A 113172-nucleotide genomic window follows, 5' to 3' on the forward strand; every position below is an offset into this window, starting at 1 on the left:
GCTCAAGCTACCATACAATTGTGCTCACTTTTCATGCTAGCAAGGTTATGCTCAAAATCCTTCAAGCTAGGTTTCAGCAGTACATGAACTCAGAGCTTCCAGATATACAAATGGGCTTAGAAAAAGCAGAGGAATCAAAAATCAAATTTCAAGCATTCACTGGATCATAGAAAAAGCAAGGAAATTCCAGAAAAACATCGACTTCTGCTTCACTGACTAGGTTTGACTATGGTAAAGCCTTTGACTGTGTGGATCACGAAACAAACTGGAAAATCCTTAAAGAGATAGGAATACCAGACCACCTGACCTGTCTCCTGAGAAACCTGTATGCAGGTCAAGAAGCAACAGTTAGAACTGGACATGAAACAATGGACTGCTTCAAAGTTGGGAAAGGAGTATGTCAAGGCTGTGTATTGTCACCCTGCAGAGAACATCATGCAAAATGCAGGGCTGGATGAATCACAAGTGGGAATCAAGATTACTGGGAGAAATATCGACAACCTCAAATATGCAAATGATACCACTCTAATGGCAGAAAGTGAAGAGGAACTAAAGAGACTTTTTAATCTTTAAATTTATTTATTTGTTTAATTGAAGGATAATTGCTTTGTAATATTGTGCTGCTTTCTGCCAAACATCAACATGAATCAGCTATTGGTAAAGAGCCTCTTGATGAAGGTGAAAGAGGAGAGTGAAAAAGCTGGCTTAAAGCTCAACATTCAAAAAATAAAGATCATGGCATCTGGTCTCATCACTTCTTGGCAAATAGAAGGAGAAAAAGTGGAAATAGTGATAGGTTATATTTTATTGGGCTACAAAATGAGTGCAGATGGTGAATGCAGCCATGAAATTAAAAGACACTTGCTCCTTGAAAGGAAAGCTTTGACAAACCTAAACAGCATATTAAAAAGCAGAGACATCACTTTGTTGACAAAGGTCTGCATAGTCAAAGTGGTTTTTCCAATAGTCATGTATGGATGTGAGGGTTGGACCATAAAGAAATCTGAGCCCTGAAGAATTGATGCTTTTGAACTGTAGTGCTAGACAAGACTCTTGAGAGTCCCTTGGACTGCAAGGAGATCACGCCGGTCAATCCTAAAGGAAATCAACCTGAACATTCATCGAAAGGACTGCTGCTGAAGCTCCAATACTTTGGCCACCTGATGCAAAGAGCCAACTCATTGGAACAGACTCCAATGCTGGGAAATACTGAGGGCAAAAGGAGAAGGGGGCGACAGAGGATAAGATGGTTAGATAACGTCACTGACTCAATGGACATGAGTTTGAGCAAACTCTAGGAGATAGTGAAGGACAGGGGAGCCTGGAGTGCTGCAGTTTATGGGTTTGCAGAGTCAGACACGACTTGGAGGCTGAACAGCAACAACAAAGCAAAGACACAGAGGCCCATTGAGTCATGGAAAAGGACTTGCCAAGTATATGAAACTACTGATACTTTCACAGAATAGACATTTGGGTACAAGTTTCTGGGCTGACGTTACTTAGATAACTTTCAAGCTGTACCTGTGAAGTGAGTGTGACTTTCCATGACTCCTTTTAGTCCAGAAGCAGATAAGTTTATGTCAGCAGAACCTTAAACCAAGATCCAGCAGAGCAGAATTACACAGGATGGAAGGTGCTAATGAGGGAGTTTTCTGTGGTTCTGTTGAGACTGTTTTAATACTCTTTTCCAGATAAACAAGGAAGCCATTTCTATTTCTTTTTAAGCTATCTTTAATCTACATTAATTCACTAGACTCTGCTTTTGTAAAATGAAATTAAACTCATTGATCTTCCCAGCATCAATAAATTAAGAAGCTCCAAGTTCCTTTACTCTTTCATAGCAATGTATAGTTATTTGCATAGCTTCCTTTCTACCAGTATATAATTGAAAAAAAATTGTATATCAATTTCTGGGAATGTTGTATTTGTGAAGGACGTTCATTTAATTGAATACCTCTAGTGAACATAGGTTGATTTTACTTATGAAGCCAGTGCCAACAAAGCCATCCCAGGAAAGCCAGTTCTTGCACCATCCTTATAGATTGTGAGAAATGGCACTTTCTAGAAGACCAGGCTCCTTACCAATTTGGGAACTCACACAGAGAGGAATTCATTCAGATTTATAGGCAACATGGGCAAAGTATGGTGGAATTTCTTGGGCTTGATTTCCTAGCCTTGAAAGTGAAAGTCACTCAGTTGTGTCCAACTCTTTGTGACCTCATGGGTTGCAGCCCTCCAGGCTCCTCTGTCCATGGAATTCTCCAGGCAAGCATACTGAAGTGGGTAGCCACTCCCTTTTCCAGGGGGTCTTCCCAACCCAGGAATCGAACCCAGGTCTCCCGCATTGCAGGTGGATTCTTTACTTTCTGAGGCGCCAGGGAAGCCCTTCCTAGGCTTGAGCTGGCAAATAATAGAGACTTTTAAAAGTGCAATTCCGAGCTCCAGTAGTTGTACAATACAAACCCAAGAAAGCCCTGTTGTTGTTTAGTAGCTAAGTCATGTTCCACTCTCTTGTGACCCCATGGACTGTAGCCCAGCAGGCTCCTCTGTCCATGCGATTTCATAGGCAAGAATACTGGAGTTGTCTGCCATTTTTCTCCTCCAGGGTAATCTTTCAGACCCAGGGATCGAACCTGAGTCTCCTGCATTGGCAGGCATGTTCTTTATCACTGAACCACCAGGGAAGCCCCAAGAAAGTCTACTTGGTTAACTGACACTGCACCTATGTGAATTATCAGGTCAAACCTAATGAGGTCATCTTTTTTTAATGGCCACAAATAATCTTAGAGACTTTATGGTCAAAAAGGGGAAAGATATTAAGAAAATTGGAAAGAATTTGAAGTTTTAAAAGGAGCAAAAAAAATTAGTAGGTTTTCTGTGTAATACTAGATGTCCCTTCTGAGTTCTGATTCCAAATGAATTTTGCTCATTTTTTTTTGTTTTTGAGTTGTTTCATAACCCTGTAAATTGTAGAAAGCTGATAGAGACCGAAATGATTATTGCCCAGAGAAGCAAATGAATTCTGTCCGATGGAGATGTAATTGATTTCTCCTTGTGGAAAGAGCCAGTTTTACATCTTTTAGCAAATTCATTTCAGCATCCTTGGTTGCTCATATATGTCTCTTTTCTTTGAATTCTCCTTGGAACCAGTTTAAAACATCTTATTTGTTCCTTTATTAATAATGAGCTAAATAAACATTTTGACACTTGACTACTTTATATGAGAGTCATAGCACTACATTTGTAAAAAAAAAAAAAAAAGGGCATATTTACCTGTGTGTTTTAAAGTCTTTTAGATGAGCATTTTTTTAAGATATAAGGGGCAATATAAGGATACAGCTTTATTATCTTCATACAACTAAGTCATTTTTTTCACCATTTATTGAGTATCCCTTATTTTCCCCATTAATTTGAAATGCCACTTTTCTGATGTTATTTGTGTTCTCTATTATGATTATTTATTTCCACATCATAAGTTTGTTTTAAGTGCTATTGCTTTATAATGCATTTTGATAATTTGGCAGGTTATTTTAATGTTACGCCAACTACTGAAGAACAGATTGTCCTGCCAACTTGGATTAGTCTAAAATTAAAAATAATGAAAGATAAAACACTAGTATACCAAAATTGGCTCAGTTATTTGGGCCTCATCAACTCCTTCTCAGACTATGCTAATGAGACAGAATCTAATTACAAATCTAGAAGGTAAGCAAGCAGGTCTTCTAAGTTGCAAGGTAATCAGTAAGTCCATAGTTTATTCCATTTTGGAAGTCCATAGTTTATTCCATTATGGGTTATTCTCTCCATACCCAAACAATTGTGTATAAAATACGGCAGAATAGAACATTAGCATGGAATGGTAGTGGAAGCAGTCAGGGCCATTAGAAGAACAATAGGACCAGACCTTTTGATTCATAACAAAACCTGCTCATATTCTAATGCACTTTTACAGCTGCTTAGGTTTGAAAGTGAAATGACTCACACCCTTTGTCCCTGGGGTTTTGATTAAGAAACAGAAACAGGAGTCAGGAGGCACATAAGGATAAAAGTATCAGCTTTATTGATAATGAAGCTAGGTTGGAGTCCACAGTTTGGACTCCTGTCTCCAAATTTTCACCTTGAGATCCACATGGGCAAGAAGGTGGTCCTGCACATGAGCTATCTCCAGGGCAGCCCAGTGAGGGTCAAGAGCAGCCTCACACCCAGTCATACCTTGAGGTGCAGGTTGTTCCTGCACTAACTCTGTCCACAGATAAATGCAGACATCAGACTATGGCCATCTTGCCATCTTGGTTGGATAAACTTTCCTAAAATCACGGGGAGGAGCCAATGATGGACAAGGGAAAAATCAGGCTGTAGAAGCTTTCCCTTCAATAGTTCCTGTAGAAATGGAAGTGTTGATAGGATTTCCTATTTTATGAGTGGTTACGATGTGGGCAGAGAAAGACTAGAGTCCCTCCTACAAGATGGCAGAGAAACTGATACTCAGAAAGTTGAACTTGAGTTTAAGAAGAAAATATTATGTTCAACTGACTCTGATTATTAAGGATTGGAGAATTGTAATGTGCTTCAGATCAGATAGACTCCTACTGGAAGTATTTTTCTTTTTTTTTAGAATTCTCAGTTGTCTTTAATCACTGAGTTTTAGCTTTTACAAATAATCTTAGAACAATGCAGTGAACTGAGGTTTGGGGGAACCAGGTCTTACTGGCACATGAAGAACTATTCAGTTCTGTCGCGCAGTCATGTGACCCCATGGACTGCAGCATGCCAGGCTTCCCTGTCCATCACCAACTCCTGGAGTTTGCCCAAAGTCATATCCATCCAGTCAGTGATGCCATACAAACATCTCATCCTCTGTCGTCCCCTTCTCCTCCTGCCCTCAGTCTTTCCCAGCATCAGGGTCTTTTCCAGTGAGCCAGTTCTTCTCATCAGGTGACCAAATACTGGAGTTTCAGCTTCAGCACTAAGTCCTTCCAATGAATATTCAGCACTGATTTCCTTGAGGATTGACTGATTTGATCTACTTGCAGTCCAAGGGATTCTCAGGAGTCTTCTTCAACACCACAGTTCAAAAGCATTAATTCTTTGGCATTCAGCTTTCTTAATAGTCCAACTCTCACATCCATACATGACTACTGGAAAAACCATAGCTTTGACTAGAGGGAACTTTGTTGGCAAAGTAATGTTTCTGCTTTTTAATATGCTGTCTAGATTGGTCATAGTTTTCTTCCAAGGAGCAAGCATCTTTAGATCTCATGGCTGCAGTCTCCATCTGTAGTGATTTTTGGAGCCCCCCAAAATAAAGTCTAACTACCGCACAATTGCACTCATCTCACACGCTAGTAAAGTAATGCTCAAAATTCTCCAAGCCAGGCTTCAGCAATACGTGAACTGTGAACTTCCAGATGTTCAAGCTGGTTTTAGAAAAGGCAGAAGAACCAGAGATCAAATTGCCAACATCCGCTGGATCATGGAAAAAGCAAGAGAGTGCCAGAAAAACATCTATTTCTGTTTTATTGACTATGCCAAAGCCTTTGACTGTGTGGATCACAATAAACTGTGGAAAATTCTGAAAGAGATGGGAATACCAGACCACCTGACCTGCCTCTTGAGAAACCTGTATGCAGGTCAGGAAGCAACAGTTAGAACTGGACATGGAACAACAGACTGGTTCCAAATAGGAAAAGGAGTATGTCAAGGCTGTATATTGTCACCCTGCTTATTTAACTTATATGCAGAGTACATCATGAGAGATGCTGGGCTGGAGGGAGCACAAGCTGGAATCAAGATTGCCAGGAGAAATATCAATAACCTCAGATATGCAGATGACACCACCCTTATGGCAGAAAGTGAAGAAGAACTAAAGAGCCTCTTGATGAAAGTGAAAGAGGAGAGTGAAAAAATTGGCCTAAAGCTCAACATTCAGAAAGCTAAGATCATGGCATCCAGTCCCATCACTTCATAGCAAATAGATGGGGAAACAGTGGAAATGGTGGCTGACTTTATTTTTGGGGGCTCCAAAATCACTGCAGATGGTGATTGCAACCATGAAATTAAAAGATGCATGTTCCTTGGAAGGAAAGCTATGACCAACCTAGACAGCATATTAAAAAGCAGAGACATTACTTTGCCAACAAAGGTCCATCTAGTCAAGGCTATGGTTTTTCCAGTGGTCATGTACGTATGTGAGAGTTGGTATATAAAGAAAGCTGAGCACAGAAGAATTGATGTTTTTGAACTGTGATATTGGAGAAGACTCTTGAGAGTCCCTTGGACTGCAATGAGATCCAACCAGTCCATCCTAAAGGAGATCAGTCCTGGGTGTTCATTGGAAGGACTGATGTTTAAGCTGAAACTCCAATACTTTGGCCACCTGATGTGGAGAGCTGACTCATTGGAAAAGACCCTGATGCTGGGAAAGATTGAGGGCAGGAGGAGAAGGGGATGGTAGATGATGAGATGGCGGGATGGCATCACTGACTCAATGGACATGGGTTTGGGTGGACTCTGGGAGTTGGTGATGGACAGGGAGGCCTGGCCTGCTGCGATTCATGGAGTCACAAAGAGTCGGACGTGACCGAGAGACTGAACTGAACTGAAACTGAAAATAGTCTCTCACTGTTTCTATTGTTTCCCCATCTATTTGCCATGAAGTGATGGGACTGGATGCCAGGATCTCTTTTTTGACTAAATGTGGTCTACTGGAGAAGGGAATGGCAAACCACTTCAGTATTCTTGCCTTGAGAACCCCATGAACTGTATGAAAAGGCAAAAAGTTATGACACTGAAAGTTGAACTCCCCAGGTTGGTAAGTGCCCAATATGCTACTGGAGAAGAGTGGAGAACTAAGTCCAGAAAGAATAAAGAGATGGAGCCAAAGCAAAAACAATGCCCAGTTGTGGATGTGACTGGTGACAGAAGCAAAGTGGATGCTGTGAAGAACAACACTGCATAGGAACCTGGAATGTTAGATCCATGAATCAAGGTAAATTGGAAGTGATCAAACAGGAGATGGCAAGAGTGAACATCAACATTTTAGGAATCAGTGAACTAAAATGGACCGGAATGGGCGAATTTAACTCAGATGACCATTATATCTACTACTGTGGGCAAGAATCCCTTAGAAGAAAAGGAGTAGCCCTCACAGTCAACAAGAGTCCATAATGCAGTTCTTCGGTGCAATCTCAAAAATGACAGAATGATCTCTGTTCATTTCCAAGGCAAACCATTCAATATCACAGTAACCCAAGTCTATGTCCTGACCAGTAATGAAGAACTATTACATGCTCAATTTTCTGTAAATAATTCAGTTGGTTGGAATAACACTGTCATAGGAACAAGATTATTTTTAAGGCCATAAGCAAACATGCATTTCTGCTTACTAGTAGAACTGGAAGCATTTTTTAAAGTTTGGACTCTTGAATATAAGCTTCCATGAACTCGCAGTGTCCCAAAACACTGACAAGTGTGGCAAATCTGTCTCCAACAATCCCAAATAGTGATTTTAGCAAGTACCCAATTACCCGCCTTGCCCTTTTAGTTAGTGTGTGTGTGTGTGTGTGTGTGTGTGTGTGTGCGCGTTCAGTCGCTCAGTTAGGTCCAACTGTTTGCCCCATGGCTCCCCATCAGGCCCCTCTGTCCATGGGATTATCCAGGCAAGAGTACTGGAGGGGATTACCATTTCCTCCTCCAGGGGATCTTCCCAACCTAGGGATTGAACCCATGTCTCCTGCATTGTAGGCAGATTCTTAGCCACTGAGCCACCTTTCTATTGTACCCTAGAAGAATGAACACAAAAATTCATAAATGCTTTATTCCACATTTTAATGCTTAAAAACTAGGTTAAAAGAGCAGCTTTACAACAGAACTTTTTACATGTCTTTATTTACACCACATCCTGGGGGGAAAAAACAAAACTATGTGTTTAATCAACCATGAATAACAAAGTTTTGCAACATGTGACTCACTTAAATCATCCAGCTGAAACTCACTAACCAGGTTTTACATTAGTAAACCAGTGGTGTGCTACAGGTAGATGAAGTCTAGAATACACTGAACTCTAGAGAGTAGATTACATACCAGCGATCAAGATTCAAGTCTTTTGGGAAAAAAAATTACTTAAGACATCCTATGTTGGCATGGACACTGAAAAGGCAAACATGCAAGACTTTCAAAAGCTTGATAAAATAATACTTTTTTCTTTCTTTCTTTCAAATTTGTGCTCACAGTTAATTTTCAGGTCTTTCCCTTTCAAAGGGATTTGGGAAACAGAAATTCAATTTTGGAAAAAAAAAATAATTCCTCCTCCCCAACATCTGTTTTCATAAATACTGTGTAGTAGTATCAGTGTTAACAGTGAAACAGTATTGTGAAGAAACAACTTATTATTCTGGGTATTCTATTTCTACACAGCAATAATTTGGGTCTAAAATGTTCCTTATTATTTGTAGCTCAGAGGACTAGCTTTGAAATAATTAATCTTAATACCAGTATAAGAAATCAACATAACTATTTCTCAGACATTTCTCTCTCTAAACAAGTAAGATTTGTAGGTTCCAAGTTTACATTAAGAGAACTATGTTACCTGGGAGTGAATGTAAATTTTTCTAATTCCCAAACAAACCCACTAATATCAATGAAGACATTTATTCTTGATATGCAGATACTAGCAACTTCTATTTCATTGTGGATCAACAACTTCAAAAATATACAGCCTCCTATTTATTTACAATGTATTTACATACAAATGAAGTATTTCCTACAATAAGCCTCAACTGCATAGATTCTTCGTTTAAAAAACACAAATTCAAGCCTGTATGCACATGGGCCCAGTTTCACAGTCCTTCCTTACAGAAAACTCTAAAGAAGGAGGTCTGAGCCCTGTGAATTTTACATGCTTTTCAAGAACTTTTCCTTTAAGATTTAGTGGTATTTTTCAGTTGTCAGCCCCCCCGTCCCCAATTTTGTATCTGAAAACCTTAGATCATTATAAAGAATTCGCTGCATTTTAGAGGAATGGTGTTCAGTTGCTAAAAGATTCTCAGATTTGCCATTCCTAAGGAAAACATTAACATCTTTAAATGATAAAATCTCAATCTTTATTTTGAAAGTGGATAGAAGTTTACCATGAACTGGAATGGAGGAATTACATTCTTAAGGTTTACATCCTAAGCCTCAAGCCAATTTACATTGAAAAACAGAGGGAAACTGATGGCTTTTGCAATAAAGGCATAAAATCAAATACCTGATCATTTCACCGATCTCCTCCGCACCCCCGACCCAACAAGATGTGCCATGCAGCACTCTGATCTGCTGAAACAGAGTGGAGCACTGACCTTTTCAGAGCAGTCTGTAGCCCCTTTCAGCAGAGAACTCCCTTTAAAGGGAGGACAGGATTGATCATCACATGATGAACCCAAACATTCTAGAGAAACTTCTGACCTAAAGTCACTATTTCCTCTAACAAAGGGTATATCTTTTAATTGCTTTCAAAAAAGGAAAAAAAAAATCTAAAACACCTCATTTTCAATTCTTCACAGCTGCCCAAACTGTAACCTTACTGTGTCTCAGGCCCCGTGCAGGCAGCCTTATTTGCAATGATGCACCTATACCAGCATTTCCGGTGGGAAGGGGGCTGCATTTCTCCCCTCCCGAAGTCCTGGTTCCCATACAGATAGGACTAATGGGGAGAAAAAGGAGAGATGAATTGGCTCAGTGTGGGTCTCTAACTTGACCTGTGCCAAGATCACTGGGAGTGATTATAAAATACAGTTTGCTGGACCTCCACCCCAAAGCTTCTGATCTTATTTGGTCTGGGCTGAGGCCTGAGTATGTGCACCCCATTGAGTTCCCACGTGATGCTGCTGCTGCTGATCTGGGGAGCCCCACTTTGAGGAACACTGGCTTAGAGGCTTGAATCCAACTCTAGAAAGAAGCTAATTCTGGGGTGACTGTCTGAGGTGTGCTCTGAAAGACCATGACACCTTATCACAGCCATTAGTCCACCCCAAGCTCTATGGCCATCACCCATGTATGTCTTTCTTAACAGGGTCTGCAAATATAAGAGGAAAAGTGGGTAGGGAGGTTTTTACCCCTCTTTGACTACTGGGCAGTTAAACTATGGCTTCCTAGCACTAAATCCATTGAAAGTGCTGTGTGCTGGCATCAGCGACTGGCATGCAAGAGAGGATACAGTGACATCATCCATGGTAGTGGGCGTGAAGGAGATAAACTCCAGGAGCAAAAGGTCCTACAGACAGAAGCAGGCAGACCAGGCCTGAGCCTCTAGAGAAAGGGGTGGCAGCGGAGAATGTCCCTGGTGATGTACGGCCCACCAGGGGACCCCTCCTCCTCCTGAACCCTCCTCCTCCTGTAAGATCTCTGGTTGCCCTGGACCTGGTCCCCTTCCTTCGCTGGGGACCCAGCTGTAGGCCATCTGGGCACTTCTAATTGGTGGCTACTCTGGTGCCACCACCCAGCAGGCAGTGTGAGGTTGGAGCGGTTGATCCAGATTCCACTAACAACACGAGGGACAGAGTCTCGGCAACTCTGAGCAAACATCTGCTAGAAACAAAATCATATTCATTGCTTAGATTCCTTAGCAATCTTGTTAATATAGTATCCTATTTCAGCTAAACTATGAGTTTAGATCATCTTTTCTAGTTGGTCTGGGGGCCTAACCATCATGTATAACTTGGGTTTCTGAAGGAAAATACATTCCAGGTTGCAAACAACCAACCAACAGTTCTGCACTATGCTCTGCCTATAAGCTGGCTCTGCACTAGCTTATAAACGGGACTGCCTATGATTAACAAGACTGAATTTCTTTCCTGTACATATGCTGCTGTCCTCACTTCCAATAAGTAACATGAAGGAAATTAGGGATTTACAGTGTGCTGTTATTACAACTAGAGAACAGTTTATACCCCAAAGCGTGAACCTAACACTGTCCACTGGTGCTGAGATCCCATCTCCCCAAGGAAAACGTGCTCCCAAAGGCTTAAGGTATAAAATTCATTAGTCTACTCACACAGCAGAAAAACGTGTATAGCTCTTGACTGTGTGATTTAAATTCTACCTAACATCTGTGGTACATGTATTTTTGGCTACGGGTTCACTACTCTGAAGAAGAAGAAGAAGAACAGTACACTTTACAGCTAATCCCACACAAATCATGAAATTAATCACTGATATCTGACAAATTACAGTAGGGTCTATTATATTCAGTCAACAATAAACTTAAATAAACATACAAAGAAGGTTTTAAAAACCTGTAGTAGTGCAGACATCAACAAGTGCCTCCTCTAAATAAGCATATTTTAAATAATAAAAAAAATCCCCTGTTCTGACACATAAAATCCAGAGACCCAAAAATATTACTACACATCCCAAGCCTCCTCTAAATGAGCATATTTTAAATAATTTTAAAAAATCCCCTGTTCTGACACATAAAATCCAAAGATCCAAAAATATCACTATACATCCCAAGAGCTAATGATAATCTTCTAAACTGACTGTATGGGCAGAAAGTGAATTTTTATAAGTTAATGAAGAAAACAGGAAGTAGCCTAATATAGCTTGCAAATGAAATTTGTATTTTTTTAATGGAGGGTCATCCACTATCTAGCTATTACATGATTGGGTGCCCCCGGACAAGCTCCAAGGGCCAGGCATCTTGTTTGGTTGAGTTTCTCTTCTGCTTATTTATGGAAGACTGCTGAGGACAGAAATGTCTGTGGGTTTCACTGGGTTAGGAATTCATACATAGGTAGGTACTCATTTCTAAATACCTGAACTCTGATCTCTGTGGATGTAATTCTGGAGCATGACATTAGAAGCTATGATGATACTAAGACAGGCAGAAATAATCTTTCCTTTTCCCCCAAGAGGGTCAGGAATGATCCTGATGCTTGCTTTCTGTATGGGATATTAGTTTGTAAAGGGGAGGGGAGAGTTCTGTGTTACTCCCTAAGTGTGGAGGCCTCAGTGCAGGAGGCACAGAGCCCAGAGTTAAGTGCCTCAAAACTCTGCCAAGAGTCTGTGGTTAGAGGCCACTTATCTCTGGATAAGAAATCTGTTCAGTGAACTGACATGTTTGTTGAATTCAACCAGGATGTAGATATAACACAAGCCCTGTTTCAAGAGACTAGCTCACAGGGTACACATGCTTCTCATTGTGTGATACAGACAATCCAAGCACAGGCGATGGCCCAGCATAGGGGGAATGTGGTACTGGGTTTCTATTCTGTCCCCAATGCCTTTTCAAGCTACCGTGCCTCAAACTTCTCTTCTTTTGCAGTCTCTCGGGAATTTCCTTCACTTGTTTTTAGGAGAGGGGTGGCTAAGAGTGTCAGCAACTCTGTCCCCCATGTGGGTCACATCAGGTAGGCAGTGACAGCTCACCCTTGACCAGGGATGAGGAGAGGGGCGGCACTGCCACCAAAGTCCCCACTTTGGGGGAGAAAGGTACATAGTGCTTTCATCACACGCTGTCCTCAAAATCACCTCTGAAGGCTCTTTCTTTTTTCAAGACTGGACGGATGGCTAGTGGAGAAGAAATAGGAATGAGGCTTATTAAAGGTACAAAAATCTTGTATTTGCCATAACCTAAATTTATAGATACAAAGTGTTAGTCGCTCAGTTGTGTTCACCTCTTTGCAACTTCATGGGCTACAGTCCACCAGACTCCTCTGTCCATGGACTTCTTCAGGCAAGAATACTGGAGTGGGTAGCCATTCCCTTCTCCAGGGGATCTTCCCAATCCAGAGATGGAATCAGGGTCTTCTGTACTGCAGGCAGACTGGGTTCCCTTGGTGGCTCAGACCGTAAAGAATCTGCCTGCAATGCAGGAGACACCAGTTCAATCCCTGGGTCGGGAAGATCCCCTGCAGAAGGGAATGGGTACTCACTCCAGTACTCTTGCCTGGAGAAGTCCATGAACAGAGGGGCCTGGCGGGCTACAGTCCATGAGGTTGCAAAGAGGCAGACACAATTGAGCAGCTAACACTTTCACTTTCATAGTATAAAACAAATATTTTAAAGACCCCCCCTAAAGTACCTAATATAAAACAGGACTTACTTTCCCTAGATCATCCTTGGTTAGATACACATGATTTTCTGTGCAAAAAGCTGATGGACATGAGTAGAAGCTGCTGGGTTTATAATTTAAGAAAATGTTTTTCCCCCTTCAACAATACAGTTGTTGGGCTGAAAGCTATCTGCATCTGAAAAATATTTCCTCATGCATTCTGGACAATCTTTTTGTAGGACTTTTGCTTCTCAATTTGTTATAAAGGTGTCATGGGTCTTCCCCAACAAAAGCTGACTCAGATTATATAGAGTAACTTTGACACAAAGAGGGAAACAAAACTTCATTTGCTAGATAACTCATATGTGTAGTTCAGTATATTTACCAAGGTAAGAATCATTCCCACCCCTTTCCGAGCTGAGAACACTCGCCAGGGAAGGTCTCTGCACAGAGTGGATGGAATGCCAGCGAGGTCATGAGCTGCTGAAGCTCGCCTGCCAGGTGATCAGAGCTGCCTCAAATATTGGGCATTCTCTGATCCAACAAGGGTATGTGCCCTGTGACTCTCATCTGATTATCCCTATGTGCTATTTTAACCAAAATAGGCAAATTATTTACGAAACCATTTTTTTCTGTAAAGCAAAATAAATATATACAATTCAAGATTCTTTTCTCTGCTAAAAAGGTACAGATATAAGCTGAACATCAGTAGGAAAATTATTTCAGAATCTGGATGTACAATAAATAAACACGATGGACGATCATGTCTTCAAAGTTCTAAGAGATGATGAAATCACAAAAAAATAGAGTTAGTAGAGTGAAAAACAATCAACTGTGAAAAGTACTGTAAAATATAATTGCATGAAATTTGGAACCAAAAAATCCACAATCTTAAAATTGATCTCCAATCCTGGAGGGGCATGAGCCATGATAGAAACAGGTCTCTCGTTTTGCTTCCAAAGTATTATTTCATTGTGTATCTTGTAAATTTCTGTTTGCTTCTGTAAACTTGCAGACGAAGTGATGAAGGGTTGCTGATGCATGGTAACTTGACTGTTTTTCTCAGCTGGTCTCAGTGGCCTTCGTCACCACTTGATGAGTAGGCCCAGTCGTAGATGACCAAGGGAATGCTTACCAGGGAAAACAACACCCCCAGACCCAAGAAAAGGGCAGCCTGGAGTAACAGAAAGGCAAGGATTATTTTCAGGGAAGCAAACATTTTCCATGTACACCTGGGAAAAAACGAAAATGATTTCCCTCTCTTTTCATGTCCCCTCATATTTGGTTGGTTACATCTATTATCGAACTGTGAGATTCTTTCTAAAGTTGCATGTACCTGATTCTCCAAGGATGGGAAACTAAGAAAAACTAGCTGTGCAGAACCATCCTCTGTATTCTGCTCTTTGACTTCATGGTCATCTTAGAGTGAATCTGCTCTACAACTGACTGGGTATTACTCTTGCTAGCTTCTTTCAGACTAAAGATGAAAACGAAAAAAAGAAAAAAGATCATCCTTCGACAACACAGGTCATGTCATCAACCAGCCTAGTTTATCACTGGCAGGTAAACATTTCTGTTTGAAAAAGTGTTAAAAGGATATCTAAAAGCAGAGTAGATTTGATCGAGTGAGACAGGAAATGGGTATACAAAATTAAGTGATTTCAAGGGTTGATGAAGGCCCAGGGGGCAGGTTATTAAATCTAAAATCTGGAGAACACAAGCTTTTAAATTGCCTGGTGCTGAGTTTCCAATGAGAACTGAAATTCAGGGAGAAGGATGAAGTGTCATGAGAGCCAGGGCGGGCTGAACTGGAGTCTGGAGAAGGAGACATTGTTATGGGAAGGGGAGGGGGCAGAGAGTGGGGTTGACAGGGTTGCATCCAGGCTCACCATCACCGGTCTGGTGTAACTCCCAGTGAGCCCCTACATAGACTGGATCTCTTGTTTAATGCTATTTGGTAGATCTTCCCAGTGGTTTTATAATGGGAGCCAGGTTAGAGAGGCCCAGAGATTCGTGATTAGTAGGTCCCCACCACTGTCAGATTGAATCTTAAGTTTACTACCAAAATTTAATCAAAAACCCTCCCCAAAAGCAAAAGTCCAGGACCAGAAGACTGGTCCTTCCTCTCTATCCTCATGAAGCCCCCACTGGTCAGATTTAGAAGGATTTGAGATTTACGGCTTTAGGGATAGTCCTGTTGGGGAAGCAGATGCTCCAGCAGCATCAACGATGCTTCCTCTAAATACACAGGGATGTTCCCCCGTGCCTACACCCCTCATTGCGGCCTGTTGACTCAGGTAACATGTGTGATTGGAGTGCTTACACTACCTGGGAGAGCGGCTGATAAGCCTTCTCCAAGGCCAAACATAATGGTGCTCCAGAAGGTACTCATGTAGCAGCTACTTCACCCCTGCTTCCCTCACTGTCTCCAAGTGCACCACCTTCAAGATGCCCTTGAACTTCACCAGACCTGGAAACAAGAATTCCAGTATAGAAAGGTAGTTTCTGAATCCAGGTCTGTTGCTCCAAAGCATTTCTGTCAAATCATAAAAAGATTCAATGCTAACTCAGCTGTTTCAATTAAGGCATTGCAGGTTCCCTGGGCTGATGGATGGAGTTACAGGACCAGGGACTATACAGAAACAGTGGACTGCAGAAAATTTTGAGTCCCTTTCCACTTCAGATCTTGCTAATGACAAGGCATCACCCTGGAGAGACAAAGGATGATAAATGTCTAATTTCTTGGCTGGCCACTCTGACACAAAAGGAGCAGAACTTGAAGATATTTTGAGGGCATGGAGAAGATCCTGATATGATATTTTAAATTTCCCAAATGGACAGACACTAGGATGGTTGCCTCCTTTTGAGGTCACTGTAAGTACTCGTTGGTGGAGATGGACTATTTACCTGACACAGTTCAGTGAAAAACAAATTAGAAAAATGAGAGTGGCTGGCATGAGACATACCCAAATTCGCTGAGTTCCCTTATCTCCATCTTGGCTTGTGATTTTTAAATAAAGAGATGAAGGAAGAATGAAAATAAGCATATTAGCAGATGTAACGCCTGGAAAATAAGAAAAATTGAGGTTACCATTGTGAAAGTTTAACTTTCTAAACAGCTATCATAGAATAAGCAGCAGGTCAGAAAGCCATACCAACGACTCCAAAAATATCTTTCATGGAGGGTATGAAGATCACCAACAAGTTCATAATAACCAGGAGTATGAAGGTCACCAAGACATGATGACATAAATTAAACTTTGTTTTCTTAGACAGTTCAAATAAAGAAGATCGAACCTGCAGAAAAAGAAAGCAAAAGGTTCTGTCATGCCTCCAGCTCGATGCCTTTTGTGTGTCTCATCAGTTATGGATGGATTGGGGTGTAGGCATTTGGACATGTTCAGTCTACACCTCGTGAGGTTATAGATGGCTTAACTGTCTGGAGAGCCAGGGGGCTGGACATAAGATGGAAAGTCCTTTTCTTTATGAGTAGGTAGTTTTCTTTTGCAGGGGGCGGGGTGGGGTGGGGTGGGGGACAGTTTCTATTTTATCTGTGACTGAGCACTCTCTTCTGGTCCTTCTATATTGCCCTGCCTTGGATGACTGGGATTCAAATAGTCCATCTACATTTCTCTGTAAGGAAGAGGGATAGATTAATCAGAATTGATTCATCTGTCAGAAGGCTACCCTAACTCACTGATCCTACTTTCTTTCCAAAGACCCTTGAGATTCTTCCCTGAAGCAGTTTCAATGATGCAGGAATTCCCCACAGCAGCCTTGCTCTGCAAGTGGCTCCTGAAGGCAGCACGGAAGAGGAGCCCTCAGCTTTTCTCAGGTTGCACTAAGGCCTTTTACTCACCGTGAAAAATAACACGGGCACGGTGAGGATGACGGCCACAATGACTGCCAGCCGTACCGTCAGGATAAGGATGTCATCCTTACTCTGATACTTGTGGAGGAGGTCGGACTGCACGCTTTCTAAAATGAGGCGGAATGTGAAAGGGCATTAAAACAAGAGAGAAGAATTATCATGGAGTGACGGGTTTTCTGAACCACAAAGGATCTGTAAACTAAAGCAGGCAAGGAAAGCAATGTTCTGGGAACTGAAGTGTCTATGCAACAATTTATAAAGTTTAGGAGCAAAATCCCCCATATGAGACATGCCCCACCTGTCCATACCTGCAGCAAAAAGGAGTCTAAGAGTAATCACCAGAAATTACACAGAGTGTAATTTACACTAAACTAAACCTAGGAGTGAGCTGAGGTTAGGAATACCATACGGTTGAAACACAAAGCCCTTCTTCATCTGGATTCTCTTCAACTTGGTGCCACTCATCCAACAATGCCCATCAGCATCAGTCTAGCTGAGTGGGTTGCAGGCCACCTGGAGCCTCTTTCAAAGACTTCTGTTATCACTCAACATCCAAGCAGAAGTGCCCATGGAACTTCACTGCTGCAAGGGAACTCATTCTTCTCTTCCAGATATGTTTTCTTCATAAAGCTTATATACCACTTTGAACTTTTTCTTAACACTGAATTTCAGAAAGTGTCATTTCAAAGACAATCAAAGCTAGAAAAGCAGTCACTTAGCAGGAAAAAGCTCACTCCTGCCCTTTTTAAAAGAATAATTGCTGTTTTTTAAATATTTATTTTTATTTATTCATTTGGCTATGTCAGGTCTTAGTTGCTGTGTGTAGAATCTTTAGTTGTGGCATGTGGGACTGAGTTCCCAGACCAGGGATCAAACCCAGGCCCTCCGCATTGGGAGCATGGAGTCTTAGCCACTGGACCACCAAGGAAGGCCCACTCCTGTCTTTTTTTAGTTGATGACTGTACAGTAGTTAGTTATAATTTGGATGTGCTCTGGAGAGGAGCTAAGCTCAAGGTCCTTCTACTCTGCCATTTTGTCTCCAACTCAAAAATCCACTCCTTTGACAAGAGATAGTTCCCTTCCCATCTCAAGGTTCATGGTGTGGAATTCCAGTTCCATTTAACAGTCTGGGCCAGAGACAGGTCTCAATTTTAGAAAAAGGATCCTGGATTATAATAAAAATCTCCTTAGTTGTAATTTCCTTGATTCAAAATTCATAACCATCTAAAAATAGCTGAGCTTTTTTCTTTGACCTAAGAGTACTGAAAGGCTTTGGTATTCTATTCTATGTGGAAAAAAAATGGATTTGCCAGAAAAAAATCATAGCTTGAACAAGGCAACAGTGAGACCAGTCAACTAATATTAGGCTCTCTCTCTCTCTTCCCCTCCCTTTACGCACCCCCAAGCCCTGCAACTCTGCAGGAAACCTGAGAACACTATCTTTATGCAGAAATTAAATGTGGTATTTATGGATTCCTCAGACAATGCTCTTCTCCATTGCTTGTGAAAACGGTAATTAGGGAATTCCCTGCAGGTCCAGTGGTTAGGAGTCAGTGCTTTCACCACCAAAGGCCTGGGTTCAACCTCTGGTTGGGGAACTAGGTCCCACAAGCTGTGAGGATTGTGGTAACGGTAATAATACAACTGTATAATCAGGGAAGCCTTTCCAGGCTGAATTAATCATCTCAAATGTGTTTAAATTTTGAGACATTTGTGTTTATGAAAAAAAGTGCCCCCAAGAAATGTTATTTAATAGAGAATGTAATGTGAAATTTATGTATTCGAATTTAAACCAGGTCCCAAATTGTAATGATAATGAAAGCTGTTAAATAAAATTGCAGGACGATTGGAATAGTAGAGGATGAAGAAGCAGTAAGGTAGACTATTCATACAGGGTCAATAAAAGTTACAAATGCAACTTTGTTCTTTTTCAGATTTCATTTAACTCTGTCATTGCTTCATATTGAAGCAAAGCTCCACCTGCTGCTGAACAATCAGGTGTTTTATTCTTAATTAACGCACAGTATCATGAGTGTAGCACTCTATTCTTTCTCACTTTCAAAATCTGTCTCTGTCTCTGTTTTCTATTAATGGAAAATGACCCAGTTCACAACAGCAATTAGGAAAGCCTTCTCTGATATAGTTCTAAACCTTCCTTAGTAAAGGTGACATGCTTATAAAATGCTTTTTTTTTTTAAGGACAGTATTAGGAGAAAAAATTATGGCATGTTGTTTCAGTAATTATTCTATTACATAGTCAGCATGAATATGTAAAGGAACCATAGCCATTTGCTTTAAGCAGAAGAAAAGATCAGTAAAATCAATGGATAGATTTGTTGCTTTTGGGGGTTATCACATTGAAATATCAGTACCTATTTTGATACTGATTTTTAGTAATTTACTTACTAATACCTATATTTAGGTACTGACAGAAGGTACTTACCATAGAAGGTCAAGTAGCCAAAAATGGCAGTCAGGAAATACATGACAAACATGGCAAAAAAGGAGATATTTGAAACCATCTGCATCTTTTTCTGTGATCGACTAAAAACAAAGAAAAAGAAATTTGAAAAATTAAAAACCATGTTATTGAATGTAAGCACAAATATTAACCCTGAAGAATGGAACTTAACTTTCTTTCTATCAGGCTTGGGCTGACTTGAGCTGCTGTAATTACCCCCAGTAATTACACCAAATATGCCAGTTTCCAATAACCTTCTTTACACTGATTGGGTATTGTGAGAGAAAGAGCCATGGAACAAACAATCCCCTGAATGTTCTTCCCCATTCTTTTGAAAGAATATTGAGTTCTCATCTGAAGGGCAGAGTGTATTTTTTTAACATTTGTTTGATACTATCTCCACACTCAGGATGCACAGGAAAAAGGCAGAATAAGTTCCAATGCTGTTTTCTTGGCTCCAGAGATCAGGCGCTGAGCTAGAATTTGACTTTTCGAGTTTTGTCATTAAAGCTGCCATTTAAGGTCTGATTTTCCCATCGAATAGCCTCAGGGAGGGTTTCCCAGGTGGCTCAGTGGGTAAAGAATTCACCTGCAGTGCAGGAGATACTGGTTCCATCCCAGGGTCGGGAAGATCCCCTGGAGGAGCGCATGGCCACCAGCTCCAGTATTCTCGTCTGGAAAAATCCCATAGACAGAGGAGCCTGGCAGACTGCAGCCCACAGGGACGCAAGGAGTCAGACAGGACTGAAGTGACTAAGCATGCACGCACTCACACAGCCTCAGGGAAGCCTGTATGTCTCCACAGCAATGGTGCCCAAGAACTCACAGCTGGGATAAGGAAAGGCTCTCTCTTTCTCTCTTAGGTTAAGTTTATCTTGGGAGTTTGCATGAACCTCTAAGTTTCTTTAGCTGCCTAAACAATGAATCTCCAAGACTTGTACTCAAGAGTAGGCCACCAAGAAGCATGGCATTTGACTGTGTCATAACAGGAAGTATGGAAAACAAGACAAACTGAGAAGTACCCACATAAGAAAACTACAAACTAAAAGCAGGACTATGAAGTTTAAAAGATGCTGAAGATACCTTAAACATAAGATCATAAAGCAGGATAATGTATGCAAAGATAGGTAGATGTAAATACTTCAAAACTTAGTCATAAATCAATTTAAAATGAAAGAGGAACAATCATGAGTGAATTCAATCCTGAATAACATCATCTTTCTTTCAAAATGGAAACAGATAACTATACTGTATATCTGTTCTGAGCTTAAGACTATGCCATGATGCCTATTTCAAGAAACAAGAAAAATGTCAAACAATCTACCCTGACACCTAAAGAAACTAGAAAAAGAAGAACAAAGTCCAAAGTCAGTATAAGAAAGGAAATAAAAGTGAGTGGAAATAAATAAAATAGAAACTAAAAATAAAAAGACAATAGCAAGGATCAATGAAACTAAGAACTGCTTCTTTGAAAAGACAAAATTGACAAACCTTTAGCCAGGCTTACCAAGAAGAAAAGACAGAAGGCCCTGATAAATAAAATCAGACACAGAAGAGACTAAGTACCAACAAACACCATCAAAATACAAGGGACCACAAGGGAGTATTATGAAAGTTATATACCAACACACTGGACAACCCAGAAGAAATGGACAAATGCTTAGAATCATACAACCTTTCAAGACTGAATCATGAAGAAGCAGAAAATATGAACAGACCCATCACTAGTACAGAGATTGAAGCAGTCAGCAAAACCCTCTGGAAAAACAGAAGTCCAGGACCAGAGGGCTTCACTGGTGAATTCTACCAAACATTCAAAGATTTGATACCTAGCCTTCTCAAACTCTTCCAGAAATTTGAAGAGGAGGGAATGGTTCATAACATATGAGGCCAACATCTTTGTGATACCAAAACCAGACAAAGACAACACAAAAAAGGAAAATTGCTGGCTAATATCTCTGATGAATATAGATGCAAAAACCCTCAACAAAATATCAGCAATGACAAACCCACAGCAAACGTCACTCTAAATGATGAAAAATGGAAGTTATCCCTCTAAAATGAGGAAGAGGACAAGGATGCCCACTCTTACCACTCTTATTCAACCTAGTAACAGATGTCCTAGCCAGAGCAATTAGGGAAGAAAAAAAATAAAAAGCATCCAAATTGGAAAGAATAAAGTAAAACTGTCACTATTTACAGGTGACAGCATTTTATATACTGAAAACCCTGAAGACTCTACCAAAAAACTATTAGAGATAATAAACAAGTATAGTAAAGTTGCAAGGTACAAAGTCATACAAAAATCTGCCATGTTTCTATATGCTAACAGTGAGATAACAGACAGAGAAATTAAGAAAACAATTCATTTACAAGGGCAACAAAAAGAATAAAATATCTAGGAATAAATTTACAAGGATGTAGCTACAGAGAATAGAGCAGTGGTTACCAGCAGGGAAGGGGTAGAGGGAGGACAAAATGGGTAAAGGAGACCCAGTGTATGGTGATGGATGGAAACTATATTTTTGTGAGCAGGACATACTGTGTATGGAAGTAGAAATATCAGGTTGTACACATGAAACCTATATAAGTCATAAACCAGTTATCTCAAAAAAAGAGACTATGACATGATAAATACTTTTATGTAGAAAGTCTGATAACAGTAGGCTAAGAAGAGAACCCAGGAGGGAATTCATAGGCAGTCCTTTCGTTTTCTTAGAAGAGCAATCAAAAACTGACCCATAATCACTGTGATAGTTTAAAATGAACAACAGTATTCTTCTGTCCAGTTTGTGGTCTTAACATTCATTTCTTCATGCCTGGTTTACCAGCCTTTTCCAACTAAACCAAAAGGCAAATCATATACAATGTATTCAGTGGTTCACAGATGAATCTAAGATTACCATTATTCATCTGCAAACTAATCACAAGTAATATAAAGCAACACAAACACTTTAACTCTCTTAAGTAACACAGAATTTGAAAAACCAAATTAATAAGAAAAAGCCCACATAATAAACACTTTTTATACATTTATGGCCAAAATATACTGCAGGTTTGTGTCTTGCTCAAGAATGACAAAGTAAATGTTGAAGTTCATGATATGAGTCCATTTATTTTGATACAGCACTTGCCTATTAATGAGGGGCTGTAAAATGATTCAGTTTGAAAAAAAAAAAAAAATCTCTTACTCTTTAAGCTCACTGTAAATTGGCAGGACCGACGGGTGGCAGACAAAAGCGAACGCAATTGTTGGTAAAGCGTACACGGTCTATTTGAGAAGAAAAAATAAACGTTATGGAAAAGCATTTTTACCATAAAAACTGTATTGCTCCAGTATTTCTGAGCTGTCTTTTTATCTGACAGCCCTTCAGAATCCTTGGATTATTTGGTTATTAGGGGAGCTTTGATATCTAAAATAGGAGCAGCTTTTCTAAGACAGCTTATCTAGCTTGAGACATTAGGCACTTGGCAGAGAGGGGTTTTACAGCCAGGCTCACCTACAGTGTATCTTACATCCCCCAGGCGTTGCGTCACCTGTGGCACTAGCTGGTTACTAGCACTTTCCTCTGTTATTTCGCTGAGTCCCCACAGTCCTGAGACAGACCAGCACTATTCTCCTGGCTCCCTCCAAGACAGGCAAGGCAACACAGCCAGAACACGCACCTTCATTTCACTGCTCTGTGCTTTATAAGGGGTGTATCAGTCAGACTTAAATATGGCATCTAAAGAGAAAATGACTTTCTTAAAAGAAAACTACTTCACTACTTTGGGGTACTTTTAAGAGTTTAAAGAGAACAGGTGAGAGATCAATCTAAATTAGTTTCTCAGAAAAAGATAATTCAATATAGTAACTTCTTATGCAAAAAGAAGCTGGTAGAGAAGAAGGGAAAAGTAACATTTCTCATGCTATAATTTTGCCCAAGTAAGGTATCAGGCACATTCTAAGAAACCCTATAAGATACACAATAGAATCATCGTTTTACAAATGGAGTTGACAATTTGCCTGAGGATTCAAATCCAAGCCTGACTGTTTCTATAGTCTACCCTTCCCCAATATGTCGTATGAATGTTCCCGAAGTGTCAGTTTGTGGTAGAGTCTATTTTAACTGTACAAGCTGGGGAAGTCTGAGGTATTCCTTTCTGTCACCACGAGACAGAAGCAGTGAGCTGTGGGATGGGGATGGGTGGGAGGGAGGCTCAAAGGTAGGGGGTATACATATAGTCAGGACTGATTCAAGTTGTTGTATGGCAGAAACCCACACAACATTGTAAAGGAATTATCCTCCTATTAAAAAATTAATTTTAAGAAAAGAAGCAGCAGTGGGCTAAGGATGTTATTAATTTGTTTTTAAAGAACTGTAAGAAATAGCAGAGCTGAGATAACTGTGCGGAAAGAGGTCTCCGCAGAGAATACTTTAGGTGGTCCTACACTAAACTGGGTAAAGGGGAGCACTGAAATACACCATTCATATATTTCTTCTAGGTCGTTACATGGACTGCGGCATTTGAAACCTGTGGTACCCTGTTCCTTTGAGAACAAATGCGTCAAAGACAGTTTAACTAAAACGAGTTTAAGAAACACAATGTCCTTTGTAAAAACACTCCTATTTTTATATCTAAAGGACAAGAAACGTACCTTTGAATTGAAGGTAACATATTTTGGCGTACACATGTCCACATTTGTTGAATTAAGACTTGTTAAATTTAGCTCTGGATCAAAACAGGCAATTTGAAATTTCTTGTAGATAACCTGGCATTAAAAAAAATAAAGGAGAAACAATCAAACTTTATCAAATAAAGCCCAATAATGCATAATTATTATGTAGCATCATACTATGGCAAAACCAGGCCAACCATTTCAACCAGCACTTACCACAATTAGGAAAAAAACCATACAGCTCAAGGAAAATCCACTAGTATAGCCAAGATAACCTAAAAAAAGTTTAAAGAATTATTATTATTATTTTATCATCAACTATTTCAATGCATTATTTCAAGCACAGTTTGGGGTTCCAATAATATCCATACATGCTAATATGAATATAAGATTTTCTATTTGATAGGACTATCTTATTTGGCAAAAAAATGGTGACTTTAAATTAAAACAATACAGTAGCATGTGCTTTGATTCCAGTTCTTCCTGACACACTAGAGAACACAGATTTCCAGAATCCAGGGGAAAAGAGCCTCCCAAATTTGGCTATAGTCTCTGCTGCTGTGTTCTAATGAATTCCTATAGCCAAATCCATTTACTCCTTGATCCATTCAATAGTTCTTGATTATGTACTTACTGTGTACATACTGAATATGCACAGAAGAGATGAAGTGATTTCTAGGGATAAACTGAGCACCCGAGGAACTTGACCTTGTTCCCCTTAGAATGCCTGGGAGATCTTGGAACACCATAAGCTCCAGAAAGGCAGAGCTAAGTGGTCTCTGGGGGCTGCACGGTTCTCACTTCTGGGGGAGAAGAGTCTTTCTCCACTAGCACTAAAAAGAGCTATATATACACAGAAAAGCTTAAATACAGACTCAGAAACCAGAAAATTAAGTAGCGGTAAGAACTTGAAATGTCTGCCTCAAATGAGCCCAGAATTATAAGGAAATGCATTTCAGAGGCATTGGACTGGATAGAGGTCTGGTTGCATTATTTTACACATGAAATTTTCATAACATCAGGGATTCTTGTCTCCAAATATAAGCACACATGCAAAAATGTCAAAACCAAGTGGATATGGCTTAGTGATCATCTACCACTTTTCACTTTTTTCTCTCCCTTCAGTGAGACTGGTTAGACTCTGATCATTTAAGACTGATTCATAGTATCAATTTTTGCCTGTTCAGTCACTCAGTCGTATCTGACTCTTTGTGACCCCATGGACTGCCAGGCTCCCCTGTCCTTCACCATCTCCTGGAACTTGCTCAGATTCATGTCCATTGAGTTGGTGATGCCATCCACCCATCTTGTCCTCTATTGTCCCCTTCTCCTCTGGGTAAAAATACAAGCCACTTTCTGTCTTGGTATTAGCTGTGAAATTCTGTCCATCTAAACAATCAGAGTGTGTTAAGACCTTCTATGAGGAGAATTCCATTTTTTGGACTTTGGGCTTTTAGACAAAGCATTTTCTGCTGCTGGCCCCAGGATCCCCTTTACACTTCCATGGCTTAGAAGAGGGACTGCTTACAAAGTCGCATACAAGCCAGTGTTTTTATCCCCTGTTAAAGTCGTGCCTCATTAATACTTACAATTTATTGTTCAATCTTTACCCTACAAGTCAAAGTAGGGAGCAAAGTTGTTTGTTTTTATTAGGTTTCTGATTCATCTGAGTGCTGTAGAGACTGTGATAAAAGCAAGATCTTACCTAAGTTCTTCAAGAGACACAGAGGGAGAATTATGCCAAAGGTAACTACCACCACCATCAGGCGGCCATCCACGTACCAGGCTCTGGAAGGCATTTAAGCAGATAGCCGTATTTTCTTAGAAAGTGACTTTTTTTCTCACAAGTAAAATTTCACAGTATTAAATTTTTTTAATTATTACTAATGTTTACCATTAATTGTAATTATTATTACAAATCAATTAATTGTTAATTAATTTTCATTAAACACTTTAGGCCAACCACTAGTCATTTACTATCATCTGTCTCTCCACGTGACTGAGGAAGAGATACTGCTTCTCCCCTGCTCTTCCCCACTGGCTAAGTGTGCCATTCCTCTGAATTATTTATATGACTTCAAAGCTGAATGCACACATTACGTTTTGTCAGATTACAACTTGTCTTTTCAATTATTTAAAGAGAAAGTTCCTTTTTTGCTTGGCTTGGTAAATATCGTCAAAAAATAAGTCACCACAGGTAGGCATTGCTTTCTCCCTAATTGCTTATATTTGACCTTGAATCCTGATGCTAGAACACTAAGAACTCTGGCTTCTACAATTCTCCCTTGAAAGAAGACAGAGAAACTAAGACTGACAAGAACTGTTCAACAAGAGGTAGTCAAAACATAATGGCGTGCCAAACGCAGAGGCAATGCCTTCCAAGGTGAGCTGGACCTTTAAGGAGGCTGGCTCATGTCAATTCTGCTCCCAAAATGCTCTGTCTCTTCTTTAAGGAAGGATTTTGGATCTTAATTTTGCATGTTCTATTTCTGTATTAAAAATACTCCATATCTGTTTTATTTCATAGAAACTAGATGTCGATTTCAAGCTCTTGAGAAGTTGCAGGACTTAGCGTCTTAGCACGGCTGATGAATCTATTTTTTAAATGCTCAGATTCAAACGGTTCTCCTTGCCTCCTTCATTTATATACCCCCAAGCAAACAAGAAACAACAAGAAAAACAAGAAACAGCAAACCAAGAAAAAACAGCCTAGGGAAAATTCTGTTTCTGCAGTCTTCATAGAACAAAAACTTGGGTTATTAGCCCACATTTCAATTAAAAACATTTCAGTTATCTTTTAAACAACAGTCTATAACTTACGAAAATTCCTCTTCCTTTCCCATTAGAAATTTTATGGCAGAAGGTAGCTCATTTTTTACTATGAAGAGGTAGCTCAGTATTGCTAGAAGAAAATGAGAACATTTTTAGAAAGAAGATACTGAGGCTCATGTTGCAAGCTATACACAAGGTGACCAGACTGTCTCTAGAGTAACCTTCAGTAGGACAGAAAGATGGCTGTAGACACTGTCCAATACCCCTGGCTGTAACTGTAATTGGTTGTAAGTGACTACTGTCTCTGCTTCACTTTCATTGCAATGAGAATGATACGGCTTGAATTGTGTTAAAATTCATGTGGCCACTCAACCACTGAGATTAGGAAAAATAGTAATAACATTCACAACTTTAATGTATAGAAAAAACAATCTTTTTACCTCCAGTGTTCTGTAGGGAGGTGGCTCCAAAGATGACGAGTTTCCCTGTGGTGCCAAAGACCTGTTCTCCCAGCTTTTCATAAACCATGCAGCCTGTTTAAAAAACATAGTTGAGAACAGAAAAAATGATGAGTTCCCTACATTAAAAATAGCCAAGATTTCACCATTCTATTGACTATTCCCCAAGTTACTGGGTCTTTATCAAAAATCATATACATAGTCTTCTTGGCTTTGCAAGGATTAAGGCATTCTCACTACAAAACAAAAATAACTTGTTGACTTAAAAATGTCAGACATGACCACCATTTTTTTTTTCAGGTTGGCTACAAGAGCATTACAAGTAAATGATTAGGTCATAAGCCTTATTTTCATTTTAATTATCTCAAAAATCTCCCTACTTTACTGGGGGGAAATTCCCATTCTAATTTTATTCTCAGGTCTGGTGTATATCATTAAAATAAAAATTTGATTTAAAAACAAAAACCCTGATGGCTGGGAAGAAAGGTTCCTTTTGAACTGATGAGGCTAACAAGGAATAATAATATTCCAACAATGCCTGTGGGTTCTAAATATAATAACATAAAAACATGTAATAACCACAACATTAGAATTTTGATCTTTATTTCAGAGATTTGACACTCACAAAAGAGAGCAGCAGATAACTCTTTCGAGAGAATAATTAGGCAATAGCAAAATTCTAAAATCTTCAACCCGCTCATCTCAACAAATGTTAAACCATTCATTAAAAAAACGGGTTTATGTTTCTGTAACAGTTCTGCTCACATTTTTCAAAAGGTTCACAGAAAGAAATTGGGTTAGACTATAATTAAACTTTTGTTTATTCTTTCATAAGACTGATGTTTAAACTAGACAATAGTTAGATCCACAGTTTATTACAAAATGTTCCAGGTAAATGGAGTCATCTATATACAGTAATGGTTGGCCAATGTGATTTTAGCTAACGTAAAAGTCAAAGTATTACAAACATAATCCAGTGTCCCAGGAATAGAAAATAAACACTTCAGGTATTACACTGCCCAGAGAACTTAAAGTCTTTTCACAGCACACTGACGCCCACATTGCTTGGGAGTCACATTTTCTCCTTGGAATATGCACAAAAGAGAATGAAAGCTCTGTTTACTTTTAAAACCTTGGAGCCTATAATATAAAAGCATGGGATCCTTGGTCTGAATTTATAAACACTTGAGGAAAAACCAAGGTCTTTAAAATGAAGTCATCTTAAACTAGAAAAGCAAGTATATTTGAGGGTTCTCTTTAAATTGCAATGTTATTTGCTTACTATTCATAACAAGTTCATTTATATGTTCCTGTATCTACTCTAAGTAAATACCACTATAGGTCTTCCAGCGACAACAGGTCAAAGTACTGTTTTTCTTTAATATACAAGTTGTTGAACAGGGATAGTATCATTTGTTCATAATGTCACTGTGAGAATTTATCACTTTGGCTTTACAAACAGCTTACCTGTTTCCTTTGAACAGATCAACAGCAGGTTGATTGAATATATAGACAGCAGTGTTACTGAAGTCAAAAGTACCCTAAAGCAAAGAAAATAAGTCTTGTGATAACTATAAAGACTCTGACCGTAAACTGTAGAAAGGCCAGGGCTGACTCATAGGTTAACACTATTCACTGATAGAATCCAAATACTGGAACCTATTAGTCACACCCTCCTTAACATCTTCAATAAAAATGTTCTACCAAGTAAAGAACTGCTCACTGGACTGTAACTCCAAGAATTCAAATCTTTTACGTAATTCTAAGCTTAAATATAAATGGCACTCTGGGATCATTTCAATTGAGGTGACTTTTAAAACAACATTGTGAAAGAAAGCTTTTGTGGTCTATGGTATACTTTCTGTGACATCTAAGTGAGGAAGTGTGAGAAGGGACGGGTGGGGGCTGGGAGAGGAAGGCATGAAGCGACCTTTAGGTCAGTGACGTGACTTTGGACACCTTGCCTGAGGTCTCCCATTCCTAGATTCCTTGCCTATAATATAAAGGCAAATGGTGTCTAGGGTTCTTTCCATCTATTTACTCTATGGCTATTTTTGAATAAATAAACCACTGAGATGATTCACTTTTTTTTTTTTTTTTTTGCTCCCAGTGTCTCTTAAAAGAACCTCCTTTAATGGATGGGAAAATTCTGACAACTGTGATGAAAAGACTTTGTTGAATGATGAACTCATGTTTTTGTTTTAGTACATCTGGCTCATGGCCGAACCTTCCTCAAGAAAAAAGCACAGTTAAAAATGATGTGGGAGATGACACAGATTTCAGAATCATTTGGTTAAAACAGACATAAAAATTGAAAATAAAGCTTATTTATTAACAAGAACAAAATTCCAGTCTTCTAGATGAAACCATTCACTTCCTGATGTTGGGAAAAATGTCCTGTAAACAACGCTTTAGTGTAATTGATTCCATGTCTGAATAATTAAGGCAATTATTTTTCTGGCAAGTTCTGTTGGGCAATGCTTGGCACCTTGTGCAGTTCTCTCTGCAAGGGCCTCTTCCCGGACTTCCCCACATCCCACACACCTGCTGAACCCCTGCTGAGGGTGTCTTCCCTTGCCCCAGGCAGAAAGACAGCTTCTTAGTTTTCCCCTATCTTGCAGCACTTTGTTTTGCCTATGTTTCAACCATGGGGAGATAAATGGGGGAGCAAAGACAGTCAAGGCCGGAGAAGATGAAGGGCTGGAGACTGGCCAGGAAATGTAAGAGTGACAGGGCTCACCAGACGTAAAACAAAATCTGGGGGAAAGATCAGAAAACCTAACCCTTTGGGTGAAGGTACAACTGACCAGCTAACAAAGGGGAATTTAGGTATGAATATAAGGAGGTGCATCTGGATATGTACTGACTCAGATCCCAGAGTAAGAGGGTGAATAAGAGGGTAAGTCCCTTATTACCTATTCTGGTTGAGGGACATGAAAAGCTGAGAGCAAGCATTTATTAAGCAATGGAGCAGTTCTGAGATAAGCAGTGGAACATGGCTTGATACGCCACAGAGTAAGACACAGGACACAACTGTGCTACGACTTCTCTTTCATCTTGTAAGATAATATTTATGTTGAGGAAGCAGACCTTGAGTTTCACTCCGAGTTCATTCACGGTGACACTGAACCCTAAATGGCAATTTCCGCATGTGCCTATGCCAGGCCACAGGGCATTTATTTCTGTGTGGCACAGAGAGCTTGGGCTTCCCAACTGGAGGCTGAGTGGGCGGAACTTGTGAGGATTAGCCACGTGCTCTTCTGGAGCGACTTTGTCCTCTGCTCAAGCGACTCTCTTGGAACTGAGCTGAGGAGAAGAGTGCGTGTTACCACTGGCCCCGAGGTATGGAGTAAAGAGTATGACCTCTCAAAATACATACCTGGCAGGAGGGATAATTACTAATGTCTACCGGTGGTGTTGGAGAAGACTCCTGAGAGTCCCTTGGACTGCAAGGAGATCCAACCAGTCCATTCTGAAGGAGATCAGCCCCGGGTGTTCTATGGAAGGACTGATGCTAAAGCTGAAACTCCAGGACTTTGGCCATCTCATGGGAAGAGTTGACTCATTGGAAAAGACCCTGATGCTGGGAGGGATTGGGGGCAGGAGGAGAAGGGGACGACAGAGGATGAGATGGCTGGATGGCATCACCGACTCGATGGACGTGAGTCTGCATGAACTCCTGGCATGCTGTGATTCATGGGGTCGCAAAGAGTCGAACACGACTTGAGTGACAGAACTGACTGACTGACCTAATGGTTAACCAAAGGCCCTCAGCGTGAAGAACTGGGTCTTCAGTAGCAAAAGAAAGATTCTAAGGAAACATCTGTTCCCCCAGCTAGGACCACGCATTGTTCTCATACCAGAAGCCGCTTTGCCTTTCCTTTGGGTGGACTTGCTTTGGAGATGGCGCACTTGTATCAGGGCTTCCCCTGGTGGCCCCAGTGGTAAAGAACCCGTCTGCAAGTGTAGGAGATGCAAGAGTCTTGGGTTCGATCCCTGGGTCGGGAAGATCCCCTGGAGAAGGAAATGGCAACCCACTCTAGTATTCTTGCCTGGAGAATCCCATGGACAGAGGAGCCTGGAGGGCTACAGTCCACAGGGTCATAAAGAGTCGACACCACTGAAGTGACTCAGCACGCACGCATGCATATCGCTTCCTTCTCTTTTCCAAGTGGGAGAAAAGGGTTGATCAGGGAAGATTTTAGCAGGAAACTCAGCTACCTTCTTCCCCACACTTAACACTGGCAAACTGAGGTCATCCCGCAGTGATGACAAGCCCCTTGCTTCCATGTCTGAGAGCCATCAGGCCACACCCCCAACCAAAGGACCCCATAGTAAGTCTGATAGCCAATCCCTGAAGACCCTTTTCTCCATGCCTTCAAACATATACACCTTCCCTTCAGAGACTGAAAGCTAATAAAGAGCAAAAAGTTTTTTCTAAGTTGTCACCAAGAGGCAACTTCTGTATATATTAAAACTCTAAGACTGCTTTAGCCTGTAACAGAATCTAGCACTAATGGGATTAAAATTTAGAAAAATTCACCTCCCTATTTAGATTCTTAGAAGAAGTGATAAGGTATCTAATTAGTTATCACAGATCCCAGAATAGTTTAAGAGGCTCCAGTGGGAGTTGACGTCTAAAAGAAAGACCAGGAAGAATGACTTGAGATACAAAAATGACTTATTTGAACATTTATTTTGAGCATAACTGTGCCCTTATTTGGGCTTCCCTGGTGGCTCAGAGAGTAAAAGCGTCTGCCTACAGTGCGGGAGACCTGGGTTCAATCCCTGGGTTGGGAAGATCCCCTGGAGAAGGAAATGGCAACCCACTCCAGTACTCTTGCCTGGAAAAATCTCATGGACGGAGAAGCCTGATATGCTACAGTCCATGGTGTCACAAAGAGTCGGACACGACATTTGTCCAAGTAAACATCTGGACATATAGCTTGGTTTCCTGGAGGAGAAACATAAGCTGGTACCCCCTGGACTAAGCAACAGAAGTGATTCATGTTTTCATCTCATCTGGGTGTCATATAAGCTTTCACGCTGCTACGTGTGTGCATGCTCAGTCGCTCAGGCGTGTTCAACTATTTGAGACCCTGTGGACTATAGTCCAAAAGGCTCTTCTGTCCGTGGAATTTTCCAGGCAAGAATACTGGCGTGGGTTGCCATTTCCTACTCCACGGAATCTTTCCGACCCAGGGATTGAACCTGTGTTCCTTTGCATCTCCCGCACTGGCAGGTGGGTTCTTTACCATTGCTCCACCTGGGAAACCTTTCACATTGCTAACCACTGACCAGAAGTTTTCATACGGCTGGGGCAAAAGCTGCTCACTGAAAAAGGCCTGTTTCAATGGGAAGCAAACCTCAGCACCAGGCAGTTGTCAAGGTATGAATAGTCCAGACTGATGTTCAGCCTTGAAGAGGAGGGGATCTAGAACATGACTGGACACAGGTCCTGGGGAAGCAGTAGAGGGGGGTCAGTCTTGCGAGGAATGCGGTCAGGAATTTTGAGAACCCTGACATCAGCGATACTTTGTAAACATGGTGCAGGGACACTCCACTAGATTTTATGTCACCTGAGAACCAAGAGGCTGGTTCAGTTCAGTTCAGTTGCTCAATCGTGTCCGACCCTTTCAGCTCAGTTCAGTTCAGTCGCTCAGTCGTCTCCGACTCTTTGCGATCCCATGAATCGCAGCACGCCAGGCCTCCCTGTCCATCACCAACTCCCAGAGTTCACTCAGACTCACGTCCATCGAGTCAGTGATGCCATCCAGCCATCTCATCCTCTGTCGTCCCCTTCTCCTCCTGCCCCCAATCCCTCCCAGCATCAAGGTCTTTTTCAATGAGTCAGCTCTTTGCATCAGGTGGCCAAAGTACTGGAGTTTCAGCTTTAGCATCAGTCCTTCCAATGAACACCCAGGACTGATCTCCTATAGGATGGACTGGTTGGACCTCCTTGCAGTCCAAGGAACTCTCAAGAGTCTTCTCCAACACCACAGTTCAAAAGCATCAATTCTTCAGTGCTCAGCTTTCTTCACAGTCCAACTCTCACATCCATACATGACCACTGGAAAAACCATAGCCTTGACTAGACGGACCTTTGTTGGCAAAGTAATGTCTCTGCTTTTTAATGTGCTATCTAGGTTGGTTATAACTTTCTTTCCAAGGAGTAAGCGTCTTTTAATTTCATGGCTGCAGTTACCATCTGCAGTGATTTTGGAGCCCCCCAAAATAAAGTCTGACACTGTTTCCACTGTTTCCCCATCTATTTCCCATGAAGTGATGGGACCAGATGCCATGATCTTAGTTTTCTGAATGTTGAGCTTTAGGCCAACTTTTTCACCCTCCTCTTTCACTTTCATCAAGAGGCTTTTAGTTCCTCTTCACTTTCTGTCATAAGGGTGGTGTCATCTGCATATTTGAGGTTATTGATATTTCTTCCGGCAATCCTGATTCCAGCTTGTGCTTCCTCCAAGCCAGCATTTCTCATGATGTATTCTGCATATAAGTTAACTAAGCAGGGTGACAATATACAGCCTTGACATACTCCTTTTCCTCTTTGGAACCACTCTGTTGTTCCATGTCCACTTTTAACTGTTGCTTCCTGACTTGTACACAGATTTCTCAAGAGGCAGGTCAGGTGGTCTGGTATTCCCATCTCTTTCAGAATTTTCCAGTTTATTTTGATCCACACAGTCAAAGGCTTTGGCATAGTCAATAAAACAGAAAGAGATGTTTTTCTGAAACCCTGGTTAGGAAACAGAATTCTAGACTCCTGGACTCAGGAGAGACCTTGAGAGACTACCCTGCCCAGCTTTTCAGCCAGGATGAGAAGCCTCTCTGCTCTGTGCCAACACAAAGGCTTATAGGTCTGCCAGGTCTCCTATCAGGAGACACAAGTACAACCCATCCTGATTCTGGAAAGTGCTGTGCACTGGAACTGAGGCTGAGCTGAAAGCAGTGCTGCTATTTTCATCCTGAGTCCTTATTTTACCCTCCGGACCTACCTGAATCTACTTGAAATCTATCCCCTCTTCCACCTCAAAGTCCATCTGACGGTGCTCATTTTAAGACGGTGCTCGTTGACTTGATCATCTCTAGTACTTTCAGCTGTTCATCCACCCTTTTTAATGGCTGTGTGCATGATGGTCTCACATTAGTTTTGGAGTGCAAAGTGCAAAGCACAATAAGATGATTAATTTGTGTTTTACACCCTGCTTCTTTTAAAGCGACCTATTTTGGTTTTCATTTTTATGGAAGCAGGTCACACTTTTCATTCTTACTGAGTTTCTGGTAGGAACTGCTGTTAGGCCAGTCTTCCTAGTTCCATCCTGTGCACTTTTTGAAAAGTCAAGTATAAGGGTCTGTACTTATTTTCATTACCTTTTATCTTTCCAGTCTCCCAATATTTTTTAAATTGTTGAGCCTTTTTACTTATGTATCAATTACCTCATCCAGCTTCCTACCTTGAGTTTGCCTTCATCCAAGTCTTCACCCAAGAAGACTTAAGCTTCATCCTGAGTGTGGTTCCAACTCTGAATGGAACAAGACCATCTAGAAAGTAGCCCCTTGTCCACACAACTGCTCCAAGCAGACATCACCCCTGACTTCTCATCCATTCTGTCATCCCTTGTGTCGGGCAAGTGTCTTATCATTTCTGCCTCCAAAATATAACCCCAATCCATACACTGCTTTTTTTTTTTCCTATCTCCACATCCACTACTCAAATCCGAGCCACTATCATCTTTAATTTCTGGGCAGCTGTGATAACCTCTCTGTCTCCTTTTTCTTGATTTTCTTGGATCCAGCAGCCAGAGAAATCTGTTTGATTGCTTTATTGTGTGTCTCTGCCACTGGACTGTAGGGCAGACCATGATGGTTTAATTCACAGCCATGGCCTGTCCTTGGGCTTCCCTGGTGGCCCAGATGGTAAAGAATTCACCTGCAGTGCTGGAGACGTGGGTTCAGCCCCTGGGTTGGGAAGACCCTCTGGCGAAGGGAATGGCTGTCCGCTCCAGTATTCTTGCCTGGAGAATTCCATGGACAGAGGAGTGTGACAGACCACAATCCGTGGGGTCACTAAGAGTCAGACATGAGTGAGCGACTAAGCATGCACTCATGGCCTGTCCTATTTACCTATACTTATAATATCACACGTAGCACACAGCAGACACTTACCTAACAGTAAGTGACTTTACAAAGGTTACAATCTCATTTTTAAGTCATGTGAGATTCTGCCAAATATCTTACAAAAACCATGGTACACTCTGCTTAAGCCAGTCCTGTGACCTGCCACTTCACTCTTCTTAAAATTTTTATTGGAGTATAATTGATTTACAAGGCTATGTTAATTTCCACTGTACAGCAAAGTGAATCAGTTATACATATACATATATCTACACTTTAAGATTCTTTTCCTTGTTAAGTCATTACAGAGTATTGAGAAGTATTCCCTGTGTTACCAGCTCATTCTTCAAAAGATAAATTAGTTTAGCATGACTATTTAGGACATACTTATTTGGCCCACGGAGCAATATTTTCTGCAGTAATTGCACATAAATAAGCTATTTAGTAATTTGCTCTGGAATGACGTTTGGGCTCTACTTTGTACCACTTTTGAAATCTGGGATGGAATTTGTCAATTTTCAGTCCTCTGGCAATATATTCAGAGACATTTTTCCTCTATTTGCTGCAAGAAAATTTTGTCTCATACATTAAACAATGAACACCTAAACATCTACTTTAAAAACATTTATCTGTCATTGTTTAAAACATATTTATAGGACTGTGATTCTTTGTTCTTCTATAATAGATACAAAGATTATATGGCTAATGTTTAAAAATTTTTCATTTTTAAAAGTATTTTATGCTAATGAAATAGAAAGCTGTGACAATAACTGGAACCAACACTTAAGATGATTGAAATGTTCTATACCATGGCTGTAGTGATTTCACAAGTGTATCTGGGTAAATTCATCCAATCCTATATCCTTTAATTTAAATTAGGAATTTTATAAGTTATACCTTCAAAAAAAAGAATAAAACCCAACCTCACAACACTGTAAGGCAGATGAAACTATCTTTTTAACAGCCCAGCTATATAACAAGAAATCATATGACATCCTCTAACCGAGAGTCAGAGCCCTTGAAAGAGGCGAAGATGAAGCAGCCATCACCACTGTGGATCCAGAAATAGCTCAGAAGGGGGTGTTCAAGGCTGCCACGCAGGTGAGGGCTTTTAACTCATCCAGGCCCCACTTCTCTTAAAAAAGAGAGAACCCTTACCAATCCTCCCAGCATGACTCTCCCTGTTCTCTCCCTTGCCAGAGTTTAAAGCAGTTATTCTCAAGCTTTGAGTCTATCTGAATCTCCTTAGGTTCTTGTTAAACTGAAGACTCTCAAGTCAGCAGGACTGGGATGGGACGTCAGGTTCTGTATTTTTCCCAAGCTCCCAGGTAAGCTGACGCCGCTGGTCCATGGACTGCACCTAGAGTAGCCAGGATGTAAAGCTACGAACTCTGGTCCCCTGGCATGTCCACCTCAGTGTTTATTTCTCACAACCTCTGGACCAGCGCCACCACATCACCTGCCACACTGTCTGCATGCTCAGTGTGATTACCCGGGCACGGACCCCACCACTGTCCAGGTGAGACTGGGCTGACGGGAAGCATTTACAGCTGAACCAATGCCATTCCTGTGGGGCCCTGACTGACTCTCAGCATGAAAGTGAGTCCTGTCTGTTTCCTTTGGTTGACTTCCTAAGGGTATTAGGGCATGACTTGAAGTTGACCACACTATATAATTCCCCCTCTTCTATCTAAACCTGGATGAGAGTATAAAACCTTTTTAAAAATTAATGTCCAGAGATGCCTGTTTTATTTCTTACCAGGTGATGGCATTTCAGGCTGGTGACTTACTATATCAACTACTTTTACGCCTCTGAAGTACAATCCACAAGCCAGCTCAGCAAGGAGCAATAGTGCCCACACCTAACTGTGAGGGGTGGGTGTGGGTGTGGGGGTGGGGGTCTGGGATGGGGTGCCAAGCTGGATTTTCCAAGTAAAGGTCTTGGCTGGCAGGGTGCTAAGACTGGAGCCAAGGGCTAGGCCTGAGGTTGTTTGAGAGACCCTGACTCTTGGAACCCTGTGAATTCCTAGGCCTAGTCCTCCAACCCAAACCTTACGAGCGCAGTTATTATCTTCCTTTTGATAGTTAATTCAGCCCAAACAAGGAGCTGAGCTGGTCCTAGGAAAGTGGATCTGGGGCCTATTTTCAGCTGACCCGTCCTCCGCCTGCACTCCCAACCTTAGGGCACTGCCCTTTCTGTAAGTTCTTAGGAAAAAGCTAGGTTTCTGGTAATTTCCTGTCTCTTTTCAGTTCTGCTTTGAGAAGAAAAGGGAACATAGGGGCAACCAAGGGTGGGCACAGGCATCTCGGCAGAGTTCCGGCGGCCCGAGGCCCAGAGCCACGCAAAGTCGGGTCTGCACTGGCCCGAAGTGCTCCTCTGGGAACTCAGGGCCAGGGCACCCTCCTGGGAGGGTGTCCAAGAGGAAGAATTTACTAACCGCATTCTACACCAGTAGGGGCTGTTCATCTGAGAAGGCAGAGGCTGGGAGAACATCAAGATCAAGGAAGAAGGGCTAGAAGGGAGGAATGAACAGCTCTTTCTTATCACAAGGGAGGCCGTGAAAGTAAGCAATTACTAGGTGAATCATTACTGTAGCTCCTCTTCTCTCCTCACCAGAAAAGAACACCAGCTTCCTGTGAGATCTGGAGAGCCCCTGCCTAAGAAGCGAATGACAAGCTGGTGTTTTTCTCTCACACCAAGTCACTCAGGAAAGAATGATCTTACTAGCATCCCTACACTAAGGCCTTAGGCGGCCGCAGATGCCTCTCTGCTCTGCCTGCACATGTCTCTGAGCTGTGGGGCTCTGCGCATGTGTGCTGGCACCTGAGATGGAGCCAGAGCACCGGTGCTCTGTGACTTGGTGCCCACGAAAGCTTTCTTGAATTGGAAAACATTCTGACATTCTAACGTTATTTTATCATGCAGGTATCTCTGTTTCTATATCCTTTGAAATCCCCAGTGCCTGGGAGAGTGTCTGGCACATAAAATGTACCAATAAATATTTGATGAATAAATGAATTATTTCCTTAAAAAATATAAAACTTTTGCCATCCTCATCATTAGAATAGTCCACGTGAAAACTTCGCTGGAGAGAAAGTAGTCTTTATTACTCATCCTGCTTTTATCTAACATCGTGTCCCACCAAACTGCAGCCCTTCACTCTCAAACTCATAGACAGAGATGCTGATTGAGGCAGAATATTTGCAAGAAAATGTAAAGCCCCAGGACAAGGGAATTGAACAAAGTGTAGGAAAAGCTCTCTTTCCTGGCCAATCATCTCTCTCCAGTCCTTCCCTGTGATGCTGGCCTCTCCCAAGCTCTCTTCTACCTCCCACCTTTCTTCCACATTTCCAGGCTGTCTCCACCTTCCCCATTTTCTCATTCACCTCTCATCTCCACTGACTCTCCCCACTCTTTCATTCCACCCTTAACTCTTCATATAAGAAATATCTCTATGAAGTGAATTCAGCTCAGTCGCTCAGTTGTGTCCGACTCTTTGTGACCCCATGAACCACATGACACCAGGCCTCTCTGTCCATCCATCACTAACTCCCAGAGTCCACCCAAACTCATGTCAATTATGTCGGTGATGCCATCCAACCATCTCATCCTCTGTCGTCCCCTTCTCCTCCTGCCCTCAATGTTTCCCAACATCAGGGTCTTTTGAAAAGAGTCAGCTCTGGGGATCAGGTGGCCAAAGTATTGGAGTTTCAGCTTCAACATCAGTCCTTCCAATGAACACCCAGGACTGATCTCCTTTAGGATGGACTGGTTGGATCTCCTTGCAGTCCAAGGAACTCTCCAGAGTCTTTTCCAACACCACAGTTCAAAAGCATCAATTCTTCTGTGCTCAGCTTTCCTTATAGTCCAACTCTCACATCCATATTTTAAAATACTGATGAAGAGAGCAGAGTGCCTGCTGGGGATGAAGGAAGGGCTGGAGAGCCCAGTGAGGTGAATTTGAAATGTCATTCATCTTTGTGGTCAGGGAGCTCAGGTTCAGGGCTTTTCCAGGCTAGTGTGATATAGCACCAGTGGAAGAAGGGAATTTCAGGCGTGGGGAAGCGAGGAGTGAAGGGCTGTGACATCTAAGCTGGACAGGGAAGGAAGCACAGAGGTCTTAAATGACATACAAGGTACAGTTGGGAGTATCCAAAGGGAAGCCCCCGGAGGGAAATAGAGGAGGTGTGGTCTGGAGCAGGGTGTCTGGAGGGTACGTGCAGAGTGGGTGGTGCAGTATAGTTTCTGGTCTGGGTGGTGATGCCAGTGGGAGAGGCTTAAGTGGAAAGGAAGGGGCACACAGAAGAAGTTTTTTTTGATGAGAACTTAAATGGAAGAACACACGCCTGAAAATTAGGAGAGAGGGACAAGCAGTTCTAATTCATGAGGAAATTTTAAATATTTTGAAAAATTCAAAATTATTTTTTACATAACAAATGCACCTCCTAGAGCTTTCATTTACTTCAATGAGAATTCAGTATAATTAAGCACTTTGTTGATCACTGCTAACAATAAATTTATATTAACAATAAGACCCTGACGCTGGGAAAGATTGAAGGCAAGAGGAGAAGGGGAACACAGAGGATGAGATGGTTGGATGGCATTACCAACTCGATGGACATGAGTTTAAGCAAGCTCTGGGAGTTGGTGATGGACAGGGAGGCCTGGTGTGCTGCAGTCCATGGGGTCACAAAGAGTTGGATAGACTGAGCAACTGAACTGAACAATAAATTTAAATATTCACTCTGTCAGGCCCACACTAAACACTTTTAACGGTATTTTACATATGAATAGTACTATTACTACCTATTTTACAGATAAGGAAACTAAAGTTCAGAGAGGTTGAATATTTTATCCAAGGTCACAAAGCCAGCATCATAGCCCTCAAACTCTGGTAGTCAAACTCCAGAGTCTTTATCCACCATGCTTTACTGTCTGCCAAAGTCAAATGTCCACAGAAGAATACCAGTGTGAAAAGCAAGACCCTAGCAGAAGACAAAAAAACTTAGATTAAAATGTATCCAAGCATTAATAATTGAGCTGGTTTTAACAGACTCTGAGTGATTTTTTTATATTATATACATTTTCAAAATGGCCTTAATGATTATCTTACTTTTACAATAATAGTATTAAAATAAAAAATATAAAGAATCTTTCAAATGCCAGTATCATTATTCCAAACCCTTTTTTCGGGGGTGTACATCTGTTTAAGCCCAAAGCTTATTAATATAATTCCCATTTAATTTAAGGAACTCATGAAATACTTATGGAAAAGAGCAGAAACATCTAGTTATTCAGTCCCAAAATGGACTTCTTAGTCACTACACCCTGATTAAATTTCAACATTCTGAGGATCAGAAGACCAGCACACTAGGATCTGGTAGCATGTGATTATTTGTAATATTTACAAAGTGAACAAGAGAATTAAAGGGATGGTTTTTAAAGGCTGAGCAGGGAACAGGTGAGGATCAATTATTTGTACAATTCCATTACTTTTCTTGTAGGCAAATCTAAATTCTATGGTGCAAAGGTTCTCTTAAACTAGCCTCACTGTGGATTCAGTTCAGTTCAGTCGCTCAGTCGTGTCTGACTCTTTGCAACCCCATGAATCGCAGCAAGCTGGGCCTCCCTGTCCATCACCAACTCCCGGAGTTCACTCAGACTCACGTCCACCGAGTCAGTGATGCCATCCAGCCATCTCATCCTCTGTCATCCCTTCTCCTCCTGCCCCCAATCCCTCCCAGCATCAGTCTTTTCCAATGAGTCAACTCTTCACATGAGGTGGCATCATTCCTTCCAAAGAAATCCCAGGGCTTATCTCCTTCAGAATGGACTGGTTACAACTATAGGCAAAAAAAAAAAGGGAAGTGGTGGCACATGGCTTTCTTTCTTACTTATACAACTTCCTCATTTAAACTCAGACCTCCTCCTAACTTTCTTAGCTTCTCAAAAGCATCAACTAAACTGATAAACTCTATATCTATCTGCGTATCTCTCTTAAAAACTTCTTTCTCTTTAGGATTATATTAGATATTATTTGATTTGATCACCAGTGATATACATTCCTTGCCTTAGACAAAACAACACTGTTGATTAGGTACTTTGTTTCGTCTAAGGCAAGGAATGTATATCACTGGTGATCAAATCAAATAATATCTAATATAATCCTATAGAGAGAGAAGTTTTTAAAAGAGATACGCAGATAGAAATAGAGTTTATCAGTTTAGTTGATGCTTTTGAGAAGCTAAAAAAGTTAGGAGGAGGTCTGAGTTTAAATGAGGAAGTTGTATCAGCAAGAAAGAGAGCCATGTACCACCACTTCCTGTTTTTTGCCTATAGTTGTTGATAGAAGGCTGTGGGTTTTGTGAGCGCTCCATTTTTAACTTGAGAAATGGCTTCCTTCCTCTCCTTCCATTCCACAAGGATCACTGGCTTCCCTTCTCCTCAAACTTAGATCCTTACCTTTCACAATGATGCCGCCTTTATTACACTCTAAAGATGTGACCCCTGAGTGACGAAAGAATTCCATATAACCATTAGGTAAGGGGACCTGCTATAGCTGGACTGTGTGGACTTCCATTCCAGTATGAATAGTGGAATACAGGCTCAATTCACACTTTTTCTTTTTCCAAGGTAACAACCCATACACTTAAGGTGAGTTAAGAGGAATACATCATCGTTGCCCTCCCGTCCCTCCTCCCACTCCAACTGGTATCATCCTCGCAAGTTACTTAGCCTCTGTAAATCTTAGCTTTTTTATTTGTAAAATGGGATGATAAATAGAATTGTTACAAAGATTCCATGAAACAATGCATGCTTTATAAGTATCATTTTTTAACCCTTAAAAAAAAATTAAGCCATTCTCGTCTTGCAAGCCATACAAATAGAGGCTGCAGGTGGCTTCTGTCTGTAGACTATAGTTTGCTGACCCTGATACAGATGTAGATCACTGATACAGTGTGCCTGACCAAAGGTGAAGCCTGGAGCCATAGAACAAAGCCAGACTAACTGGCCCACACCAGGGCAGTTTTCCAATCTACTGAACTACCTGCTACTCTGTGAGTTCAAGTGAATCTGGAAAATCCAAGTTTCTGGACTACTTGGACCTACTGTGTGACACATCGGTCTTACTGTAACCCCCAAGAGTAAACATTAAAGGCATTCTATGCATCACGGCTCTGAATAGTACTGTTAAAACCTCAGGCAGTTTAGTTAAGCTGCTTCATGCAGACTAAGAAAAACACAGGGCTCCAAAATGGGGCCACGCTGTTGCCCTTGGGTAGCACCAGGGCACTGGATGCAACTCTGCATAGGAAGATCTGAGTGAAGACTCAGTGTACATGCTGCACGTTTATGCATATGTGCACACTCACACGCACACCACTCCTATATCTCTGGGGCCATGAAAATCGACTTCTTGGAAGCCCTTATCAGACACATCTCAGATGATTCATCAACTAAGCATAACCGCTCAATTTTTAAAAACAGTGGGTGGGACCTATCTCTTACACTTGCCAACTCCTTCTGTTTACAAAATAGGCATTCATTTTTAGCACAACACTAACCCCTTTCCTATTTCCCCATTTCTGAAAAGCTTCCTCATCCAGTGAATTTCAATAGAGTTCAAGGGCACTGCCACTGTCCTTTCTACATGTATTTCAAATGCTGGCAAGGCTGAATGTGCCACTGCTCCCCTTCCAGTATCATTATTCCCAAACAAGAGACTGAGGCCAGTGATATTTGCTGCCAGCTGAAGGACAACAATTTTCTCTTCAAATCATTTCTAAGGAACGGAGACCATAACTCAAAGAATTTTAAAAACAAGTAAGTGACTGACAAGATGGAAGATGAGTGAGCCTCTGCCCAGGGACCTCCTAGGATCATCAGAAGAGCAGCATTTCCTACTGACTTCCTCTTTATTGTGCCTGTTTTGATATCACAACATCCAATTTGGTCTTTCCTTAGGAGGCAAAGAACTGCCTGCTTCAGAGCCCCCAGAGAAGACAACTCAACATTTACCAGGAATGACTTGACAAATATCACACAGACCATCTTTGTTATGGCTAAGAGCAAAATTATCATCTTTGGTGGGTATGATTCAAACTTTTAGGAATATATCTGAAGTAATAAAGCAATGAAAGTTCAAGATCATGCAGAATATTTGCAAAGGTACACTGCAATCTCACTCCAATTTGGTAAAATTTGCAGAAAAAGATTGAGAGACTCCAGAGAGCTATGCTGAGGCAGTTGTTTAAGACAGTAAATCTCCTGATAGAACAAGAAGCCCATATATGTGATACGACAGTAATGATCAAATAACCATAATATATGAACAGGACTGAGGGCAATGTGTTGATGAGTCTGTTGTTCTAATTCCATTTCTGCCTACCGCTTATGCACGCTGAACTGTAAAACACTAGAGAAGGCATCTGGTAGTCTGATCTTGGCTTATGGCATTCCTCATTTTTTAGATTTATCTTTACTGAATGGCTATTTACTGATTTGTTTGCAAACACTGTGATTATAGGCAATACTGTGTTGCATCTTTTTGGTGGTAGGATAATGATAACCATCTACAAAGGTAAATATTAAGAGAGGGACTTTACCTATAATTGGAACAAACAATCCACCACAAAGTGAAGGTAATTGCTATAAACTGACAATGAAAATTACTGTCCTTTCTGCAAATAGCAATTTAGCAACAAATGCCCTTTTAGCAATGCAGTGCTAACCTCATACAGTATTTCTTAACAGTCTCTATTTTGATTTTTCAAATGAAGGAGGCATTCCCAGGAAAGTAACCAAAGGGTGGTGAGTCCCTTGCTAACCTTCTATAATTTTCATTACATCTCCACAGCCTACTTAAAATTGGAGGGTGAACGAAATCTCATAGCTGATCTTTTTCCTTCTGATAAGTTTGCAAAATTGTAAGGGACACTGTTTGCCCTAAAGCCTTTGTAAGACTAAGCTAATTCTTACATAGTCATTCATCATTTCAGGAAAACTTTACTGAGATCAGCTATAGGCAAGCACTGTTTTGGATTTTATGGTGGGGGGGAGAGATAAGGAAGAATTAGACATTAATCCTGACTTTGTAGGGATCAGTGCTCAACAGGAAACAGAATATATATGCCTAAATAATGGAACTATGTGTACTGTGCTGAGTTGCTAAGTCATGTCCGACTCGGGTGATCCCATGGACGGTAGCCCACCAGGCTCCTCTGTCCATTTTCTAAGCAAGAATACTGGAGTGAGCTGCCATTTTCTACTCCAGGGGATCTTCCCAACCCAGGGATTGAACCCATATTCCTTGTGTCTCTGACACTGGCAGGCAGATTCTTTACCACTGCTTCACCTGGGAAGCCCTAAATAATGGAAGTGCTATTTGCTATAAAGGCTACACCAAAAAAAGAAGAAAGGGAGATCCTTCCCTCTATCTTGGAGGATCAGAGAAACCTTTTTGGAGATGGCATCTGGCCTGGGTCTTATAGGAATGTTAAGATTCAGAAGCACAGGGATGGTATGGGAGAGGGATGGCCCCCACTGGGTAGTGGAAAGGCCAAGGTGATGTGTACAGTCCTGGTGGCCTCTGTGGCTGATGCAGAGACAGTCTGCAGGGAGATGAGGGGAGAATGCAGATTGGAGCAGGTGGCACTGTACTGATGGCTCATTCTAGCTCTTGTCGTCTAAGTAACCACACTGAATTATTTTTTTCTCAAGTTTTCTGTAGGTAAGAGAAAAAGTCTCATTGCAGTGGTTTTAAGTTCTTTAAAAAACAATTTTCTTAATTAGTTTCTTCCCCTAAAGCATACGGTGAAAAAGATACTTTAAAGAGTGTAAACTTTCCACTCCCATTCCACCCCCAGGCCCTGTGTCACACTCCCGAAGTAGCCACTGTCAGCAGTTTTCTTGTGAACCTTCCCCACAAAGTCTATGTAATAAACATACATATACGCAATCTATCCCCATGCTCACTTCCACCGAATATTCAGTTTGCTTCTACATAATAACATCCCTGGAAAATTTTTCCATACCAGGACATATAAGTCTATTTCACTCTTTTAAATAGTAGTCTAATATTCCATTTCATGGAACTATTATGGTTATTTAACCAATTCCCTAATAATGAACTTGATGTTATTTGACTTTGCTATTTCTTGGTTTTCAATTCTAAATTACAAAAAATTTAGTTAAAGTCCTGGAAGGAATTAGGTTCAAGGGCAGTGAGCAATCTTAAATAGCACATGAGGCAAAGGCAAGTACAGATAAAGACAAGTACGAAGCAGTTCACAAAGCCTACTGGTTTTACAACATACTTGAGGCTTGTCTAGGGTGTCCCAGGTGGCTCAAGTGGTAAAGAATCCAGTGCAGAGCCACAGGAGGCCCAGCTTAGGACTGGGAAAATCCCCAGGAGGAGGAAATGGTAACCCACTCCAGTATTCTTGCCTGGGGAATCCCATGGACAGAGGAGCCTGGCAGCCTACAGTCCATGGGGTCACAAAGAGTCAGATATGACTAGATGACTGAACACATAAGACATGTATTATACTTGCTGCGACCAGGAACTTGACCACCCTCAACACACAATTTGGTATCCTTGGTATTCCTGAACTATTTTCATTACAAAAAAGGTGGGTGATGGTTCTTGGTGGAACAGCAGTAAAGTGGTTCAAGAGTACTGACTGATTTTACAAGGTGATTTTGAAGAGTTAAGGGATTAACTTGCAAATACCCATTGATAAGAATAAGATTTGTCTCAAGAAGTACATTAATAATGTTAAGTTTGGCTGCTGAAGGCATCACTAAAAGGCAGTATAGTGTTTTAGGTCACTCAGGTTCTAGAGTCAAGAGATCCTGAATGCAGCTCTGGCTCCCCTACTTTCTAAGGTGTTATTAAACATCAGTTACTTCATCATTACAATGGGGGTAATATTTGCTTCACAGTGTTGCTGTGGGGATTAGATGAGATAATATGGTATATATAGTTACCGTTCAACAAACGTTACCTACTATTTAGTAGCTACCTAGCTAATATTTTAGCAAATGTGTAAGACATAGTGTTGCTATGTACCAGGTGCTCCTGGTTCTCTCTCCATCTCCCTCTCTCTATCTCCCCTGCCTGTCTATATTCACACTAATTAGTTTCTTAAAGGAGCTTGATGGGGTCGTTACTAATTAATACATGTTTTCTTGCATGTCATTTTTCAAAGTGTGCTTTTAGACATTATCTTTTTTATTCTCATCACCTCTAGCTAAGTGAGACAGAAAATGGAAAACGCCAAAAATAGGCAGGAGTAATAATCAGCCAAAATAAAATTTAAATTATTATTCCACACAGATTATAATGTTATTTCACAATGATCATTTTGAACAGATAGTTTACAAACTCAGTGTTTACAATAAACTGTGATATCTCTTTGAGCTCCTGGGAATATCATGAATTACATTCATCTTTATCATGGTTTTAAACTTAAAGGTTACATGATTAAAATAATAATACATGCTAAGAAGTTAAGGAAAAATATAAAGCATTTATTACTTTATCAGCTTCTATATAGTGTAATTAACCTCTCATTCACCCGGCACAGTGAGATGGCATGCTCCTCAGAGATTAATTTTCTATAAAATGTAGGCCTTTAATAGAAATCTTCAGAAAATGCAACTTTCCTGTTTTGGGAGATGGTAGTGTGAAATAACAAACAAAACAAAAACCATCATTCTTCCATGCTAATATTTACTTTTAATCCAACTTTTGCTATAATGAAGTTATGGGGAAGCTGTGCAAAGAGATTAGCAAGAGAGGAGGAGGATACAGTGCAGAGAGATTTCTTCAGTATCCACTGCCTTTCCCATGGACCCCACTCTTAGGAAAACTCGATTCGATAGGAGCATCTCACCCTTACTTTCACAGGCTCCTCGGTGACTCAGATGGTAAAGATTCTGCCTGCAATGTAGGAGTTCTGGGATCAATCCCTGAGTAGGGAAGATTCCCTGGAGAAGGGAATGGCAATGACTCCAGTATTCTTGCCAGGAGAATTCCACAGACAGAGGCTACAGTCCACGGAGTTGCAAAAAGCTGGATACGACTGAGCATCTAACACTCAGCACATCGCCAAATTGCTGCTTCAGGGAACAGCCCCATTATTATTATTATTTTTTAACAAAGAACATATACATTCGGAACAACTGTAAGCAGAGATTCCCCATGACCATATTTCCTGTTTCTTAAGATGCCAATATAAGGCCTCAGAAAGGCTTTGGATAACACAAATCCTTACAGTATTCTTATAACAGGGCAGAATTCACTGAATCTAACTGAATAAGATGTGCTTTAAACATGAATGATAGCTATTATAGTCAGGTCCCCCAAATAAGCCCCAATCTCATCCAAGGAAAAGCAATCACCCCAGCAAGTTTCCAGATGACCCCAGTGAAGAGTCTGGCACCCAGCCTCAGTGAGACACAGAGGAGCCTTCCCAGCTGCTTTTCTAAAGAAGACTGGGCAGGCTTCGACTCCTTCTCGGTGTTGGCCAATAAGAGTCTGGAACAGGGCCCTGTACCACATGAATTATCTTCATCCTGCCAACTGCTTCTTGGCTTTGAGCAGCTGTGGGAGCAGCTGGTTTACAACACAGAGTGAACCCTTGTTCTGCGGTAGGAAAGTTCTGCCTTCTGTGAAAAACTTGTAAGTTTGGGTCTCTATAAACTACCTTCATGAGCTTTACCCTGAAGATTTGGTGTGTGGTGCTGGCTATTCATGGATCTTACAAAGAACCAAACAACCTATGATGGTTTTATCCAGAGGAGATCTTCCTACAACTATAAAAGTCACCTTTATCTAAGTCTTTGCCTCAATTAGAAACTGAAGAGTCATAAGACAAGACTTATCCCTGAACCAGTGTAACTAAAAATCAACCACATTTTGGGAATGGTTGATGGAACACTGGAATTTACCCCTGCTTCCCCTGCTCCAATAAACCTGTAAAGGGATTTTTTATTTTTTAAGGCACAAAACTCCTAGGATAGTAAGAATACGAGAGAAGAGACAATTACAAAGTTTCAGAAGCTGGAAAGCAGACAGATCTGAAACTTAAATTTGCAGTGGAGAAAGCCAAGCCAGTTTACACCAGAGAATTCCCAAAAGGCCCTGGGGGCATTACTGGAAGTGAGCAACAGTGGACACGATGAGCTAAAATAAAGAGGATCTGTCAAACTTCAAGAAATAACTAGATTCCTCAGACCAGGTATCTACTCTGTAAATTGAGCTGACTGCTCCTTCCCATCTAGGCAAAAGATACATAACTATTTTCTCTGAAAAGTATAAACTGTAAGTCTCCAAGTGAGAGACCCAGTACAACTTGTGGGGGAGAGGTACTGCAATGAAAACCAGGATTGGGTGCACACATGCACAGATATATTCCCCCAAGCTATTTCCCTCTACTTGGTCCCCAGAAAGACATGGTCCCCAGCAATGCCCAGGCCTTACAGGAAGATCTCTGGGTGATGTGAACAGCCAAGGAGAAACTGACATGGCTGGTTCCCCAAGAAAAGGGCTACTGACAGCATCTTTAGTTAAGCTATTTCCAACAAGCTCCACTCATGTATACCAGATCTCAATTAGCCTCGTTCTCCCCCGACTCCCTGGCAATTCTTGAATACAGCAGACAGAGAGGGACAACCTGACATCTAAGGAAAGATTCTAAAATGAAAGAGTCCGAAACAGAAAAGTCAGCTTGCATCACAAGAGTACACTCAGCAGAACTCAGATTATAGAAACTCTATAGGACCAATGTCCTAGTTTCTTCAACAAATAAATTGCACAGAAGAGAATTTATTTGCACAGAAGAGTTAAATTGCACAGAAGAGAATGGAGGGCCTACAGACTCAGAGACTTAAACCACATACCAAACACTTGTACTATATGGACCTTATTTGAGTATTGATGTGAACAATCCAATTGTTTTTTAAAAATGAGATAATCAGAGCAATTTAAATATTGTTTTAATATTTGATGATATTAAGGAACTGTGGTTAATTTTTTGGGTATGACATATTATGGTTATGTTTTATAACCCTTATATATTAGTGAAATATGCTGAAGTATTTTTGAATGAAATGATGGCTTGGATTTGCTTCAAGACAACCTGGGAAAGGGGCTGACTAAACAAGCAAGGTCAAGAGATAAAGGGAACAAGGGAAGCTTTTAGATTCTGTACTTGGTGTTTGAAATTTTCCATAATAGAGAAAAATGATCACTAGAATCCTCAGGGAAAACAATGAAATCATAAAACAGAAACAAAATAATATTAAAAAAGGAACATTCAAAGACTGTTTAAAACCTCCTGTAAATAAAAAATAAGAAGAAATAAAACATTCAGTAAAGAATTGGGGAAAAACTTGATGGCATATCCCAGAAAGTACAGTGAAAAAGTATACAAATTAAATAAAGAAAAGAATAAAAAGTTAGAGAGCTAGTTCAGAAGGTCTAAAATCTTGGTAACAGTTTTACAAAGAGAGAAAAAGAGAAAGAGCAGGAAGAAATTCATCAAGACAACAATGTAAGAAGATGTTCCAGAACTGAAGACCATAAATTTCTAAAAGAAAAGCTGTACCAGTTGCCTGAGACAATGGATGAAAAGAGATGCATAGCAAGACACATCATTGTGAAACTGCAGAACATTAGGAACAAAGAGATCTGTCAAGTTTCCAAGAAAGACAAAATAAAAACAAAAACCCTGGCTATATATAAAAGATCCGGAATCAGAAGCATTTTAACTTCATAACAGAAAAAAAAAAAAACTAGAAAGGAATGAAGCAATGCTTTCCAAATTATGAAGGAAAATGACTGCCAATAGAGTTTATGTCTAGCCAAACTAGATAGAGTTTATATCTAGCCAATCAATGATGAAGGCAGAATAAAAATATTTTTCAGATATGAAGGTCTCAGAAATTTTATTTCCATTTACCCTTTCTCAGCAGCAAAAGCAAGGAAGTAAATCCAGAAACAGCAAGAAATGAAAATACAGGGAACAAAGGATCTAGCAGAGAAGAAAGGAGGAGGGAATTACCAGGATGGTGACAAAGACAGATTCCAGAGCTAAAGTCTACTCTCTATGCCTCAGTTCCCTTATCTGTGAAACTGGGAACTGACAGTAATACCTGCCTCATAGACTTGTCAGGACTCAGCATAAAACGCTCTGAGTAGTTCCTGGCATAGAGTATAAGCCACAAGAATTTTCTCATTATCCTCATTAAAGAATTGACACTTTGTATATTACAATAGCTAAAAAGAAAGAAATCAATGTAAAACACTTACATTTGAACCAAACTTACTTCCAGCTTTGGAATAACTGAAAATTGTCACAGAACTATAAGGTTCTGGAGGTAAATAGAGTTGTGAGATTTTTTTTCTAGTGCAATTTTCTTGCTTCAAAGCATAGGGAATTCCAGCTCACAGTAGCTAAGTTACTTGCTGGACTACATAACCATTTAGAAGGAGAGACTAGCAGTCAGGGGTTTCATGTCAATGCACTGAAAATCACAAGTGCAGCTTCTCAAACTCCATCTATGGTATCCTCACAGGGTCAGAGTTTCACATATACAAAAAAAAAAAAAATATCACCATAGAAATATTTTGTTCAACTTCTGTCATTTTAAAACCTGGCACTTGGCTCAAGATATACATACATAGAAAGACCACCCAGAAAGATTCAGTCTGGGCAATAAAGAGAAGAGGGTTTCCTGAATTAGGCCGACAAAAAGGAAGGCAACATATTAGATTCACTGTCCTACACAGAGTTGCTCTGATTCTAGGAAGGACACCTCTAATGGGTTTACAAACAAAAGTAAGAATATTAATCCCTATAGCACAGCCTGGGTAGGCATTTCTGATGCCTGAGTAGTGGGATGGGTAGCAATGTACTTCTGTCAGGTTTCTAAGTCTTTCTAAAGAAATAAACACAATTTGCAGGGTTAGTAGTCTTTCCAGAAATGCTTCCAAAGAAATGATGGATACAACGAGGACTATTGGGTAAACCCAATGAAGAGGGGAAGTGTCGTCAGGGGCAAAAAGGCAAGATCCCAGGAGAAGAGCATTCTGTACTAGCCTCAGCAGGCAGAGCACCACTGATACTCCTTTGAGGTGTGAGAGGGGAATGAGACTGGGTAGGAATTTTCCTGGCAAAAACAATGATTTCTATGATCTGCCATCTCATTCCAACTGAAATTAAGCCCTCTGTACATTTGCAGAAAGTCTTCTTCAACAGTTTGAGATGAATTTATTGTGAAAGAAAACTGTCCATTTTCTTTTCACTGAATCTCAGGGGTAAAGTACACCCTATTTTCTCATCTTTAAAACAATGAAAACTTCTGTGCTTCTTGAATATTTCTTATAAACAAATTTGCAGTTACCTTTGGATATAGTTTATGTCCCACAGCAGTTCAAATACCAAAGTGGTGACTGGATGGATTAAACACCTCTTGGTATTTTCACTGAGATTTAAACTGACAAGTCAAGTGTCCAAAAATACAAGTGCTATTTTCAAATCTTTTATCCTCTTTACAAGTACTTATTTTGGTAGTTTTGATTAATGAAACGATTTTCTATTTTCTTAGCTGTACAAACATTAGGTGCTTCTTGGAAAAAAACCATTCAAACAAACAATACAAAAGTATGCACTATAACTTAGTCAAGCTAGTAAAACATAAAAAGAAATAAGAACCATTTAAAAATATTTCCAATGTCTTCTGGGTATGAACAGAAACACACAGAAAATACAGTTTTTAAATGGAAAGTATGGCTGTGTCAACACTCACAGAAAAAGTAGGATTCCAGTGTTTGCCAGGGCGAAGGCGAGTCCTAAAATCCCACTGCCCATAATGGCGTTGCTTAGGTTAAAAACAGACATGCCCAAGGAGGTTGTTCCTGGAATCTGAACAGAGACACAGTTACACTAAACAAAACAGTCCTCCAGAAAGATCATCACTCCAAAGCCTTTAAAGCACTATCAGGAACCAACAGGGAAATGAAACTCGAGGAATTCTTTCTTCATGGTCTAGTTATTTTTTCAAATGGGTTTCAGGAGAGAATACACAGGCTCCAAGGAAATGTCTTAGTGAGTAAATAGCTATGCTTTTGGTACTATGATGGATGAATTAAAAACATCTGTTGCAATTATTGTAATTTAAGAAATAAGCAAACTTTATTAAAATGACACTTACATAGTCATCACATTTCTTTTTTTCCAAGTGGCTGTTGGTGAGACTTCTTCTGCTTTCACGATCAGAAATAAACTTGCTGTAAAGAGAGGCATAATGATTTAATCTCATTATGACGACCTGGAGCTTAACATCATGACTGAATGATTTATTATTTACCAAAACATCATGCATGAAAAATTATCAATCAGTTATCTAAGAGTTTATAGTCCTATCCAACTGCTCTCACTGACTTGTTTTTGTTTCTTTTTGGTCAGGACTGTTCTTGTTGTTCAGTTGCTAAGTTGTCTCCCATTCTTTGTGACCCTACTAGGCTTCCCTGTCCTTCACTATCTCCTGGAGTTTGCTCAAACTCATACCCACTGAGTTGGTGATGCCATCTAACCATTTCATCCTCTTTTGTTCCCTTCTCCTCCTGCTTTCAATCTTTCCCAGCATCAGAGTCTTTTCCAATAAGTCAGCTCTTCACATCAGGTGGCCAGAGTATTGGAGCTTCAGCTTCAGCATCAGTCCTTCCAATGAATATTCGGGCTTGATTTCCTTTAGGATTCACTGGCTTGATCTCTTTGCTGCCCAAGGGACACTCAAGAGTCTTTTCCAGCACTACAATTCAGAAGCATCAATTCTTCAGTGCTCAGCCTTCTTTATGGTCCAACTTTCACATCCGTATATGACTACTGGAAAAACCATAGCTTTGACATTATGGCCTTAGTAAAGTGATGTCTCTGCTTTTTAATATGCCATCTAGATTTGTCATAGATATTCTTCCAAGGAGCAAGCGTCTTTTAATTTCACGGCTGCTTTTAATTTTTGTCAGGATTAGTTGCTCACATTCTTTTTTTACCTAATAAACTAAAAGTGCTCCAAGGGCAGATACTTTGCCTCATTCCTTTTTACATCCCTCATTCTCAGTTCAGTTCAGTCGCTCAGTCGTCTCCGACTCTTTACAACCCCATGAATCGCAGCACACCAGGCCTCCTGTCCATCACAGCTCCCAGAGTTCACTCAAACTCATGACCATCAAGTCGGTGATGCCATCCAGCCATCTCATCCTCTGTCATCCCCTTCTCCTCCTGCCCCCAATCCCTCCCAGCATCAGAGTCTCTTCCAATGAGTCAACTCTTCGCATGAGGTGGCCAAAGTATTGGAGTTTCAGCTTCAACATCAGTCCTTCCAATGAACACCCAGGACTGATCTCCTTTAGGATGGACTGGTTGGATCTCCTTGCAGTCCAAGGGACTCTCAAGAGTCTTTTCCAGCACCACAGTTCAAAAGCATCAATTCTTCAGCGCTCAGCTTTCTTCACAGTCCAACTCTCACATCCATACATGACCACTGGAAAAACCATAGCCTTGACTAGACAGACCTGTGTCGGCAAAGCAATATCTCTGCTTTTTAATATGCTATCTAGGTTGGTCATAACTTTCTTTCCAAGGAGTAAGCACCTTTTAATTTCATGGCTGCAGTCACCATCTGCAGTGATTTTGGAGCCCCCCCAAAATAAAGTCTGACACTGTTTCCACTGTTTCCCCATCTACTTCCCATGCAGTGATGGGACCAGATGCCATGATCTTCGTTTTCTGAATGTTGAGCTTTAAGCCAACTTTTTCACTCTCCTCTTTCACTTTCTTCAAGAGGCTTTTGAGTTCCTCTTCACTTTCGGCCATAAGGGTGGTGTCATCTGCATATCTGAGGTTATTGATATTTCTCCCAGCAGTCTTGATTCCAGCTTGTGCTTCTTCCAGCCCAGCGTTTCTCATGATGTACTCTGCATATAAGTTAACTAAGCAGGATGACAATACATAGCCTTGAAGTACTCCTTTTCCTATTTGGAACCAGTCTGTTGTTCCATGTCCAGTTCTAATTGCTGCTTCCTGACCTGCATACAGATTTCTCAAGAGGCAGGCCAGGTGGTCTGGTATTCCCATCTCTTTCAGAATTTTCCACAGTTTCTTGTGATCCACACAGTCAAAGGCTTTGGCACAGTCAATAAAGCAGAAATAGATGTTTTTCTGGAACACTCTTGCTTTTTCCATCATCCAGCAGATGCTGGCAATTTGATCTCTGGCTCCTCTGCCTTTTCTAAAACCAGCTTGAACATCAGGGAGTTCAGGGTTCACATATTGCTACTTAGTACCAAACAGTGCAAACAGTAGATAGTCATCTTGAGAGGAAACAAAAGACAACTCTAAGTCAAAAAGAGCTATAGATTTTGAGTAATTTTAATACCAAAGAATTAAAACACTATATGCAATGCAAATTAACTTTTATATAGATTTTTCTCTAATGGAACATTAGATAAGGTCAAAAATACTATAAGGCTGGCATTTAAAAAGGATACTGGAGACAGGACTCTTTATAAGCTCACATTCTTGGAGTACAAAGTTATTACACAGAAATTCCCTCCTCTCACCCCTGCAAAAATGGAAAATAACTCTTTCCCCATGAAACGTTACTTTAGCACCTGCTTATATACGAGCAATGTGGGAGGCATGGAGTGTGTCATAAGTGATGGAGACACTAGCCCATAGGAGTTAAGATGAGGAAATTATGGCAGATGAGGAGGGGCATATGGTCCATGGTCAGGGGCAGAGCTAGGGCTTAAAGGGATTCAGCCCTTGGGTTCAGTCCTTATTTGTTCTGAGGGCATGAGTATGCTACCCCTGTGAAATGGGGATGACACTATTGCATTATCTCACAGTGTTACTGGGACAGTTAAATGAGAGCACATGTAAAACATCAGTACAGCTCCAGGCACAAAATGAAAGGAACACTTTCTGAATCTGGGGAAGATTCAGACAGGCTGAGTAGAGTCAAGTATATACAAAACACACAGAAGGAGGCAATCAGAATGCTCTAAGAAGCAGCAAATATATTATTGGGATTAACATTACAACTTTATGGCCTAAATTTCTAATTTAAAAAATTTCCCATTAAAAAAAGAAGTGCTATTGACAAGGAAAAGTCCATCCATAAGTAAACTGCTACATGTAATAGTAAAACAGGAATTCTTTTTGGCTTTTCTGGAAATTTAATCATCTGGTTTCAGTAAGAACTAACCCATAAATTTTTCACTAATAAATATAAAGACACTTGAACTAGACTATTTTAAAGAAGCATGTATTTTTGAACTATACATTTTCAGATGCTTTTCTGAATGAAGCTATATTTCATAATAAACCATTTTTTAATGAAAGATATATATCATCAATGTTGGTTTTATTTATCTACCTCTTTCATCTCAAATCCATATTCTTCAGGTTTGCTTTTTCCACCTGGATAAACCAAAGGCAGGCAACACATGAACTATGAACCTCCCCTGAGGCCACAACCTGGTATGAGCAACACAATCTGTGGTTTATTTCCTTCAGCATCTGCATTTGCCTAGGACCTTTCCAGTCAGAAATGAAAAGGAAGTGAAGAAAACCTTGATCTCCTGAAACACAGGAGGTGATGTTCCAGTTAAGGAACATTTCTTGTAGTCCTGTATGGATGTGAGACCATAAAGAAGGCTGAGTGATGAAGAATTGATGCTTTCAAATTGTGGTGCTGCAGAAGACCCTCGAGAGTCCCTTGGACAGCAAGGAGATCAAACCAGTTCATTGGAGGGACTGATGCTGAAGCTGAAGCTCCAATACTTTGGTTACCTGATGCAAAGAGCCAACCCATTGGAAAAGACCCTGATACTGGGAAAGATTGAGGGCAGGAGAAGGGGGACGCAGAGGATGGGAATGCTGGATGGCATCACTGACTCAATGGACGTGAGTTTGAGTCAACTCTGACAGTAAAGGACAGGGAAGCCTAGCGCGCTCTAGTCCATGGGTCACGAAGAGTTGGACACGACTTAACGAAAACATAGCAACTGACCGACAACAAAAGACCAAAACACCAGACTAGGAACATCAGACCATGCAAAACGGAGATGAGATAAGGAAGCCAGAAAAGGAAAAACCATTATTGGGTGGGATTAGCCAGAGGAATCTTAAAGTGAGGTCTGGGAAACAGCATGGCAGGGTATTAGCAAGAGAATGATATAATGAAAGCCACTTATCTGGAGACGCATCTGACAGTACTCTAACCCTGGCCCTTCTTTTACCTTTAACATTTTAAATCTTTCCACAGAACTGAGGTTTACAGATCTGGCTGGAGAGGGACAAGGGAGAGCAACCTTCCTTTTCATCCTGGTAGCCCAAGGAAACGGGGGTGCTGGACTTGCCAAAATGAAATGGACTCTTATTGAGTGCTGCTGTTAAATAAAAGACTGCATGTAATCAGATTAATTTTAACAACCAACTTAAGTCTGCCAAATCATTATCCAGAAGGTCCCGTTTGCCTTTCTTGTGGAGGGACTTGCTTTCCAAAGAGAATTTTCATTATTTTTAAATAAAGGGGAAAATCCCCAACATTTTCAAATCAACTAAACCAAACACCAATAAGCCTCCTGTTATGGCAGGTCTAAGCTCCTGGCCTGCCTGTGCACCCCAGACTTGGGGCAGAAAGTTGACAGAGAAAAATGGATCAAGGCACCAGGATGCGGGGCATTCCACAGGGTCAGAGGCTGCAACGGGAGCAGAGGAAGATGAAGCCCCTGCATGCCTGCTAGCTCCCTGCTGCAACGCTTCCACAGGAGGAAAATAATGCAAGGGACTTGCAGAGCTGTTGTGATGAGTAACCATGAAAAGCTTATTAAAACACATTGTGCCTCAAGTGCCTCTCAATTCTGCCTCTTCCCGTCTACTTTATGCAGCCAAGCTTAATAGGTTTTCCCAAAAATCTTTACTAGCGCTCCTACTGAAAGTTTTCAGTACAAATTGCTTGGCCTGCAAATTCCGAGTACTGCTGAATTCCTCAGCAATCAATGCAAAGAAATAGAGGAAAACAACAGAATGGGGAAGACTAGAGATCTCTTCAAGAAAATTAGAGATACCAAGGGAACATTTCAGGCAAAGATGGGCTTGATAAACGACAGAAATGGTATGGACCTAACAGAAGCAGAAGATATTAAGAAGAGGTGGCAAGAATACACAGAAGAACTATACAGAAAAGATCTTCATGAGCCAGATAATCATGATGGTGTAATCACTAATCTAGAGCCAGACATCCTGGAATGTGAAGTCAAGTGGGCCTCAGAAAGCATCACTATGAACAAAGCTAAAGGAAGTGATGGAATTCCAGTTGAGCTATTTCAAATCCTGAAAGATGATGCTGTGAAAGTGCTGCACTCAATATGCCAGCAAATTTGGAAAACTCAGCAGTGGCCACAGGACTGGAAAAGGTCAGTGTTCATTCCAATCCCAAAGAAAGGCAATGCCAAAGAATGCTCCAACTACCACACAATCACACTCATCTCACACGCTAGTAAAGTAATGCTCAAAATTCTCCAAGCCAGGATTCAACAATACGTGAACTGTGAACTTCCAGATGTTCAAGCTGGTTTTAGAAAAGGAGGAGGAACCACAGATCAAATTGCCAACATCCGCTGGATCATGGAAAAAGCAAGAGAGTTCCAGAAGAACATCTATTTCTGCTTTATTGACTATGCCAAAGCCTTTGACTGTGTGGATCACAATAAACTGTGGAAAATACTTCAAGAGATGGGAATACCAGACCACCTGACCTGCCTCTTGAGAAACCTATATGCAAGTCAGGAAGCAACAGTTAGAACTGGACATGGAACAACAGACTGGTTCCAAATAGGAAAAGGAGTATGTCAAGGCTGTATATTGTCACCCTGCTTAGTTAACTTATATACAGAGTACACATCATGAGAAACGCTGGGCTGGAAGAAGCACAAGCTGGAATCAAGATTGCCGGGAAACATATCAATAACCTCAGATATGCAGATGACACCACCCTGATGGCAGAAAGTGAAAAGGAACTCAAAAGCCTCTTGAAGAAAGTGAAAGAGGAGAGTGAAAAAGTTGGCTTAAAGCTCAACATTCAGAAAACAAAGATTATGGCATCCAGTCCCATCACTTCATGGGAAATGGATGGGGAAACAGTGGAAACAGTGTCAGATTTTATTATTTGGGGCTCCAAAATCACTGCAGATGGTGACTGCAGCCATGAAATTAAAAGATGCTTACTCCTTGGAAGAAAAGTTATGACCAACCTAGATAGCATATTCAAAAGCAGAGACATTACTTTGCTTACAAAGGTCTGTCTAGTCACAGCTATGGTTTTTCCTGTGGTCATGTATGGATGTGAGAGTTGGACTGTGAAGAAAGCTGAGCGCTGAAGAATTGATGCTTTTGAACTGTGGTGTTGGAAAAGACTCCTGAGAGTCCCTTGGACTACAAGGAGATCCAACCAGTCCATTCTAAAGGAGATCAGCCCTGGGATTTCTTTGGAAGGAATAATGTTAAAGCTGAAACCCAAGTATTTTGGCCACCTCAGGTGAAGAGTTGACTCACTGAAAGAGAGTCTGATGGTGGGAGGGACTGGGGGCAGGAGGAGAAGGGGACGACAGAGGATGAGATGGCTGGATCGCATCATCGACTCAATGGACATGAGTTTGAGTGAACTCCGGGAGTTGGTGATGGATAGGGAGGCCTGGCGTGCTGCAATTCATGGGGTCAGACATGACTGAGAGACTGAACTGAACTGAATCTTAGCTCCCCCTGCTCTTCCAAATGGTCTTCCCAAGAGGCGGTGAGGACAGAGCTAAGACCAGGGCATTCGGAGAACAGGGACTGAAAAACAGTACCACTAGGAATGCACTCCCCCCTCAAGAGACCCTCCTTCCTCCTCTAAGCCAGTGTTCTCCTGCCTGGTGCATGACCCTCATCCTCCGTGTGTGTGCTGGATACTCTAGATTGAACCGACTCTTCTGACTCTGACCTATTTACGACTTTTCTGTGGCACCAACTGTGGCATAAGCACTAATCTCGCATTCCGAGTGGTGGCGTCATGTTTCACTCCTTCTATGTACCTGCCCCTCTCATTAGCAACTCAGAGGAACCCTCCATAAATCGAAGGTTCCTCTTCTATTGAGGAACCAGACTGGCTTAGGCTATAGGGAAATCTTGCTCGGTAGGAATGAAGTACTCAAAGAAAGCCTCTCTATTTTCTTTATAGTGTTTCCACGTTGTCTTCTCTTTTGTTTTTCAATCTTTGCTTTGTATTGCTGCAAACTTAAACACACACACACATACAACAAAAACAATCTTTTTTTTTTTGTGACGGAAAAGTCTGGTTATAATAACTAGGTCAGCGGCTTATCACAAGTTTCTGTTATTTTACCATTTTAAAAATGCAATTGCCTGTTAAAAAAGCACTGACCTCTGGCAAAGACCTCGTTATTGACTTTAAAATGGGCTACTGGAGAAAGAGTCTTTGACATGTGGTTTCAGGATGATCAGATGTGAACAAAACAAAACAAAAATCTACTATGGCTGTCACGCTGACATTCAATAGACAAAGCCTTAAAAAAGGATGTAGGCATGATACTGAGGTGTGTGAAAGAGGCAAGCAATATAGAGCAGTTATTTAAAACCAAAAAGAAACCAACAACAATCCAATTAAGGATGGGTTGTACAATGGGAAAATAATCTTCCTATTTTAATCTCCACCAATCAGGTTCTTACTAGATTATAGGGTTTCACTGGAGGATTTATAACACAAAAGAGATGAATAGCTGAACTTAAATAACCTTTCCTAGCTCCTCCCCTGAAATACTACATTCTATATGAAGGAAAGAGAAAAGGAGGAAAAAGCATGTATGAAAGAGACTGGAAAACATGAAAGAATTAAAGAAACAGTAGGTATTTAAAGAGAATGAGAGGTGAACAAAGCCTTATTTGGCGGATAAACTCTACTGAAAATAGGAGAAAACCGACTTTGGTTGTAGCAGAAGTATTAAAGCGAGGGAAGAATTTTCCAACATGAAAACTGAATATAAGAAAAAGTTATAGCCTCTTCTACCTAAAGGTACAGAAAAGACATTAGAAGAAAAGAAGTGATAACTTTTCAAGAGTCCTCCCAACAATACAAACGTAGTTCATCAACTCTGAAAGATAAGGGACCAAGAGAAAAAAGGCTGATGCAAGTGTGTAGTGACAAGAGTTTCTCATTAAGGAAAATCTTAAGGAGAGACTCTCAAATTTTGTTACAAGCTTCCTGGGTCATAACAACAACTATACATGGAGATGAGAACAACAGTATATAAATATTAAAATATGTGAATATTTGCCTGGATAGAGTTAGTTTCATCTATGACTATTTCAACAACTTTAGGATAACGATAACCAACAATCACCCCAGACCTAAAATAGTTAGTCCATGGGCAGAGAAGAAAGATGTGCTTGCCAAAGAAAGAGGTCTGTAATTTTGTTAGAGACTTTCCCATATCTTGCCAGACCCTGTGCCAAGTACTTTAAATGAGTTTTCTCATCTCTTTTCATAATAATTAGCTCCGTTTTATGGAAATTAAGTAACTTGACTAAAGTTACATTACTAATAACTAACCCATTGAGCCAGGATTTGAACTTAAGCTGGCTGATAGTACAGCTTGAGTCCTTAACCTACAAACAGCATTGCGTTTAATATTCCCCAGCAATCCCAGGAGATCAGGTATTGTTTTCATGCTTGTGTTACAGAGATGGAACTAAGGCTCAAAGCACAAGATCACACAAGACCTATGGATAGAGCCAGCGTTCAATACAAGTTGAAATCCAAACCATGTACTTAACCGCTCTCTCTGTCTGTCTCTGTCACTTTCATTTAACTAATGCTTTGAGATGTTTGCCCTGTACCAGGCACCATTACAGTGTCATAACAAGGTATAAGAGATATAAAGATGGTTAAGATGGTTCCTCCTCTCCAGAAGATCACATCTGAGGAGTATCTAGGGCTCCTTTCCCAAAATGAGGTCTACGGACAAGTTGTACAGGCGTCACCTGGGAGCTTGCAGGAAGTCAGAATTTCAAGCCCAGTTCCAGAGCTACTGAGTCAGAATCTGCACGTTAACAAGTTCTCCAGGTGTTTCAAATGCACATTAAAATGTCAGCAATACTGGCCCAGTGGACATTTCAAAAGGTTTTGCTGTTCCAGGGGTAGACTTCTGGAACTTCCCCAGCAGGGCTTCTGCTGTCTGACTCAGACAGTAAAGAACTCTCCTGTAAGGCAGAGAACCCAGGTTCCATTCCTGAGTAGGGAAGATCCCCTTGAGAAGGGAATGGCTACCCACTCCAGGACTCTTGTCTGAAGAAGTCCATGGACAGTGGAGCCTGGAAGGCTACAGTCCATGGGATCACAAGAGAGTCGGGCACGATTTCTATGACTACACTCCAAAAATTAGGGCATGAAATAAAACAACTGAACTGGAAGAAGGGCAGGAATCCTAATACCCAAAGGGCTCTACTCTATTTTTAACTAAACTTTAAAAAATGCTTCTTAAAGTATCCTAGGGGGATAAGTTCCCAGGCAAGGCTATCAGCTGGATGCCAGGTAATCAGGGTTCAACATTTGCTTTCAACATTTTCTCTAGCTTACTTATAAAGATGCACCATTACCTAGAAGTTCACTGTTTTGGGAGAGGATTCTCTTAGATACATATAATCAGGCCTACCTTCTTCCCACCAACATGAAAAAGCTACCAGAAGAGTCAGAGGTACTCAGGTGTAGCTTTGCAGAAATCATAGGGGTGGGGGCTCTTTTCTGATGTTTATTTACCTTTGGGGCTTCATGCTGTAATATGTTATTTTTAATTTTTATTGGTCTACAGCCAAAAGTGAAGCAAGATTCATAAACCATGTCAACCAAAGAGGGGAGATAAATAAATGCATCACACTGCATCTGCAACAGTGGAATCAAATTCCAAAAAATACAAGGCTGTACAGCCCATGCCTAGTAGGCAAGTGGGCTCCCTTGGCAGGCACCCAAAGGGGTGAGAAGCGGTGCCTTCTCTTATTGCAAGGGGTTATCGCATCCAAAACAATACTTTTTCGTAGTAAAACCCTTAAAGATCAAGTTCAGAGCCTGAACTGAATATTATAAAAGACTCTCATTTTAAGGTCCTCAAGGCTTACACTGATTTGGGAATGAAGCTGTTACAAACCCAAAATTTGCTACTTGTGAAACAGCTGATGGATGTCCCATCCATTGTTCAGTGGAAATCAGTAGTGACTACAGAACACCCCAGGAATCCAGGGCAGAAAACAGCACTAGTAGAGTTTAGCTGGGTTTAAACTGAGAGTAGGAACTATCCTGTTCATTCATGTTGGAGCATTTTAATCAGAGGTAGCAGAAAAGGGTAGAAAGACAGATTTCTTACAGACCTGTATGTGCCCTTGAGCAAGTTATTTTATTTCTCTGAGCTTCCACGTTCTTATTGGTATACTGAATTTTTTAATTACCTTATTTGCAAAAGAATACATTGCATGATATTTTAAGGGTTATTCTAAGGATATGTGTAATATATAATGAAAACTGGCACTCAAGAAATGGCAGTTATTCTTAATAATTACGCAGAAAAGGTGAAAGACGAAAACTTGGGTCCAACAGTAAGAAATATCACCACACGGTAAATGATACTTGGATGGTTCAGTTCAGTTCAGTCGCTCAGTCGTGTCTGACTCTTTGCGACCCCATGAATCGCAGCACGCAAGGCCTCCCTGTCCATCACCAACTCCCGGAGTTCACTCAGACTCACATCCATCGAGTCAGTGATGCCATCCAGCCATCTCATCCTCTGTCAGCCCCTTCTCCTCCTGCCCCCGATCCCTCCCAGCATCAGAGTCTTTTCCAATGAGTCAACTCTCTGCATGAGGTGGCCGAAGTACTGGAGTTTCAGCTTTAGCATCATTCCTTCCAAAGAAATGCCAGGGCTGGTCTCCTTCAGAATGGACTGGTTGGATCTCCTTGCAGTCCAAGGGACTCTCAAGAGTCTTCTCCAACACCACAGTTCAAAAGCATCAATTCTTCGGCGCTCAGCCTTCTTCACAGTCCAACTCTCACATCCATACAAGACCACTGGAAAAACTATAGCTTTGACTAGACGGACCTTAGTCGGCAAAGTAATGTCTCTGCTTTTGAATATGCTATCTAGGTTGGTCATAACTTTTCTTCCAAGAAGTAAGCGTCTTTTAATTTCATGGCTGCAGTCACCATCTGCAGTGATTCTGGAGCCCCAAAAAATAAAGTCTGACACCGTTTCCACTGTTTCCCCATCTATTTCCCATGAAGTGATGGGACCGGATGCCATGATCTTCGTTTTCTGAATGTTGAGCTTTAAGCCAACTTTTTCACTCTCCTCTTTCACTTTCTTCAAGAGGCTTTTTAGCTCCTCTTCACTTTCGGCCATAAGGGTGGTATCATCTGCATATCTGAGGTTATTGATATTTCTCCCGGCAATCTTGATTCCAGCTTGTGTTTCTTCCAGTCCAGCGTTTCTCATGATGTACTCTGCATATAAGTTAACTAAGCAGGGTGACAATATACAGCCTTGACGTACTCCTTTTCCTATTTGGAACCAGTCTGTTGTTCCATGTCCAGTTCTAACTGTTGCTTCCTGACCTGCATACAGATTTCTCAAGAGGCAGGTCAGGTGGTCTGGTATTCCCATCTCTCTCAGAATTTTCCACAGTTTATTGTGATCCACACAGTAAAGCAGAAATAGATGTTTTTCTGGAACTCCCTTGCTTTTTCCATTATCCAACGGATGTTGGCAATTTGATCTCTGGTTCCTCTGCCTTTTCTAAAACCTGAAGCCTGGCTTGGAGAATTTTGAGCATTAGTTTACTAACGTGTGAGATGAGTGCAATTGTGCGGTAGTTTAAGCATTCTTTGGCATTGCCTTTCTTTGGAATTGGAATGAAAACTGACCTTTTCCAGTCCTGTGGCCACTGGATGGTAGTGAGGAAGTATTTGGGTTGGAGACTTCATCTCTGAGAACATTTAAGGAAGAGAATAAGGAGGAGAGGGGGCCGAGACTTCTGAGTGTATGTAAATGAGGGCAGCCCAATCCTACTCCCGACTTTCAATTATGCACTGTATCAGAATGCAGAGATTATCAGAAAGGATTGCTGCAGAGATGCCTGGTTAGCTGACAAAATGTTTTCATCCTCCTCCTTCCCAATTTCCTTTTGACCTTGCCCTCCCAAGTGCCGCATGGCCTATGTTCTAATAAGCAGTCCCCACATATTTCACTTTTCTCCCAGCCTTTTAGGAGACCTCAAATCCAAACAAACCACACACAAACTCCCAAGCTGAAAAGCTTTCCGATAGGAATCCACATAAGCTGGCAGCAACGTGGATGAACCTAGAGATAATCATACTAAGCGAAGTGAGTCGGGCAGAGAAAGATAAATTCCATAAGCTATCACTTACGTGTGGAATCTAAAAATACGACACAAGTGAACTTATCTATGAGATGCAAACAGACTCACAGACACAGAGAACAGACTTGTGGCTGTCCGTGGGAAGGGGGCGGGAGAGAGAAGGACGGGGAGCTCAGGGTGAGCAAGTGCAAGCTACTACACATGGGATGGATAAACAGCAAGGTCCTACTGTATACCATAGGGCATTATTGATATATTCAATTTATCCTATGAGAAACCATACTAGAAGACAATATGAAAAAGAGTGCATATACATGTGAAACTGAATCACTCTGTCATACACCAGAAACTAACACAATATGTAAATCAACTACACTTCAATAAATTTAAAAAAATAAAATCAGGTCAGATAATGCCCCGAATCATTAAAATATATATACATATATATATTTATGTTTAGTCCTACTCTTGTAACTTACGAAACACAGGACCCAAGGGCTGGAAGGACTTGTGGTCACAGCTGAGGGTGAGAGCTGCCAGGCCAGCATTCTTCCTATCTGCCCCCTACCTCCCCTCACTCACAGTATCTCTTCATTTCTCTCTGTTTCATGTACTATTTCTCTAGTTTCTGACAGAGGCATTTAGCTCTATGTTATTATTACTTAAAATCCATGTTACAAATGACGCTTGTAATGACGTATTTGTCATTTTAACATGGGAACGTTGGCAAAAGAGACTTTGACCATTTCTTGATTAAAATGTGGGTGAAGCCAGATGACTGTAGTACACATTCAGATGGCATGCAGCTACATTCCAACAGTTGGTCTAATTCATAAGCATAAAGCTTTTGAAAAGTTAGGGCTGGTTGGGGTCCAATGTATTTATACATTTTTATTAGACTCAACTGCAAGATTTGAAAGGATGAATAAAATTCCTTTCCTATTTGCTTCATCTGCTATTGCAGACTATGCCCAACAGATGTCACATATGAAATTCAAATTACATCTTCAAATGGAGCATAACTTTAGTAATGAATAATTCAAGAGAATAACTGAAAAACCAGAATAATATTTTAGAGACATTTCTTTCATTGGAGAGAAAGTGTTAAGGGAAAAATACTCACCTGTTTATCTGACCATTTTCTACTTCAGTGAAATCATTGGAATCATTGCTAATGTTATCATCTTCGGGCACTGTCATGTTTTGCAACTCAGTTAGTTCGAGTCCACTTTTGAAATGCATCATGTTTAGAAACTACCTGTCGTCAAAAAATGGGTCCAAATTCTCTTTTTCTGGGAGTATTTACAACTGGACAGCAGCAAAAATATAAGGCTGACACCCCTAAAATACAACACAAGGAAAAATAAGCATACAAATACCACTGATTAAAAATTAACTATTACACACAAACAATTACTTTACTGATAACATAACTTTTACATTTTGTTATTCAATGTATTAAAGCAATCTTGGCACATCAAATTATAGAGACTGTAAATTTTATGTCTTTCATAAATCTCCCTACATTTTTAACTATAAAAGGAGTCGTCCCATAATCTTTATGTTCACATTTATAGAAAATATCATGTCATCTTTAGGCAATAGAGATGCCCTTTTATGAAGCAGTAAGTTTAAAAGGAAAGCGATTCAGTTGTTTTAATGCGTCAGACCACAGAGCACACACATACCTGGGTACAGACTGAACAGACACAAAAGCCCCTTTGATTTAGCAATCCCAGTTTAATAAAAATGCAAATCCTCAATAAATGGCATCATGCAGGATCAGCCACCCAACTTGGAGGTCAAGCAGCAAAGGACAAATCTGTGTTTTGAAATTTAGCTAACAGTTTATCCATCAACTGCAAGAGATTAAATCAATCTCTTCAATGAAATCACTCCATGTCAGGGAATTAGGGAATTAAAAACTCATACTCTGGGGATTTAGGTTAATCCACCTGAAACTATATTTCCTCACAGAAATGAAAGACTTGCCGAGTTCACATTTTCCCCGACATGGATGACTGTGACTTAAATTTCAAAGGGGTCACCATTAATATAAGAGTTTCAGGCTCCCCAGGTGGCTCAGTGGTAAAGAATCCACCTGCCAATGCAGAAGACGCAGAGGATGAGAGTTCCACGCCTCAGTTGGGAAGATCCCCTGGAGGAGGAAAGGGCAGCTCACTCCAGTATTCTTGCCTGGGCAATTCCATGGACAGAGTAGCCTGGTGGGCTATAGTCCATAGGGTCGAAAAGAGTCAGACACAAGTCAGGCTTAGCAACTGAGCACTATCACTACAGAGTTTCAGACACACAGCATCACAAATCAAAAAGCAGGTGGCCACAGAGGTGTGATACTGTGATTTATCATAAAGTGAAAGTCACTCAGTCATGTCTGACTCGATAGTCCACAGGGTCACAGTCAGACATGACTGAGTGACTTTCATTTTATTTCTTTCACTTTCCCTTCTCCAAGGGATCTTCCCAACCCAGGGACTGAACTCAGGTCTCCCACATTGCAGGCAGATTCTTTACCAGCTGAGCCACAAGGGAAGCCCAAGAATACTAGAGTGGGTAGCCTATCCCTTCTCCAGCGGATCTTCCTGACCCAGGAATCGAACCAGGGTCTCCTGCACTGCAGATGGATCCTTTACCAACTGAGCTATCAGGGAAGCTCTGATTTGTTATAAAGAATACATATTTGGTCTTCGTTCTTACTTCTGGCTCACAGCTCACCAAACCCTTAGAGCTCAGATAGTTAAGAATCTGCCTGTAATGAGGGAGACCCAGGTTTGATCCCTGGGTCGGGAAGATCTCCTGGAGAAGTGAATGGCAACCCACTCCAGTATTCTTGCCTAGAGAATTCCATGGACAGAGGAGCCTGGCCGGCTACACCCCATGCGGTTGCAAAGAGTCGGCCATGACTGAGCGACTTATACACACTGTAAGAGTGATAAATGTCTTTTGTTATGTTAATGAGACAACTCTGGGAAAGCACCTAAGGATGGGGGCTGGTTGCCAGTGGAGTCAAACATTTGATTAGAGGACTGGAATTTTCAGTCCCATCCATGAATTCCGGGGAGAGGAGAGAACTTGAATCAATCACTCATGGCCAATGAGTTCATCAATGATGCCTATGTAACGAAGCCGTGAAAAAAAATTAATAAAGGAGGTTCAAAGAGTATCCATACTAGGGACCCAGAACTCCCCCACGCCCTGGACACCACACTCCACAAGGACAGGAGCTCTTTTGTTGAGGACCTCGCCACTGTACCTCTACCTTTGGCTGTTGGTCTGTATCCCTTCGGGCTTCCCTGGTGGCTCAGCTGGTAAAGAATCTGCCTGCAATGTGGGAGACCTGGGTTCGATCCCTGGGTTGGGAAGATCCCCTGGAGAAGGGAAAGGTTACCCACTCCAGTATTCTGGCCTGAAGAATTCCATGGACTGTAGAGTCCATGGGTCCCAAAGAGTCAGACACCACTGAGTGACTTTCACTTTCACTTCACTTGTATCCTTTGATATCCTTTGTAATAAATGGGTAGCGAAGTGAGTAAACAGGTTTTCCTGAGTTCTGTGAGCTGTTCTGGAAGATTAATGGAACCCAATGAGGAGGTCATGAAAACCTCTGACTTATGGCCAGTCAGTCAGCAGCACAGGTGACAACTTGGACTTGTGATGGCGTCTGAAGTGGAGGGCAGTCTCATGGGATGAAGACCTTGACCTGTAGAATCTCATTCTGTCTACTGGTAGATAATGTCAGAATTGGGTCGACAAATGTTGGTTTGGGGAAGCCTACACCCACGCATATGCACATGTTGGCACTGGGTCCAGGAATCCTTTTAAGAAGGAAATGCAACTGTCAAAGTCAGGCCTGTAAAGGTATGGGAGCCTCACTTGGATAATCTCAGTGAGGTGATAGGGTCCAAGGGATGAAGCAGAATGTCATGAGATTTTTTTTTTCACCTCCAATGGTAAACCCCCTTGGATGATGTTTTGATATTTTGTCTGACCTTGAATTCCACAACTGTCACCTAGTTAGTGAAAACTCCAGTGTGACCAGGTAAGCATCCTGCAATACCCAGGAAGTAATATTTAAAATATGTAATATTTAAAATAGTAAAAATATGGTAATATTTTCTGGACCCTCAGAAAGTACTCTGGAAGAATTCTTCAAGAATCTCTTTCTTCTCTTCCCAACAGCTAGGCTACACATTACTCCTTTTCATTCACACATTTAGAATGAGACTTCCCTGGTTCCAGGATCCTTCAAAGCTTCCACAAGATAAATACTGTCTACTACCTCAGGTTCCAGAAGGCTCACCCTTTCTGCAGAGCAGGGCCTCTTCTGGAAACCAGGAAGCAGGGACAAGAGACCAGAGCTCCTTGAACTCCTGATCTAAAGCCAACCTGGCAGCTCCAAGCTGATTCTTCCAGCCAGTGTGGCAGTGCTGGAGCTTGGGCCATGACTAATTGCTTTTAGTGCCTTCACACAGCAGCAATGTCTACAGCCTGTGTTTTCTTTGCAAAAGTTGAAGTGCATGAAAAAGGCTAAAGCCCCCGTCACCTTTTGGCCCCCTCTAAAGAAAGCAACACAAGAGGACCGGACTGGGTCATTCCTAGGAGTCTTGCCACCCTGGCTCTCACCTAAACGACTCCCTCAGAGGTTATTGAAGCGATCCTGCAGGGCTTCTAGAAAGTTCACTCAGTGGATGGCAATTCCAATCTGGGCTAAGGAGTGCTTTTCTCTCCATAAACTTGTAGGAAATAGGGTACTGGACAAAAAATTTCTAAGGAGAGGAAAAGGTGACTAACAACACATTTGGGTCTGTTTGTATTCAAACTTTTATATATTAATATACATGTGTGTATACAAATATATACTATGTACTTTTTATGTCAGTATTAGGCAAATGCCAGTACTAAGCTAATCACATAGGATACATTTATTTTTGCCTTTGGCTTAAAGAGAAATTCATTTTTTCACAGTTCCAGAAGTCCAAAACCAGGTGCTGGCAGGTCTTGTTTCTTCTGAGGCCTCTCTCCTTGCCTTACAGGTCGCTGTCTTCCTGCGCTGTCCTCACATAGCTTTTTGTCAGTCTCTGTTTTGTCTATGTTGTAATCTCCTTTTTTTTTTAAGAATAAATTTTTATTGTTGTGAAATAGCCTATCTGAAATCTAACTTAGTCTTGAAAACAAAAATCTGGAAAAATGCGGAAAAGTAACAAAATTAGTGACATGTGTCACTAAAAAAGTTAAGGCCATACTTAGAAAATACTACCCATTCAATTTATCATATATTTATTGAGTACTGGGTGATGAAAGGATTTTAAAAGCTTGAAAGGGTCAAATTCAGGGATCTGAGGCAGTTTCACAGAAAAGTCACATCTGAACTGGCTATTGAAAAAGGGAAAAAAAATTTCTGGTTCTAAAGTTAATATATACCCATTGCAGAATCTTTAGAACAAACATTGTACAAGAAACCCAACACCCCAAATGGGCCACTGTTAAAGTTTAATGTGCTTCTTCCTCCCTTCTTTTCTCCTTTTTCTTTTCCTTTCTTTCTTCCTTTTTAGCTCTTTTATTAACTTTGGGATTTTAGTGTTTTTAGTTTGTTTTTCACATAATACTACATAGTACACATTTGAAGAATAGACATGTTTTTTTAAAAAAATGTTAGTTCCATATTAATAAATAATATAAGTGCAGAAAAATTAGAAAATACAAGCTTGCAAATGAAGGAAAAAACAAATAAAAAAAAATCACCTGTTATCTCAGCAAGCAGAGGTGATCACTGTATATATATATTGAGGTGTCAGCTTCAGGGATTTTTCTCTGCACATAGATATAGTGCCTGGCACACAGCAGACACTTGATAAGTATCTGTTAAATGAAAGGAATGAGTACAGATTTTTAAAAAATATGTACATTTACAAAAATGGAAATCATACCACAGAGTTTTTAAGATGTATTTTTTCACTTAGCAAGATATAGTCTCCCATCCTGAGTTATGTCCATAACACAGTTCTACATCATTACTGAAAATGCTCCTTAACTGCTTGACTGTGCCATAAATTGACATCCAGCCTGCTATTGCAGGCTAGTCGCAGTGCCTGGTGGACGGGAGACAACAGGTGGAGACGGGCCCTAAGCTGAGACTTCTCAATGAAAGGGAGCATGGCCCATGACAAAGAGACAGAAAGTGCAGGTCAAGTTTAAGAAACAAAAGAGTTACAGTTTCACTGAAGGACAGAAGCAATTATCAGACTGTACAATCAATTATAAGATTGAATGAGATCATCACGTGAAGATTTTGATGTTAACCCAACTACAATGACTATCCCCCAGCGTCTATAATGTTACAAATGACAGTTTACTAAGCACAGAACATTTCTGATCCTTCACTACAAAATTCAGAGATATTCTTAAGAAGCAGTATTATCTTGGTATGCTTACTGGTACATTTTACTAATAGTACCCATGTAAAAAACATAAACTTCTCTACTCTTCATGGTGATACATATCAAAGAAGAGGTTATACAGAGAATTTAACATTGCTTACAGGTTTCCTTGGTAGCTCAGCTGGTAAAGAATCTGCCTGCGATGCAGGAAATCTCGGTTCGATTCCTGGGTCAGGAAGATCCCCTAGAGAAGGGATAGGCTACCCACACCAGTATACTTGGGCTTCCCTGGTGGCTTAGATGGTAAAGAATACACCTGCAATGTGGGAGACCTGAGTTCGATCCCTGGATTAGGAAGATTCCCTGGAGAAGGGCATGGCAACCCCCTCCAGTATTCTTGCCTGGAGAATGCCCGTGGACAGAGGAACCTGGCAGGCTGCAGTCCATGGGGTCGCAAAAAGTTGGACATGACTGAGGACTAAGCACATACAGCCTACTGAAACAAGCAAGACCTTTTCATATAAAGTAACAATAATAAAACGTTTGCATGATAGAGACCAAACTGTACTGTAAAACAAAGACTCAATCCAGAAAGATTTCAGAGCCATACATATGTACACGTGGGAAGGAAAGAAGGAAGGAAGGAAGGAAGGAAGGAAGGAAGGAAGGGGGAAGGAAGGAAGTTGAAGCCTGGAGAAATCAGGTAAGATTTTACAAAGAGTTAGCATATGAGCTATGCTTAAAAATAGGATTTAGACTGGAGTAGGGAAGGCATTCCTTGCAATAGAAACAGCATAGGCAAAGACATGGTGGCCAAGTGTGCACAGAACACCCATTCAGATGAATCTAGCTGAAGCAGAGAGATCAAAGAACACATTCTTGAGTAGGAAGAGGTTATACTGGTTTGGTAAAAGCTGGTTAAAAACTATAGAGAGGAAATCAAACCAAAGAATATACTATAATTTAAACATTGTCCAAAATTACTTTGGGGGATAAATAAGCAAAAATACATTTAGATTCCACTAACAGAAAGCAGAGTTCCAAAGAATAGCAAGAAGAGATAAGAAAGCCTTCTTCAGCGATCAATGCAAAGAAATAGAGGAAAACAACAGAATGGGAAAGACTAGAAATCTCTTCAAGAAAATTAGATACCAAGGAAATATTTCATGCAAAGATGGGCTCGATAAAGGACAGAAATGGTATGGACCTAACAGAAGCAGAAGATATTAAGAAGAGGTGGCAAGAATACATGGAAGAACTGTACAAAAAAGATCTTCACGACCCAGATAATCATGATGATGTGATCACTAATCTAGAACCAGACATCTTGGGATGTGAAGTCAAGTGGGCCTTAGAAAGCATCACTACGAACAAAGCTAGTGGAGGTGGTGGAATTCCAGTTGAGCTGTTTCAAATCTTGAAAGATGATGCTGTGAAAGTGCTGCACTCAATACGCCAGCAAGTTTGGAAAACTCAGCAGTGGCCACAGGACTGGAAAAGCTCAATTTTCATTCCAATTCCAAAGAAAGGCAATGCCAAAGAATGCTCAAACTACCACACAATTGCACTCATCTCACATGCTAGTAAAGTAATGCTCAAAATTCTCCAAGCCAGGCTTCAGCAATCCATGAACCGTGAACTCCCTGACGTTCAAGCTGGTTTTAGAAAAGGCAGAGGAACCAGAGATCAAATTGCCAACATCTGCTGGATCATGGAAAAAGCAAGAGAGTTCCAGAAGAACATCTATTTCTGCTTTATTGACTATGCCAAAGCCTTTGACTGTGTGGATCACAATCAACTGGAAAATTCTGAGAGAGATGGGAATACCAGACCACCTAACCTGCCTCTTGAGAAATCTGTATGCAGGTCAGGAAGCAACAGTTAGAACTGGACATGGAACAACAGACTGGTTCCAAATAGGAAAAGGAGTACGTCAAGGCTGTATATTGTCACCCTGCTTAGTTAACTTATATCCAGAGTACATCATGAGAAACGCTGGACTGGAAGAAACACAAGCTAGAATCAAGACTGCTGGGAGAAATATCAATAACCTCAGATATGCAGATGATTCCACCCTTATGGCAGAAAGTGAAGAGGAACTCAAAAGCTTCTTGATGAAAGTAAAAGAGGAGAGTGAAAAAGTTGGCCTAAAGCTCAACATTCAGAAAACGAAGATCATGGCATCTGGTCCCATCACTTCATGGGAAGTAGATGGGGAAACAGTGGAAACGGTGTCAGACTTTATTTTGGGGGGCCAGAATCACTGCAGATGGTGACTGCAGCCATGAAATTAAAAGACGCTTACTCCTTGGAAGAAAAGTTATGACCAACCTAGATAGCATATTCAGAAGCAGAGACATTACTTTGCCGACTAAGGTCTGTCTAGTCAAGGCTATGGTTTTTCCAGTGGTCATGTATGGATGTGAGAGCTGGACTGTGAAGAAGGCTGAGCGCCGAAGAATTGATGCTTTTGAACTGTGGTGTTGAAGAAGACTCTTGAGAGTCCCTTGGACTACAAGGAGATCCAACCAGTCCATTCTGAAGGAGGTCAACCCTGGGATTTCTTTGGAAGGAATGATGCTAAAGCTGAAACTCCAGTACTTTGGCCACCTCATGAGAAGAGTTGACTCATTGGAAAAAACTCTGATGCTGGGAGGGGTTTGGGGCAGGAGGGAAAGGGGACGACCAAGGATGAGATGGCTGGATGGCATCACGGACTCCGTGGACGTGAGTCTGAGTGAACTCCGGGAGATGGTGATGAACAGGGAGGCCAGGCGTGCTGCGATTCATGGGGTTGCAAAGAGTCGGACACAACTGAGCGACTGAACTGAACTGAACAGAAAGCAAAATTGATGGAATCTAAATCCTCTCTAGAAGTGTAGCTGCAAATGAATGTGGGAAATGTAGTTTTCAGTTTTTCATCCACTGCAGAACTGGACTAGAAAGAAGTGGGAACAAATACTGACTGGGCCAATCTACAAAGTGTCTTCGCAACTGAAATTGTATGTTTGCTTATTAATCCCCCAAATTAGAAGGAAAGTTATGACCAACCTAGACAGCATATTAAAAAGCAGAGACATTACTTTGCCAACAAAGGTCCATCTAGTCAAGGCTATGGTTTTTCCAGTAGTCATGTATAGATGTGAGAGTTGGACCAGAAAGAAAGCTAAGCACCAAAGAATTGATGCTTTTGAACTGTGGTGTTGGGGAAGACTCTTGAGAGTCCCTTGGACTGCAAGGAGATCCAACCAGTCCATCCTAAAGGAGATCAGTCCTGAGTATTCATTGGAAGGACTAATGTTGAAGCTGAAGCTCTAATACTTTGGCCACCTGATGTGAAGAACTGACTCATGTGAAAAGACCCTGATGTTGGGAAAGATTGAGGGCAGGCGGAGAAGGGGACAACAGAGGATGAGATGACTGGATGGCATCACTGACTCAATGAACATGAGATTGAGTAAACTGTGGGAGTTGGTGATGGACAGGGAGGCCTGGCGTGCTGCAGTCTATCGGGTCACAAAGAGTAGGACACGAATGAGTGACTGAACTGAACTGAACTAATCCCCCAATCTATTGATTAGCAAGGTGGGATTTCCAGGTGGCTTAAACAATAAAGAATTTTCCTGTAAATGCGGGAGATCCAGGTTCTATCCCTAGGTCAGGAAGATTCCCTGGAGTAGGAGGTGGCAACCACTGCAGTATTCTTGCCTGGGAAATCCCCTGGACAGAGGAGCCTGGCGGACTACAGCCTATAGGGTCACAAAGAACTGGACACAACTGAAGCGACTTAGCACTCACGCAATAAAGAGCAAAGTGGTGGGGACCCAGCACCCATTCTGCTGGTACAATTTTAGCAGGTGCTGCAGAGGTGTCCTCGGCAGCCAACAACTGTGGTGGTGAATTCCTGACTATCAGATTTGGCCTCAGTGATGTGTTCCTGGAGGATGCAGTTCAAACAATGAGAAGCTGGCTTCCTGATGGAGGCATAAGAGAAGACTCTTAGGCGAGCTGAGTGGTGGTACTCAGTGTTTATTCCTAGTGACTGAGCCCAAAGCCTGGTCTGCCATCTTTTCTAGCAATTTTACAGGCTTTAATTCCCTGTATTCAATCCCTTTTGCTTAACATACAAGAGATCTCTGTTTATATGCAGTTAAACCCTGACTGATATTCTTAATTTTATTTTTTTCAACCTCTGAAATTTTTTATTATGAGAACTTTTAAACATATACAAAAGTGAACATAACATAATAATGAACCCCCATGTACCAACTTCAGGCTGGTCTTGTTGAAGTTTTACTCCCAGCATCACCTAGAATTATTTTACAAAACATTCCAGATATCATCTGTAAATACTTCAATACATATTTCTAAAAAGTCAGATCCATTTTTAAAACAATACCACCATATCACAATCACATCTAAAACATAACAAGAATCCCTAAATGACACTAAATAGTCAGTCATGTCTGTGTGCTAAGTCACTTCAGTCATGTCCCACTCTGGAACCCTATGTACTGTAGCCTGCCAGGCTCCTTTGTTCATGGGATTCTCCAAGCAAGAATACTGAAGTGGGTTGCCATGCCTTCCTCCAGGGGATCTTCCCTGACTCAGGGATCAAACCTGAGTCTTACATCTCCTGCACTGGCAGGCAGGTTCTTTACCACTAGCACCACCTTGGAAGCCAAATATCCAGGCAAGTATACTTAACTTCAAAACTGCTATGAATGACTATTGGTGATTAAGAAGAATAAGATCATACCTCTCCTAGTTCAGCTCCTGGGAATGAATTATGGCAGCTAGGTCAATGGTTCTGAGAATCTGTTATGTATAAGGCCAGTTATGGTTCTGTCTTCCTGACAACTCTTCCCACGACATCTCTTCCCATAACCAACTGAGTCTATTTACATACTGGGGGTCCCTGGCTCACTGGACTCTCAGATGGTAATAATATAATCTATGAGCTGCTTCACTATATTTCAAAAGGCCTTAAACAGGCTAAACAGGTTAATTAAAATGTCATGAGTCCTTACTTTTGGCAAAACTGCCTTAACTTGGTGTGATAATCCTAGATTCTGACTGGCAATGTTATATATCTTAGAGTAACAAAAGTGGGAAGTGAATTAATATTGATGCTAAAGCTGAAACTCCAGTACTTTGGCCACCTCATGTGAAGAGTTGACTCATTGGAAAAGACTCTGATGCTGGGAGGGATTGGGGGCAGGACGAGAAGGGGACGACAGAGGATGAGATGGCTGGATGGCATCACCGACTCGATGGACGTGAGTCTGAGTGAACTCCGGGAGATGGTGATGGACAGGGAGGCCTGGCGTGCTGCGATTCATGGGGTCGCAAAGAATCGGACACAACTGAGCGACTGAACTGAACTGAAGTTATAGTCAAAACTCTCTAAACAGTATGCTTCAGATCCAGCTGTTGCACTGCATATAAATTATACTTCAACTAAAATAAAAACTTAGAGTGGATACAATCTTTGAAAACCCAGGGTCCTTGGGAGGTGGGGAATGACCTTCGGTAGTGAAAGACTGGGATCCAGTAAGCAGTCTCAGAAGAGAAGGTGTTTTCTCTCTTCTTACTCAAAACTCATGACTTAGCCAGTGCTCCCGGTCTCAGCTCTCCTAGGACCTGGCCTCCCACTCTGCCTCTGCTGGCTCCCCCAGCTTCTGTCAATCACGCTTAGCTCCATATTTGGAAAATGACTTTGAACAATCAGCCTGCTCCGGTCTCTACTGCCAACAGTCTAAACAGCTTATCCCTGTTCTCATTGCTCCCTTGAATCCTAGTTGTACTGGCAAATCCTGGCTCCACCCCTCATGAGCTGTGCCGACTCTGGGCAAGTAGGTTAATATCTCTTTGTCTCAGTTTTGTCATCTGTAAAAGGGAGATAGAACAGTATCTACCTCGCAGAGTCACTATAAAGCTTCCGCAACTGGGTCCGTGCCTGCCCTGGTTCTGGTAAGCGAGGCCGACTGTCGCTGCTACTATTGCTACCTCCTCCTCTTCCTAATCAAGGCAAGAGGCCTTTTCTCAGCTCTCAACCTTTCACCTCCCTGCGCAGGAGGGACACTGTTTCCTGAACCCCACCACCTTGCTTCTCGCTGCATCTGCAAGCATCCGCACTCTCAGAGGAACTGTTTCCAGCCTCCACTGCCAGCTCCTGTCCTCCTCCCAGCCTCTGTGCTCTGTGTGGGGGCAGCCCCATCCCCACCCCGCTTCCCTTCACACACTCCAAACTCTTTCCTTTGTAAGTTTCAAGCCTGAAGTGTCAGTCTTCATCCCACAGGGGCGTCTTTCAGATCTCTTTTCCCCAGGGCTTTTCGCTTTACAAAACTAGAATTCCTCTAGAAACTAGGAGATAGGATTTCTGTCATACTTCCTACTTGCCGATGATGACGTCACTTAACATGCCTTGTATTTCTTCATCTGTAAACTGAGAAATCTGGAGGGGAGAGACAATCTCTCAGGTTCCCTCCTCCTGCTCAGAAAAATTTTCACAAATTCTTTTCAGATCCCAGCTGTCTGGGAGACCTTCACGTGAATGTTTGTCATGACCTCCGACTCCACATCGGAGGAGGTGAACATACCATCTGACCTCACACATCAGCTTTTCTATTTCTGTTCATGATAATGTTAGTTCCCCTCATCACTCAGACTTGGAACCCAGGTATCTAATCAGTCTCTGAGTCCTATCAACATTTCATACCATCCCTTCCGCCCTCTTGTTCCTTCTGGCTCCACAATCGTAGCCTGGCTGGTCACTCCCCACCGTGTTGCCTACTGAGCCCAGCCCACTTCATTTACAGACACAGATTCTTCTTGAAAATCCATGTCTTTCATATTCCTCTTTTCCCCTTGCCAGTCCTAAGTGTTTCTACTAGTCAAACCCCTGGAACGGCAAATTCAAAGCCAAGATTACCCTGAACTCTTCTTTTTCCCCTTAATATTTATTTATTTGGCTGTGCTGAGCCTTAGTTGCGGCATGTGGAATCTAGTTCCCTGACCAGGTATGGAATTCAGGCCTCCTTGGGAGCGTGGAGTCTTAGCCACCGGATCATCAGGGAAGTCCCCTCTTGACTCTTTAAATTTCTCTCCCAGGATGTTCCTTCTGAACCTTTCACTCCTGTAATGGATCTGCTTTGCAGTTTTCAGCTTTCCTCTCACTGCCCCCCACCTTGGCCCTGAACATACTTTTCAGCCACTTCCTTTCCCATTGAGCCTGTGCCCACTGAAGTACATTTCTTTCAAAAAGCCCAGCTTGCTGGCTTGAGTGGTTTTTTTTTTTAAAAAAGATTATTTCAAGCCAACCTTCTCTTAAGGTCTTCCTCCAATGACCAAATTGTGATTATTTACCTGTGATGACTTCTCATAACACTTTTGTATACTCACTGGATTATAGGAAGGGGTCTTATATGTTTTCATGATCTCTTTATGGAGTTATCCTCTTTCCTAATTACATTCTCAACTTTTCAAGGACAGGGAGCACAGACCTTTTAGCTCCCTAATACACAGTGATAGTAAAAACGTTAACAAGAATGATGACTCAACTGATCATCTGCCCGCAGACAATATAGCACAACCCTCACAAACACAATTTCTCAGGAAAACAAAACAAAGACGAGAAGTTAAAAGAAGCAACATGTACAGCTGCTCCACATAGTTTTCGTTAACTCTGCCACTATATTTTACTTTCGATCTGAGCATGCACAAAGTATGTGATGATATATTTAAAATTGTAAAGCACTATATTAATTAAAGGTATCTATCATTAACAACCCAGTCACTATGGCTGGAATGTTTAAGAATTCTTGGTATGATTTCTACAAGCCCACAGAAAGGGTTATATTAAAGTAGTGGTTCTCAACTAGGGACCATTTTGGCCCCCGCCCTCAATGGACATTGGCCATGCCTGGATACATTTTTGGCTGTCACAAGTGAGGGGGTATTGTAGGCTTCTAGCGGAGAGAGATCAGAGATGCTGCTAAACATCATACCATGCACAGGACAGCTATTCACATCAAAGCTTTATCTGGCCCCAAAGGCCAGGAGCACTGGGGGTGAGAAGCCCTGTGTTACAGGAAGCTCACAGGGGAATAAGGACTGACCACTCCTCCCGGGGGCAGAGAGGAACAGCTCACTTCCTTGAAATGATGGACCTCTGGTCCTGTCTTGTTTACAGTATCCCAACACCTGCTCCACAAGAATTCTGTTCAGGTTCCTAGATGATGTTTTATTTTTATTTTTGTATTGAACTATTTCATTTTATTAGAAAATATTTGACTAGGTAATACATGTACACAGTACACCATTCATAAAGTGCACAAGCGTCTACAGTGAGAAAAGCCTCCTTCACTGCTGTGCTGTGTGCTCAGTTATGTCAAACTCTGCGACTCCACGGACTGTAGGCCGCCAGGCTCCTCTGTCCATGGAATTTTCCAGGCAAGAATCCTGGAGTGGGTTGCCATTTCCTCCTCCAGAGCCTTCACTGCCTATCCCCCCAAAAGTTCCATCCCATGTTTTCTTCTATAACTTTCACAATTTTATTTTTTACATTAAAATCTTTGACTCATCTAGATGGATTTTTCAAATGTCTCTTATTAACATGCTCAGCCTAAGATGTCTAGGAGTTAACCTTCCCATTGAGATCTTTTGGAATTATTCTCATTTCTCAAAGAGAGAAAATACTAATAAACTTTAGAAGTTAATGAAGTTAACCTGCAACTCTGGATACAGGAGGACAGACTGTATTGTATACTACATTTAAAATTTTAACTTTAATTAAAACAGTGAGTGTCTTTGAGCAGTGTGAATACACAAAAGTAAAAATCTTTCTCATCAACTGAAAATTAATAGATTTAAATAATTATGTACAGAGTTCAAAAACAGCCCAAAATATATTCCTATAACCTTTGAGAAAGTCTTTCTCTGCACATGTACTTTTTGCTCTAGCAATACCTCTGATCAAGAATTACTACTGGACTAAAAACAATGAATGGCAACTTACTACTTTTTTTTTTTAAGTTCTAGCTAACTCCAAACAAACTACTCTAAGAAAAATAGAAATCATGACAAATTAAAAGCACCACAGAGTGGTGCATATAAAGAGGATCACTTATCAACATTTAAAAATATACTTTTATTTGAAAAGAGAAAATATAATAACACACCATAATTCATACTAAATGATGTTACAGTCTTTGAACAAGCTTTTTTTCTTTTTGGACTTTTTCTCAGGCAAAATCTGAAGTTTGGATTAACAGATGCACTCTAAAGGATCTCTCCTAGTTCTAAAATCCTCTAAATTTATGATTCTATATACTGTTTCTTAATGGGTCACTTTCAGAGATAAGATGGGCTTGTAGACAAGTCTTTTGAATAGGTGACGCAGACTAGTAGTCCTCAATTCTAACTACACATAGAAATCACCTTGGGAGGTTTGGAAAAATAATAGTGATAACATGCCCCCTAATACACACCAGTTTCTGATTCAGTTCGTCTAGAATGGAATCTAGGCATGGATATTTTAAATGCTTTGAGAAGATTCTAATGCGTTGCTAATATTAAGACCTGCAGATTATATTAAAAGCTAAAACCAAATGTAGCTGGAGCCCAAGTAGGTAAGACAAATGAGCAAAGCAGATTGGGTACAAGAAACTGGAGAACATGTGTCTCATCTATTTCAGTAAAAATAAGACAGATCTTTTTATTTCTTTTCAAGAAATGCCAGAAATCAAGTTTTAAGTGAAATTCAGATACTTAAGTGTTGACAGCTAATTCCAAACAATTTTAAGAGAACAAGTCTTACAAAATACACCCACAAGTCTCATTTGGTTCTATAGTCACCAACATAACAAAACCAGTTCAATAAATCAAGCCCCCTTTTCCTCTATGTTCTGTCCTGCCATTTTCCCAACTCAAAGGCCCCTCCTCCCAGACCTCAGGCCATAAACTCTCTCTTTGCTTTTCCTTTCCATTGTTCCCTTCTTTTCCAATCTTCTTTGTCTTCCCTCACTCCTAAGAGATGGAAACTGAGATCCACACATTAAATCTTTATGTGGCCCTGGCTGCATCACTCTGACGGGCTTCTCTACCTGGGAAAATTCAAGTTATAAATTGTAACCTGAGGCTATGAGTCCATGATGTCAACAACCAGTTGGTTTCGTGAAGTCGGGGGGAAAAGCCAATCAAGCTCATAACTTCATATTACCAAGAGGTTTATCAAACAAACAATATATGTAAGTCGTCATTTAATTTCTGCTTTTTTGTTTTTAAATCTAAATCACTTGTAAAAATTACGCCAGTATTGTTTTTTTTTAAATTCCGCTGTCTGAGCTCTATGCCAGGCCAACTAAATCTGAATCTCTGGAAATGGAGTCTGGGCATTGGTAGCTTTTAAGAGACTTTAGGTGAATCTGGTGTGAAGCCTGCTTTGAGAATCATTAATCTTAACCTATCCTAAATCTGCAGATTACCAGAGTTTGAACTTGTTCAAGGATATTCTCAGCTCTGTTCTCATTGTACCTTCACAACTCAGACACTGTCATTAGTATTGTACAGATGAGAAAAGGAGGCATTAAAAATGTTGGCTGAGTTACCCAAGGGGACCCAGTTAGTTACAGGCAAAGATACACTATAGCATTACCTGAGGCAGAGTTCCTTGACAGGAACCTGGGTGCTTGCAAAGTTTACCCAAACCATGTTGCTTTCCTATCACTGGATTCCTTTATGCTTAGTAAGTAACCCTAACACACAGGTGCTGAGCTGAAAACCAATGACTAAAATGCGATCAACTTCCAGATATAAGTTTTTTAAAAAGACTCAATTTAGGGCCAGTGTTCTAAGGTGTCCTTCTCTAAAGTCTGTGATGCTATTTGGATTTCACTTCCTTCTATGCACTTGCTTCCCCCACCTCCATACTACCTTTCATAGACAGATGCACGTTCGCCCAGGGACTAAAAAGTTTCAGGTAGTTTCCATTAAGACATTTTCAGAAAAATATTTGTAAATGATTAAATATTCATTGAACATTAGAGGTAAGGGAACTTTCCTGATCAACTTCCCCCACCTCCTCTGATAGATGAGAAACCTGAAGTCTCTTTTAATTCAGTACCTATGGAGTACTAACAGTGTGCCAAGCTCTTCACATCTATTATCCTCACTAACCCTTCAGGATAACTCAATAAGTACCACTATCATCACCACCGTCACTACCATTTAACAAATGGGGGCGGGAAACTGAGGCTCAGAGATGCCAAACAACTTGCCCAAGGTGTCTAGGCTGGTGAGTTGAGACTGGGCATTTACATTTGACTCAAAGTATCTGTCCTTACTTCACCTTCCATCACCTGGACTGATGGTGCAAAATGTGAAAGATAAATATGAAAAGGCTAGGAGGTGATCAGTGAACACTTATTTGAAGAGGCAGAAAGTGGTATTTGGGCTAAGCCTTTTACAAATATATAGCATTTCAGCAGGCATTCCAGTTTGGAATCAGCATCAATATTGAGGCAGAAAGTGACAGGGAGGACATAGGGTGAACTGGGAGAAAGTGATAGAAAGAGGTGAGGAACAGATTGTGGAAGGTCCCAGGTGCCTGACTAAGGAATTTAGACTTTAATTGTAGGCAACTGATTTTGACAACCAGTGGTTTTAAGAAAGATTAATTAAAAATTAGTTTAAAAAATACAGATCCCATGGAAGTGTTGAGACTGAATTAGGGGAGCAGAGCTTGATACCAAGGAGGCCAACTAGAAGCCCATTACACCTCCTTTGCTGGCTAGTTTACTCTTTACTCTTCACCGTGCTTGCATCTGCTCCCCTGAGTGCTGATTTCTTCAGGGCACCTCCATGTCTGTTTCACCATTTTTGAATCCCAATAAACTCCTTCAATTGCCCTGTCTAAATCAAGTGATAGAGACCTGAACCTGGGCAGTGGGAATGGAGATGAAAAGACAGGTTTATGCGTCATTTGCAGGTTCCTGGTAACTGCTCAGAAATGGAGAGAAGGCATGAGAGACGGAGCAGAGTAGAAAGAGACTCTGATGCTTCAACTTAGCAGAGGAACAAATAATGAGATCTAGAAAGAAAGAGATGGTCAACAGTAGCATTAAAAGGTGAAAGATGTTTTGACTAAGATCTCAATCCAACAGGCATTTATTAAGCAGTTATTCTGTGCTGGGCATTAGGGAACAATGGTAAGTAAGACTAATTTCACTCTCATGTATCACCCAGAGAGAAAAAAAAGAGTGTGGCAATAATCAGGTGTCTGGTCTCTTAGTCTCAGGACAAATGTACCCTCTTACAAAGACCCACCTAGAGGGTCATCTATCTCAGGCATCAGCCTTCCTCACAAGATTGATCTGGTTTTATTTGTTCACTGTAAGAACAAATCTCCAACATTCATTTATAGGTGTATTTATTGTCTGTCTCCCCCCAGGAGAAGGGATATCTCACAGAAACAGGAACTTTATCTTGTAGTTGCTAACTGCCACATAAACTCTCAGTAGGAAATACTCATTGAATATGTTTAAGGGAAAAAAAGTGAATTCATCTCATCAAGGTTAAGACCTCAAGCCAAACCAGGTGAGTTTCCTGATGTCTAAGGAACTACTGAAAACTACGTAACTCTTGAAGAGTAAAGCCAATCTGAGGTTGGGGCCCAAACTGAAATCCAGGGGGCCTACTATGAGCAGACCCTGACTTGGCTGATAGATTTCAGGAATATCCAGCCGGTGAGATTCATTTAACAATGAGGCCAGCCAGCCACCTAGCTCAGGTTTTATTTCCGTCGTCGTTCTGACGTCAGAAAAAGCACGAGTGGCCGCAGTTTCTTCTATCAAGGTGACGAATTACAGTCTTGTTGGGCCCTGGAGTCTGCAAACGATGGATTTATTCTGTCCTTCCCCTTATATTAAAAAGTCTTAAACCCAGGGCAGAGATGTCAAATCCTTTTCCAAACGCAAATAAATACGGCTTCCTAGCGGCTCGGGTCTTTTTAACTCATGAAATACATCACCAGGGATTCGTCCGCGAAAGTATGTGATGCTGGTGGCAATTAGGTTTTCACCGGAGAACCAGAGCAATAAAAACCCGGTCAGACACAAAGGACTCACAATTGTAGCACCAACTTCCCAAGCCGAAGGCAGCCTGTGAAAGGCACCGGCGAAACGCCGGGACGCGGTTACCGCGAAATTCCTTTTGCCGCCATATGTACTTGTACCTTCTAACTACAGTTCAGTCCAAACCCAGGGCTGGGCACTTCCACAGGGAATCGGCGCCCAGGCAGCCCTGTAGCCTGGGGGTACCAGTGGGTGCTGAGGACCCGGAAGCTCCGGGTGGTGGGTGCGTGCACTGGGGCGAAGGAACACTTTCCTCCGAGCACCCGCCAGGCGAGATTAAATGCCTATTGTGGTAACATTTAGGGACGCGAGGGTGATTCCGGGGTGAGGGGAAGAGGTGGGAGTGCTCGGGAGGACACTCGGCGCTCGGGCCCCGCGCAATCGGTGCCCTTTTGTTCGCCAGCTCCAGCGGTTCCTAGCTTTCAGAACGACACTTCTCTCTTTCTCTCCTTCCTTTGGGAAAGAACCTCTTTGGGGCGGGAAAGGGCAGTGAGTCACTGCCAGCATCGCTTAATAATCCCTCTCACCCCCTACCCCGTCCCCCAACCTCATAACCCGCATCCTCTCCGTTACTGAGAGCCGGGCAGAGCTCGAGAAGGGCCGGCGAGCGTGTTCCTGTTTACTCGGGCTCCGTGGCTAGTCCCCGAGACCCAGCCGGCCGCACACTCAACCCCGGGCACATCACATGCCTTTCTTGGGGCTCCTAAGACACAGGAAATTCCCCGCAAATGCCCAGCACTCAACCACTGCTCGGGAATGCAGTGGAACCCTCACCTCGGCGCGCTCTCTAGACCCGCGTGGTCCCTAACCCGCGAATGATTTAACCAGATCCGGCACCACAATCTGCCACTAAGAAAACAGACCCCAAAAGTAAGCCGCAGCCCACGCAACGCTGAAACCAGGGGCTCCGCGCCTCTTTACACTGCCGCAGGGGTCAGCAGAACCGTGGATCTGACTTTTCTCTTGGTAAAAGCAAAATCCGAACGCATCCGGCTCAGCCGCGCACTCCTTCCTTTCACGCTCGCATGGATGACTTCTGCGTTACCGCCTCCTCTCACATCTAAAACGTCCCTTTCCTCCCCACCGCTGCTCCCTCAGTTCTCACTGGGAACGGGAAATCCTCTTACCTCGGGCCAAAAAAAAAAGGGGGGGGGGAGTGGTATCCGCCCTTCCCGAATTTCCCCCCAGCCTTGCGATGTCCTTTGTGTCAAGGTCTGGCTGCCTTGGCGGATGAAAGGTGCCCTCCGTCAGCGAGGGCTGGGCGGGGAGGCTCGGCGTGGCGCGGCGGATTTCCGAGGAAGGTGAAGGGCGGCGACCTTCAGGCGGAGCGGCGTGCCGCCCCAGCCCGCGCACTCCTGGCTCTCCTCCTCCTTTCGGGGCCGATTGCATCAGAAGCTCCCCCCACCAGCAACCCTTACCCACACGGTACTCGCCAGGCTCGCACTCACATCCGCTCGCTTGGCCGCAGAGGGTTTCGAATCAAATCAGTCATCTCCTACTGGGGGACGCGTCGCCCTTGCGCATCCATGGCTCGCGATGGGTTAGCTGTTCAGGCTATTCACCCGCGTCTCGCGTGCCGTCGCCTCCCCTCCTGCGCGTCCGCTCTTTAACCGAAGCTGCGTGTCACTGAGCGATGCCCATCACATGGTGTCTCTTGCCTAGGCGGCCGCCCCTGGCTGCCTCCTTGTCGCCGTCCGCCGAGGATGCGGCGACCGCAGCCGGCGAAGATTGAGCATCGGAAAGAGAGAGGGAGCGAGGGAGGGGTTGCGGGGCGCTGGTGTGCCGGGGGCGCCGGCGGTGGCCCCGGGAGCGGAGTGTGCGCGCAGCCTGGACACCTGCCCCACGCCCTCCTGGTGCCCTGCAGCGAGCCCAGAGCCCAGCTGCAGCGGTGGCCGGAGACTGGGGGCCCTCGGAGATGGAGAGGGGAGGTGGCTTGGAGGGCACGGAAGGAGGCGAGGAGGGCTGTGCGATGGGGGGCTAGGGGTGCATTGGGGGTACGCCGGAGCCGGGCCGGGGCGCGTGAGCGAGGGGAGTTGCATTGTGGGAAGGGCGCCGCGTGAGGATGGCCGCCGGAGTGGCTGGTCGGCTCACAGCCCTGCAAGCAGCGTGGGAGCCGCTGGCAGCGAGGGAGCGGCGTGGAGGCTCCCGAGGGACTGAGCGGAGGAGGCCGGGGACGGCCGGGAGCGCGGGCACCTCCGGCAAGCCTTTGTCCGTCACCCGCAGTGGGAGGCGCCTCCCCTCTTCCGGATCCAGCACCCGCAGTCCCATCCAGCCCCCACCCCGAGATCTATGCTGAGGGGCTCTGTTGAGGGGACTGCGTGGTTTTGCTGAGCTGGGGCGCGCTCTGGGCCGGCGGGAGACCCCACGTGATCGAGCCCCGGGCGTGGCGCGTCGGGGATCAAGAAGCCCGGCGCTCGAAATCGGGGGTCAGCGGGGAGCGAGGGCGCAGGATGGAGGGGTCTGGGGCCGCTGGGCCCGTTCCCCTTTCTTTTGCTCTCTCTTTGTTCCGGGCACAGCCCCTCTGAACTGACTGGCCACTTCCTTGCAGGGCAGTGTTTCCTTAAAATGGCGACAGGAAATCCCACCTGCACGTCAGCCAATGAGACAGACAGCGCCGCGCGAATTTGCGGGGTGGAAACTCGAGCCTTCTATTGACAGGAATGGTAGCGTCTCCGTGTTCCATGAAAACAGGAAAAGGAAGGTGAATCATCTTTCAAAAATTAATCTACCAGGCGCATTTCAAAAGGGCAGACGGAGTAGCCTCTGATGGAGTGGCTATGGCTTTTTAGTCACCGCTGGAAAAGCGAGAGGAAAACCAAACGCCTCATAACTAGAATACTCGTTCCGTCGAGTGGCAGAAATTGGTCTTGGTTAGTTCGACAATGGCTGACAGAACCCTATTCAGAAGGCCAGCTCTTGAATAAACCGGAGAAAGTGAAAGGCCTTGCAAACAGAAAGGGGAAGATGATGGATAGGGAGCCTCGCTCAAACAGACTTGCGATCAAATTCGGCCTCTGACACTGCTTCCCTCGCCTGCTTGACGTTGTCCTTAGTTTTGTTCCCAAGTTTGTTTAAAAACAAAAAAAACCACACACACAGTAGTACCCATATCATAATAATATATTATACACGTCGCCTAAAAGTTGGGTTTTCTTCCCCCTCCTTTTCTACAGGAAGCTAATTTAGAATGAAATTGCTAATTATAAGTAGTGTGCCCTTTGCCTGGCAGGGATAATGCTTATGAATAACGAAATCTGAACATGCAAAATGATAGACCGAGCATGGCTCCATCAGCTGGTTGAAATATTTACCTTATCATCACTGGTATATTCCCCAGTGTCTAAAGAGCATGTCTGATCATCTGATGGAAAGCTTATCTTTTGATTAGGGTTTTAACTTATTTCTGTGCACCTAAGGCTGCAGTTAGGTAGCATTAAAAATTTTTTTTAATTGTGGTAAAAGTCATATAAACATACTATTTTAACTGTATAGTTCAATGACATTAAGTACATGCATATTGTTTTGCGACTCTCACCATCATCCATCTTCTGACTTTTTCACCTTCCTATACTGAAACTCTGTTTCCCTTAAACACTTAACTCCCCATTCCCTTTGCACCCCCAAAGTACTTTCTGACAGCTGTTGTAGCTACCTTGTATAAGTGGAATCAAGCAGTATTTGTCTGCTCTTAATATATATTGTAATGCATTTTTAAGGTTAACTTATGTCTTATAAACAGATTGTACCTTTTTCCCCCCTCCCTATTCTCCCAGTAGACTCTCATTAGTTATCTGTTTTATACATAGTTGTGTATATATGTCAGTCTCAATCTCCTAATTGATCTCACCTACCCTTTCCCCCTTGCTTTCCATACTCTGTCTCCTCTGCATCTGTGTCTGTATTTCTGCTTCACAAACGGGTTCATCTGTACCATTTTTCTAGATATGTGTGTTAATATTCAATATTTGCTTTTCTCTTTTTGACTTCACTCTGTATGATAGTCTCTACATCCATCCACATCTCTGCAAATGCCACAATTTCATTACTTTTTATGGCTGAGTAATAACTACTGATGCCAATCAACGAATTTGGTAAAGTTGCAGGATACAAAATTAATGCACAGAAATCTCTTGTATTCCTATACATTAGCAACAAAAGACTGGAAAGAGAAATTAAGAAAACAATCCCATTCACCATTTTAACAAAAAGAATCAAATACTTAGGAACAAACCTACCTAAGGAGGCAAAAGACCTCTACTCAGAAAACTGTAAGATACTGATGAAATAAAGAGGACACAAACAGATGGAGAGATATACCATGTTCTTGGATTGGAAGAATCAATATTGTTAAAATGACTATCCTATCCAAGGCAATTTACAGATTCAGTGCAATCCTATTAAATTATAATGGCATTTTTCACAGAATTAAAGCAAAAAATTTTGTAATTTGTATGGAAACACAAAAAACCCTGAACAGCCAAAGCAATCTTGAGAAAGAAAAGCAAAGCTGGAGGAATCAGGTTCCCTGACTTCAGACTATACTACAAGACCACAATAATCAAGGTAGCATTTTACAAACTCGATTCAGTAGTCGAATTGGGCTTCACTCCTTGCCAACTACTGTGCTAAGCACTTTACATGTAAATATTATTACATGTTATCCTTTTAATTACTCAATACCATATTAGCCTGTGTGTAAATGAGAAAACAGGTTTGAAGAGGCTAAGTTCACATTAAGACAGTAAGTGGTGATAGGGGGCTTGAATTCTTGTTCAGGCCCAAATTCAAAGTCCACGCTCAGGCTTAACCATGATTCTACAACCGTTTGCAACTAGACACTCTTGGGCTTTGAGTGTGGAAGGATCTTCACCCCACATCTGGATTTTAGTTGACAATTTGAAAATGGAGTGTAGATGTCCCCTTGGAGGCTGAAGTGAAGAAGCTGCTGTGGAGACGATTGCCGGGAAGGAGGATGGGGATGGTATTCAGGAAGAGTGCCCAGTCGCTTCAGTGTGGCTTTTCCTCCAAAACCACTTGTAGGTGAAACTTCCTGTAAGAGGTCCTTTCAGTAGCTCAGCATTTAAACCCAATTGCTGTGGTCTCAAATGGAAGCAGGGGGTATCGTGATGATGATTCTCCTCTTCACTGTGTGCCTCTCAAGAGACAAGCAACAAAAAAAGCACCTAATAGATGGTCTCTCGCTTAATCCTCACATCATCCCTAGGAGATACAGTCCATCATAACCTCTGATTCAAAGTCTAATGAATTTATTCCAAGTCCACTCAGCTCTCACTGGCATATCTAGGTCTTATATCCAGCACTGATTCCAAAGCCAGTTTTTTGTGCCTGGCTCTAAGATGTTCCCTGATGCTGGAACAATCCCTTTGGAGGACCAAGAGGATGAAGGACCCCCTGCCTTCACATGGGGATCGCTGCCCTATTTCCAGGCAGCCCAGGAATCAGTTTGCTTTGTAACAGAGTTATGAGCCCCAAGGGCATTGTTGATTGTATCTAAAATTACCATGGACCTTTGCAACTGAGTAGATTTCCCCCAAAGGATACTCATCTAGTCAGGACATATCAATGGGTTATATAGTGCGCTGCCTTACAGTACTGAGAAAAGAAACAGTTCTGTATCTGAAAGTGAGGCTGGAGCAGGAATCTGCAGTGTGAAAAGAGAATTGAATCACCTCAGGTCACCTGGGAGTTTTCTAGTAGCTCCCATTGGCCCTTTCTGGAAGGTTCCAGAAAGGAGTGGCAGCTTTGTGAAGAAAGATTAATCACATCCCCAACAAGATTCAGCCTGAACTTGAGCCACACCTGATCTCACCACAGCTTCACCCTGTACTCACCTGGGTTGTACATGCTTCCCGTCTGCATGCCCAATAGGAGAGCTGTGCACTTACAAAGAAAAGGTGCTTTCCCCCATGGGTTTTCAAAGCTGTCCAAATATATCAGTAGGTAGATTATATATATATATATATATATATATTTCTTGTGGATGAATTTTGAAATGGGATCAAAACTATCTCCTGAATGTGTATAGTTTTCTCTTTTTAATCAGTTATAGGACAGTCTGAATTTTGACAATGATGAAAAATAGAAAGATCAGTAGGTATAGTTTTTTCAGAATAACTGTTCTGAATATCTTCTATTTATAACAGAAGTAATATGGCCATCTATGAAAAAAAATCTTACTTCATTAGAAAATAAGTTATTTATTCTGAAATCAGTCTTTTACTCCAACTAATATGGTCTAAAACATCAGATGGTCTTTAGAATTACCTAGTTTTTCTTTTGATGGATGTAATCACATTTCTTTGCCAAATTAACCCATTTCAATGTTCTTTGGGTCTCATTTATAGATGACAATATTTTGACAATAGGAGTTAGTTAAAGGAGCCACAGCAAAGAATGACTTTGCAACCTAAGAGTCCCAGTCATCTGGGCCATCCTTGGAGCAGACACCCCCTCCCCCCAATAAGCACTGTGACAGGATCTGCTGTCATCTCTTCCAGCATCTCAATAGACAGTCTACCTCTCCAGATCTGTAACTGGCTCTGGCAGGAGGGTCAACAAATTCTACTGAGTCTAAACCGAATTTAAAATAAAATCACAGCGCAGTCCTCTTTAAAAATGTCTCTTGTTCCTGATTTTGGCCCAGGTTAGCTTTGTAGGGTCACTTTATTTCCATCTGTTAGGGGAGCAGAGAGTAGGGTTTGTTCCGTATTGTGACTGGATGGCAATATGGTCTCATTCACTGAAGCTAAACTAAAGAACCAGAGCCAGTGATCAGTCCCAGGGGTTTATTTACCTGACCTTTATGCATTGTTATGCAGATCAACATGCGTGGATCTCCCTAGCTTCTTACCAAATGAGGTAACGAACGATACCCGTCTGATGTTTAAATGACTCTGTATCTCCAGAATCTTCACCACAATGCTTGGCACATAGTAAGTTCACAATAAGTGGTATCTGTTACTTTCTTGAATGCTTTGCAGATAAACACAGGGCAATGAGTTTTCAAAGCCCCAGTTTACAGGCATGAGTATTGCATTATGCTCATCCTATACTGAAACAGCTGTCGGACCAACACCTCTAATCCGTTCTCCCACTATGGGAGTAAGGAGATAAAGTATTTATTAGAAAATAGTCCTCCATGTCCACTCCAAACCTTAATTTTAAAGTGACAAAGGGAAGTTAAGCTCTACATACGAATGTGCTAATCAAAATGTAAAATTGTTCCAAAGTTGAGTATTTTATCTACACTTGTTAATGGTGCCAGTATGTTACTATAACTTTTTTTGTGATAAAATTAAATTTAATCACATTTAATTTAGTGATTAAAATGTGGGCCCTGAAGCGAAATTTTCTGAATTCTAATTCTGATTCCACCCTAATAACTCTGCGACCGTGGGTGAGTTGCTTAATGTCTCTGTTCCTCAATTTCCTCATCTTTAAAGTGGAAATAATAACACCTACCTTACATGGTAATATGAAATATGTTTGTTAATATGTGTAAACATTTCAAATAAGTCATAATTTATCTTAGGTATTTAATGCATAACAATATTAGTTACTGGAAAATAATTTGGCAATAAATAGGAAGAACTTAGATCCCATTGGTGTCACTTCTGGGAATCTGCATCCTAAAAATAATACAGAGATGTTCACAAATAGCACAGATGATAAGAGCACAGGATTTGGAATCAGGCAACTAAAGGTAAAAAGCATGTTGGAAAGCATTCATTTAAAGTAAGGATAACATAAATTTAAATAATAGGTCCAAATTAAATACACAGGTGGCTAGACTCAGGGAGATCTTTAAACCCTCAAACCCTTAGAGATAGTTTGAGAAATGGAATACAGGGCTGACTGTTCCTTAGTTCTGAACCAGTATGATCATCCTTACTTTCTTATCAGTTTGGGTATTCAAAAGCAATACAATGGAGAAAGAATCTTCATCCAAGAGCCAGAGAAATTAAAGCAATAGTAGGTAAGTGATGAGAGGTATCAAGGGAAGTGAGGATAGAGATAAGAAAATGGGAAAATGAATGACAAAATCAGAAGGCGTGAAAATTTGAAACAAGCCCCAGATGCAGAGCATGAGCTAGTTCAGGTGAGAACAAGGGCAAGGTCATCTCAGGAAGTTAGAGGGAGGATATATGATGCTAAAATCTTGCTGGGCAGAAATATAGTTTTTGCCTTTTCTGCTGAGAAGGTAGCTTTGGGGAGGAAGGGGGTTTTTTTGTCTTTTTTTTTTTTTTCTATTTCTTCTGGCAAGCAATAAAAGGGGAAGAGCCCTATTCATTACTTGAGTAGAGTAACACACTTTACTAAAATAAATTTCTATTTTAAGTAATTGTTCTTAAAATAGGAAATACCCAGTAATTTTCAGTGTGCTTGATTTTGAAGGACTATGTATTCAGTTTTATTTTAGACATCCAATGCTATTTCATAATCACAAATGGGATAATTTTACTGAGAGGTTTATTGATATGTTTCTAGTTAACTATACACACACATATGTATGTGCTTCTAAAGTAAAATACGCCACAAGTTTTTGATTCAGATGTAACATGTCCAAATTTGAACTCATCCTTTTTCCCCCCAGCCCAAACCCTCCTCTTCCCATGTAGACCCCATCTTGTGAAACTCTACAATCGTGGTCACAGCTGTTCAGGCTAGAGGTAGGGGGGGTATCTTCATGTCTCCTTCACCTTTCAGAAGTGCATTCTTTGCACTAACATTTACTAAATCCCAGGCATTCTGCTAGCCCTTCATGGAGCTCAGAAGGACCAACATTCTGCGGATTATCTCGCCAGTGAATGAAGTTTGTAGATGGAGAGAAGAGCTGTGAGGGAGAGGCCTCAGCATGACTCTCTGGGGTAACAGAGGCACATGCGCTGAGCTGGGAATCTGGGGAGGCTCCCCTGAAGACATGAGCCTTGCTTGGATGCTATCCTCCTTATGTGGAGGATTTTAGCAAGGAGCAGTGATGGACATGATCCAGTGAGCATTTTCAAAGGAATAATCACCAATCCTGTCACTGTACCTCCTAAATACTTATGGCATTTGTTCGTTTTCCTTCCTCCTTATGACCAAAGCTGGCATGAGCCTCCAATAACACACTTCTGGAAAAGTTCTCATCAAAGGGCATTGATAACATATGTCATCCTAAAAACGTATATTAAAAAAATTTTTTTAATTAATTTAACCTAAAGACACCTTGATTTTACTTCTGCAACATAATATGTACCTGTATATATTTGTATATATACCTTATATACCTGTATTATTGTCCTATTTATCATATACATCAAAACATTCACAAAAAAGTTAAATAGGAGTTTATACTTATTTGTTATTTTTTGTTTTACTAAAATATATTTTTAATTATTATTACAATATTAACATTTTAGTAAGATAAATTCTATTGAGTATGCTTTATTTTTAAAATCTTAGTTAACACTCTGTGATACAGCAATTCACAAGTCTGGCTCCAAATTTGATTAATTTTGATTCTTTTATTTTATGGCTGTCACAGCTGGAAAAGAAACTTCACAGAGACATGGGGACTCAATGGAGGCAAAGTACTATTGGCTATACTTATCAAACCAAGTCACTCAGTTCTTAATCCTATCCATTAATTTGCAAAGGTTGTTATTTCGTTGTTGCTCTACAAATGTACACTTAGATAAAGGTCATCTTCAATGGTTATAGAAGTAAACTCATGGACCTTACTTGGTAATTCTGAATTTGTTTTGATGGACTTCTTATCACATTTGATTGATAGTTATTGCTTTACCTTGCAATATGAAAAAGAACTCTCTCTAGGAGCAAAGTATGAGTTCTACTTTTTCGTATTTCCTTATGCTTGTATTACTATTATTTTTCATCTGAAGTTTCTTTAGGGAAATCTTTCAAATTTACTTTGTCCATTTTTGGAGGATAAGTTAAACTAGATAAAACAGAAAATATATTTTATAAACTCACTAAACCGAGCATACACAAATGCAATGCACTGCAATGTACTGAGCAGGGACAAATTAACCAGGGCACCAGTGTCCCCCTCTGTGCTCCTTCCTCAAGATACCTTGGATGCTGCGATTGATGCTGCATCTAACGTGTGAGCTGAGAGAGGGCCATCATCTATCTGTTCATCTAAATAGGAGGAGCGATATTGTCTCCCTGCAGCCCACTTTGTCACCCCACAAGAGCCTCCAGGTGGAGGACCCCTCCAGCCACTCTTGGCCGCTTGATTTTGTCATGGCAGTTTAGAAGTCACTTGCCTGAGATGACAGTTTCTGAAACCTACGAAATGATCTACTCAGAGATTATCTCCCCCACCAGTCTGCAAGCTTCGTAAGGGGAGATGGCATGTTTTTTAACTATTTCCAAGCACCTTAGACATAATAGAAGCTCAATAAATATTTGTCCAATGAATGAATGTGTGAATGAATAAGTAGAATATCTTTATAGTTCAGTAGCTCTAATTCTTTTCTCTTGAATTTAAATTTCAGGTCCTTAAAATGACGAGGAATATAAAAATATTTATAAAATATTTATCAAATGTACACATAGCTAAAATTTTAAAGCCTGAGAGCCTATATACACAAAGCAAATGAATAGCCATTTTTGGAAACTTGTGGCTAATGAATTACCATTTTAAAACATCAGGGGTAAGAGCTTATCGAATGACACTTTTAAAAGGAAAAAAGGAACTTCAACCCGTGTTTAAAAAGTACTGTGTTGGGCTTCTCTGGTGGCTCAGTGGTAAGGAATCAGCCTTCTAATGCAGGAGACACGGGTTCAATCCCTGATCTGGGAAGATCCCACATGCCGCAGGGAAACAGGCCCATGCACCACAACTATTGAGCCTGTGCTCCAGAGCCCGGGAGCCTCAACTACTGAGGCCATGTGGCAGCAAATACTGGAGCCCGCGCACCCTGGAACCTGTGCTCTGCAGCAAGAAAATCTACAGCAATGAGAAGCTTGTGCACCGCAACTAGAAAGTAGCCCCCTTTCACCACAGCTAGAGAAAAGCCCATGCAGCAACAAAGGCCCAGCACAGCCAAAAATAAATAAGTAAACATTTTTTAAGTAATGGAAAACAATACATGTATAAGGCTTTCCCAGGCAGCACAGTGGTAAAGAATTCACCTGCCAATGCTGGAGACACAAGGGATGTGGGTTCAATCCCTGGGTTGGAAAGATCCCCTGGAGGAGGAAAGGGCAACCTTCTCCAGTATTCTTGCCTAGAGAATCCCACAGACAGAGGAGCCTGGCGGGCTACAGTCCATCAGATCACAAAGAGTCAGCCATGACTGAGTGTGCCCACACACATACGTATGTATGAAGGAAACTGAATAACTTGGCTGTACACCTGAAACATTGTAAATCAACTATACTTCAATAAGAAATAAAAAATTTCAAGTAACGAATTTAGTTTAACAAGGTTCTAGCTCGTTGGAATTATCTAGAAAATTAAGAGCCCCAACCCCCAAAAAATGACCATTCCTTAATAACGTGTATGGGTTTTCTTCCAGACTTGTCTGGATATGTGCCAGTATGTCTAATTCACATTTGCTATATGAAATTCACATTTGTAAATGGAGTCTAATTAAATTTTTTGATTTAAAAGAACAGTTATAAATTAATTTGTCCTGTTGTTCCTCCTTGCTCTTCTTTTAACAATTAATATTTAGACATCATCCTATAGTTAAGATACAAAGCACTTAGCAATATCAATTTTATAATGAATTCAACAGTTCTTTATATTTGTTATTGTAACTTAGATCAAAAAAGAAATGCACTGGTTCTTCCTTTTCAACTTTGAAAAGAAACAGAATGAAAGAAAATTGTCTTATTGCTTGGCATTTGTTTGTTCAATACTTGTTCAACAAATATGTTCAAAATTAATTCCTTTGGCAGTGCTCTTTATCTGATTCTCCTTGGGAAACTTACTCCTGCAATTATTTTTTTACTACTGTATTTTCATCCTCTTCTCTACTGACTGTAAAGTATTCAAACTTCTCCTATCATTAAAATAAAGAAAAAAAGAGGATGGAGGAGTTAGGGATGGGGGGAAATTTGGAGGAAATTCCCCATGATTTTACATTTCTCTCTGGCTTATAGCCCTTGTCTTCCATTTAAGTGTCAAGCTCCTCCAAAGAATAGTTAACAATATGTTCCAATTCTTTTCCTCCCATTCACTTTTTAAATACACACATACACATACAACTGTAAGATTTATTCTCACCATGGAAAAGTTGGAAAATGCAGTCAAATGAAAAAAAGACAATCCAAACCATTTATAAGTTGATAGACTCTAGATAACCACTATTGATATTTAGTTCATTTTGCATATGTGCATACCATTACTACAATCAGAATCATGTGCAGTTTTGTATTTTTGTGACATTAAATTTTTATCATTTTACTCTCATTAAAAATTCTTCAAAACCATAAAATTTTAAGATTACAAATTATTCCATCATATGGTTTTGCAGTCATTCTCACTGATTTCAGATTTTTACTTTTTTATAGAAGTGTATAGTACTTTTCCCCATCTCCGATTATTCCCATAGATAAATTTCTAGAAGAGGAATTCTAGAGTTAAAATGTAGCAATGCTTTAAAATACTTGCTACAAGTTTAAAATCACTTTCTTGAAAGAAAGTATGCAATGAAACACTAATAGTATGTGAAGGTAGTCATGGTATTGCTTCTTCAGCATTCTTGGGTATTATAACTTTACTCATTTTTATTAATCTAGTAAGTGAAAAGTTTCTGGGTTTAATTTGCATTTCTTTTGTTACCAATTCTATTGAACTTTTTTAATGCACTTATTAGACCTTTTATTTCTTCTCTGAATTGTATATGTATTTTCTCCCAGTATTTTAGTGTTTTGAAATCCATTTGTGTAAGCTTTTTATATTTTAAAAGTCATAAATTGTAGCTATATTTTTTTCTGTTTTTGTCTGCCTTTTATTTTTTTATGTTCAGAAGTGGAAATTTCTAGGTCAATAAATTGTTGAGTCTTTTTTCTTAAACTTACAAGTTAATTGCTTATACAGAGATAATATTCACCAGCGCATGGCTTTAGTTCTTATGACTTAGATATTTTTCCACCTGTTTACTTCTTTAATCCATCTAAGGAGGCTTAAGAATCTAAACTGATTTGTTCCAAATCACTAACCTATTATTCCAGTGCCAGCTGTGAAAATTCTTTCTCTCCTCAGTTGTGGTGCCTCTTTTATTCAATGTTATTATTTATTACAGTTTATTATACCAGATGAATTTAAGATTATTAAGTCAATAAAACAAAACAATTCAACTTTTGCCACACCTATAATTCAACTTAAACACACACATAAAGGATTTACAAGGAAAACCTAGACTACCCAAGGATTCTCTTAAAATGAAATATGTATGTTGTCTTTCTACATTTTTTAAAGTGTAAAATATATAAAGATCTGAATACATTGAGAAGTATACCACACTCCTGAACAACCTGCATATAGCAACTTTTCCTAAATTAATTTGTAGAAACAGAACTTTGCCAATCCAATCTTACTTTTTAAAATAAAAATATGAACTGTCCTAACTAAGACACCATGCACAACTAAGACACCATTTTTAGGTAAATTACATTTCTCTATCAGGTAAGCATATACAGAAACTTTTCATATAGTCAATTTTTAGCTATCCACAATATATTGATTGACATTCTTATTTTGCAGGTAAACATTGACATTCTTATTTTGCAGGTCTAAGTCACCAAGAATGTTTGAAAATCAACCAATCCGACTTCTGTCACAGGTTGGGTTCCCTGGGAAACTGTGAGACTGAGATGAATGAGTGTGAGGTTTATCAGAGATGCTTTTGGGATCCACACTTGAGGAAGGGAAGGAAAACAAGCAAGATTAGGGAGGAGGAAGTAGTTGGGCTACACACAGTTAGAGCGAAATCCTCAGCCAGCCCTACAGGGAGCTCAAGGCTGGGGCGGTCCTTTAGAGTTGTCTTTTTTTCACCACCATATGGACCAGTCATGGGAGGCAGACTGCCCTGGGAAAGGAGTGCCGACTTTGGACACATCAGCTTGCTTTCGCCAGTTTCTTCCTCAAGGGGGCAGATAAGTGAGGGTTTCCACCAGCTGCAATCTTGAAGGGGGAAGGGGCGGTGTCCTACGGTGTGCTCTGTGGCATAAACTTACAAGTAGACCTCATCATTTCCATGTTGTGAGTCAATTATCAGTGTCTACTCAGTAAGATTTGTAAAAGTAGAAAACAAATCTGGAGAGAAGTATTTTTAAAAACACCCAGCCTAGTATACTCCATGTTATAAATGGATAAGAACTAGATAAGAAAGCGTCCTGAAGTCCTCATTGTTGTGTCTTGTCTGACTCGTAGGCACGCAAAACCAGAACGGAAGAATTTCCATTCCCTTTGCTTCTCATTCCCCTCTTTAGAGAAGTAGCAAAATATAAAGAAGCCAGGAAGAAATAGGGGCAGATCGACGTACACATACATTCTTGATCAGGGAATGTTAATAATTATCTGTCCATATTAACACAGAGCACTCAGTTTTATGGCTTTTTTGAAGTGGGGTTGGGGGATGGGGGGACAGGGAGAGACGAAGGGGAGAATGGGGGGCATTGCAGAGGTGGCAGCTGAGGACGAGTGCAGAGGAGGAAACAAGGAAAATGACCAGACCCCTACCAGTGCCCACTTTCAGGCCACCTGCTTGTGTGTGGCCTGTTTTGCCTTCACAACAACCTCTAAGGTAGACACTGGTACTGCTCAGTCACTCAGTTCTGTTAGAGTCTTTGAGACCCCACGGACTGTAGCCTGCCAGGCTGCTCTGTCCATGAAATTTTCCAGGCAAGAAATACTGGAATGGGTTGCCATTTCCTACCTCTAAGGTAGACACTATTGTTCCCAATTTTCAGAGGGATATGTGAAAGGCAGAGCGGTACTGTAACTTAGTCAAGATTTCATAGGCAGCAGCTGAGCTGGAATTAGAACTCCCATCTGTTGGCCTTCTGCACCTGTGTCTCCTTCTGTTTTATGGTGTAAATATGAGGGATAGAATAGAAGAAAACAATTAGAAGTCATCCTGCCATTCTAGTATCATTCAGCTTTATCATCCATGTGGTTTAATGAATATTTATTGAGTGATTATCAGGCTCTTTAATATTTGTTGGGATTAAAAAGAGATGAGTAATATACAATTTTAGTCATAAGATGTACTGAGTTTATCAATTACTAGCATGTTGGTTTTGCTATTTTGTTCCCTATCAGCGGCAAAGTAACAAAAATGATTATCCAATTAATTTCTTCAATAGCTTGCCTGAGTTACCAAGCTGCCTGACAAGCTAGCATTTGAAAGACATTACAAACCTAAGGTATGCCCTGACAGGTTTCCCAGGTGGTGGGGTGGTAAAGAACTGGTCTGCCAATGCAGGAGACACAGGAGGAGCAGGTTGAATCCCTGGCTCAGGAAGATCCCCTGGAATAGGAAATGACAACCGACGCTAGTATTCTTGCCTGGGAAATTCCATGGGCAGAGAAGCCTTTCAGGCTACAGTCTGTGGGGTCTCAGAGTTGGACGCAACTGAGACTGAGGATACACATACCTTGACACAGATTTTTGGAGATGAAAGAAGCTGCTGGCATGGACAGGGGACTCATCTTTCTAATGGAGGCAAAGTAAAAGATGTGATGTGGGGACCTCCCTGGTGGTCCAGCGGCTAAGATTCTGCACTCCCAAGACAGGGGGTCTGGGATTGATTCCTAGTCAGGGAACTAGATCCTGTGTGCCACAACTAACACCCCGTGCGGCCAAATAAATAAATATTTTTTAAAAAGAATGTGATGTAAAGAGATGAGGAGGACATCCCTAATTGTTTGTTGGCTTCATTGAGGAACCTAAAAGAGTAAGTTAGATACTGTTCATTCTTTCTTTTGGTATGGAGTCCTGGTTACCAGCAAAGGCTTTGTTACTAAATATACCCAAGTTTCCATCTGGTCCACATGCGAGATGCATATGTGGGCAAGTGACTTAACTTCCGTTACCTTGAGTGTCTCTGTACTTCTAAAACAAAGAATATTCATAGTACCCATCTCATAGACTTGTAGTGTGGGTTAACTGAGATACAGGCTTAGAGTCTGACGCTTAGTGCTTTCTACTTATTAGCTCTGATTAAGAATTACTATGCTTTACCTGAACACTTATTTAACTCTGTTTTATATTTAACGTGGGAGACAGTTGGTTTAAAAAGTGATCCCTGAAACTGGACAGCCTGAGTTCAAGCCCAGGCTCTGCCTTGTGCTGACTGCACGTGTGACCTTGAGCAAGTTACTTACTCGCACTGTGCCTCAGTTCTCTTGCCTGCAAAGTGGGGATTATAACAGATCTTACTTCAATGTTGTGAAGATCGTGAGTTCATGTATGTAAAGCCTCTAGAACAAGACCATCTTGAAGACCTATGTTTTTATAGTTACCTACATACATGCATGTATACGTACTCCAAAAATAAAATATTCCAAGTTCTTGATTTCAGGCGTAACATGTCCAAAATTGAACACATCCTGTTTTTCCCAACCCAAACCCTCCCCTCCTCCCATAGACCCCATCTTGGGAAACCTCACCACTGTGGGCGCAGTAGTTGAGGACACACAAGCCTTGAGACATACACACACACTGGAATGTATGCACACACACTCTGGATGTATGCACACACACACACACACACACACCCCAGCTCCAAATAGTCCATGTCTCTACAGTCCCTTCTCTGTGCTGTGCTGAATTTCCCTGGGAAAGGGACCTGACTTTTGTCCTAGAATCTAAGGGCAAGATAAGATGGCAGGAATGTGCAGCCTGTGGCACAGTGAGCCCAGGTTGGAGGCTCACCCCAGTGCCCTCCGAACCTCCCTTATCAGCCCGCTTTCCTTCCTTCCGTCATCCCCACCCGCCAGAGCTCCCCTGAGGCCTCTTCCTGTGTCCAGTCCCTGGTCTCAGCCAATTTCAGCAATGAGCCTTCTCCAGATATGAACTCTAATTAAAGTGTTTGCTGATAACTTCAGGTAGGAAAACTCCCTGGGGGCCTTTTCATTTTTCACAAGGAGGAAAAGGCAATGCCTCCTTCACGGCTTCTGCCCCTCCAGCCCTTCCCCTTCGTCCTTAATATCTATCTGGCTTGGGAAACGCCCACAACGGGTGGGGCAGAGGGCTGCGTGGTTTTGTTCTCAGGGCTGCTCCTCTGGGGGTGCTGGGTTACAGGGCAGGGTTTGCCAGGACACAACCAACATCAGCTCTATTACTCCCTTCCCAGATGAGGGGGCAAAGCAAGGGTCCTAGTTTTGGTTTAGAAACGGTTACTACCAGTTACCTAGTCAGGTTCTTTGACTATTTCCCCCCAAGACACTTTCACCTTCTTAGTTGGGAAAAAAACAGAGACAGGGGCATATTACAAAGAGGAAGGAGACATAGGTTTAGGTGAGAGCCTTGACAAGTTTTCTGAATAGACTACATGTGCCTTGGATATACCAGTGGCTAAATGAGTGTCCCACTGGATCTTGAAAGCATAATAGAAACGTAGCATTTCAAGCTGGGATGCTGGAATTTCCTCCATAACATCCCTGATAAGGGGCTTCTAGCCCCCTGGGACTGTTTATTTCATTTTCAGGTTATCCTCTCTCTGTCCTTCACTACCCCTTCCTCTCCTCTCCTCTGTCACATGACAAGCACTCCAGATATTCGAGAAGAGCTATAGTAGCACTACCCTCCCCCAGGGCCAGTGACGCCCCAATCTGCCTTGCCTTCTCTTTCTCAGCGTAAGCACTCAGTCATTCCCTATATGGATGTTGACAAGATGATCTGCATTTTGAAATTTCAAGTATGTGATCTGTGCCCACTTTTGCTATCTGCTGTCAAACCATGTGTCCCAGATTTTGTTTGGAGAAGTTGTTACTCTAGACTCCTAGGCTACTCCGATTTCTCTCATTCTGACCCCCCGATCTTGCTATCTTTCTTTCCCTTCGACCCATTACAACTTCTTAAATGCTTCACACAGGTACTTGTAAAATCTGCTGACTTCTAAAGAACTCTAACCATGATTCTAAAGTACTGATGGACATGGAATACAGGGGTGACCAGAACATATTAGGAGAGGGTACAAATAATAAATCTTACATGATATATGGGTACAAGAGGGGAAGACAGAATGAGAGTCTAAAATTAATACAAAAGAGGAAAAGTGCATCCAATTCAGTTTATACCTGAAATCCCTTAAAACTTTGGATCTTTATTTTCCTAGATCAGTATTTGTCTTTTGTAGATTATACTTGCTTCCCTATCTCTTTATAAGTTAATGTTTTTCTATGGTCCTCAATTAATTGTTCAACTTTTTCCTTAAGAATATCTACTCAACCTTTACTACTCAAGATACCAGTACCACCCAGAGAACAAATACCATCACATGGGAGCCTGTTAGAAACGCAGAATCTCAGAACATACATTTTAACCAGATACTCAAGTGATTCCTGTGCCCACTGAAGTCTCAGAGGCACTCTATTAACCTCCACACTCACCTGCAAATACTCTATGCTTCCTTGTCAGGGGCTGGAGAAATCTTAAAATTGTGTTCCAAAATTGCAGCAACACATACTAGTCATTTATACTTGACTGCATGCATTGATTTTCCTCTCAAAGGTGGATATAGTTAAATTTGCTTCCCTGGTGGCTTAGATGGTCAAGAATCTGCCTGCAGTGCAGAAGATCCAGGTTCGATCCCTGGATCAAGAAGATCCCCTGGAGAAGGAAGTGGCAACCCACTCCAGTATTCTTGCCTGGAGAAGTCTCTGGACAGAGGAGACCGGTAGGCTACAGTCCGTGGGGTTGCAAACAGTCAGACACGACTGAGTGACTAACATAAAAGAATAGTTAAATTCAGGGAAATTCAAGATACGGGTGACATAAATACTCTAAGAACTAGAGATAGGGTACTTCACTGTACTTCTAGGAGAAGAAGGAGATTTAAATCTTTGTCTTAGGATAAATATGGTGATGGGGAAAGAAAGAGACATGAGCAGAATCTAAAGTAACCTCAGGACTGAAGCTGAAAGGACAGGAGAGGGACTTGCCATGGCCATATTGGGTGGTAGTGAGAATGAATTTCTAGCCACTAACCCAATCCCCCTGGTTGGAAAGCAGAAGCAATGTAGGGGCAGTTAAGAGACTATCTTGTAGATATTTAGCAAAGAAATACTGTGTATAAAAAGGATGCTGTAATGTCTTAAAGAAGGTGGACTGCGGAACTTCCCTGAGCCTCAGTTTTCGCATTTGTCAAATGGAAGGTCATTTCCAGTGTGAAGATTGTAATAAAGAATAAAAGCAAACCATGAAAAGCGTGTAGGCCAGGGTTGGCACATAAAAACGCACTGAATGGGCAGAGAGGTTGCTGGAGTTATTCTGTTACCACTCTTCAGAGACTGAAAGCAGAGAACACATCTAGGAAGCTCTTCTAGTAGTAATAATAAAAGCAACAGTGAATAAAATGCTCACTGTGAGCTGGGCACTTTTCTAAAAGTGCCTTACAGAAAGTAGCAGATTACTCCTGACCGCAGTCCTCTGAGACAGGTACTGTTAGCCCCATTTGTCAGTTGAAAACTGAAGGACAGGGGAGGCTAGTGATTTTCATAAATTGCCACAGACGGAATTCAGATGTACGGTGTGACTTCAAATCCAGCGTTCTTCACCACCAGCTATTCCAGTGTTCCACCAGCTACATGTGTTCCAGTAAAGACAAAGAAGAGAGGTTTGGAGGGGGATATAGAAAAGAAAGGGATGAGCAAAAACCTACCAGGGAGGAAGAGATGGCAGTGAGTGAGCAAACAGCCCTGGATGAATAGCCAGAATCCAAAATAACCCTGAGCTGATGAGCAAAGCTGGGAGGAAAATGGAACTCTTGCCAGGGATGGAGGCTTGTTCGGGTTTTGGCTTGTCATGCTTGGAATGTTTAAGGTTTGAGCGAAATCTCTGGGACCATTTTAAAGCCATAAACAATTGTTTTTAAAAAATAAGATTGCTTTTGCTTTTTTGAACAAAGGACACTCAGAACCAACCATTCACCTGAAGCCTGTGTGTTTAGTGATTAGTTCTGTACACAGGTGAGCATTTCTCAAGTAGCACATATTTAAAGAGCATAAGTGGCTTTTTTTCACACCCCATTTAATTTACACTGGTTTTACCTTCCTGCACAGATGGCTTGCTTTTCCTCTTCCTGTGCTTAATTCTCACTGAGCCAGAGAATGTGAAATGCCCATGAGGATTCTAGTCCAGTGAAAGAATACAGGAAGAGGAGTCAGATGGTGCTGATATCACAACAAATCTGCAAGGAATGGTTTCTAAAGTTATGATACTATGTACAAAGCATTAAAAAGATATTTTGTGGCATCATTAATAAGAAGATGCAAGTAACATTAACTGAAAATAAAGAAGGAAACTATATAGTATGCCCAGTATGATTCTTTCAAATGGTGAAAGCAAAATGTGTATAAATATATGTTTTTATTTATCACATATTCTTCAAAGGCCAGGAATTTATTAAAAACATAATAGTGGTTATTTCTAGGTGATAAGATTTAAGGTGATTTTATTCATTAAATTCATTTTTATTTTTCTGCACTGAGTAGTTGTTTTATAATCAGAAAACTTCCATGCTCTAAAAAAAGAAAAGCAACATTTAGAGTCTCTGTTTTTCCTGTTAGGTGTTTAAATCTGAAGGAAAGCAATAGTTTCTGCTGAATTTTTTGCCTAGCGGGGGCAGTATTAGTCCCCAAGATCTCTGCAGTTGCCCTGTTATTGGGCTGTTTGGGAGAGCCTTAAGTTCAGGGAAGAAGTGAGGAGCTTGTCATCACCAGCTGTTGATTGTTTAGCGACATGAAGTAGAACTGCTCTTCCTATGAAGTGGAAAAGTCAGCCAAGAGGGACAGAAAGAGGGGGTGGAAGGAAGGAAGAGCCTTCAGAAGAGCCTTCCTCTTCAGCATTTTTCAGTGATGATTACAGGGGCTCTGCCGGCTGCAGCCTGCAGCTGTGTCTCCAGCTGTGCGTGGACGGGGCTAGGTGATGTATCCGTCAAGTACCTGCTGGTCCTTCTCCAGGGCATGGAGACTCGTCAGTGCACCAGCGGGGCTGGGGCTGCCCTGATACTCTAGGAGCAGGGCTTTCTGGACAGCCTTCAGAACACTGAAGTTCTCAGAAATATCAAGTGAGTCCATGTGCATAAAACTGAAACCTACAAAGCACTATATTGATGCATTTGTTGAGATGATTTCGGTCCTTAAGCTCTACAACTTTAATGCTTAATCACAGTGACTTTCATAAATGCAGCAGACAAAAATTTTTATTGTTTAACATATTTTAAAATTCAGAAAGTAACATTACAGTGACCATAAAGAATGCTATAGAGCAAGAAAATTATGATCCATCACTCAAGAACCAAGTTACTTCCATTTGGGGGACTTTAAAGTGCTTATGCTCATAGTATAAGAAAGTCAAACTGCATTACAGAAATTCTGAAGGAAAAAAAGTATCATCCCTCTAAAATCCCATGACCCTAGGACAACTGTCATTAATTATGTATATTATCTTTCAAGTGTTTTTCTAGAGGCAACATCTTTAAAACCTAAGTTGTAGTGGATATAATAAAGTTGTAATCTGATTTCCTTTTGTTTTTCTGTTTAACACCATATTAGGTAGGAGTCAGTTTAGGATAATGGTTAAAAAATCCCATGCTCTGCAGTCAGGTAGGAGATTCTTTAAGGAGTTCTCCTTCTATTAAGTGGAAAAGGGAAGTCACTGAAAGAGATCATTGAAAAGAATAATATTCAAAAGAGACTTCCAAGGGGGTAATACCCATTTCATAGAATTACAGTGAGACAGCTATGAAGTAATATCCACAACATTGCAAATTTATGGCCTAGAACATAGAAAGCATTCAGTATATGGTACTTATTGTATCATATGTTGTTATATAGACTTTATATTAATTATTTTAATATCAATATAAGATTTCATAGATAAATATACTATAATATCTCTATCATTGACTATTTTCTTAAAAATTTTCAGTGTTAAAGTAATGCAAGACATTCCTTTTCTTACATTTTAGATGATCTCTTCTTGAAACCATACACAATTTTACAGAATTACTATGTCAATGAATAGTTTCTTGGTTCTGGGTACATTTTGCTATATTTATTTCCAAACATGTTCCAATTTACAATGTCATTATCAATATTTGAAAGCAGTAGTTTTACTACACCATTGCCAGGATTGAATATTAAAGTTAGCTTATGTGTAGGCAAATGCACACGTGTGTGTTTGTGTGTGCTCACTAATTTGGTAAAAAGCTAATGATGATGTATGAGGATTTTTGCTAAGTCAGGGCAAAGCCTCCAATAGGCTTGCATGTGGAATTAGGAAGCAATGCTCCCTAAAGGTATTCTTATGGTCTGGGCAGACTAACTTTTCTGATTATGGCAGAAAGTTCTAGGAATTTAATTCCAGTGGTATGTGCAGGACAGATGCCCAAGTGTGTTTCCTTACTTACATTGGTCCAGAAACTCAGTGGGAATGAATTAGTCTTCAGTTCATGAATAGGGGTCAGCAGGTGTAAAAAGTTTTAATGGTAAAATACAGAACCTCCAATGAACAAAGAAAAAAAAGGAGACAGGAAAGAAGGAAGGAAGGAAGAAAAACTAAACTTCAGGAAGAAGCAACTGAGCTTTAGATGAAAAATTCTCTTAATAAAGGCATATTCTGATAAAGGCAGGATCTGACTGCTGAAAGGAATTGGTGCTCTTCTGAGCACTTAGAAAGAGAAAATGATAATAAGAAAAAGGAAAAATATATCTCCTGGGGTACAACATCTCTGCTGTGGCAAATCTTTCTCGGAAACAACTAGCCAGGAAAAGCAGACTTTTCCACCCCGCTGGAGAGCGAGAAAAGTCCTAGAGTGGGCAGGCCAGGCTGTAGTCTGTGGGGAGCAGAGCATTAGCACGGGCGGGGCAGGGATGGCCAACATGATGGACACTGAGGCAGGGACAACCCTGCTCTGGGCACCATTCTGATAACATGTGAGGCAGTGGGCCTGCCTGTAGCTGCTTACCATCCTCTTTCTGAATTTCTGCTTTTGATCTAGTGTCTTGGACACTAGATATCCAATCTTATCAGAATTATCAGTGAAATAACAGTAAAAAGTCCTGGGGAGATATCAGAGTAGGAAGTACTAGAAATGTCACCCCGCCTAGAAAAAAAAAATTGCACTGGCAGAATCTGTCTGATTAACCTTCTCAGAACTTAGGAACTTGTCGAAGGCTTGAAACTTATAGAGGAAGGTGTGGCTGTTAAATTTGCAGTTAATTTTAGTTAATTCAGCTCACTGCACAGCAGCAGCTACCCAGTACCCACTCCCCAGACCCTTGGTAGGCAGCCAGCCATGCACACATTCCAGGAGACGCTTGTATGTAGCTTGTAAGAGTCAGAGTGGGCAATAAGGATCCCCTATTAGGCATACCCCAGATCTGTACTCTGATTACTGCTTCTGAGCATAGAAGTACAAAGAGGTGGGTGGCAATTTTGTTGTACTTTTCCTCTTTGTTGTAAGATCCTTCTCTTCCTGAGGTTACTTCCAGGGGATTTAAGTGCCAATGCCTTTCTTCACAGCAAGTTTTCTTTTTCCTTCCCTTCTGAGAGCCAGATATTAAAGACTAAGACTTTCAAAAGTAACTGAAAAATAGGGGAGATTAGAAAGTTACTGTACATGCCCAGGAAAAGGCATAGGCTTAGGAGAGACCTGAGAAGATCTTAAGTTTACTCCTTGGCACAGAGACAGTCCACTATAATAAAAAAAAATAAAGACAAAAAAAAAAAAAAAGAAAACAAAACAAAAACAAAACCCATCAACCCTAGGGAAGGGGAAGAATCTGACCTCCAGAGTTTCTCTATTATCAGATTCAAATGTCCAATTTTCACCACCATCAACAAAAATCACAGGGCATACAAAAAAATAGGAAAGTCAGGCTCATTCAAAAGAAAAAAATAAGCCAAGTGAAACTGTTCCTGAAAAAGACTTCATGGCAGATCTGCTAGACAAAGTCTTTAAAACAAATGTCTTCAAGATGCTCAAAGAACTAAAGTCAAGAAATGTAAAGAAAGTAAAGAAAACAGTAAAAGTAAAGTGTATGAAAAAAATGAAAATTAACTAAGGAAAAAGACTTCCGAAGCTGGAAAGTACAATAACAAAAATTTAAAATTCACCCAAAAGGATTCAAAGTAGAATTGAACAGAGAAAGAATCACTGAATTTGAAGTTAAGACAATGGAAATAATCAAGTGTGAGGAACAGAAAGAAAAAGATTCAAGAAAAGTGAGCAGAGAAAGCCTAAAGGACTTGGAATACACTGCTGAGCAGACCAACATACACATGATGGGAGTCAAGAAGGAGGAAGAGGAGGAGGAGAGAGAATATGTAAAGAGATAATAGTAAAAATCTTTCCAAATTTGAAGGCATGAATACAAACATCAAAGAAACTCAGCTGCTCCAAGTAGAATAAACTCAGTGACCCACAGCAAGATACATTTTATTTAAATTATCAAAAGACAAAGAGAATCTTGAAAGCAGCTTGAGAGAAGTGACTTGTCACATATGAGGGATCCTCAATAAAATAATCACCAACTTTCTCATCAGAAACTTTGAAGGTCAGAAGGCAGTGGACAGATATATTTAAAGTGCTAAAAGGAGAAAAAAAAAATCAAGAATCTTACATCCGGCAGAACTGTTTGTCAAAAATGAAGGGGAAATTAAATCATTTCCAGATAAACAAAATCTGAGGGAACTTGTTATTACTAGATCTGTCCTACAAAAAATACTAAAGTACTGCAGGTTGAAATAAAAGGACAATAAATAGCAACTGAAAGTTGTATGAAAAAATAAAGAGCTCAATAAAGATAAACATATGGGCAATTATAAAATCTAGTACTATTGTAAAAGTGGTTTGTAACTCCACTTTTTGATCTACATGAGTTAAGAAACATACTTTTTGAGAAAAAGAATGATTGTTATAGCTTTGGTCTATAACTCTACATCTTGCTTTCTGCATAATCCAAAAGGCTAATTTATGTTTTGAACACACAATATATTAAAATGTAATTTTATGATAACAACTGATGAAACGGAGCAGAGATTTTGTATGTTATTATGGTTAACTGGTACATGTCCAAATTAAAGTGTTATAACTTTAGGATGTTAAAAGTAATCCCCATGGTAACCACAAAGAAAAGAACAATCCAATTCAAAAATGGGCAAATGACTTGAACAGGCATTTTTCCACCATGGCCGAGAAGCAGATGAAAAGATGCTCAACATAATTAATCACTAGGGAAATGCAAATCAAAATCACAATGAGCTATTACCTCACAGTCATTAAGATGCTGTGGTTGTTCAGTCTCTAAGTCATGTCCAACTCTTTGCAACCCCATGGACTGCAACACACCAAGTTTCCCTGTCCTTCACCATCTCCCTGAGTTTGCCCAAGTTTATGTCATGAACAGTACATGTATTTAAAAAGTATGGCTACTATTTTTTTTAAAAAAAAAAAACAGAAAATAGCAAGCAAAAAATTAGAAAATTCGTGCACTGTTGGTGAGAATGTGAAGCAATACAGCTGATGTGGAAAGTACTATGGCAGCTCCTCAAAAAATTAAAATACAATTTGAGTATGATCCAGCAAACCCCATTTCTGGGTCTATACACAAAATGGAAAGCAAGGTCTTGGAGAGATGTTTCTACATCCATTTTCATAACAGCAGTATTCACAATAGCTACGACATGGAAGCAAACCAGGGGTCCACTGAGAGATGAATGGAAAGGCAGAATGTGATACCCACATACAATGGAATGTTACTTAGCCTTAGAAAGGAAGGAAATTCTCTAATACGTCACAACATGGAGCTAGTCACAAAAAGACAAATAATGTATGACTCCACTTACAGGAGGCACTTAGAGCTGTCAAATCACAGAAATAGAAAGTAGAATGATGGGTGCCAGAGGTTGGGGGATAGAGGTAATGGGGAATTATGGTTTAATAGGGATAGCGTTTCAGTTTCATAAGATCAAAATAGTTCTGGAGATGGATGGTAGTAATGGTTACACAAAAATATGAAGGTACTAACTAGCACCAAACTTAAATGGTTAAGGTGATAAATTTCATGTATCTCATTATGTACATTTTAACACAATTAAAAAGTCTTGGAGAGAGAACCCGAGGGATTATTCTATAAGCAATGTGTACATATTTTAGTGTATAGGGTTTATAAAATCTGTTTTGATCACATATTGGTCCTTTTAGTTTCTTTCCCACTCTTAGCTTTGTTCTATTCAAAGAAGTTTGTCTAACAGCTGAGTTCTAAACAGGTGAGGTCCTTTGATAAGTGTTTTTATAGATTTATTTGCCCTCATCCAGGTTTATAACATATAAAGGCACTATAAAGGAGTGGATAAAAATGTAATAGACTGGAATCAAAAAAAAGTCAGAAAGACCTGGGATTGAATCTGAGCTCCAGAAGTAACTACCTATGTGACCTTGGGGAGTTATGCACCCTACATGCATATGAAATGATATGATGATGGTGCCTGGCACCAATAAGAGCTGGTGCTTGTTGACATTATACTGAGAAGCCCCAGCAGGAGCTGAGAGCATTCACTCTTTCTCATTCTGCTTGGTGCTGAGATGAATATGTCAGTGTAACATAGCCAGTTCACTTTGCAGTGGGAATTACATGCAGAGCATTGCTTAATGGACAATCAGTTGACATCAACAAAATGAGGATTTGTAATAGATTTTGTAAAATATATATATGATTTTTTCAGTTAAATTTAGAAACTAGTCAAGCAGGGAAAAAAACTTATTTTACCTGAATTTACCTGATAATCACAAACCTGGCCTGAGTAAGCATATGGCTTCTTAGAATAAGTCTTTGAAGACCTAGTTGTGCAAAACTGGATTTCCCTAAAAGACCATAGCTTTGACTATACTGACAAAGGTCCATTGAGTCAAAACTATGGTTTTTCCAGTGGTCATGTATGGATGTGAGAGTTGGACCATAAAGAAAGCTGAGCACCAAAGAATTGATGCTTTTGAACTGTGGTGTTGGAGAAGACTCTTGAGAGTCCCTTGGACTGCAAGGAGATCAGTTAATCCTAAAGGAAATTAGTCCTGAATATTCATTGGAAGGACTGATGCTGAGGCTGAAGCTCCAATAATTTGATGTGAAGAACTGAACCACTGGAAAAGACCCTGGTGCTGGGAAAGATTGAAGGCAGGAGGAGAAGGGGATGACAGAGGATGAGATGGTTAGATGGCATCACTGACTTGATGGACATGAATTTAAGCAAGCTCTGGGAGTTGGTGATGGACAGGGAAGACTGGCGTGCTGCAGTCCATGGGGTGGGTTGCAAAGAGTCGGATACGACTGAGTGACTGAATGGAACAGAAAAGACCTGGAGGTCAGATATTCAAAGGAGATACTTTTTAAAACAGTGCTAATATTTACATTTGAGATTCACCTTTCTTAATTACTTTTAAAAAGTAATTTATTTACTTATTTTGTTTATTTGGAGAAGGAAATGGAAACCCACTCCAGTGTTCTTGCCTAGAGAATCCCAGGGATGGGGGAGCCTGGTGGGCTGCCGTCTATGGGGTCGCACAGAGTTGGACACGACTGAAACGACTTAGCAGCAGCAGTAACATTTTGTTTATTTATGTATTTATTTTGGCTGTGATGGATCTTCATTGCTGCATGTGAGGCTATCTCCAGTTGCAGTGAGCCGAGGTTGCTTTCTAGTTGTGGGGCACGGGCTTCTCATTGCGGTGGCTTCTCTTGTTGTGAAGCACAGACTCTAGGCGCGTGGGCTCAGAAGTTGCGGCTCACAGGCTTAGTTGCCCTGCAGCAAGTGGTATCTTTCTGGACCAGGGATCAAACCCATGTTCCCTGTATTGGTAGGTAGATTTTTAACCACTAGACCACCAGGGAAGCCTCTCTTAATTATTTTTTATTTACCCTCTGGATGAAGCCTTTACACACACACCACTCAAATATACATTGATAAGTTTATGTATATGTGTGTGTGCGTGTGTGTGTGTGTGCGTGTGTGTGTGTGTGTGTGTGTATTCTCAGTCTGCCTACTTAGTTTTTTTCACATGAAAAAGAAAACCATGCACTTGGAAGATAACTGTGGTGAACTTACCACTTAATTTTGTATCAAGAAAAGAGTGTTTGGGGCTCTTGGTGACTCTCCCTTTACCTCCCTTACATTCTCTCGTTTTGATTTAGGCTTCAAGAAAGAAAGTATGAGTGTAAATGAGTATAAGGAAAAAGCACATCAATAACCAATACAAATGTGTGTTTAAAGCATGACTGGAATTGAAAACATGTGTCCAAAGACTTGTACATGAATGTTGACAGCAGTATTATTCATAATAGCCATATTGACCAGCCTAAATGTCCATCCCTTGAGGAAAAGATATGCAAAATGTATTTATGCATACAGTAGAATTAATTTATATTTCTATATAAATACATACATACTGTATTTGGTGTATTTAACTCTATGAATATACTTAAAAGTCACAGAACTGTATACTTGCAAAGAGTGAATTCTATAATATGAATTTAATAGTATGTGAATTACATTTCA

The 113172-nt window shown here is 41.1% G+C and overlaps 1 protein-coding gene across 1 annotated transcript; it reads right to left on the reverse strand.

Annotated features, from left to right (window-relative positions):
* Positions 1-7808: 7808 nt before the first annotated feature.
* On the reverse strand, positions 7809-71370 carry LOC120857923 (sodium-coupled neutral amino acid transporter 1). The gene is made up of 16 exons (XM_040233819.1): positions 70639-71370; positions 66002-66219; positions 52604-52679; positions 52199-52314; positions 28720-28793; positions 27235-27327; positions 26843-26924; positions 25728-25810; positions 24239-24297; positions 24002-24115; positions 22554-22633; positions 19345-19445; positions 16890-17008; positions 16186-16327; positions 15997-16094; positions 7809-14204 (listed from the first exon to the last, which is right to left on the reverse strand). Exons 2-16 carry the CDS (start codon positions 66121-66123, stop codon positions 14103-14105), a joined length of 1461 nt encoding a protein of 486 aa, XP_040089753.1. The 5' UTR covers positions 66124-66219; positions 70639-71370; the 3' UTR covers positions 7809-14102.
* Between the last annotated feature and the right edge of the window lie 41802 nt (positions 71371-113172).

Source organism: Oryx dammah, unplaced genomic scaffold (genome assembly GCF_014754425.2).
Source record: "Oryx dammah isolate SB20612 unplaced genomic scaffold, SCBI_Odam_1.1 HiC_scaffold_29, whole genome shotgun sequence".
NCBI lineage: Eukaryota > Metazoa > Chordata > Mammalia > Artiodactyla > Bovidae > Oryx > Oryx dammah.

What these genes read in the sequence shown, in the direction of transcription:
- LOC120857923 (XM_040233819.1), bottom strand. Translation starts at nt 66,123, where the DNA reads ATGATGCATTTCAAAAGTGGACTCGAACTAACTGAGTTGCAAAACATG. An exon ending in GATCTGTTCAAAGGAAACAG is followed by an intron (nt 27,328 to 28,719) that starts GTAAGCTGTTTG and finishes TTTTTTAAACAG; the next exon opens with GCTGCATGGTTTATGAAAAG. An exon ending in ATTTACAGTGAGCTTAAAGA is followed by an intron (nt 19,446 to 22,553) that starts GTAAGAGATTTT and finishes CTTTGTTTTTAG; the next exon opens with TCGATCACAGAAAAAGATGC.